At 35.3% G+C, this 144,179-nt stretch overlaps 1 pseudogene; it reads right to left on the bottom strand.

The window, feature by feature from the left end:
• Positions 1 to 89,224: 89,224 nt before the first annotated feature.
• On the bottom strand, positions 89,225 to 130,250 carry LOC115864271 (small ribosomal subunit protein uS5 pseudogene; annotated as a pseudogene).
• Between the last annotated feature and the right edge of the window lie 13,929 nt (positions 130,251 to 144,179).

Genomic DNA, 144,179 nt, shown 5'->3' with positions numbered 1-144,179 from the left:
TCCCGGACTCCCTCCTGGCTAGCTGTGGCACACTAGCCCCCTTCTGGCTGTGTTCACGCAGCCAACCCCAATCCTCTCCCTGCATCCGACTGAAGTCTGAGCCTCAGCTCCCAGCCCCCACCCACCCCAGCAGGTGAGCAGACAAGCCTCCTGGGCTGGTGAGTGCTGGTTGGCACTGATCCTCTGTGCGGGAATCTCTCTGCTTTACCCTCTGTACCCCTGTTGCTGTGCTCTCCTCCATGGCCCTGAAGCTCCCCCATCTGCCACATGCAGTCTCTGCCCACGAAGGGGCTTCCTACTGTGTGGAAATATTTCCTCCTTCATAGCTCCCTCCCTGAGGTGCAGATCCTTTCCCTATTATTTTGTCTCAGTTTTTTATTTTTTCTTTTGCCCTACCCAGGTACGTGGGGGAGTTTCTTGCCTTTTGGGAAGTCTGATGTCTTCTGCCAGGGTTCAGTAGGTGTTCTGTAGGAGCTGTTCCACATGTAGATGTATTTCTGATGTATCTGTGGGGAAGAAGGTGATCTCCACATCTTACTCCTCCGCCATTTTGAAGGTCTCCCCAAAACATAGATAATATACAGTATTTAAAAAGGAAAAAAATAAAATTGAAAATCATGAGCTAATATCTATCTCAAGAAGTCAGAAAAAAAAAGTTAATTAGGTTGAGATTATACAAAAGAGAAAAGTAAAGATTAAGGTAGTGATTAATAAAATAGGAATTAAGCCCACAATAAAGAGAATAGAAGAGCCAAATATTGAAGCTTTGAAAGATTAATACAAATGATAGATCATTCTGAAACTCATCTAGGTAAAAAGAAGGAACAAACAACCATTCTCACTAATAAATATTGTAAACTTATGACATATCCCTCAGTCTTAATAAATATAAAAAAATGATATTAAGTGAAATACATAATATAATATAAAATAAGGTATTAACACATATTAATAATAAAATACTATTATATAACCATAATGTAGTTTTTGATAAAATATGAAAAATAATTAGACAAATGGACAAATTCTTAATAAAGTAAAATTTGTGAAAATGAAAGAATAAATAGAAAATCTTAAAATTTTAATAAATATTAATTAATTCAATATGCAGTAAAATATTTCTCACCTAGAAACTATTAGCTACAGTTACCTGAAGTAAAACAAAAACAATACAGAAAATCTAATCTTATAAACACTTTTCCATAGGCTATAAAACAGGGACTACTCTGCAACTAGTTTCATGATACCATTGTCTTCCTGGAACTGAAACCTTGTAAGGACTTGACAAGAAAGAAAAATCAGAGACTACTTTCATCAGAAATTCTAAGCAAAATATTAGCAAATTAATTCATCAATATGTATAAAGAAATATACAACCACGTTGGATTTATTATGGCAATATAGAACATATTTAACACTTGAGAATGAGTCATTTTATTCACAAGCTTAAAACGAAGGAAAAATTTTATATTTATCTCAATTAATGCAAAAAAACATATAACTGAATACCTATCTAACATGATGATGATAAACATCATCATGAGATTTTGCATTTCTAACAGTTTCTTGGTAATTATGCTTTTGGTTTGAGGGCCACATTTTAGTAGCAAAGTGGTAGAGTTTTTATTATAATAACCCCTGGGCACTACCTGCATTTGGTGGACAGGAGTCAGGGGTACTGATCTTTGTACAATGAATGGGGTCAGAACCAACCAATCAAGAACTGTCCCCTTCAAAATAATAGTAGTACACCTGCTGAGACACACTTATAGACTGAAAAACTCAACTGAAAGATGAAAAAGCTGATATCTGGAAATGTTAAAAGACCTGCAAAAATGTTCCATGCTGACTCAATTGCAAACTCCAAGACCAGAAACTAGGGATCTTGTTTTGCACACTAGTGATCCTTCTGTAAAAGAAATACTGCATCAGACACACTAAAAACAGCAAGGAAAACTTTAACATAGTTGCAATAAGAGTCAAGACTTGCAGTAGGGGAGAGAGATTGAACTCAACTCTGCTGAGACCAAAAGTGGGAGGATTTTTAGACTCCAGGTTGGGCTAATGGAAAAGTACTGGAAAGCATTAGGAGGGATGTTGGTCAATGGGATGAAGCCATCTGTATTTGCTAACTTTGGTTTATAGAAGTTGGGCTCCTTGGCCCCCAACAGAGACTGGGAGATAGGAACCTTATTTTTTGAATTACACATCAAAGGTTCAGATCCTTGAAAAATACTTTCCTGAGACGTAGGAGATTTATATCTCAAAGGAGAAGAGAAAGAAATCACAACTGCAAGTTTTCTAAAGCAAAGGCTCTAATCAAAGGGAGGTCAGGCCTCCATAGTTTGGACAAAGCCCATCAAAATTCAGTCAAGTTGAGGGAAATATGTCAGTACCACCATTCAAAAAAAACACCTTCCTTTACTTCCCTCTCTCCTTCCCTTCTTTCTTCCTTCCTTCCTCTTTCCCTCCTTCCTTCCTGTCCTTGTTTCCTTCCTGTTTTTTCCTCTTTTTCAAAATTCCTACTTTCTTCTTTTTTTCTTTTTTCTTTCCTTCCTTCCTCTCTTTCTTTTAAATTTACACACACACACATTTCTTCCTTATAAAAGTTAAGAAATGCCATTCATTTACTTAGAAAGGGAGATGTCATTTAGTATCAAAATACAGATAATTGGTTTATATGATATCCAGTTGCAATTTCAGTAAATGAAATGGAGGGAATTGTTCTAAAAGTTCTAAAGTCTAGATTATAGCTCTATATTTCACCCCTTCCAACCTTCTTCTCCCCCTTACAGGTTTCTCTCTCTCACCACTCTGCCAAATTTAGTTGCTTATTCTGCAGAACACAAGATACATCTGTGGTGGCTTCCACTGAGATTTATTTAGCCAGATTTTCATTAAAATAGCTACTGAATTGACTCAATAAAATGTTGCTTATCTTAATAAAGCTCTTCAGAGCTTTGCAAATTTGCATTTAATACTGTTTAGTGTCATTACAACATTAATAATCTGTGCCTAAAGAGCAATAAAAAAAACCTTTATACTTTCTATTTAATAGGGGTAGCTTCATAACTCTCCTTTTTCATGCAACTTGGGCTTTTAAAATACCCGAGAGAAGTTAAAGAGAGAATATTCATAAGCAAAACATGGTCAAGTCTCAATGGAATTTCTTACGTAGGCTGATAGAATCTGAGACTTCTAAGATATTGGTCTCTCCATATTACTCTGTCCAGGAAAATAATCTGTATCTATTGTCTCAACCTTTAACATATTCTTTCAACATCTGCCTAAGAAGAAATTGCTTTAAATTTATTTTAAGTCTTCTCATAGCTAATGACAATGAGATAGGAGGAGATCAAAGAGAGGTGAGGATGGATGTGTTAGTGAGATATCTTGGCTGTAGATTTTAGATAAGCCTTTCAGATGCATGTGGTTAAATGAATCATTAAATAAGAAAATGTTATGGATGACTTCTAGTGCCTTTCTTTCACCTCTTTACATCTAGTTTCTCCTAGCAGATTGAATTTGTAGAATAAGTAAAAAGAAAAAAGATATTGACAAATGTTTCACATCCAGATTTCAAGAAACCACAGTGGGTTTCCCATTTCCAAAAGCAACTGAGCCAAAGGAATTGCACAGTGATTTAGACCTACTGAGCAAACCAACATGTGAACAGGAAGGCTGATGCAGGAGGTCTCATGTATGAATAGTCTTTTAAAGATATTTTATAGTGTAGCCAAAACAACAATTCCAGGAAGTATCTGTGACTTTCCTGGCTGCAGAATACAATGTAGTGGGGTGGTCATTTACATTTTCTGTAGTTTAAGATCTATTTAGAGGAGAATAAAAGTGTTCATATAGATGGTGGAGGAGTCACATAGAAATCACCACAAATGACAGGACACTCAGACCTCTGCATTTTTCAAGGGTGTGTGTGCTGCAAAGGTAGTGCTTGTAAGTCTTCCTCCAGGCTGCTTTAAAAAGATTTTCTGTGAGAGCAAGACTGATTTTTCCAATTCAAAATGCATAATGAAAACAGAGACAAACTTTTCTAGCTGTATTTCTTCACACCCACAGAATACCATCTCCAGCAAATCAGCCAGAATCATCTATCAGTAAAACAGAACAGAAACATTAGGGGAAAAGTCAAAAAACAAACAAAATAAACAAACAAAAAACATCAGAAAACAAAACTCAATATATTAATACACCAAAATTGGAACAGGACAGTAAAAGAATGTGCTTTTACATGAAAAAAAAAGGAGGCCAGCAGAGAGATACACTGAAAGATTGTGAGATGAATGATAAAAATCTTCAAGTTAAGCAAGAATGTGAGTGAACAAAATATCTCTGGATTGACTGCAAAAGAACAAATGCATAAACTGCTTCAAATTCCCACTCAGGAGAGAGCCCCTATCAGAGAAAAGGCAGCCTCTGGTGATCCATAGAGAAGGGAAAACAAAAAGCAGCCACTTAGGCAAAGAACAGCAAAAGCCAGAGTTAAAAATCAAAGTAACAACATGGGTTTTTAAAAATAGACTTGCTATAGGAACTTCTCTGAAAAGAAGGGTACTGAAAGGTTCAGAAGAGGATTTAACATCTTTTAAGCCAGTTCCCTTAAGTAATGTATCAATTAAATACAAATACAGAGAAATTATATTGTTTTGACTTATGGTGTAACATTTATTTTATGTCATTGATTTTTGCACTTTTAACATATTTACTTATGTTATAATGTTTGCTTGTCTTTATTAGTATTTCTAGTGATGTGTTGAAGAAGGGGACCCTCAACATGTTTATCGAGCAGGATTTCAGAATTGTCTTGGGCAAGTAAATGCTGTGTAAGTGCAAGTGTCCTCATTTTAAATAAGAATGTTTACTGTGGTTATAATGACCCTCTTCTACCAGTGTATTCTGGGTGTGCTAGGTGAGGAGCTGCTGAGGGGGATATGAATAGGGAACACATAAGTTGACAATTTTATTTGTCGGTTTTCCAGGACATAAGGAACTATGGTAGAGACTATCACAAGACCCTAGATTTTGAGCCTAGTGCCATAACTGAATGGGACTTCTCCTGAGGGGTGGAGGAAGGTAAATAAGAAGGAATGTAAAGAAAGCAGAGTGAATAGAACAATTGAGACCAGAGGAGTAGACTTGTGGTAGCCTGCATAGGTTGCATTTTTGTTTGTAAATATTGACTTCCCATCTCTGAGGAATAATTGCACTTCCCCTCTTGCTGGCTTCAGTCCTGGCCAGCATGTTATGCTTTGAAATGTAAGCAAAAATAATGGTCCTTCTTCACTTCTGTCAGATGGTGAATAGCCAGTGCATAGCTGGCCGTACCTTTCACTTCCTCTAGGATATGGAAGCATGTATGAAAGTTAAGCCTCCATTAACACTGGCCTCTGAATAATGATAATAAGCATAGATTCCTTGTTGGACCTAGATAGACATGGGGCACTTGCAAAGAATAAACTTTGTTTGTAAGCCAATTAGATATTAGCGTTATTTATAGTGCAGCAAAATATGTTATATTCTACCTAGCTCAGAAAAATAATACAATTTTTTTCCACCAATGGGGACACCTTAGAGCATTGGAAAGAAGATAACCAGAGTAAAAATAAAATAAATATATAATCTACATAGTACCATTTCTTAATTATTTTGTTCAATATCCCATTCTTTCCTGCTAATATTAGCATATGGATAAATTCAACAAAGCACACCCTCTCAAATTCACAGCTTATCAGATCATTTTGTCAGAGTATTAGATGGTCATTGTCGTGGGAGCAAAATAATAATAAAAAAAAAGGCATAAGATTAGATGTCTAATCTGTAGATCTGGGGAGAGAGGCTGTGGATCAGATAAGTGTGAGAAATTCAACTGAAGTCATTAGAGTTGAGAGATAAATAATCTAGAAAAAAAATCTAGAGTTTAAATGAAGCAAGGTAATAGAAATAGAAATCTACAATGCCAATTTGTCAAGAGGTAAGAATGGTCAAGGTCCCTGGTTTTCCAACTATTTATGACACAACGTTCTCAGAGTAACATGGAGAGTTCTTGTTGAAAGTTTTGCAAAAGATTGTCAGGCCTCTATAAGGCGTCTTCCAATTTGAGAAAATACCCTAGTTACTAGAAGACAATGTCCCAAATGTCCACTCAATTGAGCTACAGAAGTCACACATCTGTATAACTAGAAATTTTGCTCTCTGTGTTTAAGGGAAGATGGTTATCTGTCTTTGAGCTGAATTTCTAAGCCAAGAGAATTAAGGCAGGAAAGTAATATGAACAAGTTTAACTTACACTATGCAATATGGCAGAGTAAAAAGAACACATGTTTTTGTGCCAGAAAGCTTTGGATTTGAATTCAAGCTCAAAAATTGTCAACAAATATTCTGAACTTTGCAGAAAAAAATAACTATTTAGAATCTTTTTTTGAAAATATAGAAAGGATGTATGCCTCATTTATAACCACATAAACTGTGCTTGTATATTATTTTCTTATACTTTTTATTTTATGATATTATACAAAAAATATTTTAGCGTACAAGCCATGTGTCCTTGATGGAACAATAGATTCAGAGATGTATTTACTTCTAGACTAGCTCTTGGAAAATCCCAGGAGTCTAATTGTCAGTGTACTAGTTCAAAAGTATTTTGCTTTATTTACCCAACCTCTTAAGACTAAGAAGTAGTTATCTTTTAGGAAATATTTTCGAGTCTGATATGCAATTACCCATTAATTAAAGAATAATCTTAGCTTTGTAGAAGGAAGCAATATACGATCATTGAGATGAATAGTTGTGTCTAGAGTATTTAATTTGTTTTCACATACTGAAGTCTGTGAATATGCCTTGGAATAGAAAAAAAAATAACATTTCTGTTAAAATAGTCATCTATTCTCTGATGAATATAGATTTCTTCAGAGCCAGGCAACTGCATTTCCCTAATTAGTTACCGAATGAAAACAGGAGTGAAGGAAATACTGGAGAGTCTGGCTTTTTTATTTCAATCCCTGTACTAACTACATCTTCAGAACGGTCAAAATCTATTTGTACACAAACACAGACACACACACACACACACACACACACACACAAAGGAAATAGAAATTACACTATACCCACCTCCTTCTCAGGGACTGGGATGAACATAATAAACACAGCACATATAAATGCATATGTTGTACTACACATGTAATATAAAAAAGCCAACATTTTTAAAACATCTTCACCTATTTTGATATCCTTATCTGAGATTGTGCTGAGATGAAGATAAAAGATTGATACCAAAATCCATCCAGAAAGTCGAGCTTTTCCTAAAAGTTTCAAATTCTACTCACTGAGGTATTTTATCCATATATGTATTTATCAAACCATAAAAGCTTATTCCAAAAGCATGAGAAGAAAACCTGTGTATCAAAGTAGGGCACAGATAATTCTCAAGAGAGTGAGCAGAGAGTAATTTTCATTCCCAATGGTCTCAGCTGAGGACAGTGTGAACGGAACAATTGTGGAGGTAATGTTAACAACAATACAAACAATCTATATCAAGAACTCTATCACATCTGAAGCAACAAAGAGACTTTCTGGCTTTATTTGTATGGAAGGTGTTATATGCTGAATTGTGTCCTACACCAAATTCTCATATCAAAGTCTTAACCCCCAATACCTCAGAATGTGACTATATTTGAAGAGCGAGGTTTTAACAGGTAATTATGATAAAATGAGATCATATGGCTGAGGCCTAAACCCATATGACTCCTGTCCTTATAAGAAGAGATTAGGACACAGAGACACACAGATTTAGGGGTGACAATGTGAGATCACAGCAAGAAGATGGTTACTTACAAGACAAAGAGAGAGACCTCAGAATGAAACCAACCCGGCTGAGACCTTGATCTCAGACTTTTAGATGCCAGAACTGTAAGAAAGAAAATAATTGTTGTTGAAGCCCTAGTCTGTGGTATTTGGTTGTGGACATCCTAGCAAACTAACACACAAAGTGTTTCTTGCCTTTTCTAAACTTTTATAGTAATAGCCTCGGATATATTATTTCTGGAAATAGCTGAATATCCATTTTGTAAAACAAGAGGAAATATTTATATTGATTTTGGTATGTTTATATTCAGTACATATGTGACATTTTAGAAAACACTTCTTAAAGTTGAGGATTTAAATAAAGAAGACTTTCCCAGATAACTTGTTTAAATGTTCTGGCAATGCTGAACATCATTTTGATTAATAGCTGTGGGAAAATGCAAAAACGGATGCAATCCTTCATCCCTTCCTGTGTTCACACCCATTGTTGCCCCTTCAATTAGGAGGTAGAAACTATAGTCCCCTGTTTTTGAATATGTAAGTCCTCGTGACTTGCCTTGACTGATAGAACACGTCAGAGATGACTCTGTGCCAGTTCTCAGCTTAGACCTCCTCAAACCTTGTGCACTTTTCTCTGTCTTAAAACTTGTCTCCTCCTTGAACAAAAGTTATCTGACTGCAGGATGACAGGAGACACATGGCCCAGTCATCATCTTCACTTTCGCAGACCGCCAACCAACTGCCAGGAATTCCAATTAAGCTATGTTGACCTATCAGTTCCTTCCCTGACCGCTAACTAACCAGGACTCTGGCTAAGCTCAGAAAAATCTATTCTAGATCCAGAGAACTGTCCATCAGACCTATGGACTTGTGAGCAGTAATAACTGATGGTTATTTAGCAACTAAATTTGGAGATATTTTATAACATGTTATGTGTATATAACATTGGAGTCCTCTGTGCTTTTAATCTGGGATTTGACTTTTGGTTCATTCCATTTTTGTATAGTTCTTTATTATCATCTAATTAAGTTTTTCTAAAGGTGTAATCTGAGGCATTATGTCTATCTATCAAAAGTTATTTCTGTAGCATTACTTAGAATATGTTACTTTAAATGTGTACTAATCCCTGTTATAGATGGAAGTTGTACACATCATAAATTTTCTACATAATCAATCAAGTTCCTTTCACTCAAAGCACACACACACACATACACACACACACACACACACACACCCCAAAAATAGAAGTTAACTTATTTATCTAGTTCAATTAAGTTCCTAAAATTAATTTATGAATATTAATGGCTTGTGTTATAAATCTTTATGTTATTTTCTTTCACTGCTAATTTATAACCAATAATCCCTTGAATCATGTACTAGGCACTGTGTAGTTTTTAACAGAGTTTATTATACATGGTTGATATTAGACTAGAGGATCTTTTTTTCTCCCCCCTGGATGAATTAATTGGAAAAAACTTGAGGAGAAGGACTGTGATTCCTCTTTTGTTATTATCCTCCACATAATTTATCAGGCCTGTGAATGCAGTAAGAATATAAAATGAATGTATTTACATGAGAGCTGATGCCATGGCCTATAAGAATGGTCATGAAAGCTGGTAAGAACTATGGACATTTACTTATCAATAACCCCTCTAAAGTAGAAGATAGTGGAGGCATGCCCCCTCACTCCCACAATCATATTGAATCTGTATTTCTTATTCACTTCACTTCTAATGGTGAATCAAGACCTTTGGTTTCATTTAAAGTTTTGAATCTGTTCTTATTCCTCCAGGTCAATATTTTTAGCTACAGTCCTTTTTGGTTCATTTTATTCCTGGCTACTGCAAGTTATCTTGAGGCACAAACCTTGGCAATGATCAGATAGTCAAGTGTCCAGCTAGATATGCTCCAGCTCCCTGTTAACTAGCTCTTTGAACACCAAAAGTTGGGCTGAGTCTTGATTCTTAACTGATACTTTATTTCCTAGTTGCTGTGGAACAACCCTAGTAAACACCAATCCTGTTTTATCACTCTACCCGTACAAATTAACATAGAACTTTTCTCCCTGCTTGTAGCTCCTCACTGACCCTGGAGTTCTCCCCCAAATGTGACTTCCTTGGCTGTGCCCTGACACTCCACATAGCATTTGAATCTGTCTCCACTGAGACACCAAACATGTCCTTTTTGATCATTATTCACTGACTCTATTACTTAGCTAGGGCTGCTCTAACACAGTACCACAGATTGGGCTGCTTAGAAAACAAACAAAACAGAAATTTATTGCCTTACCATTCCAGAGGCTAGAAATCCAAAATCAGGGGGTTGGCAAACTTAATTTATTCTGATAACTGTGAGGGAAGGATCTGCTTCCCTTTTCTGAAGGTCTTATTCTTTGACTTATTAATGGTCATCTCCTCCCTGAGTCTTTTCACATTGCCTTCTCTTTGTTTGTGTCTCTGTGTCCAAATTTCCCCTTTATATGAGGACACCAGTCATATTCCACACGGGCCCACACTAATGACTTCATTTCAGTTTGAGTACCTCTGTAACGGCCCTACCTTGGTTACCAGGGGTTAGTACTTCAACATATGAGCTTTGAGGGAGGCCTAATTCCACCCATAACACTGGTTGTAGTACTAAACTGATAGTATGAGAACATGGACTTGACTTTTTCATCTCCTTGTTATTGAAATTGAAAAATGTATCCTAAACAGAAGCCAAATATAATCTAAGGATTCAAAAGTGAAAACATATCACTTTACTCTATCCTCCTCTACTTTGCCATCTTGATATGCAAAACAGCTCTCCTGTTTGGTTTGGTTTTATTTTGATGACTGAAATGCTAAGATCTGATGATTAAGAAAGTTAACATTTGTTATAACTAAGCATTTGTTATAATTAAGAAGCCAACTTTAGTAAAAACCCTATTAACTAAAGTCTACATTTAATTTGTTTTCTTTTTTAACCATTTATCTGATTGTCCACTAATGGCTATTTTTCATTCTAGGACCCTATCCAAAGCACCACATCATAGGCATGTCTCCTTATCCTCCCCTGGTCTGTGACTTACTTTGACTTTCCTTGATTTTCAATTTTGAGGAGTACTGGTCAGGTATTTTGCAGAGGATCTCTCAATGTGGATTCTTCTGACATTTCTTTGATGGTCAGACTGGTGTTATGGGTTTGGGGGACAAATGCCACAGAGGGGAAGGGTCCTTCTTCTCACATCATTCCAGCTGTAGTTACAGTCAACCTGACTGTTCACTGACGTTGTTAACCTTGATGAATTGGCCAGGGTAATGTTGGCCAGGTTTCTTCACTGTAAAGTGACTTTTTCTTTTTTCTACCCTGTGGAATTCAGTCAATAAGTGTAACCCAACCTTAAGGTGGGGAATGGACAATTTGATTTTTAAAAGATGTTTCTTTTTTCTTGCAAGACTTTTATACTACTAGATGGGCTTTTCTCTTCCAGGCTAAAGTAGGCAGAAAGTCTGGGATTTTCAGTTCTTCATTCAATTCAGGTTGCTGAGAAACACAACAACAAGCAAATAACTGTATTACAAAAGGACATTCCTGCAGAATCCAGAATAAATATGTAGAAATGCATTAAGTTCCTCTGCTTTCAATCAGCAGCTTTTAAGTCTTTGGTAGAAACCACTCTGGGTTAGGCAACACAGGGTCAAGATTAAAGTAATGACTTTTCAAAGGACTGTATTTCTCTGACAGAAACAGAATAGGTAAGCAAGCACTGACAGACCACAATTTTACCTCAAGTAACACAAAGAAGGGCTTTTTCTGAGCCTTCACTACACTTTTAACTTATACCTGAATACATTAATGCATATTTTCAATGAACTAGAAGCCTGGCTTTTTGTCGAAGCAAAAAATATGTACCTTCCCTTGCATCAATAATATAGCTTTGCTATCAGAAAGAAGAGTGGCTTCATGATGCAAATCTTCTCGTTTTCTCATTAGTCTAATTGAAGAAAACAGCATTATTAGTTTTGGCCAAATTTTCATGGATTTTCAGATTGAAATGGTTGATAGTAAATAATCCATGTCACTGAAAGAGCAAATTTGATTAAAAAGCTGCAAACACAATATGCAACTAACTTATTCTGTTTTGTATGCTGTGTCTCAATGTTGTATTCATTATTGTCACTGAGATCAGCAGGCCAAACATGGTACCTTCGAAGATTACAGCAGCTGTTTCTCTCCATACAGTACCAATATAAAGGCAAAGGCCCTAAGATTTTCTGTTAGCATGAGCAACTGTAAATTACACTTGCTCTATATAGCTGGTATTTGGAGTAAGGAAGGGCACCAGACCTAAGGACATTACATTTATAAGTTGCCCAGTAGGCTAAAGCCCTCAAACCTCAACCCATCAGAGATGATTATGGCTTACTTATATCACTTAGATTATCTCTAAGAGATTGGATGTGAAATAGAATCAAGATATTCATATTTGGAAGATGAAAGACAAAGAAAAGCCTAGACAGAGAAGAGTTAAGTCATGATTATGATGGAATAGCAGAATGAAGATAAATAAACTCCAACCATTGGAGCAATAGTATGATTAACCTCTCCCTCAAATTGTATCCTATCTTTTCAATTCTCAAGTAATCCCTGGATTCTAAGATAGTTCAGCGCGATGCTATGCCTAGGTTGCCGTTTTCCATATTTCTGAGCATAACCTTCCATTACTTAAATGATAATTGATCGCTGTAACCCACATAACTTTTTTACATGAATGGTTTACCCAACAGCATCAGGTTTTTCTGTGATCAGCATAATCAAAGATTTTGACCAGAATAAAGGAATTTTAAAATGTTCAGTCACAATCATGTTTTCCCTGTTCCCTGGTGCAGAATTCTTGTTTCAAATAAGCACTTTTCAAGGTTCAAGAGAAACACAAAGGTGCTATATGAAGAAATTCTTAGAATTTCCTACTGATTCATTTATAAAGATAAGGTGTCCTGCCATTATTGTGAGAACACAGGTAATTTCTCTCAAGAGAGACTATTGCAGGAAAGACTAATAATCTTACTCCTGCAGATTTGAAATCCAGACTATGTTAACCTCAACAAAGATACTATGTCCCCTCATAAATTTAACTTAATATGACTGATTCCAAGGACTTGTTAGCACACAGTTGGAGAACATTTTACATTAGAAAATAGTTGAATACTAGTCTTCCTATTTTGAAGGATTTCTAGACCAACGTTTACCTAAACTATGAAGTCTTCAGTTATTAGCTAACCACTACTTTATTAAAATATTTTGTATGATGTTTGTTCTGATAATCAAGGTCATAGGGAAGGGAAAAGCTACTTGAATAATTCTTCAGCATTAACTATTACATATTATGTTGTTTCCATGGATAAAGTCTTACATATTAATATCTAATAGAATTTATTAGCAATGTAAATTGTTTTAATCTTGAAGTAATGTCATATTTCCTTATAATAGATACATTTACTATTTTAGTGCACACCATTGGCAGACTGTCACTTCAGGGAGGCAGCATTATATAAGGGGTTCAGGTAACAGGACTTAAGTCTGATTTACTTGCGTGAAAGTCCTAACTCTGTCACATACTAGCAGTGTAACCTTGGGAAGGTGCCTTAATTTATGTGGGTATCAGATTTTCCATCTGCAAAATGAGAATTTCAATGTTTTTTTTTATATAAAAGCGTTCTTGGGAGAAATGAATGAGATAATATTTAAACCAGGTTCCCCTAAAACCTAATTCCTCTGCTGAGTTTATGATTAACCTCTTTATTTGAAACTTTATTCCCTTTCTTGTCCTGAACGTGTTCCTTTCAAGATTGAGTGTCCAAGAAAATGGGGGATTGAAACCATATTCAATCCCCCTGTGCCCGTGTCCCTTGAATTGAAAGGTTTTTGCTTTAGTCTCTCAGGATTCCTCGGAGTCTCATAAAGCCTGGCTTAAGAGTTAATGATTGGGACTTCGCTGGTGGTGCAGTGGTTAAGAATCCATCTGTCAGTGAAGGGGACACAGGTTCAAGCCCTGGTCCAAGAAGATCCCACATGCTGCAGAGTAACTAAGCCCATGAGCCACAACTGCTGAGCCCATGCCACAACTACTGAGCCCGTGTGCCACAACTACTGAAGTCTGTGCACCTAGAGCCCGTGCCCCACAAGAGGAGAAGCCACCGCAATGATACGCCCATGCACTGCAATGAAGAGTAGCCACACTCACTGCAATTAGTGAAAGCCCGCATGCAGCATTGAAGACCCAACGCAGCCAAAAATAAATAAATAAATATATTTTTTAAAAAAGAGTTAATGGGGCTTCCCTGGTGGCGCAGTGGTTGAGAGTCCGCCTGCCGATGCAGGGGACACGGGTTCGTGCCCCGGTCTGGGAGGATCCCACATGCCGCGGAGCGGCTGGGCCCGTGAGCCATGGCCGCTGGGCCTGCGCGTCCGGAGCCTGTGCTCCGCAACGGGAGAGGCCACAACGGTGAGAGGCCCGCGTACCGCAAAAAAAAAAAAAAAAAAAAAAAAAAAAGAGTTAATGATTAAGGAGATGTGAAGATGTAGAAATAAAGACTCTCTGGTGGGCCGGGAAACTAGCAACAATTTAGACCATAAACCAGCCACACAGCAGAGTCATCAAAATCTCAGTTCCTTGAAAGATATAGATAAAGGCCTGACACATATTACTAAGTTGTTTTTAGAGGAAGCAGACCCCCACCAGATGAAAACTGCTGGCTTTCAGCACGTAGACCCCAGACCGCTTGAAACCAGAAGATTAGAGTTGCTTGAAATTTAACCTTGATGCCAATCAATCTGAGAATTGTGCATGAGCTGATCATGCACCTGGCAGCCTCCTCCTTCACACTGCCTTTAAAACTCCTTCCCTTAAAGCCATCTGGGAGTTTGGATCTTTGGAGCATGAGCTGCCTGTTCTCCTTGCTTGGTCACCTTCAGTAAATGTTGTCCTTTCCTTCACCACAACCTGGTGTCAGTAGACTCGCTTTGCTGCACATGTGCAAGTGGACCCAAGTTTGGTTTGGTAACAATATATAGAAAATATTTAGAAGAGTGTCTGACACTGTAACCAAGATATAATTTTAAAGGTTCTACTTTTGGTTAGCATATTTATTTTCAACAACCTCCTATTCTTTATGTGCAAAAAGAAAGAGAAAAAGAATATAATATTGTATATAGGAAAGAGGAAAGAATGACAAAAATAAGACAGGTAGAAAGGAAATATGGCAAAAATGGAAGACAGAAAGTTTCTTGGGAAGCTGTCCTGCAGAATGATGTGAAGTAAGTTGAAGAATTTTGCACAATAAGGCACAATGAATTTTGCAGACCTGAGGAAGGCACAGCGTTTACTGCATTATTGAAGCTTACAGATTATGGAAATAAACTAGGATTAGTCCAACTTCTTTTTCTTAACTGTGCTTTGATTATCTTTTTTCTTCTTCACTTTGGTAGATGTAGAAGGTTGGGGATAAAGTAAGGTATGAAAGCACATGAGGCTAACACCTTCTTAGAAAAATTAGATAAAAATAAACTGAACATTTTAAAGAGATAGAGTAATAAGTGCAGCTGCAGTCTTAAAATAGTGCACACAGAATTTCTGAGCTTCTTTTTATTCCCCTTTTGAAATATGCCTATTAGTTATTAAGTAAGTTAGAATAAAGGCAGAAAAAATGTGGTATTTGAAACAGCATAAATTTAAGGGGGGAAACGACGGCAATCTACCATAAATGGTAGGGCTGGGAATTAATCTTACTAAGCGGTCACAGGGGTGCTATTTTCAGTGTGCCCTAAGGTACTGGTCCACTTCATTTTTCTCCAACATAAATCTCTTAGTAGGAATAACGGAGTGCCCAGTCCAGTTATAAGAAGCACTGGTTCAAAAGATAAAATTACAGTTATTTAGAGATGAATATCAAAAAGAGGTAAAGTCATTACATCAAACCCTCGTTAATCTAATTGATAGTACATTTTGGTTCAGATTAGCACAGATGCAGCATTCATGAATATTTGTGTAATACTGTTGAAAGAATAGTTATGGAAGAAATTAGGAGGTACACAATAGAAAAATGTGAAATATGACTAGTTCCTACTGTCAAGTTCAAGTCTAAACCAATTTGTGTCAAAAACACCATATAAAACTTGCAGCTTTGGGCTTCCCTGGTGACGCAGTGGTTGAAAGTCCGCCTGCCGATGCAGGGGACACGGGTTCGTGCCCCGGTCCGGGAAGATCCCACATGCCGCGGAGCGTCTGGGCCCGTGAGCCATGGCCGCTGAGCCTGCGCATCCGGAGCCTGTGCTCCGCACCGGTAGAGACCACAACAGTGAGAGGCCCGGGTACCAAAAAAAACAAAACAAACAAACAAACAAACAAAAAACACTTGTAGCTTTATATCTAACTCTATTAGTAAGTTTTTGGGGTATCATAGATCCAAGGTAGAAATCCCAGTATTGTTATATTAAAACCATTTCTCTATTAGTAAATTTTTGGAGTATCATAGATCCAAGGTAGAAATCCCATTATTGTTATATTAAAACCATTTCTAACACTCCTTCCAGTTAAAAAGTTGAAGAAGTTTGTAAAAGAAGTTTGTAAAACCTTCAATCAGAAACTGTGGGTATAAGTAAATTTCCACATATCATGTAATCACTGCATTATTAGATATATTCTGTGTCAGCCTCCACTTGTAAAGTACTCTTTTCAATCATCCTTTCAAAAACTTCAGTCAGGATTCTGTATTTATCAGTGCATAATGGTTCCTCATATCAACTCATGATCTTGCAAATACGAATCATCTGTAATTGATATGAAAACCACAGCATAATTCTGTGTTTAAGATTTAATAGTTATAAAACATTACCAAAAATGGGGAGAGAGGATACAGATTCTCATTTCTGCTTTCATTTAATATTCTCAGGAGAGATTCTCAGAGCTTCTGATGTCTCATGTGTGGAAACAGACTGGAGAGCATTCTAACATCTTGTCTTTAATGATGTAACCACTATAAGAATGCACTATTCACACTTCCTACTACAGAGAATAGACTGACACTCAGCACTGCTGGTGCTTCTCTGGACATTCCACTGCTTTCATGACAATGTCATGCTTCTGTGGGCTGCGCCTAGTTAATAACCTTGCACAGCAGGGATCCTAATGCTGCCCCATTCCTGCAAGACAGGGAACTCCTCAAATAGGAGGTTTGGGCATGAAGATTTCTTATTAGCCTGATCAAACCTTTCTTGAAATTGTGCTGGAGTGCAAGACACTTCCTACATGACTCTCCTGCGTTCCCCTCTCCTTCACAGTTGTCAGAACTGCAACTCAGTCTAATTGATTTTCTCACCTTCTCTGACTCCCTCACCATGCTAAGCAGGCATTTCCTCCCAATAAGTCTCAGGCACTTCTAATTCCATTTCAGATTTTGCTTCTAGAAGGAACCAAACTAGCACATCATTTTCCATATATCATTCTTGATATCAACTGGATGAGTGATTATGCCTTAATATTATTCTATGTGATTCAAAGAAAAGCAAGTGTTGCATTTCATATATTTAATTATTCATATACTTGATAATTACTGTGGTCTTGCTATATGTCAGATGTGGACAAAACTTCATCTCTCAAACAGTACCTTTGCATTACTCACATGTTTTCTGAGTTGGAAGTATTGCCTTGAAAGAAAATTTCAATTCTAATTTTTATGACAATCAAATGTACCTGTAAAGAGGTAAAATTCCCAGAATCATTTTAAATTTAGTTTTTTTTTTTAATTGCATTTGTGTAGGTAGTTCATTTTGGGTGTAACAATGAAGTGCTTAAATAGAACTGTGTTCTGTGCAGCTTCTCCTTACCTGGATTACCTAACCTGAGTACCAAAGGCTTGTTTAGCAATGTGTCTTCTCTACCAATCAAGAGATCTCTGTGAAAGTATGATAAATGTTCCTTCACTGCAGAATTTCTCAATCTCAATGCTGTTGATTTTTTAGAATATATGATTCTTTGTTGTGGATGACTGGTCTAAATATTATGGGATGTTTAGCAGCATCCTTGGCCTCTACCCACTGGATGATAATAGCAACCCTCCAGTTGTGACAGTCAGAAATGTCTCAAGACATTGCCAAATATCCGCTGAGGAGAAAAATTCCTTGCTTGAGAACCACTGTTTTTAAGAACTTCTTTAAGACCAGTAAAGGGAATGATTGAAATCACAATATAGATTGTTTACTAAGTACTTAAATGCAATATAAGAGTGTGTGTGTTTGTGTGTGTGTATGTGTGTGTTTTCCTATGGTTTAGGAAAATGTATGCACCCTTCTCTAAGACCAATCCAAATCTTACTTTAAACTTTATTCTGTGTTATGCTCTTGGTTCAGTGTTATACTGTTTTGAATTTTTGAGCTGGAAATTTAATTGTTATTGGTATGATCTCTTACTTGTATCAGGAAGAAAAATCCATCAATGGAAAATTCTGCCATTTTGTTCATATTCCCTAAGGTTCAGAATTTTTTATCAACTACATTTACTTACATTTTCTTTAACTATGTAAGTAATGGATATTTATTGAGGATCTCCTATGTGCCATCTATGTTCAAGGTTCTGGGGACACATGAGTGAACAAAACAAGATACCTTACTCTTGTGGAGTTTTTATGCTAGTGCACCTGAGAAAGCAAATGAGGATGTCCACTCTCTTTAATGTGTGCCAACTGGAACTACATCCGTATTCCAAACAATGCCTTCTTCTTTCACACTGATGGGGTGATGGGGGCTGGTAAAGGCTGGGTTATGGATAGAAAGATGTAAAGACGCGGCTATTGTGACCATATGGAATAGAGACACAAAAAAGAATAACTTCCACAGTGAGTACTATTTCAGAAAGTCTTCACCCATTATTTGAAAAATCAATACTGATTTCCTCTACTGCCTTGATTAATTTTACCCCTGGCTTTTCTATTTAACCATTTTTTCCACAATTATGCATTTGGTCAGTACAGAAATATAGAAACCTCCATGCATCTGAAGAAAAATGCAGAAGAGCAGACATACAGTGAAACACTCATGGACGGCACACCTGCAGCTTTAGAAGAACTACCCTCAAAGTAATGTTATCACAGAAACACATAAACCAAAAATACTTATGATATTAAATGCTACATGATAAAGAGCTTTGTCCAATTTAATTTCTTATGTTTACATTTATCAAAAAGCAACATAAACATTTCTCCAAATGACATAGCACACATGCATTTCACAATTTGTATTTTTTTATAAAATAATAAAGGATTCAATATCAGATTTGTGGGATAAAATCTCAGTCTCAATTAACTAGGACTGATAAACACATGATTTCACCTCAGTTATAAGGAAATCTCTCTCTCTCTCTCTCTCTCTTTCTCTCTCTCTCTCTCTCTCTCACACACACACACACACACACACACACACACACACACAGACAAACACACCACCCCAAAGCTTAGTTAAAAACAAAATAAGTGATTTTGTTAAGATGGTGATCTAAGTCATTCCTGACTTCACTCCCCCTCACAAGCAGACCAACTAGCAACTATCTACAGATAATACATCACTGTGAAAATGCTAACCAGTTTGCCATATATATGTATATCAAGTCATCACTAAACTTACAAAATATTATATGTCAATTACATCTCAATCAAGCTGGAAAAAATGTTCCTTCAATATGCCAGAAGTCAGTACACATGCAAGATCAGTCCATAATCTCCACATATATTTTGGTACCCATGGTGAAAACTAAAACTAATATGATACCATAAAAGACCATCATTTAGTAAAGACCATAAAAATAAGTGGGTTTTTGATAAAATATGCTTGTTAGTTATGGGTTTGGGTTGAAATGTTCTACCATCCTTTCAATTTGATTTAAAATAAAGCAGAAAGTTAATCAGAAAATGTAATTAATATCCTAATTTCTAAACATTTCCACCTCACACTATTGTAGCATACCATTGAAATATAAAAAAACTATTTACACCTAAATATTAATATTAAATGCCTGTAATTTTTTTTAATGGCAAAAAGAGAATAAAGTATTTGTTCAGAAGAAGAGAACTGTCAGGATTAAGGGGCCACAACTATAAAAACAACCTCAGTCAAATCACCAAATGATATATTATTAAAACTGAGGGACCTTAATGTTTAGAATTTACAAGATCAAGTCACATTTCTCAAAGTTCATCTAAAACTTATTTTGAAAAAATAATGTTTAAAAGGCCCTGGTAAGATGCCATAGAATAATTATGCCAAATAATAACATAGATGTTTTCACAATTTCTATATAATCGTGAATGTTTTTTATTATCAGATGTCCATATTCTCTTTAAAAATATTTTCAAAACTCAGTGTGAAACCTCAAAGGAACCATTTGGAGAAAGCTATATTACAAACTACATTTCTGTGGATATGTATATTTTTATACTGTTACCAAGGGGCCCTTTGCAACTAAAAAGAAAGATTTACCAGAGCAATGATCAGTAGTGGTTCCATACATTATTTTCAGTCAGCAACTTTTCTTGGATAACTCTCAGTGGATAGGCCATGATGCACAACCACTTTGATAGATTTTGCTATGAAGACAGGAACAGTTATTTCTTCAGGCAAAACACGCCAAAGGAGGGTGTGTAACTGTAGCAAATCTAGAGGGGAATGGGGACTTAACAATGACTCAAATTTGGTAGAACTGATCAGGTTATACCTGATTAGTATATGAAATAAATAATTGAGCATGATTTTTTAGTCTACTAAAATATAATAAAGTAACTAAAATGAGTATGCTGTCAACATGAATACTAGTGAAATTAAATAAATAAGACTGATTTGACACAAGAAGTCTTTAAACTATTTTATCAAACACATGACATATTTATATTTTTCACTGCAGAAAGCAAATAAAATAACACTTGTTTACCAAGATATGGCTACAGGTTATGTATCATTCAGGAAGTAGATTTTCAAAGAAATTAATCTGCCTCTTTTCAAGCCTAATAAATTTAGGATTTCCAGAAATGTACATTCTAGTTTATGAGGAATCCGACATCTCCAAAAAAAAATGACTGAAGCATTTTACTATCAATAGCTTCTCTAAAATTTAAATAGTATTTAACCCATAGCACATAGCTTAGGGATAGATCTAGAATGTGAATTCTTCTTAGTAGTACTTGCTAGTTAATTCTTTACTTGATGTCTCTAAAGAATAACTGTAAGTAGTATTTATTTTAATCTTCAGATCTACAAAAAATGTATATTTCACCTTTCAATTCTATCCATTCTTAATTATTTCCATCACAAAATCAGCTGCCACCTACAGTACAATGTCCCCACTAAACATACATCAAAATAAAAGCCAAACATAAAAATGCAGAAGAAAATCACTGACTTCCACTAACTTTAGCCAACTTTATAACTGACATGATTTTTTTTCAAATAGAATACCTCTAAAACTGACTGTATATTGATTAAACAACTACCAAAACAAATAAACAAACAAAAACAAAAATACAGCATTAGTATCCAACCCACTTTGCAGCAGGAACGAGCTGTTAAAGTTATCAGTAATTTATTTCTGTTGTTAGAGACGGATCCTTGACTTTACATTTTGCAGCTGTAAAAACAAACAAAAAACAAAAAAGTGGTCAGTATAATGCACCTTCTACCTTCCTGGGTGGAAATTGAAGTTTCTCTCTGGACACATCCTCCCTCAGTGAAGAGATGGACCACTTTGGTGAGCTTATTCAAGCTGGAAGCACATTCTCCAGGAAGCCTTAATGCTGTCAAAAAGATATATCTTCTACTGTGATGGCTTAACCTGTCTCTAGGCCACAGAAAACATTCAGGAGTCAGAGTAGTAGCTTCCCCTGAAGGAAGTGGTGTTTCAAAGATCAATCATTCAGGGCAAATCAAGGTAGCAGACTTTAATCTGGGGGTTAGGGTGGATTTATTTCTCTCTCTGAGTCCAAGGGATGGAGCCTGCACTCCAGAGAGGGACAAAACATTTGAACTGGACTCCTGTAAAGTGAAAGCCAACTGTTAAGAAACGGTGGTCACATGGAGAAAGGGGACAGAGCCGTGGAGCAAAGATTGTAAAGAATCCTGGTGGAGAAGGAATGGTAAAACCTAGTAACCAGTTTATGCGCATGTGTGTGCTTTTATTTATTTTTTGCATTTTCGTTTCATTCTAATACTCCCAATTTTTCAAAAAGTTATTTATTTTTATTTCTGTTTTTTATCCAGTAGTCTCATCCTGACTTTTCTTTAGTGAATGGCATATTTGTGTGTGTGTGTGTGTGTGTGTGTGTGTGTGTGCGCGCGCACACAAGAGTGTTGGGGAGAAGGATTCAATTACAACTTAGCTTGTGATGTAATGAGATGTGCATAAGGCCACTGCCTGGGGAGACAGTTTTAAAAGAGTAAAAAGTGATCATCAGAGAAACTCAGAGTAGGCGTGTCAAGTAAGAGATGACAAAAAGGTATGTAGGGTGAGTGTGTTACAGATATAATCATTCTTGAGACTACGCACAATTACCACGGACCAAATTCTGTAAAAAACATCATCTTAAAGCCATCACTCAGAGAGACAACCCAAACTGTGTTCCATATTATCCAGGTTGTAAAGACAAGGGCGACCCCTGAAGGTTTTCATTCAGTTTTTCCCTTTTAAAAGATATTAAAGTTAGACAGAAGAAAATGAAGAAACTCAGGCAGCTACTTACCCCCAGAACCTTCCTTCCAGTTGCCAATATGTTCAAGAAACATAAGCAACATGGAAACCCCTGTTCTTGCTGAGATTATTCTGTTATAGTAATTGCAAAGTCCACTTTTTCACATATCAGTTTGCTTTGTATGACCACTATGGCATTAATCAGAAACTGCATCTCCACAAGGGTTAGGGTCATAAGGGAAGGAGAGAATCTTGAAAACAAAACATAGACTACAAATCCAAAGCTTTAGATCATAATTTCTTTCAGTTTTCATCTACAGTAATCCCTTTTGTTTTTTCTTGCATTGTTTTATTTCCCTTGAATTCAAGAAAAAATCAAAGTCAGTGAATAAAACTGTTGACCTGGATTCTCATTGAAAATGCTGTCAGGTCAGCAGACACCATCAGCTACGGATAAGCAATCTTTTTTGCTTTAGACAGAACTCTTATGACTGTGTTGTCCTTTATATGTTTTAATAATGTTTTTAAAAAGCTCCTGTTCTGCTATATGTTCCAGGTAGGTAGCTTAGCTTCAAGTTTCTAATCCCTTTTGCTTGTCATTACCAGTGGGCTATTGATCCTTGGCATTGCCAATAACTCTGATGTAAAATAAGGGAACAGTTGAAATCTGGGAATAAATCTGACATTAAACCACCTTCCAAGGTGATAATTCTTAAACATCACCAAAACAATAAATAAGTATGATTCTGGGAAAACAAGTTGTTATTTCTTTTTGGTTTCAAGGTGTGTTGAACCACCACAAAGAGGAAATTATTTTTAATGTCTGTAGATTTAAAAATATATATATATAAAACACTTGGAAATTTGAACTAAGTAAAATGCTTTTCTGGAGAACTACAGATATTCATCCAGGTCATCGATAAGACTTTAACACTGTGTTAAATCTCACTTAATTTTACTAATTTGGATGGCAATCATTAAGAAAAATACTGTATATATTATATTAGATTTCATCTTGAATATGACTTTTTTGATAGTGTCTTTCTCAATGCTTGAAACAAATCACACTTTAAATAAGAAATGTAAAAGCTATTGTTTTAATTTAAAAAGTAATTAGAGGTTTATAAGCAGTTTCAAAATAGTACAGAGAAGTCTGTGTAGCTTTCACCCAGTTTCTCCTAATAGGTAGTAACTATAGCACACTATCAAAACCAGGAAATTGATATTGGTACAATGTGAAGCAATTTTACCACATATGTGGTTTTATAACAATCGAGTTACAGTAATAGTCTATCACAACAAAATTCTCCCTCATGTTTCTTCTTTCTAGTCACAGGCATCCTCATTCCCTCACTCCATCTCTGTGATGGTTAATATTCTGTGTCAACCTGAATGGTCCATGGGTTGCCAAGATATTTGATTAAACATTATTATGGGTATGTCTGTGAGGCTATTTCTGGATGGGATAAACATTTGAATCAGTAGACTGGGTAAAGCAAGTTGCCCTCCCTAACGGACATGGGCCTCATCCAATCCACTGAAGACTGAGCTGAGACAATAGTCTTCGTCTGCCTTTGGTCTTGAATTTTGACTGGAACTTGCAGCATCAGCTCTCCTGGTTCTCAGGCCTTCAGACTTGGGAACTAAAGCATCAGCTTTCCTAGATCTCTTCAACATTTAAGCTCTCTACCAATCACTAATCTGTTTTCTATCCCCATAATTTTGTCATCCCAATAATGTTAAATAAATTAAATCATCTATTATGTGACCTTTTGAGTTTAATATTTTTTTAATCAGTACAATAACTTTGAGATCCATCCAAGATGTTGTATATATCAATGGTCCATTTCTTTTCATTACCTAGTGGTATTCCATAAGTGATATTTTTGTCAAAGCTTAATTCCTTTATCTTCTTCATAAAGTAAACAAATAGCATTTTCTCTTAGACTAAAACAAAACAGTTGGAGTTAGCACATTATACATACACACTACCACATATGTACACACACACAGACACACATACATACACAAAGTTCATGCATACACAAAAGCACACATGCATAAACATTATTTTGGGATCTGCTTTGATATCTTGTTGTTTGAAAAATGCTTATAGTTTAATGCTTGCTGATAATGCCATGCTTTTTGCATTAAGATTATTAAATGGCCTCATATTTTATAAGATAATTCTCCTCCTCTTCAGGATCTCCGTCAAAATTTTCTACTGGACATCTGACCAATAACCAAATGGAGATATGTTGAGCCTTCTAGGGAAGAAGGAGAAAATGCAGATGTGGCTAATATATGCCTTTAAGCAGTAGAAGAGTATTCATGGGACCAGATTCTGTGGTGTTAGATAAGAGGGATGCAACACAAAATTTAACAAAGAATAGCTTATCAATATGGGAACATACTCTTTTGAGAAGAGAGTAATAATTCCAAATGAGGAAGGAGGTGGGACACCTAGAAAATATTTCGTAAGGAAGATGTATTGGAATTCAGCCTTAAACAGGATTTAACATCCCAACAAACACCCATGCAACGTACACCTTAGTGGGTCTAACAGGCCTCAGCTCACATGGCATGCTCTGGTTGCATAGCTTTTAATAATCCATTGTCAGGTGCTCTATCTGACCAGAGCTCACATTCTAGGTGCTGATTTTCAAATGCTATATAATTTTTTCTGTAGATGGTATGGTGTTGCTCCAAATTTCTAAGGGACTACCTTTTATTTTAGGCCTTGTTGTAAATTTCACATAATATCTTTTCCAACCATAGAACATTCTAGCCTAACATAAAGCCTAGAGGGTTGCATGGCTCAAGAGGCAGGGCTACTTGTATTACAGGCTGGACTGTATTGTCTATTCTGGTGCTCACACAAAGTTACAGGCCTACATTTTACATATTACTCAGTATATGGGTTTGTTTTCATCACTAAAATGTTCATCCTTCTAGTAGACCAATCCTCTACTCGTTGGCAATATTATTGCATTGAAAACTTTTAATCCTAGAAAAGACAGTGAATTATGTTTGCTAGGATCAACACATATTCTAGGAATGATTTTGCCTTCTCTACCTACTGGGTCTTGGTCAGTACCAATAGTTGAGAAATTACATAGAGTTTAATAAACAACATAGGATTTCACATAACATTGTCTAAGACTAAGGGTTCCATTCAACAGCAAGGGGGAGGGTGGGGGAGTTGATTAAGTAAATAACCATGGGGTGCTTTTGTCCTATAACATTCTATAAATTGGTACTTCGTTCTTTTCTGCAGGTCCATATTTTCTGGTTCCCAAGGGAGAATTCTCCCTACAGTAAATACAATATGAGTCCTATTAAACTTGCTAAGCAGGTGATCAAATCTCTCAGTGATGAGGGCTTGGATCACCTGAGAAGGCAAGCCAAGTAGAGGAGCAGATGTGCTAAGGGAAACAAAGTTAAGTGACAAGGGGACTGAGTATCAGAAATGGCCTCAACATCAATTGCAGCAGCAAAGATTTTAGTTCTCTCCACTGAACATAAAAGTAAAACTGGTAGAAGCCTGGATTAAGCAAAATTATTAAATTACATATGTAGATCAGAGTGGTGAAAGGGGTAAATTTTAGTGGATACTCTGATTCTCTGCCCAGATATCCTTCTTCAAGTTCAATGTATTCATCCCCTAACTGTTAAGAATATCAGTTGCATTGAACTGACTCAACCAAAGTTATATTCCCTCCCAGGGTTGTCCTCAATAAATGTCTGGCTGATGTGGTACTACAGGGCCCAGCTGCTTTGCTTCAGTTTGGTACAAACCTGAAGGATAATGACAGCTCCAGACTTCCGTGTAAGATAGGCTGAGTCTTCATTTGCAATCACATTGGAAATAACCTTCTCTCTCTATCCAACTTTGCCTGTCTTCCTCGGTTTCTTATGAGTGTGTCCACCAAGGCACTTGCCAATAAACTCATTCTAAGGGAACTTATTTTGAAGCATAAAAATACAGCCTTGTTTGTTTTATATGTATGTATGAGTGTGTATTCTAAATACAAACATACATTTACTAAATATATATGTATTTAACACAAAATATATATGTAGCAAATATATATATGTATATACATACATGCATACGCACATATATATTCTAAATATTTGATGTATATGTACTAAATACAAACATATGCATAACTGTAGGATTTATTTTTTATAGTTTGTATAAAACTTGTCATAAACTATATTGCTTCATTTTACAATGTGATGAGTATAATTTACCAATTTTTAAAGCAAAGATTTCAAACAGCACAGATAAATTTAATTTCTAATTTAAAATTTACTCCAAATATACTTGGTAAAATCCATTTTCAATTAGGTGATACCATGTATTTGTAAATAAACTAGTATCTCTATAAAATACAGTTTTAATGACATATTTGACAACCTTGGAAGATCAAACATGAAATTTCTATAAAATTTATAATGAGATTATTTTTCTGTGATTTTTAAAGTAATTTTAAATAAATATTTACAAAATGGCCCTTTTCTTACTTAAATGTGTATAACATTATTCATTGTCTGCTAAAATTCAAGTGTAAGGGAAAAAAATCAAATTCTAAAACCATCTTAAAAATATACACATTTTAAATGATTATTTTAAAATCCTTTTAATCAGAGTTGTCAAAAAAATATATTATATGTTTTAATATCTTAGCATTATCTTTTAAACATTTTTTTCTTGGTAAAAATAACAAGAGAAAGAAAATGAGTTTATTTTACACTAAAGTGAAAGCTTCAAAGTTATTGATCTTTTCACATCACATCAAAACTACATTGACTGTAGACCCGACAAACTATTGGCAATAAAAAAGCAAGTCCAGAGTAATTTTAGAAGATGTGAGTTGGTCTAAGTTAGCAAATGGAGAGAGTTGGGTTTTCTAAAGAGGTCTTTCAGGGCTCTCCATTTAAAAGGCAATTCCAGAAGACATTGCAGCTATAAATGTAGCCTCGTCCAAGTAGCATATTTTGTAGCGTCAGTGCCAGAGACTGAACTTCTGTCAGACACCTGTTTTGCGTGAAAAGAATTTTACAGTCCCTTCACAGAGTTAATCCTCCACTGTCTTCTCCAAGAACTGCAGAATTTCCTGTTTATCAAATATGCCAGACATAATCTCACTTTTAGTAGGATGACTATAAGCCTAACACTAAGAAACTGCCAATTTTGCAAGAACCAAGTTTTTGCTTTGTAAGATATGACTCATTATCTACAGAAATGTTCACATCTGAAGTTTCATATATCCCTGTGACATCAAGAAATCGTAGCACGTCAAAGACCCACTATTTTAAAAAATATCTTAAATAATAAAATACCTATGCTTATAAAGTGTGGTGAATTTATTTTGAGTAATACCAACATAGCATAGCAGAAGGCCAGTTACCACTACAATTATCATATAAATTATATACTATATAGTATTTTCTATGTGTACTATATGTTACCATATATACACGACAGTATAGGATATAAAAATATGTGTATACATATGTACACATGCATACTTTCTGCTTCAAACATTAATTATTTATTGTTATTCATTCAACAAATATTTATTGAACTACTTGGATGGGCCAGACATTGGAAGTATCATATTGGCAAGAAAGCCATTGTTCTTGCCCTCATAAAACTTATAGTTTTGTGAAGCTGATGAGTTAACACTAATGAAAATACTATGACAATGTACACTGTGCATTGGGTTAACTACTTACAACAACAGTTTATTGGTAAATGTTAATGAAGCTTAGAAAGTAAACCCAGCTAAAATCATTCAGTTGACAAATAGCATGAAACCAGGACCATCTGAGCACAAAGTCTAGGCATTTATTCAATAAACCTTGCCTATGGTTACACAGACATTGAGGGTATTTATTAAGCATCTTCACTGTGCCAGACAGTGTAACAGAGCTTGGGAATAGATTTAATTAATAAGACAGATTACCTGCTCTTTTAGAGCTTACATTCTAGTAGGAAAGATAAAACAGTAAACAAATAAATAAATAATTTTCAAATAGGTATAAGTTCTAGAAAGAGAATTGAATCAGGTAAGTGTTAGAGAGAGAAGTGGAGGTAGGTTATTTTATATAAGGTGATCAGAGAGCTCCTCTGTGAAGAGGTAACATTTGTGAAGAGTCCTGAGTGATCTGAAGATAAAATCCATGCCCAGATCTCTGCAGAGGGATCAAATAGATAAATCCTGAAGTGGGAACAAATTTTCTGTGTTTAAGGACATCAAGAAAGCCAGCACCAGTGAAGGTGAATGAGTGACAAAGAGGGTGATAGGAGATGAAGAGATAGGCATAAACACAGATCAGAGCATGTGGGGTCTTGCTGACTATGGTGAACATGTTTAGATTCGACTAAGGGTGAGATCAGAGCCACTATTGATTAAGGAAATTGTTATTACATCCAGCAATAGGCTTATTTAGATCAAGGGAAGGTGAAACAGCTGTTGTTTATAAAAGTGAAAGTAAAAAATAGAAAGATGAAAGAGACATGATCAAAATTATGCTATCTGGATTTATTGTAAATGTTTTAGGTGATTAATAATATCAATGATGATAATAGCTTATAATAATAATAGTAATAATAGAGTTTGGATGGGGAACATAAAGCCTATTTATGCTTTAAAAATGTCAAATGATGTTCCTCTGTTCATATCACACATACATGTGGAAAATAAATAATTTCATGACAATAAAAAAAAAGGTTCCAATGCAGATAAACATCATATAAAAGTTTAAAAAAAAACAAAACAATTTTGAAACAGCAGCTAAAGACTAGGTATGGGGCCAGGGAGATCAGAGGAAATCCTGAGTCCCATGTATTTGAACTATCCAGCTATCAGAGGGCTGGAATGGGACAGGAAATCTGAGACTGCATAGAGTTTAAGGCAACTGCCTTCTAAAAGCTTGGTCCAAGGCACAAAAGCAGAGGGAGAGATTTGCCAAAATGCAGAAAACTGGAGGTGCAGCCATTTACAAGGATAGCAGTTTTGTTGTAAAGCAGATTCTCAGCTACTATACATCTTGTTCTTCTCGTGTATAGTGTACTTCCTTTTCTCCTTACTCGTTGTAGGCCTTCATAATACATTAATCTGTATTTTCTGACAAATAACTTTGTCAATTAAATAAAAATACCACACTGGTTAAAACTTGCTGTCATTGTACTCCTCAATGTCAAAACATTAGAGAAAAATAGGGCTAAGTTGGGTGTCACGTGAAGCTAACTCTATTACATCTGACCCCTGTTTTGCGTGTTGCTATAATATGACTGAGAACATCTCCCACTTGTATTGACTTAGACAAAAAGTCTAAGCCCAACCACCTGATCATCAAATAAAAATAGGCTGTATCATTGCCCTCTACTGTGTCATGGAATATTTATGTTTCTTGCTCTTGGTAAGATTTTCTTATTTTTTTTCTAGCCAGGAACCTACCACAAATTTTCAATGAAGTCAAGTTCCAGATGCTTCAGATGTTTATGTTCTGCATGTTTAGGTCACCTTCCTTCCTCTATAGGAGAATGTCAAGGAGAAGGTTATGGTAGTCATGAAGAGCCAGGACTGGGTTATGATTAAGCTGTATTTTTAGGGTCAGTTAGACATACTCTGTAAGGGCAAAAGAACAAAAGCAAGTTCTAATCAATAAGTTTTATGAATATTTACCTTATAATTATCAAAAAATGTGGTACCTAAAAAAATAAACCAGGACATTCTTACAGTGTAATATTAGGTGAGTTTTGAATCTATCTTCCTCTTTTACTTAACAAGTGATACTTTTTTTCTCTAGTAATGTTCAACTTTCAAGTCTTTCAAATGTAAACATTATGTTGCATTTTTCTTCAAATTAAATCTATTGCTGAATCCTGCCATGTTTTCTTAACTTTATATAACTAAGGTCTTCTACATATATTTAGCCAATATTTTAGCTTAGAAATCAACTTCAAGCTTAAATTCCTTCAAGTAGTTTCCATTTATTTTCTCTCCTGTCTCTTATTGGTGAGGCTGATAGTATATGGGTTCATATTTAATATGGCTTTTCTTGTGCTGACTTTTGTATATTTATGCATGAATATAACATTCTGGAGTTTATGTTTGTGTACTACATGAAACAGACATGAACTGCTTTTATTTGAAAGAATAGCCAATTGTCAAATATATATATACTGAATGGCCCACAACTCTAAAGTATTATTTTGTTATATTGATTAACTTGTATCAATACCACATTTGTTTTGTAACTGTAGTTTTGTAGTATGTCTTCATGCCTAATCAAGCACATTCTCACTAATTATTTTCTTTTTCAAAGTAGTTTTCACACCTTAACCTTATATGTTATATGTTAATTATATCTCAATAAAAATGTAGTTTTAATCATCTTTGTCAATTTTCTCCTCCTATGAACATCAGTATCTTAACAAGGTCTACTAGATTTCTGTTGGGATTTTGGGTATGATTTATTTGAACATATAGTTCAGGGAAAAGATTGACCTGCTTACAGTTTAAAGTATTTCTAGCCATGGACATGACATATCTCTTGTATTAGGGTTCTACAGAGAAACAAACATGGACATGACATATCTCTTGTATTAGGGTTCTACAGAGAAACAAAATAAATTATATACATATATAATTTAATAATATATAATAATTTAATAATCTTATGGAAAACCCGAACAAACTTTTTGGCTATATATATATATATATATATATATATATATATATATATATATATATATATATATATATACACACACACACACACACACATATGTCAATTGTTGGATTTGGCTCATACAGTTATGAAGGCCAAGAAGTCCCAAAATCTACCACTTGAAAGATGGAGACCCAGGAAAGTGGTATAATTCAGTCAAAGGCCAAAGGCCTGAGAACCAGAAAGCCCCAGGTGAAAGAGCCAGAGTTTTAAGGTGGGAGAACCAGGAGTTCTAATCTCCCAGGACAGAAAATATGAACATTTCAGGTCAAGAAGAGAGAAAGAGGGAATTTTCCCTGCCTCTACCTTTTATTCCATTCATTTCCTCAGTTGATTGGCTGATGCTTATCCACATTGGTAAAGAAGGATGTTTGTTCAGTCGACTGAATCAAACACTAATTTCTTTCAGAAACACCTTCCCAGACACACCCAGAAATAATGTTTTACCAGCTATCCGAGCATCCTTTAACTCAGTCAATTTGACACATAAAATTAGCCATCACATCTCTCTCTCCCAAAAGTCAGTTTATTATTGTCTTGCACTAATTTTTTCTGATCTCTTAATATATGATTTGTACATCTAATGTTAAATTTTTCCTAGAAACTTTATGGACTTTTCTATGAATAGGATCTTCTTTCTATGAAAATGTAGAGTTAGTTATGACCTTGTATTGGAATGATATAATGTTTTTGTACATTGATTTTGAATGTTACTGCTTGGTTAAATGAATTTATAAGTTCTGATAATGTGTCAATTTATTGTCTTTATAGATATTACATGAAAATAGCAATAATTTAACAAAATAGCCTAAATGAGCAAACAGGAATTTAAATGGGAAACAAAATAGAATTGCAATTAATGTCATTCTTTTGGGAAGTTTGATTAACTAGATGAATTTTAATAAATCTCTGATTACCAAGGCACTGTGTCCTAAAGTCACAATTTACAAAGAAATTATATAGAGGGAAAAGCATATGTTTAAGAGATGTCACTTAAGGGCACAGAGTCATACATGTACAAATAGCCCATTCATTCTTCTCTATGTCATTTACCTAATGTTACCTCAGATATTACCTTTGTTTCAGTTAAATGCTATTATACGCAAACTATTTAAAGAAACTTAAATCTGTCTGCTATGTGAGTGCTCATATATTGACATGTTCTTGTACTATATCTAGTAAGTTTTTATTTTATGTTGATTAAGCAACAGAGAATAACATAGCTATTCGAGGAAAAGCAGAGACCCAAACTCACATGCAAAGGTCTTTCTGCTGTTTGCACACCTATTAGCCAATGACCTCAGTGAAAATCATTATCACTCCTAAGAGGTGGTAAATGGCTTCCAGTTATAAATAACTGAAGGATGGCAAAGTAGGTGATGAAGCATTTGTGGGGTACCTGAAGTTTAAAATGTCACAACTCTGTATTTTGTAGCTCAATTAAAAAAAATGAAATTTTTTTCTAAGTGTGACTTGGATTGAATTTTGTGGAGAAAGCATGCTGACTTATTTGAGTTTTCACCCTTTGTTAATGATAATTATTTCAATTTCCAGGATCTTTTAAAGGATTAATCACAATCTACAAAGGACTTGCTGTGTTTGTTGTTATTATAAGCCCATTTAATTATTAGTAATTTATAAATTGCAAATATTTAAAAAGAGTGGATAGCCATCTTTCTAAGCTGCCTGTCCATAGCCAGGACAGTGGACCACATAATATCAAAGGCCCAATCTGCAAAAAACAATGAATCTACTTAAAGAAACCCTTTCCCTCAGTGAATTTTCCTTTGACCTAAAAATTCTGAAATTATACCAAAAAAAATTTGGATTCACTACAAAAGAGCTTTTATATAACAACTATCAAATAAGTGCTTTTTCAGAAAAAGAAATCAAAGATATGGCATTTAGTAAAATTATTTAAATGACACTTATTATTTCAGCCCATAACCATAAGGAATGATACTGGTTGGAGGTCTTCTGTTCTTCTCAAAAACGTCTTTATTATTAGTTAGCATACTGTATCATCAGCGTCATGTGGGAGCTTATGAGAAATGCTGAATTTCTGACCCTACCCTAGACCTACTGAAACAGAAACTCTAGAAATGGAATCAGCAATGTGTGTTTCAACCGTCCCTACAATGGAATCTGTTAAACACTTAAGTTTGAGAACAGCTGGACTAAGTGATTATCTACTTCTTGAAGGAGCTTACATTCCAGAGGGGGTGATACAAGAAAATGGACACCAAGCCAAGAATGGAAGTCCAAGCATTACTTCTGCAAGAAGATAATGTGGAAGAAAAAACAGATAATCTTCCTCTTCCACTGTTAGTAGAATATGTTGATGCTAATCCCAGTGAATAAAATAATAATGATCATGTATTCTGACCCTTTCCAATACCTAGCCCTCAGGGACTGCTATGACTAATTCCCAAAGAAATTTTCAGTTTATAGGTATGAGGCCTCAAAAGAATTAAGAAATTGTCCCTGTGTTCCTCTGACATACTCCTCTCAATGTGTGTGATTTTTTTCTTTTTTGTGTGTGTTGTTTTAGCACGTTCTTTTTTCCTAAAAGTAAAAATGCTTCGGGGTCATCTTGTGCATTTTATGCTCCAGTCCTAGAATGAGCCCTTTCCTCAAGGAGCCCGGGTTCCTTTTATTGGAGAATGGTATTAGAAGCCAAAATCTGGAAGCTTGGTACGCACATTGCTAATAGATACAAACTTCCAGTTATAAAATGAATAAGCCCTGGAGATGTAATGTACAGGTGGCTATAGTTAGAAACATTTTATTATATATTTGAAAGTTGCTAAGAGAGTAGATCTTAAAAGTTATCACAAGAAAAAAATTAAAATTTTTAAAATTATGTGTGGTGATGGATGTTAACTAAACTTATTGTGGTGATCATTTCATAATATATACAAATATGGAATCATTATGTTGCACACCTGAAATTATTATAATGCTGTATGTTAATTTTGTCTCCATTTAGAAAAAGAAAGAAAAAAGAGAAAGTCTTTCTTCAGCCTGAAGCCATTTCTGTTGGGTTTTGGACAGCTCCTAGTATTCCAGAGATTGGGTACTTTATTATGATACTATCCCCAAAAATCTTATTCCGCATGTAGTTTCTAGGTTCTCTTTGAACACAAGAGTGTTAGCATAGCATTGATGTTGAGTTTCTCTCACCATTAGTTGGTCAGCCAGAAGCACTGGCCCTGTTAGAAATGATCCAGGACAACCGAAAAATTAAAGACCTCATTCTAAGCATTGTCCCTCTTGCACTTATTTTGGTAGACTTCCCTCCATATATTCTCCAATAGAGAATATTCTCTTTTTTTTCTTACAGTTTTATTGAGATGCAATTGGCATACAGCATTGTACAAGTTAAAGGTGTACAGCATAATGATTTGACTTATATACATCATGAAATTATCACCACAATAAATTTAGTGAACAATCATCATATACATATATACAAAATAAAAACAAAAGAAAAAAATACTTTTTCCTTGTGATGAGAACGTTTAGAATTTACTCTCTTAACTTTCATATATAACATACAGCAGTTGTAATTATATTAATCATATTGTCCATTACATCCTTAGTACTTATTTATCTTATAACTGGAAGTCTGTAACTTTTGACCACCTTCATCACCATACAAGGTTATTATGCTATTATTGACTATATTCCCCATGCTGTACGTTTTCATCTCTAAGACTCATTTATTTTATAACTGGAAGTTTGAGAATCCTCTTCTTTTCCATTCCAGACCACAGAAATAGTTTGAAAAGCTATGCTACTTCCTCCTAAACCTGCCAGATTCTTGGTTCTCTATGATCTGAACGCAGACTAGTGAAGGAGTAGTGCTGCAGAGAAAACTTTGATGTAAAGGAGCAGCACAAGATTAGCACTAAAATATAATCCAATTATACTTATCCACAAAGGTCATGATGCAGCCCTGGCCTCGGATCCCACCCAAATGCCCAGCATCCACAGTTTGGCCCTGCATTCATTAATTTTAGATTTTTGAGATGGTGCATTCTCTGCATTTATTATGTAAACCTCTTTGGCTGCCAAACTCTGGATTTTTGTATCCTGACATATGAGGAAGTGGCCCATCTGCTTCTCCACATGGCCTGTTGCGAGGCATTGACTTTTGGCTACTCCTTTGGCAACTAGCTCCCCAGCTGGCAACTCTAATTTCTCTGGCTCTTCAATAAAGAGACAGGCTCTCCTGAGCCAGCAAATCCTTAGATTTTGAAATTACTTATTTAGCAGACAATCACCTCTCTGGAACCCCTGAAGAGGAGATCACCTCTTGGTTGCCTCTGAACCTCTGATAGAGCAAAATGTATGGAAAAGAAATAAGCATTTAATTTCACAGTTGATGTTCAAAACAGCTTTCTAACATACTGTTATTATTTATTATTATTTATCAAGTAAAAGAGTGAGGTTTAAAAAGGTTAATTAACTTACCCAAAATCAGATCAGGGAAATGGGGGCATCTGAACCCTGATGAGATTCCTTTGAGAAATAAGAACACTCATTTCTTTTGGAGATGCAAAATAATGTCCAAATTCAGGAATTTATTTGGCTAAAATATAGTAAAATTCCTCTTAAAACCGTAAGATTTAGATTTGGAAGAAATATTAAATTATATAATTCTCAACCTTTTATTTGGTAAAATAAAAAATAGAGGTCCAGAGAGGTTGAACAACGCATCCAGGGTCCCTCACCTAGTTTATAACAGAAGCAAAATTAAAATATATGTTCTGTCTCCTTTCTAAGTCTTTCTTCTTTATCTTTATTTATTTTTTCCCTCTCTTTCTCTCTCTGGAATATATTGTCCTACTTCTTTAGCAAGCAGTCTATTTCTTTGCTGGATCCTCAGAGAACATGTCTCAAGGTAGAATTAAAGTCACTCTAAACCTTAAGTAAATGGCTCACTTCTGGATTGTCTCCATGGGTTTCTCTTTGTCCTTAAGGCCTTTCTCCCCTCACTAACATCTGTATACAGTGTATAGTCCTCTTCAAGATTGCTTACCAAATATGTCTTCATATGTCAACCCTCAAACATGAAACCCCAATCCAGATCCCCAAATACCCCAAGGTTTCTTAAAATCCACAATGTGTGTGAGCAAACTAAATTTTACAATAACTTTCAGTTTCAGAAGATGAGCTTCTTGGATTTAGAATCATTTTATAATAGTTTATAGATTAAACACTAAAAACAGACAACTAATATAGATTCTTAACAACTTCACATGCAAATGTAAGGAGAAATAGCTCCCTATATATATACTCTAGAAATCACCAAAGCATCAAAACCAATGCAATGAAAATGGAGAAAATGTTGTTTACTATATTTATTTCAAGGTGGTAAGAATGTAAGATTCCCTCTACATCAGGAATATGAACAGAACTGTTCTGCACAAGAGGAAGGACAGTTTGTTCTTCTAGAGAGAAAAAAGAGAGAAGATATAGGAAGGACATGGAGATAAAGCCAGTTGGATGGCAGAGGCTTCATGCTATGATATTGGGCTGTTTCCCTATGTACACCATCTTCTCCAGTGAATTCTGTAAACTGATAAATTTCTAGGGGGTCATTGTTTCTGGGAACAAAATATATAAATTCCTCATCAGAATTAATTTGTGGCCAAAGACTGGAATATGGAGGCAGAAAATTAAAAATTCCATGCACTTACAGAATTCATGGGGTCTACTTTGAACTGCTAGAAACATGGTGTTGAGATATGGTCTGTTCTCTAAAAGACAGACACTGCTGCTCGAAGGAACAGAAGCTTCCCTTCAAGAGCTGCCCTCCAAATTCTAGAATTCTCTATCATTTGAAAGCATTTATTTCATCAGAAATGGTTAAGCACATGAGCTCTATAGACAGACTCTGGATTTGAGTCCCGACTCTGTCATTGACTACCAGTAAAACCTTGATTAACTCTCTTAACTTTTCTGTGCTTCTGTAAAACGGAAATAGTAATATTCTTTTCTTTTTAAGGTCCTTTTGGGAATGAAAGAAACTCATGCAATGCATTTGTAAGAGTGCCTGACACAGAGTATGCTAAATGCATGTTAGCCATTATTATAAGCAATAAAATTTCCAGCAGCCATTCTATAGCCTATAAGAGTAAGATGAATATAGAATTTACCTGACTGTCCCTGCCATTACAGTACAGAGAAAAACAAGTTAGTGTCAGAGTGTACGTTATCTGTCAATAAGAGACATAACAGCTCAGTGTTAAAAACACTTTTTTAAATGGCACTGTACTCTGAGTAGAATTAGTCACCAGGAATGTTGATCAAAGTAACCAATGATATTGGCAATGGCAAGACTTGGTTTTGAATACCCTGTTATTTTTTCCAAAGTTCACAAGAAATTCAGGCATATGACTTTTTCATAAATTGTCCTTCAACGAAATACTGAGAGGTAGCATTGGAGTCAAAATGTAGGATTGTAAAAGGAATGCCCAGTTGTTTGGGCTTGTTTTTTTTTGTCTTCTTTCTTTCTATGTTTTTCAGTTCTACTATGATGAGGTTATGGTTTACTGTGTTGCAGATGATAACCTTTTGTCTACTATTTTAAAAAAATGTAATTTTTAAAATGTGTCTTACGTTTGCAAATACAGGCTTATTCCAGCTTGCTCTCACATATATTCATATATACCCTTTTAGGAATTGTCCCTACATTTTTTTTTTTAATTAGAGTTTGGAATTTATATGAGAAAGGACTAGCAAGCAGAGTGCAGCTCCATACTTTGTTCACTTTGCCAGAGCCGCTAGCCAGAATCCACCTGTACAAACACAGGTCTGCACCTTCCCGGGGAGGTGAATGGGAGAGACAGCTTTTGATAGCAAAGGCATGGTATGGACTAAAGGAGGCCTTGTGAACAAATAAGTTCTCTATATTAACATGCTTTTTTCAAACAACTTATATAAAACTGATCTAGAATTTAGAAACCCATTTCCATACATGAATATCTAATTTGCTTTGGAGGGCTGAAATCCACTGCACCAAAAGTCAATGGGAGATAAATGAGGGACTAACAAGGTAAGGAGGAGGCTGAGGACAATTGGCAGAAATGGGAAATAGATGTCTCCTGAAATTAGACATTTTAAAAAGTTTAGAAAGCAGTTTTAATTAACAAATGCTGTTTTTAGGCACAGGAAAATGTTATACTTGGACATAGTTGGGAGAAGGGATGCTTCTGTATTTAAAGAACCTGCACTACAGTGTTTAACAAAAATTGTTAGTTCAAGTTAGTTTAATTACCAGTAAAAAATATATTTATGGGATAACATTTATTAAAATATATATGTTTTCCAGATAATACCTTCAAATACTAAAAATATCATCCTTTAAATGTGAGGGAATGAGTATATCTCTAATCTCTGTTAAGCTATTGTTCAAATGCATTTTCTGGGAAGTATATTTTTAAAGATGACTTTTAATATCATGTACAGAGTGCAAAGAAAAGTATTAGATCCATCCTCATTTACAGGAATGAGTTTGGTGAGAACTATGTTTATAATGAGGATTATGTTAAAACATATCACTTATGTTTACTATCACCACTGATATTTCTGAGCCATTTCCATACTTATTACGCACATGTTTTCTTAATATTTTTAAATCAACCTAGCTTGAGTGCTGAGGATGGAAAGCAATTGCCTACATGCTTATTTCCAATTTGTCTGGTTCATCCCACCTTTCTTTTCAGAATTTTCAATTATTATAGCCATCACGCAAAATGTAAGGCAGTACAGAGTGTATTGTATTTTTTTGCTTACCAATGCACAATCTCTACAGAAGGTATAAATAAAAACTGATTTAAAGTGTTTTACCTACCATCTGGAAGTCCAATATCAGGCTTCAGTGAATAGCCTTCAACACTAACAGACTCTAATATGGTAATATTCTAAGGGCAAATCCAGTTCATAGTTTACTTTTTTTTTCCCTTATACTACATTAACCTACTGCAGTTTTGATTCAATTACCTTGTAATGCATATAAAAATAAATTACAGAGAGAAAATATTACAGAGAGGTTTAACAAGTTAATGGTAAATTAAAAGCACTCTCTTCTTCATTATGCAAATTTGCAAGGCTGTGGAACATTTAACACTCTCTCCTGGATTGCTCTCAACATTTTATATGCAGATAAGTCAACAGCTCGAGTGAACTTTTGCCTCACTCATGCATTAATACAAGAAATAAATGCTGAAGTTTTTTTTTCAATTGCTTTACCAACCTATATGTAGGGTAAAAGCGAATTCACTATTTCATATAGGGCAACTATTTCTAGTCATGTCACTAACAATGGTCCTTTTGAAAAAGATTATGTGCTCAGCGGTGAGCAAGAAATTGCTAATTTTGATTAAAATTTAAATTTTTAAATACATTTAATTATTTTTCCCATTAAAGTGGCTGTAAGATCATTGAGCAAACAAATGAGTATAGTTTTCTTGTCATAATGGGTACAATTTTCTTATCTTGCCATGTTTTCTACTTATCTTTTTAAATTCTGTCTACGTCAAACATAATGAATCAGGTTCCGTTTATTAAAGTTGAATTGGGAAATGTGGGTCAAGAGCCACAAACTTACAGTTAAGAGATGAATAAGTTCTGTAGATCTAATGCATAGCATTGTGATTAGTGTCAACAATACTGTATTATACACTTCAAAGTTGCTAAGAGACTATATCTTAAATGTTCTCGACACAAAAAAAGAGAAATGATAGTTATGAGACCTAACAAATGTGTTAGTTAACACTATGCTGGTAATAATATTGTAATGTATATATTTATCAAATCAACACATCAACTACCTTAAACTTACACAATGTTATATGTCAATTATATCAAAACAAGGCATACACTATTTAATTTGTTCCAAGTATCTTTTTGTAAAAGGAGAATAAACAATAAATAATTACTGATCCGTGTTTTGCTATTTCATTTAATTCCATTTTTCTTGAAGCTTAATTAAAAAATGGTTTGGTAAATAAATAAATACAAATAAAGTTGAACTTATCTAAGCAACAGTTATTTTTTCAAAACGATCCATTTTTAATCTAAATCTTATTCTAAATCTATTTTTTCCTTAAATGTGTTTATAAGTTTAATGCAGAATTATATCTCTGCTATCAATTTGAAAAAAATTAGTTCAATATTGTCTTAAAGCAGTTAACCTTAAAACTCTCTGTATGCTTTCAATAATTTCTTAAACCTTAAACTTAAACTTCTAAGGAAATTTAAAAGACTTGTAAATAAAATAATTAGAATATTCAGAGGCAAAAGTAGAAGAAGGAACTTTGTTTCATGGATATGTTAAAAGAAAAATAGGAAGGAAGGGAGGAAGGGAGGAAGGAAGGAAGGAAGGAAAGAAGGCTTTTCAATGTTACCTTGAGTTTTTAGATAGAGATGCACATGGATAGATACACGTAAAGGTAGATAAACATAGACATAGACATAAGTGTAATTTCTTCCAGCGACTCAGTGACTCTAGGTTCAGAACAGAAGTAACATTTGTCCTATTGCACAATTGAACTCCTATTCTCTTACATATATGGCTTTGCTTTCATCTCTCTAAGTCAGGTTGCCCTAAATCATCAGTCAGCACAGCCCTATTTTTAATAAATATTTATCTCAGTACCACTCTTCCCACTCTTTGTAGATCCTTAGATATATCAGATAAAATAAAAGTTGTGCCTTTATATATTACTTCGGATTTTGATTACCTAAAAAAAATGATATCTCATTCTAATTGGTAAAAGGGGAGGGATAGAGGATAGGACTATATACTTAGACACAAAAATGAATATTTTGTGTCTAAAACGCTCCAGAGGAAATGTGATTTTCCAAAGTTCAAGATAAAAAGTATAGTTTAAAAACTAATGGCAGTAATTTATTATTAACTAATTGCCACAATTATTATTAGTTGGGTAGTATAGGTTCTTTATGTAATTCCCTGGGGATTATTATTATTGACAGGGCCTTAATTAACACTAATTATGATTAAATGTGCATACTAGCTTATATATATTGTAGGCTAGATAGTATACACAACATCGTTCCATGAAATTATTAACCATTGTATACTGTTTTTTATATTTAAAAACTGTAAGGAAAAGAAAAAATAGAATATACCTTTTCTTCCCCTCTAATCTAACATGTCCCCTGACTCTAACTGTTAAGAACTCTTGAAAAGTCTATGATTTTACCCTCCTTGTAATCTAACAAGTTAGCCTATTACAGTTTCTTGGAAGCTGTCAGAAGTCATGAAACTCCTGGGTCAGAGACAAAAGGATTTATTACTCTCAGAAGAAGCAATAGCTGGAGCGTTAGCATATTCATGTCAATTCCCTGAGACCCAGTTCCCCCAGGGAGAATGCAGATGGACCTAGATAACTACACACACAGTGGTTTGCTTTACAGGGAAGGAACGCTTAGCTTAGGGAGTCCTGTACTTTACAACAGTGAGTAAGCAAGCCTAGTCTTTGTCAGAGTTGGAGATGTTACTTCATTTTTCACAATTGCTCACTACAAACACAACCTGTGAAATGGCCCAGGGGAACAGTGGTCAGAGGCTTTACTTCATGAGCATTTAATTCCTAAAATTAAAGTACTATAAACATATCATAGATTCTATTACAAGACGTAAAGTATATAGCATTCTCCTTAGATGAAAATCTCTTTTGCTGTTCTAACATTTAGACAAAGTAGTTGAGGATGAAGGAAAAAGTAGGAGAAAAATGTAGACTGAGAAGTTTCATACTTGCTAGGATGATCAGCTATCAGTGGAAACCTCTATGGATTGTGGGAATCCATCTGGAAAGAGAAGGCATAGTAACCAAGAGATCCAGCAACAACCCTGTTCTAATACAATTTAGAAGTATTCCAAAACATTATTCAGCTGTAAGCAGCCCAACTTGTAACAGGCTGTCTCCAACAAGCTATTAAAACTCCATAATAGGGTCTTTAGATCTGTTGGCATATAGAAGTAAATTCAAGAGATCAGGAGGTGGGCTCCATTCCTCAAATTAGACATTAGAAATAAGGCATGTATCTAGCACTTTGACAGGACCTGGTAAGATATATAAATGACCACAGTGGGAGTTAGAAACTTTGGCCATTGGACCCCTCTACACTTAAAAAAAGAAGGGAATGAGATCTATTAATAACATAGGAGAAATGTGTGGTGAGAGACTAAGCTTCAATTTCAGAACCAACACAGCAACATCAAGTCCTGAATCACTTTTAAGCAATGGTGAATCAGAGCACAAAACTGGAGCCCAATCTTTTAACTTACATCCAGCCAGGAAGGTGAATGATTCTAAGCTCCCTTCATCATTAAGAAAATGAAACTAGTTGCACAGGCTTCTTACCTCAAGTCTAAAATGGTCTAATTATTAGGGTAAGGCTAAATATACCAATGTTAATGAATACTTTTTAATTCTTTGATTAAAGGCAGTTTTTAAAGAAGCAGAAATAAATTAACACTCACAGATTTCATGGAGTAAGGATGCCCTGATAAAAACTGGCATCATCCGTAAGTAAAGGTGTAGGTGTTAATTCCATTTTTACTTTTCATTCTCTAAGAGCTTTTGAAGAACTGAAGATCAGGACTACTCAATGCCTTACTCATGAACAAAATTAATCAAAGATATATTTTAAAAGAGTCATTTTGTTTTATAAATGTTCATTTTTATATACTCTCCCATGATTTTCAGGTCCTACTAAAGAATGTGTAAATGGTTATATTTTGGAAAAAAGGGAATGCTACTTCCTAAGTATGACAAATAATAATTGTGAGATTTATTAATCTATAACTCTAGTAGTTGTGTTTTTTGGATAATCTTTTATACCTCAAGGTATGCTATTATTTGGACTACTTTGGTAAAATGAATACTGTTATCATAGTTATGGTAAAGTTTGGAGATAGCACAATGTGAAACGAAACTCTTATCTCACTTTACATAGAGTTGGGCTCATTTTGTTGCAAATGACATAAAACATAATTGAAACGGACTGGAGCAAAAATAAATTTATTGACTCATGTATCTGATGAATTCAGTGGTCTCTGATTTCAGGTATGTCTGGATATAAAAGCAGAAACAATGTAATCACATCCATTTCTCAGCCAACTTCTTGTTCAGCTTATGCTTACTCCTCATTAGCAGACAGATCCTTTCTTTCTGGTTACAAGATGGATGGATGTCCATCAATTTCCATGCAAGAAAATAAGCAGGAATCCTGTTTACTGGTAACTCCCACATATGTCATGTGATCCATGCTTAGGTCATGTGCTCAGCCCTGAACCAAAGTGGCCTTGGCCTGGATTGCCACTTTGGCAATGCTCTGGAGATTGGGATGGAGCCCCATCTGGGCTGTATGGACTGATAGTGTAGGGGTGGGGAACTGATCCCTGAATCAAATTTCTGAATTATTATTCTAAGTATGGTAAATAAATTTTGGGTAATCAAAATGAAATATAGCCACGTCACCTTCTTGTACTTTTTAAATGGTTTTTTTGAGGGCAAAACATGAGGGGAAAAGTAAAGCATTCAGTTTTAACCAGAACCACCAATGTTTTTAATAAACTTATTCAAATCTTTTCATTTCAATAAGCCACGGGATAAAATATGTTTTGTTTCATTTTGGAATAGCTTTCAAATTAACTTTAAAAGGAGATTTTAGTTTAAATACATAATAATTAAGCATATTTTATTATTTGTACACTGCATAATCAACTTATTAGATGCTATGGAATTACAGTACATTTTGATGCTTCCTTTTTCAAAATCTCTAGATAAAATATATTGATGTCAGTGTTCTGTTTTTAAATATGGTGAGTGAAAATAAAAAAAAAATACTGAAAACAGTTTTTCATAGATGCTTGTTTGGGGATCTAAAGCTCAACCCGGGTTTGAATTTAGACACGAACAAAGATACACCTGCATTTTTCCATTATAGTACAAGATCTGCTTGTGTGGGTTGGAAATTGGCAGAGCTGAATGCCTAGGCATGTCTACAATTAAGTGCATCGAGCCCTTTAACTTCCTGACTTCTTTGACAGTGAGAGCAATGACTCCAGTTTAAGCCAATTTTTAATTCAGATATTCATATGTTTTCACATGATGCCTTTCAAACAGAAAACTAATCAATCCTATGCCTTTTCTTTACTGAACTACTTTTCTCCCATTTACACACCTCAATTAAATAATGGGTAGAAGGAAACTGCTGCTTGCCTATACATTGGGGTAAAAAATGGCTGCTTTATCTTGAGTATTACATTCTTTGTAGAATGCAGAGAATAATTTAACCTTTCTCCAATAGCACAAACCAAACTTACCCCAAGGACATAAAACAGAATATATACGATGAAACTAGATCATTTTGGAGCACTCATGGCAGGATATGCCTTGAAGTCCCTGCTTTCACTCCACTGCTTTATTTTCATGCCCTGTTAAGCTTCAAAGTAGAAAAAAAAAAAAAAAGCTGGTTGAAAAATACAAGAAGCTGAGCATCATTAACTTATACACTTTATGAAATAAACTTGATCTTTTTCATGATTTTTAAAAAATACACAGTAATAAGCCCAAATGAGGGACGGGAGTATTTAAAAACTAAACCCAGCACCTGACATTACTTCCTAATAGGGCGTATGAGTATGGCCATATATGAGTGTTCAGAGTACACAGATAAAGGGCTGAAATATTCCTGTGGTCCACCAACCTGCCTCCCTCCCTTCCTCCGTCTCTCATTCCTTTCCTCCCCCATTTCTCCTTGCTCTCTTTATCTCTCTATTTTTCTTTCTTAAGTGAAACTAAAAATACAAGTTGGGCACAGTAGGTCCAGCATATGTGTATCCAGCTGAAGTTTCTGAATAATAGAAACTATAATTATTGACATAATAGGCAAGTTCAAATGTGCTAGCTCACTTAATTCTTAAACTAACTGTATTTGATTTGGCATTATCCCTATTTCCTACAGATAAGGAAAGCCAAGCTCTGAGATTTTGTTTAGGCTAGTGTTATGAGATGCTAAAATGCTTTGGGAAGAAAAAGAAATGATGGTTTCTCTTTAAAAGGATAATTTGAATTTACCACTTTTATTTCTATATCATTCTTCCAGGAGCCACTATTAAGCTTCCTATTAATCCCCAACTTCCTTTTGATATAAATTTCACTTATTATCAAATAAATTACTGTTTATGGTACAGGTGCACCATATTATTTAATTGGTGTTTCAGTCTTTTCTACTACTTACTTGAAATTTTCTTAAGAGGTGGAATTAAAGGGAAATATTTTCTACAAAGAAAGAAGTAGAAATGGCTTTATTGGAAAGCTCTTTAACAGTTTCACTTTTTCCTGGTTAGAAGATACAAGTACCCTTAATGTTGGCAATGATGTATTAATATAACAAATACATAAGGGACAAAAATACAAGAAGTAGGACAATGATTTCCCCCTCTTTTACAGTTTCTGGGCATTATTTAAAAATAAAAAATATATGTATGGTATTGATTTACAGCATATGTGGGTTCTTAACCAATTTCTTATTGCATCAGTATATAATGCTTCTACAAAGAAGATAGTGATAAAAAAAAAAGCCAACTGGGGAAATGTAAGAAGTTTTTCCTGATTAAAAGGGGTACTTTAAACTCAAAATATTTATTTCTATGTTATAATATAGAAATATATGCTATTTATCTAAAATATGTCTTTAAATATGTAACTTCGATCTAAAAGTATTGGATTATGAGGGTCTCCTGTCTGATAGAGCAAATGGAATCTTCTCAAAATCATATATAGGGAAGAAGAATATTTGGAATTCAGCACAATCTGAAGGTAAGTAATACTCTCCTGAAGCAAAAATTACTGCACGAGAAAGAAATAGTCATCAGCTTGTTCTCCCCTTTAGCTGCCAGTCATTACTTGGCACAGCAATAATGACAAGGAACATTCTATACAGCACGCTTCATGTTTGACAGTATCTCTCTGGCCAGGAATTTCCTGAACAGAGCTCTGATGTTGTGAGACTCCCATACTATTATTTTAAAATGAAATATTACATATCATTATAATCAGCTATCACTTCCATGAATGAGACCTGAGTACTCCAATATCTGATAGGACTACAAATACATCTCAGAATTTATTTCTCTGTGTTTTCAGTTCTATTGAATAAGCTGCAGAACATTCCGATTCACCTAAAACATAAGTCTCAAGACACATGCCCTTTGATTTATACTTTTGAAACTACATTTCTTTCCTATCTCTTAAATCAAATATGGAGTTTAAGTTTAGCCGTCATTGAACATTCATTATATTCTCACAAAGCGACATCCATAGTCTTTTACAGTGTCAAAGTGATTGCAGCAAAAGCCTCACACATATTGACTATTTCTAAACAATATTAAATAGTCAAGGAATTAGTGTGATTTCTAATTTATTCTCATCTAGAAATCATGAAACTTTTCTTCTCAAATTTTCAGCCGCATTTGCTACATGGCAGCTTTTATGAGAGAAGCATAAGTTTCTGTTTTCATCCACAGGAAAACCAGTAGTTGGAGACCACATGTGATATAGTCTCAAATATCAGGATTTTCTTTTTACTAGTGGAAAATAAAGCTGAATGAAGGTCCCCAAATTGACAGTTCCTCTTCTCACAAGGTTATGGTACTACATCTAATAGGATTCATAGTTATAATAAATGATAAATACATATTTGATAAGTTGAACTGAAGCTACAAGTTAGTTATGGCAGTGATACCCATTAATAAAAAATAGTATTTGGAACACCCAAACCTGGGGATGAATCTAAATGTCTTCTTAAGGCATTTTTATTTTCCAGGAGCCTGATATAAATCCTCCTTTGTAACACTATAAAACAATAACCAGTGTGTTTGTTATTAGCTACTGACTCTCAGCTTCAAACTGACCCTTCTTTGCTCAGCTCTGTGATGCTGAAGCTGGGATTCTGCAAAACTCCTTTCTTTTGCCGGGCAATCCCCGTTGAGCTCTGCCAATAGGTAATAGAAGGGGAGATAGGAAGTTTCCTGTTGCCTTGTGTTCCTAACACACAATACTTGCTCACAGTATTACTCCAGCAAGAGTTCCTTACCGGGGCAGGAGCAGTTGGCCCCCAAAGCAACAGCTTTGCTGATATTTTTTATACTCCAAACCAGTCTTATTTCACCCCCTGAGAAGCAATGCCCCAGCTGGCCCGATCCTCCTGAGAGGACTGGGTCACAGACTCATGGGGGTCTGCCTAGTGACCCTAAGTCAAATGTACTAGTCAGGTGGTGCCTTGTCCTCAGAGATCGGCAATCCATAACAGGATTTCTTATTCTCTGAAGCCTTAGCTCTGCTCTTAAGGCCATCCTGCTGATTGATTCAGGCCCACAAGGTAATCTAGAATAATCTCCTTTACTTAATATCAATGTATTATAAATTTAACTCATATCTACAAAATACCTTTATTTAATACCTAGATTAGTATTTGTTTGTATGAATGGAGACTATAGCCTAGCCAGGATGATGTATAAAACTAATCATTGCAGATTCTGAGATTGGAAATGTGAATGTTTGGGTGTAACCAGAAGAAAATAAGGATTTGAACACTAAAGCTCCTTTGCCAGTAAAGCACTTACCATCTCATGTCTGAAGACGTTTGCCTCATCTTGCTTAAGTAAGTTATAATAAAAATACATGAGGCAGTTGCCCTGTAAGTGCATATCTACTGTTCTCAAGACTCATCCAGGTCACCCCTTATTACCTCTACATCACTGAGGGTCAGATGTCACCTTGTTTCAGGGGAGTCTGACCCTAGAGAAAATAGTTTATATACTCCAAAAGAAATGCAAGATTTTTGCTAATTTCATAAACCTGGAAGTATGTGTGGAAATGAATTTCCAAAGTATTAGATTAAGAAGGATGGACTTGATCACTCACTGGATTGATACGAAGGTATTGATATGGGGATATACCAAAAATTCTAATTGTGATCTATTAGCTTATGCAGCTTGAAGTGTTTCTATCAGTTTACTTTGTTGTTCATCTGAAACTTGGATCAGTGGCACATACATTCAGTAGGTTTCAGATGCTAGACCTTTCTTGGCCTAATGTGGATACAAGAATATGAAGACTTTGCAAAATAGAAGTAGAGTGCATTTATCACATGTAGTCTGCATACCACCAACACTGTCCCCACCACCAACTACATCCATCCACTGAGAGGCCCAGAGGATACTTCCTATATTTCTCTCTCAGAGGGAGAGGAAGATAGAGAAAAAGAAAAAGAGAGATATACACAGATACATACACATGCATGTACATTTATATATATGTACATATATACATATTTGTATGTATAATTTTATATATGTGTGTATATATATATATGTACATAAAGGTAAAGCTGAATATCATCATGTATAGAGGAAGAATCAGGTACATGTTTATATTCTATATCAGGGCTGGCAAACTTTTTCTTAAAAGGCACAGTAATAAATATTTTAGGCTTTGTGAGACAAAAGATGAAATCCAGTATGCAGGTACTTATATAACCATTTAAAATATAACCATTTAAAACTATGAAAAATATTCTTGGGTCACAGGCTGAACAAAAGACAGGTTTTCTGAGGAGAGTTTGTCACGCCTGTTCTACATCATCAGAAAAGTAAGTGTGATAACAATGTTCATTGTTTACAAGAGCATAATTAACTGGGCAAAACATGTACAAGCAGACAGCATTTATCATATTTTATCACTCAGACAGATGCTCCTCGAGTTCTAAGATTTTTGCTTTGTTCATTTTAAAATCCCCCAAACCTTCAACATGTATAAAGTTTTCAGTAACTAATGGGTGAGTCAATCAATCCATCAATCAGCGATAAAATAGGCCACTCAGTTCTCTCTCTTTGAACTGTCCATATGTTTAACTTTTCTTTTTGCAAAGGGAACACAGGTTCGAGCCTTGGTCCAGGAAGACCCCACATGCCACAGAGCAGCTAAACCAGTGCACCACAACTACTGAGCCTGCACTCTAGAGCCCACAAGCCACAACTACTGAGCCTCTGAGCCACAACTACTGAAGCCCGCATGTCCAGAGTCTGTACTCCGCAACAAGAGAAGGCACAGCAATGAGAAGCCCATGCACCACAACAAAGAGTAGCCCCCACTCACCACAACTAGAGAAAGTCCATGTGCAACAACAAAGACCCAACGCAGCCTAAGATAAATAAAATAAATAAATTTATTAAAAACAAAAAGAATTCACTTCTGTCAGATATGAATAAAAAGAGTCCGACTATGTTAAATTCATAGGTTTTCCCCTTTTAGCTGTCTTTGATTAAAATAAATATTATTGGTGTATTAAAAAAAAACAAATCTAAGTTCATATTGTATGACCTGAGATTGTAATTTGAAAAATTTGCCCCATGGCAATGCATCTATAAATATAAAAGCTATAACTTATTCTAAATAAACATCATGTAATGAAATAAGTCTTTTGAAGCAACAGACACACACATTTTTTCTGTGTTATTAGAAAGAAAAATATGAGTAGTCTACATCATTCCTCTGAGATAACAAATAATAAAACATTATTATAATGCCAAGATTATAACCTGAAAAATTAACGTATACTCTAAAGGTTTCCTTTACAGAAATTTTTAAAATCATATTTTGCTTGTTATACCTTCATTCATTCAAAAAGCATCTATCACAACTGCCTGGTAAATTAATTCAGTACCTTTATAGCTTTATACACTGTCTTCAAGAACAAAACCAAATGTTCATATAATTTCTGGAAAAACAGGAAAGAATTTGCCCCAGTTAAGTCTGAATTAGTATACCAGAATCTTTCCATACAATATTTGACCTCTTTATGAAAAACTGAATCTCTCCGCTGTAGGCACAGGATGTTTACTGATGACACACAATCTAAGCCATGAAGTCTTGTATAATAAAGAAAGACTCTAGAGATAAAACCCACACAAAGCTTCAGGTTATTTCAGAAGGCTTATGTGTCACTACAGGGAGAAAAGTACAAACAAAAGATAATTCTTTAACAGTAGTCTAAGTCGATTACTACAGTGCCAAATAGAACTTCCTTTGGTGTCCTGTTCTGATTCTAATGCCCACAGGGATTTCAAAGACAGGAGAAAGAAAATTATTTTGAGAAAAGGAAATTTTCTTTTGAAAGTTTTCTATAGGAGTTGGAGCAGTCTTATTGTGTCGCTATATCCTGACCTTTGACCCTGCACATCTGTTTTTTCTTTCCTCTTTTTCATTCTCTACAGCTTAGTAAGCCCAGTTACTCTTAAAAACAGGAGGGTGATTCTTACCAGTTCAACAGAAAAAAAAGGTCTTCAAGTAAAAGACCTGTATTTTGCAAAACAACAGCAATAAAAAAAATACTTGAAGCTAAGGAATTTGAATTTATAATAAACAAAATATATTTAAAAGTAAATTATATGATTTGTTAGAGGTATGATGATGATAATAAGCAGTAGAAAAAAACAGATGAAGATTGTCACTGGGGCACTGAAATTTAAAGCATAGTGGGCCTGATTGAGAAGTGACATTTAGGCAAAGCATTAAGGTTCAGGAACATTCCAAGTGATGGGAACTATTCAGAGTGGAAATATTCTGAGAAATAAACATGTGTGTTCCAGACACCACAGGGTAGTCACAGTGGCCAAAACTCAGTGAGCAAGGGGACGAGTGTTAGCCGGTATGGTCAACAGTGGAACAAAGTTCTTTCCTATAGGACTTTAGTAGACTGCCAACAGTTTTCCAATTAGTAAAAACAAAAGTAGGATAATATATGTAAAGTGATCTAGGTAAATAGCCAAAACCCATTATTCCATATCTATCTAAGGCTGAGAGAAAATTCTCTATGTGTTTCTCACATTTCTGTATATTTTTCAGGCAGAAGCACTAACTGCATTTTTAAGGTAAGGATATTTACACAGAAAACAGCTTTAGAAGATTTATATATGCATATATACATATACATGTATTTGAATAAAAACAAAATCAGTATATATTATCAATATGTGTATGCTACAACTTAATGCAAGTAATAGAAGACACAAGCAGAAATTGAGTTAAGCACTAAGAGCTAAAATTAAAAATTAGATAAAGAGCAGAGTAAACGCAAATAAGATCAAATTCAGAAATAGTCATGGAAGGGATAGAAACTGGGATGGTTAATTTTATGTGTCAATTTGACTGGGCTAAGGGATTCCCAGACAGCTGGTAAAATATTATTTCTGGGTGTGTCTGTGAATGTGATTTCAGAAGAGATTAGCATTTGAATCAGTAGACCAAGTAAATATTACCTTCACGAATGTGGGTGGACATCATCCAATACATTGGGGGCCCAAATAGAACAAAAGAAACAGAAGGGTAAATTCTTGCCCTCTCTGTTTGAGCTGGGACATCCATCTCTCCTGCTCTTGGACTTCAGAACTTCTGGCTCTCGGGCCTTTGCACTCCCAGACTTATACCATTGGCTCCCCTGGTTCTCAGGCCTTTGGACTTGGACTGAATTATACCACAGGCTTTCATGGTTCTCACACTTGAAGACAGTAGATCATGGGACTTCTCAACCTCCATAGACATGTGAGCCAACTCCTATAATAAATCTCCTCTTATACATATCTATCTATCTTTCTATCTATCTATATCTAGATAGATAGATAGATAGATATAGATAGATAGATATTTAGATATTTAGATGGATAGATAGATAGGTATTAGTTCTGTTTTTCTGGAGAACCTAGACTAATACAGAAACTAGTGATTGTAAAAGAAACAACAACTAAAAGTTGGATCTTTGGCAAAGTAAGTAAAGTAGACAAACTGACAAACTCATGAAGAAAAATACAGGAGGCTAAAATTAATGTGAAAGGGATTTTTAAAAAAGAACATGATGGAAATGAAAAGCAAAGGCACGGAACTTTCTAAGTGAGAGAAGGAAATGTATATGCTCTGTTTTCTCCTATCTTCTGTCATCTAAAATAATATCTGGCACTTAGTAGGAACTCAACACATATTTATTAAATGAATAATTAAATAAATGACTTGGGCAAAACACTTTTAAAGAACTAGACTTACAGGAACACTATTTGCCTTTACATTTAATCACTGATTTGAATTTTAATATTTTTCAAATGTGACACTGAACTACAATGCTAGGAAGAGAGAAAAATATAAGCAAGAAGTAGTACTTGTTAAAAGTGCTAACCTTTTAACTTTGTTTTTCAGCTCCTCATTTTTGGTGCTCTCTCCTTTTCTTTTTTCTTTTTCTTTTTTCTTTTTTTTTTTTTTCCTGATTTCTATGGACACCACAGAGAAGACTTTGTTCCTTTTCTGATTTTTATCATCATTTCTCCCAGCTCCTTGAGGTACATTGTTGGGATATTGTATTCTGATTGAGAAACTCAGGTATATCCATTTCTTGTGTATTTTTTCTGAAAATTGATTACATCTTAGTATAAGAGTAAGTTTGCATTACTTCCATAATGAGTTTTTTTCAGTGAACTTATTCATTTGTTAGAACTGGAGTTCTCAAAGCATAGTTTTCTGACAAACATAATCAGCATCCCTGGAAACCTGTTAGAATTACAGATACTCAGGCCCTATCCCAGTTCTACTGAATAAGAAACGCAGGGATGCGGTTCCTAGAAATCTATTTTATCAGCTTCCAGGTGATTCTGATGCACCCTTAGGTTTGGGAACTACTGCAATGGTTCTCAATGGTGGGAGCAAAGGTAGCATAAGAAAAGCCAAGCTTTGGAATCAGATAGGCATTTGAATCTTAGATCTACAAGTTGTACTTGTTCTGTACAACTTTGGGGAGACAACTTAATCTCATCAGCCTCAGGTTTCTCATCTGCAAAATCAGTATAATAATATAAAACATGCAGGACTGTTGTGAGGATTAAAAGCAAGGTAAATAAAATGATATTTCAACACAGTGTGTTTATCTAATAAACACTTACTGAACACCAACAGAGTGGTTGGCAATAGGAGTTAGGAAGGTAGAATCCCAATTCCTGAGTTACCTGGGTTTCACACCATCAGGACAGAATGATGGATTCTGCCACTGAAGGTGTGTAAACTCAATTTGAGTCCATGGGAAATCATGTCTTTGAGTCCTGCCTCAGTGCAGGGCAGAGGAAGATGCACAGGGAGCTGGGATCAAGGACAGCAGGTGACATCACACAGATCTGGCATCTGTTTCTCTTCACTCATATATGATAGTAGCAGAGAGAAGGCAGAGAAGAATGAAATAGACTGTTGATACAGCTCCTAATTCAGATCCCAGCAAGGGAGTGGTACAGGGTCATTAAGATCGCAAACCCTAGAAACCTTGGAAAACAGTGGCCATGAGATCTTCAAAGAGGATTTTCTTCTTGGAGGTCACCAGTCCTGTCTTTCCCATCGCATACAAGCTGTAAAGGAGAAGAGGCACAGCAGGCCACCTAGTTGCTGTAAATTTAGGGAAAGTATATACTTTCTAACTTTTTTTTCCTGAAAATCAATAGAAGACTTGAATCAGCAAAAGTGCCTGTGTCCCATTATTTAGGTAATGGTATACCTAATGTCTCCCCAGTTGTTTGTTTTTATTTTTAATGATCAAGCCAATCTACTCAAGGTGACATGGACATTTACATTCATTTGGTATTCTTACTTAATTCCTGGCCTCTGGGCACATTGGTAGTTCAGTAGTTCCTGGATTTGTCTTTCTCTTGGTTAAAGCAAACTTGTATCCCAATCTTTAGATTTTCCAGCAGTTGGGTTTTCCCCACTACCCACTTCCATTGTGCTAGTTTACTGCCTGTGTGCTCAGGTACCCTAACTTCTACGAAGTTCTTTTTTCACTCTCTTCTCTCTTCAGTTATGACTTCTCTGCCTCATGCTCTAGTCCAGCGGTTTTCACGTGGAAGGGCATTTTGCCCCCCAGAAGACATTTGGCAATGTTTGGGAATAGCATCTGTTGCCACAACATGGGAATACTCTTGGCCTCTAGAGAGTAGAGGTCAGAGATGCTGCTAAACATCCTACAATGTGGAGGACTGCCCCCAACAAAAAAGAATGATTTGATCTCGAATGTCAATAGCACTGAGGTTGAAAAGCCCTGCTCTTGTCCCATAACATGTCTTCCTGTCCTCAAATTCCTCTCTCATTGTGCCTCAGACAGCTGCCCCAGGCTTGAAGGATGCTAAATGCAGGTCTACTGTAAGGCTGACATTTTTTTTTTCTGTTACTTCTCACTGGATGAAGTTTTTTAACTGAGCTGGGAATGTTATAAAAGTTACATTCTTAAAGGCCTCTCTTTCCCCTCCTCAGCTCCCATTCTCTGAGCTCCTGCCTTAGGCTCTAATTCCCGGGCTCATATTCCTACCTGTAGAGATGTGACTCAACTTGTCTAGACTCAGGCTTTCTTCTCTTCTGTGACTCCCCTTGATTTCTCATACTAACCTTAAACTAAAATGCATGTTTAAGCATCAAATTATGGTATATGATGCACTGAGCCTCTGAAAATTGTTGGACTTTGTAGTGAAGATCACATCTAATGATCCTAGAATAGAAAACTACATTCTCCAGCTTTGGCTAATGTGTATCATCTTTTGAAACAAAACATGTTACCTCAATGAGCTTTGCAACACTCAAAATATTTTGTACAATATTCTACACAATTAGCTTACTGTATCCTAAAAGCAATTAATTGAATAAATTAGTAGGTGTTCTGTGAACATCTTGGCTTCATTACTTTATGTTTGAATTAGACATGATGCTTATACTGAGTTAATAACACCAAAATCTCCATGATTAAAACAACAAAGGTCTCATCGCACCTTGCAAGTGTCATTCTGTTTTACATCAGCCTCATCTATTTGCAGGCTGAAGGAGGCTGCAGTGCATGCATTTGTAGTTGCCAGAACAGAAAAACTAATATGTCAGATCATGAACTGGCTCTTAAAACTCCCAACCTGGAAGTGACATTGTATCAGGGTAGGCAAGACCACCCCCAAGGTTCAGTGATTTGCTAGGAGGACTCACAGGACTCAGCATATAGTACTACTCACAGCTATGATTTATTACAGCCAAAGTATACAAAACAAAATAAGCAAAAGGAAAAAGTGCATGGGTCAAAACTCAAAGGAAAACAAATGCAAACTTCGATGAGCCCTCTCCCAGAAGAGTAACACAGGACGCACTAATTCCTCCATCAAGAAGTGTGTGCCACATATGAATTATTCTCTACCAGGAGAACATCTGACTTCAAGGGGATAGGATAGAGAGAAAACCCTCTTCCTTATGTCCAGGTGCAGAACCAGAAATAACTGATGGAAAGAAAACAATTGTTAAACACTCTAATATTAGCTAATATTTCACTATGGAATAAAATTTAAATGGACATGATTAAACTTGGCTATTATCACATCTATCAGAAATACAAACTAATTATGTGTAATATTTTTTTCATGATTTATGCAAAAGTGTTCTATCATTCCTAAGATTTTTATATTATTTCCTAATATATGTATTTTAAGTATTTTGGGTTTTGTTTTTGTGCAATGCCTACCTCCCATGATTTCATAGGGAATCAAATTATCTCTAGGAATGGTAGTTTTTTCCTACCAATCATTATTCTTTTTCCTTGAAGAGTCAGAGATAAATGCCATCTGGACATAACGTTTTATCATCAGGTATTTTAATTTCTTGATCATCTGTCTGGCAAGCTACAGTTTTCCTTCAGTGTTTATTTCCCTGCCCTGAAAACTATTTGATTGTTTCTGGCACCTTTTCCTCCACCTTCATCTGTTAACACAGAGACAAGCAAAGCTTCAGGGGTTTGGCAATGCTTCCATCTGCTACAAATCCATCATTCTTGTCATATTTTGTAGCTAGGGTCCCTGAAATGCACTGACTGGGGTTGGTTGTCCATAAAGCAAGATTAATATTTTCTCATCAAACCAGAGAGCAAGGCTCTGTGTCAGGGAAAAAGGTTCATTGCTTGACCTCTGGAGCCTGCCTTGACAGGCTTCTCCCTCCATAAGTAAGTTCCAGAACTGGAAACTTAAACTCCAGTTTAAGTACCTTGAAATGTCCTAGCCTTCTTCCTTCAGTCCCAGTATTGGTTTCCATTTTCATATACATACAGCTCATCATGTATTGGACATTTATTGTGTCCAGTGCAGCATTTTTACCACTATATAAAAAGAATACAAACATAACCTTTGTGATTTCTTTAGTGTCATTTATTTTATCTTCTTTTTCTTTTTCCTTGCATCTGTGTGTCCACATTATTTGGTTTCCTATCTCTCACCAGAAGAAAACACAAACCTTTGATTTTTTAGTTCCATCTCAAAGATGTAAATGATTTATCAGTAATTTGAGAAAGATTCACAGTATAGTACATTGATCCTGATGTACAAGATAATATAGTGCTTGTTTCTCATTATGTGTGTGTATGTATATAAATATATGTGTGTGCAGGTTTGTGTGTGTATGCATGTGTGAATATACAAATATTATGTATAGTATATACTTATATGTATGTATATATTGGTTCTCTTCTTTCTCTTTCTCTCTCTCTCTCTCTCTCTATATATATATATATACATACACATATATGTATACATTTATAGCATACTCCAGATTTCTATACCAAATTTGGCACTTCACTGGAAGTTGTTCATTGTCAACAAAACTATTCAAAACCCTTGTCATAGCTCATTTCACTCTAACCCTCATGGCTTTGCTGAAACACTGCATGTTGAAGGGAACTTTTGTCCCCAACTCCACTGCCTGCCAGTTTTATCTCTGCGATTATTGCAGGCATGCATGAAAATATCCTTCCTCCTACCAGGGAGGTAGGAGCTTACTACCTCCCTACATATTTCTGAGTTTGAATACAAATCTTATACACAGTATTTTCCTAATTTCTACAAGTAAAAATGTATTTAACCATGCAGTATAGCCCTAATCAGTTCTTACATTGAACCGATACTTAAGCACATCATTATTTATTTCTGCTACAAGGATAACTGCTTAAATAGGTATTAACTTCCTGTTCAAACCATTTCACATCTGCATTTTCTGCTTTTAAATGAGGTTTTGAAGATTCTGAAGAATTGGCAAGGTAGTTTTTAATCTGAAGTTGCAATGGGTGTTGCTAAAGGCATAAGAAATTGGCTAAGATATCATTTTCAAATGGAAAGCAATTTTAAATCAAACACTCTAGGTATAAAAAAGTGGCTTCTTGAGTAGGAAAAATTGAGTAAAGATACAAAGATAACATGAAGCATGAAAACCTTTGATAACTGAAAGAGACTTAGATCGTAAGACTTTATATTTCCAAATAGTGGGGTCTTTTTTAATCTTCCCTTACAAAGAGAGGGAAAAATAAATTTGGAGACAGAAAACAGAGAGAAATGGCAAGTCTCACTCCTATCCTCTGAATTAGTTTTTCCTGCTACCTGAAGGAGGAAAAGATTGGTAAGTCAAAGTCTTTAAGGGAGGAGAACCTTGCCTCGGGAGAAGACTCTGAGAACATCAAGCAAAATTTAAAGACTAAGAAAACTGAACCTAATATTTTAAACCTAAATATTGGGACTCTAAAACTAAATCACTAAGAGAGATTTAAAGGACTAAGAGTTCTTTAAAAATAAATCTCTCTCAGTGTTTCTTTGAATGCTTAATTTTAAAGACTTATCTGTTTGGTTGAAGGTAAAATTTACCTCTTCAGATGAGGTTTTAAAAGGTATAAATAATTAATCAGTAGTTATAGATTATTAACTTAAGCAGAAAAACAACGTCTTGAAGCCAGTGAAGAAAAGTGTTTGGGTTTTCATAATGTGAGACCATGTCAAAACAATGCAGAGAAACAAAGGAGCTGGAATCTCAGGAGTTAAATCTGATGAACTTATGTCCTGCAATGAAAATTTTGTTACTAAAACAGAGACATGAGTAAATAAGATAGAAAGCTGAAGAGAGCAAAATTTACTTTTTTTAGTCAGCTGTATATATGTCAATATTAATATCCCTGTATGTTAATTAATGATAATGAACTGCTATGTTATTGTTGGATTCTGTGTACAGACTTTTTATACTCAGTACTTTAATAAGTTCTTACAGCAACCTTATGGAGCATTTATTTTTCATTATTTCTTATTTTTACTTTGCCATTTTACAGATGAAGTCAAAGAACTTCCTCAAAATCACACTGTTAGTAACAGGGAAATGATTTTTCAATATTAAGTACCATGAATCTGGAGTCCATGTACTTAATTATGCTATTCTTCATTTTATTAGGGATATAAGCTCCTATAAGGAGCAAGAATAAAAACAATTTAATCCAGTGATCATTAAACTGAAAAATATATTTTGAGAGCCAAGCGAGCATCTACAATATGACATTTAAAGGAAACTTCATACTTCACTAAAAACATTGAAGAGAAATTCTGTGGAGCCCCACCATACACAAAACTACGTAGCATCTTTACCCACACATTCTTAATAAATCTATTCTCTATTCTACAGCAGATACTATTCTTTCTATTTCTCAAGAAAATTGCTCCAGAAATTTTCCATGGTCTCTTTCACATTTCTCTTCTCTATTAGAGTATTCCCATCATATTAAAATATACTATTATTTTATCTCCCCATTTAAAAGTAAAAGGTCTCGTTACCCCACCACTTATCCAGATATTTCTTCAACTCTTTCTCCTTTGCAGCAATGTGTTTACAGTTACCAGTCATAACTGACTCTTATGCTTCTATTTGCATTCACTCTGCTCTTACACACAGCCCCAAACAGGTTTCTTTTCTCCCACCACCCTGTCACTGAAATTGCTCTGAAAATGCCACCAATCACTGCTTGAAAAATAAAACCATGGTTTGCACCCACACTGCATTATAATTACATTACATAAAAACTTACTAAAGCATCACATGCAGCACAAACTACCTCTGCTCAAATGTGTTTTTTTTTTTTATTAACCCAATTCTTATAAACTCACTTCTATCAAGTCAATCAAGAGGGAAAAGATTTTTGTTTGCTTAGTTCAATGCCCATGATGTAGTTTTAGTGCTTAACAGGGCCTGGTACTTAATAAGTGCTTAAAAAATATTTGTTGAATGAATAAATGAATACATGAATAAATAAATGTATGGCTTAAAGTAGTCCAATGGATAGTCCTTTCTTAAATTTACTAAGGAGCGTAGGTCAAGCCACAAAATGATTTAATATATCATCATTCATTTAACCTCTGGTTATGCTCTGCAAAAAGTCAATGTTGAAGAAAATACCATTTATGAGATCAATAAATTGTGTTTCCTTAGGGTAGGTGTCCAATCATAATTTTTGTATTTTACCTTCCTTTCACAGTGCTTTATAAAGCTCAATAAATGTTCGCCAAAGATGAAATGAATAAATGCAATTTCAATATTGCAATAAAAATAAAGATACAAGTACATGTAACTTTAGAGTATTTATTTCCATAACATGTGTATTTTCCTGTGCAAGACCATTATATTTCACAGCTCCAGGTATACAGTAGGTCAAATGTAGAAATCTACTCTTTAAAAGAGACATAATACTACCTTGGGAAAATAAATCACATCTTATCCATCTATGTAATTGAAGACGAAAAGCACAACTTTCCTCTTGGAGGAAAATAAAGTCTCCAGGGGAAAATATACTTAAATAAACACAATTTAGGAAGCAATTTAAATCATACTGCATGTGGATTACATGGTAAAGAAGGATTGCTGATGGGATTCAAGGTCTCTTACCTTTGTGTCAGCTGTGCTCAGGTAAATTGAGCTTCTAGATAAGGGAAAGTGATGTCAGTAAAAGTTTATGGGGAGGTTTAGTGGTCACAGTGCCCCTGGAATTCACTGATAAATAGTGTGCTGGGCTTTAAAATGTAAGATCAAGATTAAGAATGGACCCAAAGGCTGAATTGTTATATTCATAGGCTGTGCATTGTAGAGTTAAGCTTGTACAGGGGACTGCATGTTGGAAAGGTTGTAAATGGACAGGCACAGGTGGTGCAGCCCAGATGACGTAGAATATACAAGACTCTAGAACTCCAGGCTCTGGGACCAACAGGGAACTCATCATCACACAAAAGGAATAAACTACTCACTAATAACTGCACCGGGCTTCTGCTTTTATGTTGATAAAAGAGGAAATTGGGAGTGCAAATAAATGTCTTCACATGATGATCTCCTGAAAAAAATTCTTTATGACATGTTAAAAGCCTTTACCTTCTAAATGCCATTCTGGTAGAACTTTAAGATTCTAAGACTTCATTAAGATATATCTGCGATATTTTCACCTGATTTTCCTATTATTTAATTGAATTCTATCATTAATGTCTTTAAAATTGTTTCTTTTCGGGTTTGAAATATGGATTATATCTTTTTTACTGAAACCATAGGATTTTTACAATCTAGATACTACTGCCCATACTCAGAAGTGGTTATTAAAAGTGAAACATATATCAAAGTTTTTCATGTAAAGTGGAAGACAATGTATTTTCCGTTAAGATTTGGTTTATCTTTAATATTCTATAATACCTATAGTAGAAAGTCTAAAATGGATGAAGCCTGTTTCCCCAGTTAGAACTTTTTTCATCAAGAGCAGTTAATGCGGACGAGGGGAAGATGGCGGAAGAGTAAGACGCGGAGATAACCTTCCTCCCCACAGATACACCAGAAATACATCTACATATGGAACAACTCCTACAGAACACCTACTGAACGCTGACAGAACACCTCAGACCTCCCAAAAGGCAAGAAAGTCCCCACGTACCTGGGTAGGGCAAAAGAAAAAAATAACTAAACAGAGAGGAAAAGATAGGGACAGGGCCTGCACCAGTGGGAGGGAGCTGTGAAGGGGGACAGGTTTCCACACACTAGGAAGCCCCTTCGCAGGCGGAGATGGCGGGCTGCGGGGGGGAATCTTCGAAGCCGCAGAGGAGACCACAAAAACAGGGTGCGGAGGGAAAAAAGGAGAGATTCCCGCACAGAGGATCGGTGCCGACCTGCACTCACGAGCCCGAGAGGCTTGTCTGCTCACCCGCCGGGGCGGGCAGGGCTGGGAGCTGAGGCTCGGGTTTCGGTTTCGGTCGGAGCACAGGGAGAGGAGTGGGGTTAGCGACGTGAACACAGCCTACAGGGGGTTAGTGTGCCACAGCTGGCCGAGAGGGAGTCCGGGGAAAAGTCTGGACCTGCCAAAGAGACAAGAGACTTTTTCTTCCCTCTTTGTTTCCTGGTGCACTAGGAGAGGGGATTAAGAGCACTGCTTAAAGGAGCTCCAGAGACGGGTGCGAGCTGCGGGTAAAAGCGCGGACCCCAGAGATGGGCATGAGATGCTAAGGCTGCTGCTGCCACCACCAAGTAGCCTGTGTGTGAAAACAGGTCACTATCCACACCTCACTGCTGGGGAGCCTGTGCAGCCCGCCACTGCCAGGGTCCTGGGATCCAGGGACAACTTCCCCAGGAGAACGCACGGCGCACCTCAGGCTGGTGCAACGTCACGCCGGCCTCTGCCGCAACAGGCTCGCCCTGCCCTCCGTGCCCCTCCCGCCTCCCATCCTGAGTGAGCCAGAGTCCCCAAAGCAGCTGCTCCTTTAACCCCGTCCTGTCTGAGCGATGAACAGATGCACTCCAATGACCACACGCAGAGGCGGGGCCAAAATCAAAGCTGAGCCCCGGGAGCTGTGAGAACAAAGAAGAGAAAGGGGTATCTCTCCCAGCAACCTCAGAAGCAGCAGATTAAAGCTCCACAATCAACTTGATGTACCCTACATCTGTGGAATATATGAGTAGACATGAATCGTCCCAAACTGAGGAGGTGGACTTTGAGAGCAAGATAGATAATTTTTTCCCCTTTTCCTCATTTTGTAAGTGTGTATGTGTATGCTTCTGTGTGAGATTTTGTCTGTATAGCTTTGCTTCCACCATTTGTCCTAGGGTTCTATCCGTCCTTTTTTTGTTTTGTTTTGTTTTGTTTGTTTGTTTGTTTTTGTTTTTTTCTTTTTTAAAAAAAATTACCTTAATATTTCTTTATTTTAATAATTTTATTTTATTTTATCTTATCTTATTTTATTTTATCTTCTTTCTTTCTTTCTTTCTTCCTTCCTTCCTTCCTTCCTTCCTGTCTTTCTTTCTTTCTTTTCTTTCTTTCTTTCTTTCTTTCTTTCTTTCTTTCTTTCTTTCTTTCTTTCTTTCTTTCTTTCTTTCTTCTTTCTTTCTTTCTTTCTTTCTACTTTTTCTCCCTTTTATTCTGAGCCATGTGGATGAAAGGCTCTTGGTGCTGCAGGCAGAAGTCAGTGCTGTGCCTCTGAGATGGGAGCCCCAACTTCAGGACACTGGTCCACAAGAGACCTCCCAGCTCCACATAATATCAAATGGAGAAAGTCTCCCAGAGATCTCCATCTCAACACCAGCACCCAGCTTCACTCAACGACCAGCAAGCTACAGTGCTGGACACCCTATGCCAAACAACTAGAAGACAGGAACACAACCCCACCCATTAGCAGAGAGGCTGCCTAACACCATAATAAGTCCACAGACACCCCAAAACACACCACCAGACATGGACCTGCCCACCAGAAAGACAAGATCCATACTCATCCACCAGAACACAAGCACTAGTTCCCTCCACCAGGAAGCCTACACAACCCACTGAACGAACATTAGCCACTGGGGACAGACACCAAAAACAACAGGAACTATGAGCCTGCAGCCTGCAAAAAGGAGACACCAAACACAGTAAGATAAGCAAAATGAGAAGACAGAAAAACACACAGAAGATGAAGGAGCAAGATAAAAACACACCAGACCTAACAAATGAAGAGGAAATAGGCAGTCTACCTGAAAAAGAATTCAGAATAATGATAGTAGAGATGCTCCAAAATCTTGGAAATAGAATAGACAAAATGCAAGAAACATCTAACAAGGACATAGAAGAACTAAAGATGAAACAAGCAACAATAAACAACACAATAAATGAAATTAAAAATACTCTAGATGGGATCAATAGAAAAATAACTGAGGCAGAAGAATGGATAAGTGACCTGGAAGATAAAATAGTGGTAATAATTACTGCAGAGCAGAATAAAGAAAAAAAGAATGAAAAGAACTGAGGACAGTCTCAGAGACCTCTGGGACAACAGTAAAGACACCAACATTCGAAGTATAGGGGTCTCAGAAGGAGATAGAAAAAGAAGGACTGAGAAAATATTTGAAGAGATTATAGTGGAAAACTTCCCTAATATGGGAAAGGAAATAGTTAATCAAGTCCAAGAAGCACAGAGAGTACCATACAGGGTAAATCCAAGGAGAAACATACCAAGACACATATTAATCAAACTGTTAAAAATTATATACAAAGAAAACATATTAAAAGCAGCAAGGGAAAAACAACAAATAGCACACAAGGGAATCCCCATAAGGTTAACAGCTGATTTCTCAGCAGAAACTCTGCAAGCCAGAAGGGAGTGGCAGGATATATTTAAAGTGATGAAGGAGAAAAACCTACAATCAAGTTTACTCTACACAGCAAGGATTTCATTCAGATTTGATGGAGAAATTAAAAGCTTTACAGACAAGCAAAAGCTGAGAGTGTTCATCACCACCAAACCAGCTTTACGACAAATGCTAAAGGAATTTCTCTAGGCAAGAAACACAAGAGAAGGAAAAGACCTAAAATAATGAAACCAAAACAATTAAGAAAATGGGGATAGGAACATACATATTGATAATTACCTTAAATGTAGACGGATTAAATGATGCCACCAAAAAATACAGACTGGCTGAATGTATACAAAATCAAGACCCATATATATGCTGTCTACAAGACACCCACTTCAGACCTACAGACACATACAGACTGAAAGTAAGGGGATGGAAAAAGATATTCCATGCAAATGAAAACCAAAAGAAAGTTGGAGTAGCAATTCTCATATCAGACAAAATAGACTTCAAAATAAAGACTATTAAAAGAAACAAAGAAGGACACTACATAATGATCAAGGGATCGATCCAAGAAGATATAACAATTGTAAATATTTATGCACCCAATGTAGGAGCACCTCAATACATAAGGCAAATACTAACAACCATAAAAGGGGAAATTGACAGTAACACCTTCATAGTAGGGGACTTTAACACCCCACTTTCACCACTGGACAGATCATCCAAAATGAAAATAAATAAACACAAACTTTAAACAATATATTAAACAAGATGGACTTAATTGATATTTGTAGGACATTTCATCCAAAAACAACAGAGTACACATTTTTCTCACGTGCTCATGGAACACTCTCCAGGATAGATCATATCTTGGGTCACAAATCAAGCCTTGGTAAATTTAAGAAAATTGAAATTGTATCAAATATCCTTTCTGACAACAATGCTATGAGACTAGATATCAATGACAGGAAAAGATCTGTAAAAAACAAAAACACATGGAGGCTAAACAATACACTACTTAATAATGAAGTGAGCATTGAAGAAATTAAAGAGGAAATAAAAAAAAAAAAAACCTAGAAACAAATGACAATGGAGACACAATGACCCAAAACCTATGGGATGCAGCAAACACAGTTTAAGAGGGAAGTTTATAGCAATACAGTTCTACCTTAAGAAACAGGAAACATCTCGAATAAACAACGTAACCTTGCACCTAAAGCAAGTAGAGAAAGAAGAAAAAAAAAAAACCCCAAAGTTAGCAGACGGAAAGAAATCACAAAGATCATATCAGAAATAAATGAAAAAGAAATGAAGGAAACAATAGCAGAGATCAATAAAACTAAAAGCTGGTTATTTGAGAAGACAAACAATTTGATAAACCATTAGCCAGACTCATCAAGAAAAAAAGGGAGAAGACTCAAATCAATAGAATTAGAAATGAAAAAGGAAAAGTAACAACTGACACTGCAGAAATACAAAAGATCATGAGAGATTACTACAAGCAACTATATTCCAATAAAATGGACAACCTGGAAGAAATGGACAAATTCTTAGAAAAGCACAATGTGCCAAGACTGAAGCAGGAAGAAATAGAAAATATGAACAGACCAATCACAAGCACTGAAATTGAAACTGTGATTAAAAATCTTCCAACAAAAAAAGCCCTAGACCAGATGGCTCCACAGGTGAATTCTATCAAATATTTAGAGAAAAGCTAACACCTATCCTTCTCAAACTCTTCCAAAATATAGTAGAGGGAGGAACACTCCCAAATTCCTTCTACGAGGCCACCATCACCTTGATACCAAAACCAGACAAGGATGTCACAAAGAAAGAAAACTACAGGCCAATATCACTGATGAACATAGATGCAAAAATCCTCAACAAAATACTAGCAAACAGAATCCAACAGCACATTGAAAGGATCATACACCATGATCAAGTGGGATTTATTCCAGGAATGCAAGGACTCTTCAATATATGCAAATCAATCAACGTGATACACCATATTAACCAATTGAAGGAGAAAACCATATGATCATCTCAATAGATGCAGAGAAAGCATTTGACAAAATTCAACACCAATTTATGATAAAAAACCCTGCAGAAAGTAGGCATACAGTGAACTTTCCTCAACATAATAAAGGCCATATGACAAACCCACAGCCAACATCATCCTCAATGTTGAAAAACTGAAAGCATTTCCACTAAGATCAGAAACAAGACAAGGTTGCCCACCCTCACCACTCTTATTCAACATAGTTTGGAAGTTTTAGCCACAGCAATCAGAGAAGAAAAGGAAATAAAAGGAATCCAAATCGGAAAAGAAGAAGTAAAGCTGTCACTCTTTGCAGATGACATGATACTATACATAGAGAACCCTAAAGATGTTACCAGAAAACTACTAGAGCTAATCAATGAATTTGGTAAAGTAGCAGGATACAAAATTAATACACAGAAATCTCTGGCATTCCTATACACTAATGATGAACAGTCTGAAAGTGAAATCAAGAAAACACTCCCGTTTACCATTGCAAGAAAAATAATAAAGCCTAACTAAGGAGACAAAAGACCAGTATGCAGAAAATTATAAGACATTAATGAAAGAAATTAAAGACGATAAAAATAGATGGAAAGATATACCATGTTCTTGGATTGGAAGAATCAACATTGTGAAAATGACTTTACTACCCAAAGCAGTCTACAAATTCAATGCAATCCCTATCAGACTACCACTGGCATTTTTCACAGAACTAGAATAAAAAAATTCACAATTTATATGGAAACACAAAAGACCCCAAAGAGCCAAAACAATCTAGAGAACAAAAAACACAGCTGTAGGAATCAGGCTCCCTGACTTCAGACTATACTACAAAGCTACAGTAATCAACACAGTATGGTACTGGCACACACACAGAAATATAGATCAATGGAACAGGATAGAAAGCCCAGAGATAATCACACACACACATATGGTCACCTTATCTTTGATAAAGGAGGCAGGAATGTACAGTGGGGAAAGGACAGCCTCTTCAATAAGTCGGGCTGGGAAGCTGGACAGGTACATGTAAAAGTATGAGATTAGATCACTCCCTAACACTATACACAAAAGTAAGCTCAAAATGGATTAACGACCTACATGTAAGGCCAGAAACTATCAAACACCTAGAAGAAAATGTAGGCAGAACACTCTATGACATACATCACAGCAAGATCCTTTTTGACCCACCTCCTAGAGAAATGGAAATAAAAATAAACAAATGGGACCTAATGAAACTTAAAAGCTTTTGCTCAGTAAAGGAAACCATAAACAAGACCAGAAGACAACCCTCTGTATGGGAGAAAATATTTGCAAATGAAGCAACTGACAAAGGATTAATCTCCAAAATTTACAAGCAGCTCATGCAGCTCAATAACAAAAATCAAACAACCCGATCCACAAATGGGCAGAAGACGTAAATAGACATTTCTCCAAAGAAGATATACAGACCAACAAACATATGAAAGAATGCTCAACATCATTAATCATTAGAGAAATGCAAATCAAAACTACAATGAGATATCATCTCACACCAGTCAGAATGGCCATCATCAAAAAATTTAGAAACAATAAATGCTGGAGAGGGTGGGGAGGAAAGGGAACAGTCTTGCACTGCTGGTGGGAATGTGAATTGGTACAACCACTATGGAGAACAGTATGGAGGTTCCTTTAAAAACTACAAATAGTACTACCATATGACCCAGCAATCCCTCTACTGGGCATATACCCTGAGAAAACCATAATTCAAAAAGAGTCATGTACCAAAATGTTCATTGCAGCTCTATTTACAATAGCCAGGAGATGGAAACAACTTAAGTGTCCATCATTGGATGAATGGATAAAGAAGATGTGGCACATATATGCAATGGAATATTACTCAGGCATAAAAAGAAACGAAATTGAGCTATTTGTAATGAGGTGGATGGACCTAGAGTCTGTCACACAAAGTGAAGTAAGTCAGAAAGAGAAAGACAAATACTGTATGCTAGCGCATATATATGAAATTTAAGAAAAAAAAAAAAAAGTCTTGAAGAACCTAGAGGTAAGACAGGAATAAAGACACAGACCTACTAGAGAATGGACTTGAGGCTATGGGGAGGGGGAAGAGTAAGCTGTGACAAAGTGAGAGAGTGGCATGGACATATATACACTACCAAACGTAAAATAGATAGCTAGTGGGAAGCAGCCGCATAGCACAGGGAGATCAGCTCGGTGCTTTGTGACCACCTAGAGGGGTGGGATAGGGAGGGTGGGAGGGAGGGAGATGCAAGTGGGAAGAGATATGGGAACATAGGTATATGTATAACTGATTCACTTTGTTATAAAGCAGAAACTAACACACCATTGTAAAGCATTTATACTCCAATAAAGATGTAAATAAATAAAGTACAGGGAAGATCTGTGAATAGGGCTTAAGATACTTAGGAGCTAGTACCTGCATTAATCAACCAGGTTATAGAATGAAAAATGAAAAAAAAAATAATAAAAGAAAGAGAACAGTTAATGCACTATAAGAAAACTACAAAATTTTTAGCTTTGTCTACCATGAATAACAGAACCAGCTGAGTTAAGTTCTATCTTTGCCCCAGGCATGCTCTGAATTTAGAATCTTTGCAGTTTTTCATTCCACTCTTCATTTCAAGAATGGGCTTGAGGTGTCATATGAATTTCAAAACTAGAAGAAATATCTAGTCTAGTACCTGCTGCTTCAGCTTTATGCACATGAGGGATTTATCTGGAAAAATCTTACAAACAAATTTCATCTATCTGATATTTAAAATCCCACTCTTTAAGGTAATAATGCTAAGAATCAAAATAAACTTCACTACCATTGCTATGCACTATAGATACTAATATACATATGTTGAGTCATCCGTTGAGGAAAATGGCAATACATCCATCTTTTGTATATTATATTATTTCTAGAAAATTATTTTAAGGTAAACGTTTTAGAAGATTGTTATTATGAGAATTGTACCCAAGATATCCTCAGAAGAAATATTTAATATTTAAATACAATGAAATTATGATTTTATTATACAGAATATCTCCAAAAATTGAGATATCAAAATTTTTAGATATTTCTGAAATCATAATACATAAATGGGTAGATAATAAGTATACAAAATAATAAATGCAGATTTAAACAAGAAAACTAATTGGATAACACTAGTATCACCAGTAATTGAAAATATAAAAATTAAAATAACAAGAGATGACTATTTACTTGTTTTCTTATTTGCCTACTTTTTGTTTCAGTTACCTTAGAAAAACATTTCATGGTTAGATAAGATGGGATAAAAATTATATACTGCTAGAAACAAAAAGATCAACTTGTTTTCTAGCAGTACATCAAGCATAATATCAATTGGATAAAGCAGGATATATTGTAGTTTCTCTACCAATATAATTCTACTAAAATAAAATATTCATGCACACACACACACATACATGTGAGAGAAGATTAGAAATTTTAACAGAAGTAATAACATCAAGTGGTTATAGTAACTGTAGAATTATGGATAGTTTCTTTTGCATTATTTTCTATCTTCACTTTAATATGGTTATTTTTTTCACAATTAAAAATTACAACATATGGTGAAATATAGAAAATGCTTGTGATAAGATGTTGACTAAAATATGTATATTTTGTACAATTTTAAGTGTGAAAACATATGAAAAATGAATGAAAATAATTGTAAATAATGTAAAGCTCTGAAAGCAAGGATAATTTAATTCACTTTAATCTAGTTTGAAATTATCTATTAAACAAGAAATTACCATCGATGAACACATAATGTTCAGACTTTAAGATTTTATGTCATGAATAAAAATTCAGTAACAATGATGCATCTTTTCTTTTCATGTAGTCATTGAAATTCTGTTGTATCTTAGCTTCTGTGTTTGAGCTATTTGACCCATTATTGACCTATTAATTGTCTTATTTTGACATATTTCATTATGTCACACGCCTTTTGATTTGTGAAACATATAACAAGAAATTGTTCTTGCTATATATTTCTTTAGAAAAAGCAAATAATTTGCATTTAATATAGAATCTACCACATTTCATAATACTGATTTACTAATATTTGAGATGGACTCCACGTTAAACTAAATGTTAACTAAATGTTATCTGTTTTTACATAACTTTGAATAAACTTAATATTATTTCAAATGCTAAATCATTTAATGTTATAGAAACAATAGCTAATATTCTATGTTTACTACATGCTAGGGACTTTATAGTTATTTTCTTATTTAATACTCATAGTAGCCCTGTAAGGTAAATCTATTATTTATTCCATGTTTTTCTTAAATAAACTGAATTTCAAAGAGGCTCAATGCCTTGTCCAGGAGAGGACAGGAAATGCTTAGAAGACATGGGGCTCAAATCCAAGTCTGATTCTGGAGAAAGAGATTTAATTGCTATGATCTATAGCAGGTACTAAAACTTCCTTTACCTTTTATCCTTGTTAGTTTGTCATAATACTTGACACAAATATAAAGAATTTAGGTATGTTCTGATTGGAAGTTGTACTTGTGGGTCAGTGTAAGGCAGCCTAACTAGAAGCAGATCATCTTATGTGATTGATTTAGAAAAAATATTTGGCTTTGTCTGGTCAGTCTTGAGTTGGAAGTGGGAACAAAAATGGGAACTTCAATGTCATCGACCAAATCCTGCTCATACGAGCCCATTGCTGCAAAGATTGTGGTTTGGCTTCCTGGACTGGTTGCTGCAGAGGTTGTGGTTTGGTTTCCTGGGCTTCTAATGTGGGTCAGAGGTCAATTGTTACATGTGGTCCAGCTCTTGTGTCTTTGTATATTGAGAGAAATATACAAATAGACAAATATACAACTTGACAAAGTCAATGGTCATTTTCTCTCTCTCCTCATCTATCCTTTCTACCCTTCATCAACTTGAATTTCTCACTCTTTAGGAGTCTAGCACTGGGGAGAGAGGACAGCAGAAAGGGAAGCATAGCCTTTACGATACTAGTAGTGGCAGGCTCTGGTGTGGATGGTCACTGGGTGTGGTGGATACTCAAAGCCAACTCTTTCTTTTACCAACCTTCTGATCCAAAGTGTGGAAACTGGACCAGAAGCATCAGCCTCACTTTGGAAATTGCTACAGCTTACTGATTCAGATCCTATATTTTAACAAGTTCTTCCGATGGTTTGTACATACAATAACATTTAGAAAGCACTGAGCTAGAATGCCTTTGTGAGATTCTCCTAAGTTTTCTTACTGGCAAATTCAATTCCAATTCTTATGAGGTTTTTGGTGACCCCTCCACTGACTACGTTCTGTTTCTTTTCAGTCCCCGAGGTTCTGACCATTCGCTGTATTGCCAGGCCGCTTCACCGTTTAGGCAATTCTCTTATTTGGAATGCCCTTGAGGACAGCTCCATCCAGCATGGTTTAATCTACATAGTACAGAGAAAACATAGACTTTTGCTTTCTTCTTAGTAAAAATGCTCTCTCTTTTTTTTTTCTCTCTCTCTCTCTGATTGGCTCTTTCAGACAGACTTAACCAGACTTCCTTGTACTAGACCTTAAGCAACTCTAAGCCAAAGAATACACATTGCCCACACTCCAGTGCCCACCTGCCTTAAACTCCTCTTCCTTAGCCCAAGGAAGAGGGTAGCACTCTTTTCTTTAATGTAGGTAGGAGGCAGCATGAGTGAGAGAGCACAGACCATTTCAACAACTCAGCAAAGGAACTCTATCCTTGGAGTACAAGATTTTAAAAACTAGAGATGGGAAACACCTACTAACATTGAAACAAACAGATGTGCAATCTCTTAGCTTGACCTGGAAGGGGTAAAGCCCCTCATTTAAGATAAGGAGATGCTTGCAACGTATTGCAATGTTCTTGTCTTTGTGGATTTAAAAAACCAACAGAGGCAGAGAGACATCCTGTTACAGTCAGAGTGGTCAAGGCACAGTTACATTGTAGGGCAAGGAATTAAAGCTTCAGGACACAAATCAAGCAGAAATCTGATAACTTTGATGCCCAAGGGCAGGTGTGTTCTTCAAACTGTCCTTTAAGGCCTTGAGGGTTGTGTTGTCTGTTTTTTTTTTTCCCCATAAAATAGGGTGGGGGTTACTATTATTTAGTAAAGCATACAGAATGTTGGACATGAGAGAAATCTGGAAACCAGATTTGGTAATAACTACTTAGCTCAAGAAACTCCCAGTTGGTGTTTAGCTTTGGGTTTTAAGAAATGTAGGACACCACGAAATCCATCTGGATATAGGTGTAGCCCTTGTTTTGACATCAGATGTCCTAAATATCAAGGCTGGGTTTGAGTAAATTACAATTTCTTTTCTTTTCTTTATTTTTTGGGCAACCTTATGTCCCATTAAGTCTAAAATTTTTAACAAGTGGATACTGCTGTCTTCTTATGAGGAGGTTTGAGAAGGAGAGCAAAGAAGAGAATTATTCACATGCTGCAACAAAGTAGAACACTTAGAGAAATTTATATCATCCAGATCGGTTTTCAGGATTTATGAGAAGTAAGAAGAACTCTGTAAGCCTTATGGTTTACTGTCCACGTGAACTGCTTTTTGTCGCAAGTGAAAACCAAAAGGTATTGAGTAGCTTCATCAACTAGAATGCTAAAGATTTTGCTGCATAGATCAATTACAGTAAAGAGTTTACTTTTGTTAGGAATGGGTGTTAGCAATATATTAGAGTTAGGGGAAACAGGGTGTTGAGAAATAACAGTGTATTGCTCTGATGTCATGGATAAACCTCCACCCTCAGCCCTTAGGTTTTCTCACTGATAAAACAGGAGTATTACCAAGACTGATGCAAGGGATAATGGGGCCTTGAACCTTGTAGTCTTCTTTTATGAGTTTTATGCCTTGAAGGCCTTCTTGACTTATAGGTTATTGATTAATTCTGGGAAGAGATTTTGAGGGGTAGATTCCCATTTGAATCTAATGGGAGGTGCACTGTGAATTTTGCCAACATCAACTGGAGATTTTGCCCATAAGAAAGGTGGTAGTTGATTCAGTAGGCACGAATGACCAGTGTTTCCAGAATTAGCTCTAGTACTGTCAGAGACAGAACAAATAAAAGATGTCAAAGGTCATTTAATTCACTGGTCAGTTACTATAATGACTACTGCCAAATTCTAGAATTATTTTCCTCTTTTGGGAGAAAGAAATTCCAGCATGACACTTCTCTAAAAAGTCTCGACCTAATAAATGGATTGCTGGGAGTGAGGGGGAGGAACTAAGAAGAACAGGGTGGGTATCTCTCAATGCTCCTAAACAAAAGGGAATATGTTCAGAGACAGGAACCTCTTAAAGTTCATTAGAGATTTCCACTCTTTGAACAGTTTTATTACTCCAAGGCAGGGACTGTTTTATTTTATTGGGGTTGAGCACCAAGAGTGTGGCTCAGTGTCAGTTAGGATGGGAAGGGATTCATCTCCAATCTGGAGGACTGTTTCTCCAAGCCAGTTAAGAGGGAGGGCTGGGAAGAGCCCCTGTGCTTCCTTGGAGCCCCATTATTGAGAATGAGGAAGAAGTTAAAAGGACTGGTGAGAGGGCTGAAGGAGCCTAACATGCTTAAATTTGTAACAATCTTTTCTCCAATGTTCTAGCTCTTTACAATAATGTTCTAGCTCTTTACAATAGCTCTTTAGTTTAGCAGAAACTAAAGGGTTTTGGTTTTGTTTAGGAGCCTTTATTTGCTGGAGTTGAAGATTAATAATTTTGGCGGTCTTCCTTTTAGGTGACTCATCCAGAGTGTGAGAGAGCTAGTTTGCCAGATTCAGTAAATCTGGAGTAGACATAGTTTACTATCCTAGCCTGGTCCTTTTTACTAAAAGAGAAAGTTCCTGGTTCAGCTCACTAATAAACAGAGTTAAAAGTTCCTTGGGTGAAATCAACATCTGAAGGAAGATCAGAATTTTCATTAGAAAATAATCTGAAGTTGATTGTAATAGTCATGAACAGATTCATCAGATTTTTGTTTGCAAGCCTGAAATTTATTCCAACAGGCTTTGGAAAAGTCCTAGGAATTGCTGGATGAAGTCATCTAGCTACTGTCTGAGCCTAATCATGTAATAAGTTAGTCAACTGGTCTCCCAGTTGTGATGCCAAAGAACTTTTAGGATTTTCCTGATTAGAATTTTTCATCCAGCGCTGGGGCTGGCCTTCACTGAAAAGCATATGAGGTAGCTGAGATAAGTCAGAGAAACAAGGCTAATCAGTTTAAATGACTATATTAAGTTTCTCAGCAAATCTGTGAGCATCTTCATTTACTTTGGTAAAATCTTTGACTATTGCTTGCAGTTCAGCTTTAGTCTAGGGATTCTAAGAAATAAAGGGTTTAGCCTCGAACCTCAGAAGGCTGAATTTTAAAGGGACACAATCTGACAAGTTCAGAGAATGAGGGAGTGGGGAGAGTTTCAGAGAAAAGGAAAAGTTTGGGGAGAAAATTAGCATGGGAAGATTGAGAGATAGAAAAGGCATTGGTGGCATATAATGGATGGAGCAACATGGAGCTGGAGGTGAAATCTGAGACAAGGAAGCCAAGAAAGTAGAATCTGAGGCTTCAGGAGCCATTTTGCCTTTCTTTAATGTGTTTTCTTTTGCCTCAGTTAATCTTAAAATTTTATTTTTGTAGAGGGGCAATGCTAGACTTCTGATAATGCTGGGAAGCCTGAAAATACTATTCAAAATAAATATTCCATTTGGTTCTGGAAATGTTTTGATCTATTTCAATCCAATTTGATTTTAAGAAAATTAAGTTTTGGGATTTCAAAAGTTTACCATAATGACCATTGATATTTTAAATTGCCTTCGGTTCGATTGGTTCATTTAGTTAGAAATGCACATGAGGAAGGGCCATGGTTTTTAAATATAAAATCAGGTGGAGTCCCTGTGGGGAGGGTGGCCTTCAAAATACTTAGATAACTAGGAACCCATTTCCCAGGTGTTTTTCTCTAGAGTTAAAGAGCAATTTTCAAACAGCTTAAAGTACAGCACAAATAGCTCAATTCAAGCAGCTTGCAAATCAAATAACCTGTGAGGCTAATGTCAGCCAGTTCTAAGGAAACAGCTTGGGCCTAGAGGGGCCAGGCCAAAGGCTTCTCAGCCAGTTTCTATAGAACAGCTTCCAAAGGAGTGGTCCAAAGGCTGAAAAAAATGACACATTTTCATGAAGTAGTTCCTGTTCCAGGAGGAATGGGACAAAGGTGTATCAACCAGCTTCAGTTGAAACAGTCTGATTTTGAGATCCAAATGAGCACTTGTATACAGAACAAGGCCTTAACCAGAAATAACAAAGTCTTAAAATAGATCCCAAAGAAAACCTGGAGAGCTTCGAGTGCAGAGGGTATGAGTTTGGATCTAGGTGAAAAATACATCTTCAAACTCCAGGTCAGTGAGAAAAGCAGTACACTCAGAGGGCTCAATTTCAAACTGCACCTGTTTGCTCCTCCTGCTGTCTTCAGGAGCCTTCTCTGCTCCTGGTACAGGACACCAAAACATTGACTTAAAACAATTAGACTGCCAGATAGTTCTCCAGCAAAGATGGGTTTATTTGAGATCATAAGAGAATTACAATCTAGGGTCTGCCAACAAGGCAAGCTGCATGCAAGTCTCCACAGCAAAGGAAGAGCTCTTTTAGAGAAGGGAAAAGGAAGTTGGGAGAGCTACAGTGAACAGAGTGCATGGCCTTTCATGGCTTTTGTGGCTAAGCCCTTGCCAGAAAGGGAGTTTTTCTTTGTTCTTTTGGACTCTGCTACTGTCACAAGGCTTGAGAGCTCACTCTTCTGTTTTCTTAACTCTACTTAATTGAGGTTTCTGCTTATTATTTTTTTTTTACACTACACATTCTCAAATTTACAGACAATTTTTCTGGAGAACCCATGCCCCTTACCATTGTATTAAGCTTCCTCCCTAATTATCATTTTTCTTCCTTAGGGGGGAAAAAAAAGCCCTTCAGGGTAAATGACGTATCATATGTTAAATACATAAGTGTGACTGATCAGTTCTAAAAATTTGAAATGGAAAGAATTATGCACTCTTTCAGAGGGACTCAAATATCTGTTTGTACATGATCAACAAGTCTCAATAATTCCTTCAGTAACTTAGTAAATGTAAGTGTAACTTGAAAAACATTAGAAAAGTAGATTTCTGTTTACTTCTTGATGACCAACAAAAATACAATGTCGTAGATGAATGGATAAAGAAGATGTGGCACATATATACAATGGAATATTACTCAGCCTTAAAAAGAAATGAAATTGAGTTATTTGTAGTGAGGTGGGTGGACCTAGAGACTGTCATACAGAGTGAAGTAAGTCAGAAAGAGAAAAACAAATACCGTATGCTAACACATGTATAAGGAATCTAAGAAAAAAAAAAAGGTTCTGAAGAACCTAGCGGCAGGACAGGAATAAAGACTCAGATGTAGAGAATGGACTTGAGGCAATGGGGAGGGGAAAGGGTAAGCTGGGACTAAGTGAGAGAGTGGCATGGACTTATATATACTACCAAATGTAAAATAGATAGCTAGTGGGAAGCAGCTGCATAGCACAGGGAGATCAGCTTGGTGTTTTGTGACAACCTAGAGGTGTGGGATAGGGATGGTGGGACAGAGACACAAGAGGGAGGAGGTATGGGGATATATGTATATGTATAGCTGATTCACTTTGTTATAATGCAGAAACTGACATACCACTGTAAAGCAATTATACTCCAATAAAGATGTTAAAAAAAAAGTGCTTTAGAAAAAAAATACAATGTCGTTATCATCACACATGACTTGGAGATTTTCAAGCAGGAGATGAATAATCATATGCTGCCCATATACACAATGGAAGGACTCCCTAATTCAGAAGGGAACTGGACTAAATAACTTCTGGATTTGTATCTAATCAATTTATGTTGGCCTAGAGAAATAAGAATTTTCAGTGTCTAGCTCTACTTCATTGAGGAATGAATGAATATGTAATACTAATATAAACACATCATAACCTTCAAGTACTAATCTTAACTTTCAATTTTTATTAAGAATTATATTTTAAACAAGTGTTGAAACAGAAGAGACTTTATATATATTTTTTTAGTTTATCAGAACTGTCCTATAAACAGAACATTTAATTGTCAGTGTATTCTGATTGGTAGATTATAGAATTTTACTTTTTTTGAGATTATCTTTCACAGCTTTACATAGACATGAAGTAATATAAGGTCTAAGTGAATCACTTTGAAATGATATAGATCAAAATCTGAAAGAGAAAACTTTCAAAACATTTAAAATTTAATTAACAAAGAGAAAGAATTAATAAAACCTTAAGCACAGTGTTTTATAATTTATAAGGTGTCTTCACATGAAGTATTACATTTAATGCTAAAACAATCTTTCAATGTATATATCATTTTAAGCTTATTGAATACATAAAATGAAAAAAAAAAATCAGTCTTTGCACATTCTATTACCAAAGCCTGAAAATCTTTTTCCAAACATTCTTCTGACAGACTTCTATTAGTTTCAAAGCCCAACTTAAATGAAATTTCCTTTATGATCTCTTCTCTAATTTTCACAAAGATAATTTTACCCATCACTCTGTGCATACTTATATTAGAGCATTTATGTCACCACTGACTTTATTTCACATCATCATTTTTACCGGATATTGAACATCTAAAATTCAGGGACTACATACTATTCTCCTTTATCTCCTCATTTCAATCAAAATTCCTGGTACAGATCAAATGCTTAATAAGTTTTTCTAAACAATTAAAATATTGAGTTAATTAATTATGTAATATCATATGCTGGGTAGGTAGTAAATGAAAGTGAACACAGATTTTTTGCAATAAATTTCTGCTTTCTGATGACCCACAGCCATTTCATTAACTGAGTAAAAAATATAAAATAAAAAAATAAGCTATCACAGATATTTATTTTTTAAGGTTTTGAAAATCAAGATAACAATTTTGTTAAATTTACATATGGCTTTATTCCCTTGGTTGTTTATTTAACAACCAAATCAACACTCTAAATGTACTAAGACTTTTTTACCTTCCAGTAAGAGTCACATCTTCACAAACACAAGCACACACTCTTTATTTAAGTCAACACTGCTGATATAGCTAATTGACGTTACATAGTGCAAGAGTCAATATAACATTTGATTTTTCTGAAGTTAATAGGGTGTTTCTTATGGTCATCTTTACTTCACTTTTATATGATCACTTAGAATTTTAAACACAGTCATATAGGGGCTTCCCTGGTGGCACAGTGGTTGAGAGTCCACCCGCCGATGCAGGGGACACGGGTTCGTGTCCTGGTCCGGGAAGATCCCACATGCCGCAGAGTGACTGGGACCATGAGCCATGTCCGCTGGGCCTGTGCGTCCGGAGCCTGTGTTCCGCAATGAGAGAGGCCACAACATTGAGAGGCCCGCGTACCACAAAAAAATAAATAAATAATAAATAAAACAGTCATATAGACCAGAGTTTTCAAAAAAACTTATTTGTTGGTAGTGTACAATTTTAATTATTTAATTTCTTCTAACAAAGTTAGCCTTGTGCAGCATTTACAATGATTAGCAATCAGCAAACTCACTTCTGCTACTATTTGTATTAATGATTTTTATTGACTATAATGATAAAAAGGCAATTGATAAAACTGTATTACAGCTATCTATCACCCATCTGATTTGGCCTCATCATGGTTATTTATCAAAACTGCCCAATACCTGAAGAAACTTTTCAAAATGATAGCAATAGAAATTCAACATTCATTGTACAAGGATTTTGCAGCTGTCCCTATTATAAACAGTCAACACTATGAACACCTATTGTGAAATGATACTTGTAAAAGGCAGAATTTACTGTTAGATATTTAAATTTGAAAAATGTGTGTGTTTTGAGCCAAACAAAGAGAAAATTTAGATTGAATTTATGAAAGGCAGAGTCCTAAAATTGTTCTTTCTTAAGGTTATAAATGAATTATTACTATTATTAACAATTGTTATCAAGGCAATTACTGAGGACTTACATAAGCTCAAATAAATTTTACACCTCTTATGGTGAATGACTGATTAACGTTTGTTAGATAAAATAAAAATAATTTCCATTAAATGGAATGATGTTGAAAATTTCACACAAAGTTCTATAATTCCATATTTTAGTTGAAAGCTTAGAAATCAGTTAATATCACATTTTATTCCTATTTGGATAACCTGATATGCAACGAATAATAAATGAATTAATAATTGTTGAAATAATACATATTGTGACAGTTTTAAAGTGGTAAATGTCTGCATGTTATCTTCCTTCTCCTTTACAAACAACATTGTTTATATTTTCCTATTGAGATTTCAAGCCTTTTTCTATATCTTAGAATCATATTTAAGAATTTTATCTTTATTGGGAGTCCTACACTTGCTTCTTCAGTTTTATTTCCCTTTGTATGATTTGAGAGAAAGATCTCCCAGAAGTTGTATCACAGTGGAAAATGTACAATAAAAGAGTGAGGTGGGCTTCCCTGGTGGCACAGTGGTTGAGAGTTCACCTGCCAATGCAGGGGACGTGGGTTTGTGCCCCGGTCTGGGAAGATCCCACATGCCACAGAGTGGCTGGGCCCGTGAGCCATGGCCGCTGAGCCTGCGCATCCAGAGCCTGTGCTCCACAATGGGAGAGGCCACGACACTTGGAGGCCCATGTATCGCAAAAAAAAAAAAAAAAAGAATGAGGCAAAATGCTAACAACTGTTGAATCTGGGTAAAGGGTCAATGGAGTTTCTTGTAATATTCTTACACATTCTAGCCACTATTCTTTACTTTTGAAATTATAACAAAATAAAATATTACAAAAAAGCAGAAATATCCATTCAACTCCTACATGGATTATAGGAAGAAATAAAATGACAAATAATTCTTCATGTCATTATCATTCTTCAAATCAATTATAATATTATTGAAGTCATGTTTCAAAGTAAGTTTAGTAATAACTGCTTTTGTACCACTAAACTTTTTTTTTTTAAAGGTGAGGATTTGACTTAAGAACCTTGAAGCAAAACAATATAAAAAAATATATAAAAGTATGCTGAAGTGAAGAACTACTACAAATAAAAGTAAATGTAATAAAAAGAAAGCAAAATATAATAGAAAGATGAATAAATATTCAAACAATTTAAGAAAATTGATAACCATATGATAATCAGTATAAGGATAAAAGAGGGAAACTAAAATACATATTAGGAATAAGAAAGGAGTTAAAACAACAGGTAGAGAAGATACTGAATAATATGTGGAGTATTATATATTATTATTATTAGAGTTTTGCAAGCAAATTTGGCAGAAATTTAAATATCCAGATTAAAAATTAATTTTTGTAAAATATAATTGACCAACTCATATGGAAAATGGTAGATAAATTTTTAATAAATTGGGATTTTTATGTTTGGTATAGTCAGATTTTAAATATTGGAAACACAGCATATAATAATTTACCTGTGGAAGAAACTAGGGAAAGGACAAGGGATTAAAGGGCTTTCTCCTAGCAAGGCTTTCAAACTGTATCTGGAAAAATATGCTCTCTATAGGGACATCTCCTGACATTCACTTGGCTAGAACTATGTCACATGACCACTCTAAGAAGTAAGGGAATCTGGGGATGTGAGTACATTTTGCAGGGCATGTTATAGTCCTGAAAAAGAAAACAATAAAAATAATAATAATAATAATAAAGGATCTGTTAATATAGAAAAAAGGAAATATAATTGATGCAGGCAAATAGTCATATATGCCAATTTGATTGGTCAAACATGCCAATTTGATTGGTCAAACTCAAATACTCTTCCCTCACCCCACACTGAGTTATTTCCCATAATATACTCTGTTTTACATAGTATGTGTTACTACCTGAAATTTCCTTACTTTTTTATTTGCTTATATTTGTGAATCATCTCTTCCCTTCTCCATTGGAAAGTGAGCTTCATGGGAACAGGAATTCTCTGAAGCCTGTTCACTTCTGTGGTCTTCATTCCCAGATCAATATCTGTCATAAAATTGGTACTAAATAATTCTTTTAAAATAAATGATTAGGTAAGCGAATGAACAAATGCATACATAATTGAAGGAAGAGCTGTCTAATAATTACTATAGTGGATGTGATTGTATTCTTGAATGTTACCTACTAACAAATATCCAATTGTTTCTGTACACAGAAAACTATAAGACACTGATGAAAGAAATTAAAGATGATACAAACAGATGGAGAGATATACCATGTTCTTGGATTGGAAGAATCAACATTGTGAAAATGACTATCCTACCCAAAGCTATCTACAGATTCAATGCAATGCCTATCAAACTACCAATGGCATTTTTCTCAAAACTAGAACAAAAAACTGCAAAATTTGTATGGAAACACAAAAGACCCAGAATAGTCAAAGTAATTTTGAGAAAGAAAAATGGAGCTGGAGGAATCAGGCTCCCTGACTTCAGACTATACTACAAAGCTACAGTAATCAAGACAGTATGGTACTGGCACAAAAATAGAAATATAGATGAATGGGACAGGATAGAAAGCCCAGAGATAAACCCACACACATATGGTCACCTTATCTTTGATAAAGGAAGCAAGAATATACAATGGATAAAAAACAGCCTTTTCAATAAGTGGTGCTGGGAAAATTTGACAGCTACATGTAAAAGAATGAAATTAGAACACTCTCTAACCCCCTACACACACATAAAAAAAAAAAACTCAAAATGGATTAAAGACCTAAATGTAAGGACAGACATTAAAAAAACTCTTAGAGGAACACATAGACAGAACACTCTATGACATAAATCACAGCAAGATCCTTTTTGACCCACCTCCTAGAGAAATGGAATTAAAACAAAAATAAACAAATGGGATCTAATGAAACTTAAAAGCTTTTGCACAGCAGAGGAAACCATAAACAAGGTGAAAAGACAACCCTCAGAATGGGAGAAAATATTTGCAAATGAAGCAACTGACAAAGGATTAATCTCCAAAATATACAAGCAGCTCATCCAGCTCAATATCAAAAAAAAAAAAAACCTCAATCCAAAAATGGGCAGAAGGCCTAAATAGACATTTCTCCAAAGAAATACAGATTGCCAACAAACACACAAAAGGATGCTCAACATCACTAATCATTAGAAAAATGCCAATAAAAACTGCAATGAGGTATTACCTCACACCAGTCAGAATGGCCATCATCAAAAATCTACAAACAATAGATGCTAGAAAGGTTGTGGGGAAAGGGAACCCTCTTGCACTGTTGGTGGGAATGTAAATTGATATATCCACTATGGAAAACAGTATGGAGCTTCCTTAAAAAACTAAAAATTGAACTACCATATGAGCCAGCAATCCCACTACTGGGCATATACCCCTAGAAAACCATAATTCAAAAAGAGACATGTACCACAATGTTCCTTGCAGCACTATTTACAATAGCCAGGACATGGAAGCAACCTAAGTGTCCATCGACAGATGAATGGGTAAAGAAGATGTGGCACTTATATACAATGGAATATTACTCAGCCATAAAAAGAAACAAAATTGAACTATTTGTAGTGAGGTGGATGGACCTATAGTCTGTCATACAGAGTGAAGTAAATCATAAATATATGTGTATATATATATATATATCATATGCTAACACGTATATATGGAATCTAAAAAAGAAAAAAAAATGGTTCTGATGAAACTAGGGAAAAGACAGGAATAAAGATGCAGATGTAGAGAATGGAGTTGAGGACATGGAGAGGGGGAATGATAAACTGGGACAAAGTGAGAGAGTGGCATGGACATATACACACACACTACCAAATGTAAAATAGATAGCTAATTGGAAGCAGCTGCATTGCAGAGGCAGATCAGCTCAGTGCTTTGTGACCATCCAGAGGGGTGGGATACGGAGGGTGGGAGAAAGACACAAGAGGGAGGGGATATGGGGATATATGTATGCATATAGCTGATTCACTTTGTTATATAGCAGAAACTAACACAACATTGTAAAGCAATTATACTCCAATAAAGATTTAAAAAAAAAAACAGGAAAAAAAGAAGAAAAGAAAAAAAAAAGAATCACTGACATTACATTGGGCCAGGAAAACCCCCCCACCCCATTTTAAGGTCAGTTGATTTGCGATGTTAATTCCCTTTTTACTGCATAATCTCATGTATTCTCAGCTTCCAGGGGTTAGGAGAAGAACATTTTTGGGAAGACTACTATTATGCCTACCACAAAATGTAGACAGAGAAACTGTAGAAGAAAAGGGAAAAGTATCCTGCTTTTTTAACAAGTGGCTCACATTTTTATTTTGCACAGGGCACCACAAATTATCTACCCAATGTCAGAAAGGATCTAAGTAGATCTACACTCATTCCCTCCTTTGTGGTCCACATCTAGTTCACAGAAACACTCATGCATCCCTTGCCCCCATAAATCCTGGCAGCATCCTCTTTCCTGCTCCATGGATACCTTGTCTTTCTCAGGCATGAGTCACACATTAGACTTCATCTCACTCAACTCAGGACCTCTGCCTTCTCCCATGGAAATCTCTACAGGGAGAATTAGCCCATAATTCACTGTTATCCACTTCATTATCTTTTATATGTTTTTGAAGTATTCATTTCCTGTGGTTGCTGTAACAAATTACCAAACAGTAGGTGGACTAAAACAACAGAAATTTGTTCTCTCAAAGTTCTGGAGTCCAGAAGTCTGAATCCATATCATTGGGCTGAAATCAGGGCGTCAGCTGGGCTATGTTCCATACGGAGTCTCTAGGGGCAAATCCATTCTTTGAGTCTTCCCGCTTCTGGTGGCTGATGGCATTTTTCACTTATAACCACATCACTCCAATTTTCAAGGTCAACATCTTTAAATCTCTCCCTGCTCCATTTTCACATGGACTTTTCCTCTGTTAAATCTACCTTTGCCTCTTTCTTATAAGGATACATGTGATGGCGATAAGGAGCCACATAGATAATCTAAGATAATTTCCCCATCTCAAGGTCTATGACTTAATCTCCTCTATAAAGACTTTATCACATTAGATTGCATTCATAGATTGCAAATATTAAAACATGAATTTGTGGGGAGGGACAATTTCCAGTCTATCACAGTTGATTGGACTGAAGGGTTCAAGAATGGTGATCCAGGTTTCTCTAAATTGCTTCTGCAGTTTGTACCTAAGGGGAAGTCTATTTCTTCCTCACTCTTGCAGCTGTTATCTGTCTAGCAGAACCTAATTTAAAACAGAGGCTGCAAGAATTCCATTTAAACATCTTGCAAAAAATTAAATTCAACAAATAGGAGAGGTGGACATTTTTAAACTAATCGATCATTATCACTCAGATATAAATGTGAAATGTTCTGAAAATAACCTGGATAATTATTTGAGGACATAGTCTCAAAAAGATAATTTTACTAATGAATAACTTCATTAACTAGAAAGATCAATGTCAAGCTCAAGGTAGAAAAAGTGTATATGAATATTTAATGTGTTCAAAAATTCAAATGACATAGCTTTATGACTTTGGGAAGTTTCTTGTCTTATCTAAACTCAGTTGTTTTCATCTGGAAATTAGATATATTAAATATTTTCACAATGATAGTGTGATGGTGCTAAATGAGGTAACATGTAGAAGCACTTTGGGAAATTCTAAATATTGCATAAATGTGAGCGATTTGAATTGTCATCCAATGGGCTACATATAAGGATATTTCTAGGGATTTCATTCTGCCATATACTGGTGGTTTATGACTTCAAGGTATTTACGGGTCTAGTTGTAGAGAGATTGACATAGAGAACTAACCATAATATCATTGGAGAATAGAGAAGGGAAATTTCTTAATTACCTGGGGCTGCTACAACACAGTTCCATATATTGGGTGGCTTAAATAAAAGACGCTTATTTCTCATAGTTCTGGAAGCTGGGAAGTCGAAGATCCAGGTCCCAGTAGCTTAGATGTCTGGTGAGAGCTCTCTCCTTAGCTTGTAGATGACTGCCTTCTTGCTATATGCTCACATGATAGAGACAGAGAGGGTTTTGATTTCTTCCTCATCTTATATGGGAACTAATCCTATCATGGGGACTCCATTCTCATGACCTCATGTAAACCTAGTTACCTCCTAAGGGTCTCACCTCCAGAAACGATCACATTGGGGATTAAACATGTGAATTTGTGGGAGAGAGGTGGGGGACAAATATTTATCCCATAGCAGGAACTATCCACATATGTGCCAATACTTAGAGAAAATCTGATCATACTTGAATGATTAATTCTATCATTTTTATTTTTTTTTGCCAACATTCTTTTTTTTTTTTTTTCTTTGTGGACACCCGGAACAGCAGGCTGGGGAAGTCAGAGTGGAAGATAAGGAAACTGGTGGCCCAGAAGCGCTGGCAAACAGACAACATTAAGATTTGCCACGTGCACCAGCCCCGACCCCACTGAGAAGGGGCGCACGCTTCCTGAGACACTTCTTTGCAAGCATTCTTATAAGAGTTTGCTTCAAAACATGGAGAAATCAGGAAACATTTTCTTGCTTCTGTTCATATTTCAGAGATTTAATATTGAATTTAAGGTTCCTTCCTTTGATTGGCCTCAATCTATCTAAATTCAATCCATATCTATATACCTAAGGTTGTGTGTATGTGTGTGGCAATTTTCCCCAAATTATCAAAAATTGTGTGGCACTCTTTTTCTAATACATAACACAGTACAGAATCACTGTGGTGTTTCTAGGGGTTAAGCAATACGTTGGGGCCTGGGTAGTAATTCAGTTGGTTAGTTTGACAGTTTGAGATAACCGCACTGTACATGTCACTCATTCTATCACTGTATTGTTATTGTCAGTACCTTGGCATCTTGACATTTCTTTTCCAAGCTATGCCACTTTTAGTTTTATTTTTCTGATTCCTTAAAAGGTAATGAAATTGTATTAGTTATGTATGAAAAATATAACCTTTAATTTTTGAATCTATGTAGGAAAACATAATTTATATTCTTCAGCTTAGAAGTATTTATAAAACACCATAGAAAAATAAAATGAGCCTAGTAATGATTTAATATATGGCACTTAGATCAAAAATAAAAGGTATTCACTGTACTATTATTTTTCTAAACAGTTTTTTAATACACAATTGTTAGGTATATCATTTTCTTTAATATTTAAAATTGCATGGGTTTTACCTCTACACTTTTGTGAGAAGCAATTGTGTATCAGTTCTTTTGAGACTCTGTAGGAAGTTATTTCAAGTTAATTCACTAGGAAAGTACTGAACCAGCAAATCAGCATTACTAGAAATGGCTCCCCATCATCTGTACTGTAACAGGATGCTAATAAGTGTTGGCTTCCTTCCCTGGTAGTGAACCCAACTCCATTTTACCAACCTGCCTGGAGTTCTTCCTTCTGTTTTCTACTTTTATCTACCATATTCTATAATGTATTTTATTTCATCATACTTACTAGCTATGGCTTCCATAACGATTTCTATCAGGAAGGCAGTAGAGCTTGAGAACATAAGTTTTGGCAGTTTAAACATTGGTTCAAATTTTATCTCCATCACTTATTGGTTTGCAACCTTGTTCAGCTGAACTGAATTTCAATTCCTTCATCTGTAAAATGGGAGTAACAAGAATTTACTCATAGGGGTGTATAGGAATTAAAAGAGAAAGATGCAAAGCATGTGACCCACCAGCTGCCACATGGTAAAAACCTTATGCAATACCTGTTGTCTTCATTGTTGCTCTTATTATGACTACCATAAAATTAATGGTTATGGATTATATAGAAATACAGAAACTACATTTAGTTGTGCAAATGTTCCATTTGAAACTGGAAGCTAATATACAGAAAAAATTTTCTCCAACTCTGACAATTAAAAAGATAAAAATAGGGTTTCTCTGGTGGCGCAGTGGTTGAGAGTCCGCCCGCCAATGCTGCTGATGCAGGGGACGCGGGCTCGTGCCCCGGTCCGGGAAGATCCCACGTGCCGCGGAGTGGCTGGGCCCGTGAGCCATGGCCACTGAGCCTGCGCGTCCAGAGCCTGTGCTCTACAACGGGAGAGGCCACAACAGTGAGAGGCCCGCGTACCAAAAAAAAAAATAAATAAATAAAAATAAAAATAAACAGAAAAAAAAAGTTATATCTGTAAATTAAATTATTTTCAAAAGCAGAATCTATGTATATTTATATCAATGGAATTAATTAATAGGAAATATGAACAAGCTTCTGAGTTAAGAACATCTTTAAAATATTTTGCTTAAGGAAAATGATACTTTGTAAAAGTGCAAAGTCTATTCAATATAGTCTATAGTCCAGACTGTCCCATGCTGTGATTATATCATAATGAGTGGGCAAACAAAAGTAGTAGAATAATTATAAGTTTTCAGGATGTAAGTTTCTTTTCATCCCTGGAATATCTTTTGTATAAAAAATTAATTGTAATGTTGCTCAACTGAGTATGTCTGTCCTTCCATTTAGGACACTCACAAATCACAATGTACTAGACCTGACCCCCTGGGTAAAATGAATTTGACCAAAATATTTCAATCTCAAGAATATGGGCTATATTGAAAATCACTTTATCACTTTAAGAATTTGGACTGCACTACCTTTGAAACAAGTATTGCATCTTGCTCATGGGAAAGGTATCATCATGGTAAATACTTAATTAGATAAAGATATTATTGTATTTTTTCATCAGTGTAAGAATAAAAGTATTCAGTTTGCGTTCTCAAGGCTCTGATTACAGTCTATGGTTGTAAATCCAGTCTTGTTCATCAGAAATATCAGTTATTAAAATATACATTTTAGTTAAGTGGGTATTTGAGTTTTTAAGAGAGAATCTATCTCAAACTCAAATAAGGACATTTAATAATTTTACAGAAAAGGCAATAAAAACAAATTCTTCCCAACAAAGGCTTATTCATGTATATAAATACTTTTTAAAAAATGTTTTCATGGAATATGCTTTAGAAACTTCAACATTTTAGTTGACCTATAATCCTTTAAGAATATTACAAAGTGGCTATAAACCTATAAACCAAGGAGAAGTTTTAAATTAATTTAATCTATAGAGTGAATATTAAGACATTTTAGGTCTTAATCCATCAGATAGTATTTTCATTATGGTCAATAATTCAGAATTTATTGCGGTAGTACAAGTACTCAGAGGAGAAGGTAATCCAAAAATTAGTTTTATTTTTGTTTTGTATCCCCATATTTATATTGAACATGCTTGAATTTTTTTTAGGGTTTATAGTAGCTCAAATTAAATAGGCAATTTTTTAAGGCTTAAGTTAGAACACTAGAAAACTATTTAGATTCTATTCTTCTTGCTCCCTGCCTCAACTGAGTAATTAAAAACATCACTTTGCAAATGGATGCAGAGTACATGTCAGAGTTAATCTGAAAATTCACTCCCTACATAAATTAGGAATGGTGCATCCTAATTTCTCTGCAAACGTGTATCATATGTGTTAACAGTGGTGGGGATGAGGGAAGAATAAAGATTTTATAAACACATCAAAATTGTAGTTTGCTAGATGATTTCTGTGTGATTGAAATCTTCTATAAGCAAGGGAATATGTAGAAAAGTACAATTCCTGTTATTTTGGAAGCCAACATTAGTAGTTTATAGTGAAAAGATTTCTAATGCTTCTGAGTTTTATATTGTCATCAAAATTCTTATCATATAGAAAATGCTGGAGACAATGTCCAGAAGATTAACAAAGATATTAAAGACTTCCCTAAAATTAACTGATTTGAAAGGGATTAATATCCACAGAAGAGAAAGTCCATTATCTCTTATTTAAATTCTGTTTATTGGGACTAAAATTATTGGTATGTTGCCACACGGTTCCTTAAAATCAATCGTACCTACTATCAATTATTTGCCAAGTTTCACTGTCTAAACATATGAAAAATATGGTTACACAGTGTTGGAAATGCCAAAACAAATTTGAGTTACAGCCCTAAGGGCCCAGAAAGCCAATTTTGAACATTGTCTTACATTAAATTAGGTTCTGCTCACTACGATTTAAATTTTTAATTTCTCTCCCCAATAGCCTAAACCTACTAGTTTGCCAAACATTCTTTGGTTTTTGTTTATAGACAATTTATCTTAGATTTTTGTTAATTTGAATCATACTCCTGTTTAAATATAATGCCTAAAGTGAGCAAAAGACCACACTCGTTTTATTTTTACATTTTAATATTTTGTTTATGGCATGATTTTTTTTAAAAATTTTTATTTTATATTGGAATAGTGTTGATTTATAATGTTGTATTAGTTTCAGGTGTACAGGAAAGTGTTTCAGTTATACATATACATATATCCACTCTTTTTCAGATTCTTTTCCCATATAGTTTATTACAGGTGGCCACAGCTGGAGCCTAGGTCCTCTATGTGGAAACTGTGGTGTGGGTCTTTACAAGATGGTCAGTGAATTCCTGATAGGGAGGCTTAGTGAACACAGTCTCTTTCCAGAGGATGGGATGAGATAGTTGTAGGTCTTGGAGATGTCGTGGAAGGTGCATTTGGTGAAGTTATCCATGGTGGTACTGCAGCCCCTGGCTGAGATGTAGCAGTCATTGATACTAGCCATCAACTGCAATTTCTTGGGCACAGGGGCTGAGACTATTCCAGTTCCTCTGTGGGTGGGGAAGAGGTATACCAGCACAGAGCCACAGCAGTGGGTTACTTTGCAAGGGTCGGTGCAGGGCTTGCCAATCTCGTCCCCCCACTATCTTGTTGCACAGAGAGTATGGCGACATTGGCTGGAATAATGGCCCCATAAATTGCAATGGCTCCCTCTTTGGAGCACTTAACACCCAGAATAACATGTTGTTGTAATTCCCAATGGTGATAAATGCCTTGAACCTGGTCTGCTGGCCAGTGTAGATCTGCTTTTGCACAGGTATACTCTTCAGAATCTCCTCCTTCAGGAACACTTTCAGGAAAAACTCAGTGATCTCAGATTCCTTGATGGGCAGGGAGAGGTGATAGATATCCTCCAGGGACTAAATAAAAGATACCTGTGTAGATTTCATGGAAGGAGTAAATTTTTGAGCAGGAAAGAAAATTAATTCTATTCTTCCATTTATAAAAGTAGGATTTCTGAGCCGTATGTGTAGATACTTCTATTTGTTGAAGTGCCTTACAAGAGTAGCCCAGTGTTAGGGCTTCCCTGGTGGCACAGTGGTTGAGAGTCCGCCTGCCGATGCAAAGGGCATCGTTCGTGCCCCGGTCCGGGAAGATCCCACATGCCGCGGAGCGGCTGGGTCCGTGAGCCATGGCCGCTGAGCCTGAGTGTTCGGAGCCTGTGCTCCACAACGGGAGAGGCCACAACAGTGAGAGGCCCGCGTACCGCAAAAAAAAAAAAAAAAAAAAAAAAAAAGAGTAGCCCAGTGTTAAAACATTGGGAATGTCAAACAGGTAATTAGAATCTTGTCACAGTAGCTGAACGTTCATACTGTTCTGAGCACAGGGGCAGAGAAAGCTTCAAATTTTATATTAATATGTTAGATCATAGAGTCTGTACGATCTCCGTATGATCTCCAACATTTATTTATTTAAATTTAACCCTTTTGACAAGCATATACACGTGCACACATCCATACATCACTTCAATAAAAACATATTGGAAAATGAGAAATGAGGAACTGAATAAGAAAATAAATTACTTATTTCAATAAATACAAGAAGGAATATTTAGAAGTGAAGAATCAAGTGTATGGGTCATTGGATAAGAAGGGGTTCAGATGAGATTCATGCTTGAGTTTGAATGAGTGGGAAATAGTGATATATCTATTAGAATTATTGGACCAAGGACATGAAAAAGTATCTTCAGACTAGTTATGATAAAGATATATTACTTCTTAGGCTCTCACCAGTCATTCCAAAGATCATATGTAACGAGAGGTACAACCATTGGCCTATGTTCATTCTGAATAAAATGATGGTATTTCTATTCAGCCAGTGAAGTGCTAGAGGGCCATTTTTGGATTAGGCAGAATATTGAGAGGAAGACAAAGGAATATACTTCATTTTATTAAAGTAACAAAATGTGATGAAGGCTGAGAAATCTTGAACCAAGATGTCCTTTTGCACCAGATGTTCCTGAATACAGAATTCTTTGCAGTAGAGTATTTCAGTAAATATAGAAGCAAAATACCTACTTTTCTCATACAAGATTCTTGTTCCAGAAAAGAGATCTGAACTAGAAAGATATTGATCATTTGGTCATCAGCAAATAATACATTTTTCTATAAATTATCACCAGCTCAAACCTAGCCATAATTAATTATGATTCTATCTGGAGGACGTCAGAATTTGACTAGACTGTATCATTGCATATAGCTTTGTATGTAACCATGTTACACTGTCACAACTAAGAAACCAACAGTGATACATTTTTATAAACTAAACTTTTCAATGTGCTTAGATTTCACCAGTTTTTCCATTAATTTCCCTTTTCTGTTCCAGAATTCTATTGAGGACACCACATTGCATTTATTCATCATGTCTCCTTAGCTTCCTCTGGTCTATGATGATTTCATAGGTTTTCTTCTTTTGATGACCTTGGTGGTTTTGAGTTCTGTTCAGGTATGTTGTCCTTCACTGTATTTGTCTGATGTTTTTCTCATTATTAGACAGGAGTTAGGGGGTTTGGGGAAAGAATAGATATGAACTATCCTTTTCATTACCTCGATCAGTAGATATGTGTCAGCAACACAACACTATCAGTGCTGTCAAACTAGATCACTTGGTTAAGGTAGTGTTTGTCAGGTTTCTCCATGGTAAAGTTATTATTTCTTTTTTCCTTTTGATATTCTCTTTTGTGGCACCAAGCTATTAATTTCCCCCCACATTCAGGGTGGAAGATTAAGTTCTGCCTCCGGGAGGTGAATTGTTTTTCTTTCTCTGTTTCTCTCTGTCCCTCTGTCTCTTTTTAGATTAGATATAGATAGATAGATACTGATATAGATAAAATTATGTATATACATATATATGTTCATTTTCTAGGGTTGCCCTAACAAAGTACCACAGACTGGGTGGCTTAAACAACAGAAATGTATTTTCTCACAGTTCTGGAGGCTGGAATTCCAAGGTCAAGGTGCTGGTGCTGGCAGGGTTGGTTTCCCCTGAGACTGTCTCTCGCCTTGGCCTGCAGATAGACACCTTCTTGCTGCCTCTTTACATGGTTGTTCCTCTGTGTCCCTGATATCTCTCTCTGTGTATCTTAATCTCACTCTTTTTTTTTTTAATAAAGTCATATTGAATTAAGAGCCACCCTAAAGGTCTCATTTTAATTTAATGAAATGTATTTGAATATCCCACCCCAAAATATGCATCCTTGGCATATGAATTATGTGGAGATAAAACCATTTGAGCACCGGCAGACACAGCAAAAGTTATTTACCTCTCCCCAACTACTTAAAAATAAATTATAAATGTCTCCTTTTATAAAATAAATTTACATTTATAAGGAAAATTTCTATTTGTAAAGATATCTCTATACCAGGAAAACGGGCTAGTCCAGGGACACCTCATGTCATCTAAGAGACTCTAATCTAAATTTCAAGACAACCTTTATTTACCATAGATTTCCTTCCCTCACCCTCCCATAATTTGCCTTCTCAACCCAAAAGCCCAAAATTCCATTTCCCCTTGTTTACACTAAAATATTATATAAGCTGGCTGCCTCCTTGAGTTATGTTTTACTTTGCATACTCCCATGAGAATCTGTATAGATAACATTGTTTTTCTTTTGTTAATCTTTTATCAGTTTGATTTGCTAGCCACAGACATTGGTTTTAAGAGGAGAGAGGAAGAGATTTTTTTTTTCCTCCCCTACATTAATCACCACTTTAAGGCCTTATTTCTAAATACAGTCACATTCTGAGATGCTGAAAGCTAGGATTTCAACATATAAATTATGGAGAGACACAATTCAGACCATAACACTGTCTCTCTATCATGTAGAATTCTTCTGTAAGGAAAATATTTCCCTTCTCTATTTATTCAATCATTTTTTTACACCATTATGGATTCAATAAGTAACTTACACCTTAAGTTATAATCCAGTACTACATTATTTATTTGTTGCTCAATCTTTTTAAGCTTGGGAACTCTTTCAGACTGTCTCCAGTAACTCTTTGAATGTCTTCATCCTTTAAAATTTTTTTGAGCACTTCCTTATTTTGAGGTACTACATGAGGCTCCAAACTCATCTTGTATTTCCCTTGCTCCAGCCCTAGAATTAGCCATTTCTCCTAGGAGTTGTAGTTTCTTTCAGAGGAGAATATCACTTCTTATCATTCAGATCACACCTTCTTCTCCAGGAGGCCTTCCAGGAGTAACTGAAGTTCCCTGCTTCTGGACCCCCAGCATTTCCATTATAGTCCCTGCTGCTATTTTTCTTAATAATCAAAAGTAATTTAAAACCACCTTGTTGGTGGTTGTCTATTTATTAGTTTATTGTCTGTGTTCCTCTAAGGAATAAACTGCATGAGAACAGAAACATTGTTTTGATCTCCAATCAAGCTGCAGTGCTCACAAGAGGACCTGTCTCATAATTAACACTCGAAAAATATTTTCATGAGAAGGAATTAATAATTTATTTAGAAGTTACCTCAGGTTAAATCTGGTTGCATTTATTCTATCATACTTTCAAATTATTCCATAGATCAAGATAGGCTAGGTCAAGCTGCAATAATTAGCGTTAGGATTTTAATGACTTAACGAAAGCTTTTTTGTTTGTTTGTTTGATGTAGGCTGTTTCAGTCATATAACTCCTTCATATCAACTTGTGCTCCACAATTATCAAGTATGGAGAAAAATAAGGTATATCAGTGATACTCATATTTCATTGACAAAGCAAATCACATAATTCCAAAGGAGCATGAAAGGCTAAGCTGTCTGGAGAAAAGGAAACATGATTATTAACATCTAATACTAATGAACATAAATTTGACAGTTTGTTTAATATTTGTGATTTCTTGGGGAAAGAAATGGTCTTTTTTTTTTCTTTTTTTAATTTGTCCAATTGACCTTACATATAATAATCATTCAACTATCTCTCTTTTTTTCTTTTTTTTTTTAAATTAACTTTAATTCTTATCATCTTCTCCCAGGTTTTTTTTTTTTTTTTTTTTTTTTTTTTTTTTTTTTTTTTTTTTTTTTTTGCGGTATGTGGGCCTCTCACTGTTGTGAGCTCTCCCGTTGCGGAGCACAGGCTCTGGACGCACCGGCTCAGCGGCCATGGCTCACAGGCCCAGCTGCTCTGCACCATGTGGGATCCTCCCGGACCGGGGCATGAACCCGTGTCCCCTGCATCGGCAGGCAGACTCTCAACCACTGCGCCACCAGGGAAGCCCATTCTCCCAGGTTTTGAAGCTGGTGTTTGCAACTAAAGGTAGAATTATGAAAGCCTTCAAATAATGTCCTTAAAGACATATAGGATATATGAGTGGATTTGCTTAATCCACAGCAAAAATCATGGTTCTCAATAATATAATAAAAGTTAAGATAGTGAAGGAAACTTCTCATGGCTCAGTGAATAATATGATGGAATGATAAAACAACTACATGGTCAGTTTCCTGGTCACTAACATGTTTTTAGTGTTAGGATGTCGAAAGATATTATGTCAAGGAAAGGAAGGCTTTGTGATTTAAAAAAGGTAGGAAAATTCAAGTTTAAACAAAGTAAATTAAAAATTAACATATTTATTAACTGTTGGACTTCTTAAAATTCCCATTATGCTAAATGTGTCCTATGAATTTTCTGAAAGATATTTAATATATGGTATCTGCTAAAGTATTTGAAGGCAGGTATAGTTTTGGTCAAAAAAAAAAAAGGGGGCCAAAAACAAAGGTTTGTAGTACAGGAAGTATATTTGGAATGTCATCACAAAAAACAGGATTGAGGGACAGGGAATAAGAGAAAAACATTACAAGTATTGATCTTGGCTGACCTTGGCCTGCAGCAGCTTGAGGCAGGTTTTCAGTTCCCAGCCAGAGACTGAAGTCAGGCCAAGGTGGTGAGAGTGCTAAATCCTAGCTACTAGACCACCAGGAACCAGTGGCCACTGACGAGGCCCTGGCCCATCAGCTGTGTAGAAATGAAATTCCACATAGAGATGGGAAATAAGTGAAACAAGTAAAGTGTTTATTAGAAGGAGAAAGGGTACCTGTGGATAGACACATGGATGGACTCAGAGAGAGAGGGTCGTGCCCTCACGGTACTTTGAATCATTTATATGGGCCATTTCTTCAGGGTTTCCTTTGGCCAATCATCTTGCTTTGCCTGGTTCTGAGTCTGTATTTGGTTTGTCTCAGGGTCCTCTCATGTATGCATGTGCATCTCTTAGTCAAGATGGATTCCAACAAACGGGCCTATGGATAGTTGACGTCACTTACTATGGGGTGGCACCCCTTCCCTTTTTGAGCTCCAAGGAGCCTTTCTGTGCATGTGTAGTCGGAAAGCTCTCCTTGACCTCGAGAATGAAAAATGTGTGGTCTCTTATTTGGACAGGGCTTAGCTCCTCCTCCTCTTCATCTTGGAGTTTCTGTCCATAGGGGACAAAGTGCAGCTGTTCAGCCTGGGACCCATCTATCTCCTACCTCAAGATGAGTTACTGCATTGGTCACTGCAAAGGTTGACTAGCATTAGATCTTACCTGTGACCTCTTGAAGAGCCTTATGGAATGCCTCTTAGAACTGGTTACCTGCAGCATTGAAGGGGGAAGATTTATCCACCCAACATCTATTCCTAAGAGGTCAATGATGGATCCATGAGGGTTAATTACTTTCATGTCTGGGTTCACATGTTTGAATGTTAGGTTGGTTTCTAACAAGGATGTCGATGTCAATTTCTTAGGTTAGAAAAGTCTCTTGAGATGGAGGAGATTGGTTCAAGATGGCAGAGTAGAAGGACGTGAGCTCACTCCCTCTTGCAAGAGCACTACAATCACAACTAATTGCTGAGCAATCATCAACAAGGAAACACTGGAACTCACCAGAAAAGATACTCCATATCCAAAGACAAAGGAAAAGCTTCAATTAAATGGTAGGAGGAGTGCAATCACAATAAAATAAAATCCCATGACCACTGGGTGGATGACTTACAAACTGGAGAATACTTATACCTCAGAAGTCCACCGATTAGAGTGAAGGTTCTGAACCACAAGTCAGGCTTCCCAACCTGGGGGTCCAGCAACAGGAGGAGCAATTCCTAGAGAATCAGATTTTGAAAGCTAGCGGTATTTGATTGCAGGACTTTGACAGGACTGGAGGAAATAGAGACTCCACTCTTGGAGGGCACACACAAAGTAGTGTGCACATCAGGACCCAGGAGAGGGAAACAGTGACCCCATAGGAGCCTGAACCAGACCTAACTGCTAGTGTTGGAGGGTCTCCTGCAGAGGCGGGGGTGGTGGTGGTTGTGGCTCACTGTGGGGACAAGCACACTAGTAGCAGAAGTTCTGTGAAGTACTCCTTGGTGTGAGCTCTCCCAGTGTCTACCATTAGCCCCTTCAAAGAATTGGGTAAACTCCAGTGCAGGGTCATCTCAGACCAAACAACCAAGAAGGATGGAACACAGCCTCACCCATCAGCAAACAAGCAGATTAAAGTTTTACTGAGCTCTGCCAACCAGAGCAACACCCAGCTTTACCCACCCTCAGTCCCTCCCATAAGAAAGCTTGCACAAGCCTCTTAGATAGCCTCATCCACCAGAGGGCATAAGCAAGAAAAACTACAATCCTGCATCCTGTGGAACAAAAAACAAATTCACAGAAAGACAGACAAAATGAAAAGGCAGAGGACTATTTACCAGATGAAGGAACAAGATAAAACCCCAGAAAAACAACTAAATGAAGTGGAGATAAGCAACCTTCCAGAAAAAGAATTCAGAATAATTATAATGAAGATGATCAAGGACCTCAGACAAAGAATGGAGGCAAAGATGAAGAAGATGCAGGAAATGTTTAACAAAGACCTAGAAGACTTATAGAAAAAACACCTACAAGAATTAAAGAACAAACAAACAGAGATGAACAATACAATAACTGAAATGAAAAATACACTAGAAGGAATCAATAGCAGAATAACTGAGGCAGAAGAATGGATAGTGACCCGGAAGACAGAATGGTGGAATTCACCTCCACAGTACAGAATAAAGAAAAAATAATGAAAAGAAATGAAGACAGCCTCAGAGATCACTGGGACAATATTAAACACACCAACATTTGCATTATAGGGGTCCCAGAAGGAGAAGAGGGAGAGAAAGGACCTGAGAAAATATTTGTAGAGATTATAGTTGAAAACTTCCCAAACATGGGAAAGGAAATAGCCACCCAACTCCAGGAAGTGCAGAGAGTCCCAAGCAGGATAAACCCAAGAAGAAACATGCTGAGACACAAAGTAATCAAATTAAAGAAAATTAAAGACACAGAAAAAATATTGAAAGCAGCAAGGGAAAAATGACAAATAATATAAAAGTGAATTCCCATAAGGGTAACAGCTGATTTCTCAGCAGAAACTCTACAAGCTAGAAGGGAGTGGCACAATATATTTAAAGTGATGAAAGGGAAGAACCTACAACCAAGATTACTCTACCTGGCAAGAATCTCATTCAGATTCGATAGGGACATCAAAAGTGTTACAGACAAGCAAAATCTAAGAGAATTCAGCACCACCAAACCAACTTTACAACAAATGCTAAAGGAATTTCTCCAAGTGGGAAACAGAAGAGAAAAAAGAACCTACAAAAACAAACCACAAATAATTAAGAATATGGTAACAGGAACATACATATCAATAATGACCTTAAATGTGAATGGATTAAATGGTCCAACCAAAGGACACAGCCTTGCTGAATGGATACAAAAACAAACAAACAAACAAAAAACCCATAGATATGCTGTCTACAAGAGACCCATTTCAGACCTAGGGACATATACAGACTGAAAGTGAGGGAATGGAAAAAGATATTCTATAAAAATGGAAATCAAAAGAAAGCTGGAGTAGCAATACTCATATCAGCTAAAATAGACTTTAAAATAAAGAATGTTACAAGAGACAAGAAGGACACTACATAATGATCAAGGGATCAATCCAAGAAGAAGATATAGCAAATATATATATATATATATATATACACACACACACACACACACACACACACACACACACAACATAGGACACTTCAATACATTATGCACATATTAACAGTTATAAAAGAGGAAATTGACAGTACCACAATTATAGTGGGGGACTTTAACACCTCACTTACACCAATGGACAGATCATCCAGACTGAAAATTAATAAGGAAACACAAGCTTTAAATGACACAATAGACCAGATAGATTTAATTGATATTTATAGGGCATTCCATCCAAAAACAGCAGATTACATTTTTTTCTCAAGAGCACATGGAGCATTCTCCAGGATAGATCACATCTTGGGTCACAAATCAAGCCTCAGTAAATTTAAGAAAATTGAAATCATATCAAGCATCTTTTCTGACCACAACACTATGAGTTTAGAAACAAATTACAGGGAAAATTGTAAAAAGCAAAAAGACATGGAAACTAAACAATACAATACTAAATAAACAAGAGATCACTGAAGAAATCAAAGACGAAATCAAAAAATACCTGGAGACAAAAGGCAATGAAAACACGACAATCCAAAATCTATGGGATGCAGGAAAAGCAGTTCTAAGACAGAAGTTTATAGCAATACAATCCTATCTCAAGAAATAAGAAAAAGCTCAAAGAAGCAATGTAACCTTACACCTAAAGGAACTAGAGAAAGAGAACAAACAAAACCCAAAGTTAGTAGAAGGAAAGAAATCATAAAGATCAGAACAGAAATAAATGAAATAGAAACAAATAAAAGAGTAGCAAAGATCAATAAAACTGAAAGGTGGTTCTTTGAGAAGGTAAACAAGATTGATAAACCTTTAGCCAAACTCAAAAAAAAAAAAAAAGGGAGAGGACTCAAATCAATAAAACTAGAAATGAAAAAGGAGAAGTTACAATGGACACAGTAGAAATACAAAGCATCCTAAGAGACTACTGCAAGCAACTCTATGCCAATAAAGTGGACAACCTGGAAGAAATGGACAAATTCTTAGAAAGGTATAATCTTCCAAGACTGAACCAGGAAGAAATAGAAAATATGAACAGACCAATCACAAATAATGAAATTGAAACTGTGAGTCAAAATTTTCCAACAAACAAAAGTCCAGGACCAGATGGCTTCACACGTGAATTCTATCTAACATTTAGAGAAGCACTAACAGCCATCCTCCTCAAACTCTTCCAAAAAATTGCAGATGAAGGTACACTCCCAAACTCATTCTAAGAGGCCACCATCACCCTGATACCAAAACCAGACAGAGACACTAAAAAAAGGAAAAGTACAGACCAATATCACTGACGAATATAGATGCAAAAATCCTCAACAAAATACTAGCAAACAGAAACCAAAAGCACATTAAAAGGATCATACACCATGATCAAGTGGGATTTACCCTGGGATGCAGGGATTATACAATATATGCAAATCAATCAAAGTGATACAAACATATTAACAAATTGAGAATAAAATATGCACACATATTTAGGATAAAAACTCTCCAGAAAGTGGGAGTAGAGAGAACCTACCTCAACATAATAAAGGCCATATATGACAAACACAGCAAATATCATTCTCAATGGTGACAAATGGAAAGCATTTCCTCAAAGATCAGGAAGAAGACAAGGATGTCCACTCTCACCACTATTATTCAACATAGTTTTGGAAGTCTTAGCCACAACAATCAGAGAGGAAAAAGAAATAAAAGTAATACAAATTGGAAAAGAAGAAGTAAAACTTTCACTGTTTGCAGATGACATGATACTATATAGAGAGAAGCCTAAAGATGCCACCAGAAAAATACTAGAGCTAATCAATGAATTTGGTAAAGTAGCAAGATACAAAATTAATACACAGAAATCTCATGCATTCCTATACACTAACAATAAAATATCAAAAAGAGAAATTAAGGAATAACTACATTCACCAGTGCATCAAAAAGAATAAAATGCCTAGGAATAAACCTACCTAAGGAGGTAAAAGCCCTGTACTCAGAAAACTATAAAACACTGCTGAAAGCAATCAAAGATGACACAAACAGATGGAAAGATATATCATGTTGTTTGGTTGGAAGAATAAATATTGTGAAAATGACTATACTACCCAAAGCAATCTACAGATTCAATGCAATACCTATTAAATTACCAAAGGAATTTTTTTACAGAACTAGAACAAAAAAATATTAAACTTTGTATGGAGACACAAAAGACCCTGAATATCCAAAGCGATCTTGAGGGAAAAAAAGGAGCTGGAGGAATTAGACTCCCTGATGTCAGACTATACTACAAAGCTACAGTAATCAAGACAATATGGTACTGGCACAAAAACAGAAATATAGATCAATGGAACAGGATAGACAACCCAGAGATAAACCAATGCACATATGGTCAACTAATCTATGACAAAGGAGGCACAGATATACAATGGAGAAAAGACATTCTCTTCAAAAAGTGGTGCTAGGAAAACTGGACAGCTACATGTAAAAGAATGAAATTAAAACACTCTCTAACACCAAACACAAAAATAAACTCAAAATGGATTAAAGACCTAAATGTAAGACCAGACACTACAAAACTCTTAGAGGAAACATAGGAAGAACACTCTTTGACATAAATCACAGCAAGATCTTTTATGACCCACCTCCTAGGGTAATGGAAATAAAAACTAAAATAAACAAATGGAACCTAAGGAAACTTAAGTTTTTGCACAGCAAAGGGAACTATAAACAAGATGGAAAGGCAATCCTCAGAATGGGAGAAAATATTTGCAAATGAATCAACCAACAAAGGATTAATCTCCAAAATATATAAACAGCTCATGCAGCTCAACATTAAAGAAACAAACAACCCAATCCCAAAATGGCAGAAGACCTAAATGAGAAGAAGACATATGTCTCCAAAGAAGACATACAGATGGCCGAGAAGCACATGAAAAGCTGCTCAACATCACTAATTATTAGAGAAATGCAAATCAAAACTACAATGAGGTATCACCTCACACCAGTTAGAATGGGCATCATCAGAAAATCTACAAACAACAAATGCTGGAGAGGGTGTGGAGAAAAGGCAACCCTCTTGCACTGTTGGTGAGAATGTAAACTGATACAGCCACTATGGAGAACAGTATGGAGTTTCCTTTAAAAAATAAAATTACCATATAACCTAGCAATCCCACTACTGGGCCTATACCCAGAGAAAACTATAATTCAAAAATACACATGCAGCCCAATGTTCATTGCAGCACTATTTACAATAGCCAGGTCATGGAAGCCACCTAAATGCCCATTGACAGATGAATGGATAAAGAAGCCGTGGTACATATACACAATGGAATATTACTCAGCCATAAAAAGGAATGAAGTTGGGTCATTTGTACGGACGTGGATGGACCTAGAGACTGTCATACCAAGTGAAGTACGTCAGAAAGAGAAAAACAAACATCGTATATTAATATGTATATATGGAATCTAGAAAAATGGTACAGATGAACTGGTTTTGCAAGGTAGAAATAGAGGCACAGTTGTAGAGAGCAAATATATGAACACCAAGGGGGAAATTGACATGTGGGTATTGTAGTGGTGGGATGGGTTGGGAGATTGGGGTTGACATTTATACACTGATATGTATAAAATAGATAATTAATAATAACCTGCTGTATAAAAAATAAATAAAATAAAATTGAAAAAAAAAAGTCCCTTGGTAGGAAATAAAGGCAAAAGGCCTAGGTAGGTTTAAGTGAAACCTTGTAATATGAACTAGTGCAAACTTGGACAGTCTGTTCATAAGCAACTGCTACATCAGAAGCTAGAATAAGAGTTGCAACCCAAATTTTTTTCATGTATTTAAGTGTATTTAAAACATTGAAGGATAAGTTCAGGAAGCAAATTATAAGTTTTACAAAAATGTATATAATAGACCTTACTATTGATGATTCTTCGTAATATTAGCAAGAATAAAATATATATATAAAGGAAGCTCTAATCTAGCCTCTAAGAACTCTTAATTGACACATAAATTTTAAGAGCCATCACAGTGTAAGATGCCAAAATTGTAGTTATTTAAATATATGTGTATGCATACACACACACACACACGTGTGTATATATATGCATACACATATTTATCTCTTACAAATAATCTTATTTTTCATTTTCAAATTTGTATACCAAGTTCTTACTTTTCTCATTTAGAACACATTCATGGAATGTAATGGAAGTATTATTGCTTTCATAGGCTTAATGTCTGCAACTCAATTAAAAGCAAAACTACAGAACAGCCATTTAGCAATACAATAATTCTCAAGTTATTGTACACAGTGATAAATATCCACTGAGCAAACAGTATACAAGGACATTGTTTCCACAAATATAATTGGAAACGAACAACAGGAAAAACAATTTAGAAATGAGAGAGAATAAAAAAAAACTAAAAGATTAGCTTTCAATACTCTAGAACTCCCAGGATTTGTTTTTTCATGTTTTCATGACCTTTCTTACAGGATCTCAATGTAAAGTCTGGAGTGTAAAAAGATAATAGCTATAATGATATGTCTCATACATTTCATTAAAAATGTGTTTTTAGTTTTTTTTTTCTTTTTAGTTTTTTAAGGAACCTCCATACTGTTCTCCATAGTGGCTGTATCAATTTACATTCCCACCAACAGTGCAAGAGGGTTCTCTTTTCTCCACACCCTCTCCAGCATTTGTTGTTTGTAGATTTTCTGATGATGCCCATTCTAACTGGTGTAAGGTGATACCTCATTGTAGTTTTGATTTGCATTTCTCTAATAATTAATGATGTTGAGCAGCTTTTCATGTGCTTCTTGGACATCTGTATGTCTTCTTTGGAGAAATGTCTACTTAGGTCTTCTGCCCATTTTTGGATTGGGTTGTTGTTTTTCTAATGTTGAGCTGCATGAGCTGTTTATATATTTTGGAGATTAATCCTTTGTCAGTTGATTCATTTGCAAATATTTTCTCCCATTCTGAGGATTGTCTTTCCATCTTGTTTATAGTTTCCTTTGCTGTGCAAAAATTTTAAGTTTCCTTAGGTCCCATTTGTTTATTTTAGTTTTTATTTCCATTACTCTAGGAGGTAGGTCATAAAAGATCTTGCTGTGATTTATATCAAAGAGTGTTCTTCCTATGTTTCCTCTAAGTGTTTTATAGTGTCTGGTCTTACATTCATGTCTCTAATCCATTTTGAGTTTATTTTTGTGTTTGGTGTAGAGAGTGTTTTAATTTCATTCTTTTACATGTAGCTGTCCAGTTTTCCCAGCACCACTTATTGAAGAGCCTGTCTTTTCTCCATTGTATAACCGTGCCTCCTTTGTCATAGATTAGTTGGCCATATGACCCAGCAATCCCACTACTGAGCATATACCAGAGAAAACCATAATTCAAAAAGACACATGTACCCCAATGTTCATTGCAGCACTATTTACAATAGCCAAGTCATGAAAGTAACTTAAATGTCCATTGACAGATGAATGGATAAAGAAGCTGTGGTACATATATAAAATGGAATATTACTCAGCCATAAAAAGGAATGAAATTGGGTCATTTGTACAGACGTGGATGGACCTAGAGACTGAATTGAATTATGGTCATACCAAGTGAAGTAAGTCATAAAGAGAAAAACGGATATTGTATTTTAACACATATATGTGGAATCTAAAAAAATGGTACAGATGAACTGGTTCACAAGGAAGAAATAGAGACACAGATGTAGAGAATAAACATATGGACACCAAGGGAGGAAAGCAGGTGCAAGATAATGGGACGAATTGGGAGATTTGGATTGACAGATATACACTGATATGTATAAGATAGATAACTGATAAGAACCTGCTGTATAAAAAATAAATTAATAGAATAAAATTTTAAAAAAAAGAAAAAAATATGTGGTTTCTTACATTTTTGGATTATATTTCCCCAACCATCTGATTGAAATATTGTTTTCACAGCAAACTCTGGAATTGAATCTGGCTTCAGCTTTATGGAAAATAACACACAAATATCATGAATTGATTATACAGCCTTGATAACTTTTATCTAAGTGTTCAGTTCCTTCAGTGATGAATGAACAGTAACAAGTATTGCCATTTGTAGGGAACTATGGAATTTTCCAATGAAGAGTACATGTCAGATAAAGATACCTTAACTTTCAGAAGGATACTGGCTCAAATACCTTCTTGTACAGGTAGCAACGGAGAATATTTTAAATCAAATATTCTTTTTGTCTATATTATCTGCTCATGAGCTTTAACCAAGTGCTATTCATTTACATTTAACCCCAACATCAAATATAGGTTATATGTTAATCCAAGAGCAATATATATGATTTGGTCAAAGACATTTCAATGCTGTTGCATTCCATAATCATTCATTACTATATATGGAACTAAACCCAATTACACTGACACCAAAAATGCAGAATCTAACATTCAAATTAAAAAAAAAAACATCTAAAAGTATTTCTCACTATAGTGGTTAATTTTATATTTCAACTTGGCTAGGCTATTGTGCCTATTTGTTTGCTAAAGCACCAGTCTAGATGCTGCTGTGAAGCTAGTTTTTTTAGATGTGATTAACATTTTAAAAATTAGACTTTTAGTAAAGCAAATTAACCTCCATAATGACTATTATCAGTTGAAGACCTTACTAGAAAATATTAAGGTCCCCCAAAAAGGAATAAAATCTGCCTCCAGACTGTCTTTAGGTTCAAGACTACAACAATTCTTTCCAGCACTTTTAGACCTGTGGCCTGCCCTGAAAATTTTGGACACTTCCACCCCTACAATTTCATAAGCCAATTCTTTAAAGTAAATGCATATGTTTTTCTGGAGAAAAATTGGAGGTTAAGACTTCAACATGTGAATTTGTGGGAGAGGGGTGGAACTTGAACATTCAGCTCATAACAGGAACCCTCAGTATATGCACCAATACTTAGACATAATTTGATCACATTTGAATGATTAATTCTATCAAAAATTTCTCGCCAACATTCTTTTATTTTTCTTTGTGGACACCTGGGGCAGTGAGGCATTTTGGGTTATTTCAATTTTTCAAATTCCATTTTAATTTGTTTGTTGACTTTTGATTATATCTTTTAGTATACTATTGTAATGGTTGTTTCTGGTATTGAAATATACTTACCAAATTTTATATAGGTCACTTGTTTAACATTTTACAAATGTTATAATAAAAGAAAGAAATAAAATAAAGAAAGAAAAATAAAATAAAATAAAATAAATAAAAGAAAGAATAAAAGATAAATAAATAAAAGAATATTAAATAAATAATTTAAATAAATAGATAAATAAAAGAAAGAAACCTAAAAATTTCCATAAGTCTTCTTACTCTCCCAGCAGTGCCATATTAGGGAACTTTTCACTTTCATCTGTTTTGCTGAAAGCCATTTTGATATGAAGTCTTACTTGATTTGCTGGCTATTAACTAGCTAGCCAGTAGTTAAAATTTTCCTTTCTACTGAATAGAAATTATTTTTTAAAATTACTCTATATATTGAATACATGCCAATTGTGTTTAACTCTTTTCTCCCTGCATATAAAGTACTTTGAGATCATAATCCATGGCATATTTTATTTTTAATCACTTTAGTTTGTAGGAATTGGCAAGCAGAATAAACTGAAAATTATGTGTCCAAAACTTGGAAAGTAAAAGGTATTAGACAGCTATGATATAAGTTTAAGAAAGTGGAAACTCAGGAGTAAGGACACATAGTCCAGCCCTAGAAGATAAAATCATATTTTGCTATATTTACTATTTTAAAACCATTTTAGCAAGAGGGTCTTAGCATTGGTTGCTAACGTCCCTATCAGTGGGAGAATGGCAGAATGGAAAATACCAGAGCAGAGTTCCTCAGATATCTTGTTTAAGGAGCAAAGTGTTGAATACTGGAAAAACCACTGTAGGGTTCTTAAATAAATTAACTTTCCAAGTTAGAGTGTCTAACATTTTCAATACTGCAATAAAACACCTGCATACCAGAAAGCACCATGGGGACTTCAGTGGAATAAATATCTGTCTCACATGGTAGACACCTGTCAAATGTTAATGATGACAGTGACAGCTTAAATAATTTTCATTGGGCTTAAGAGAAGCAATGTGTGCATTAGAAAGAGAAAAGAAGAATCATTTATGTCATATCTTATTTTTACATAGAAGATCTTAAAGCCAATCAACCATTCTTACTTGAAAGTTATGCTATGCCCAATAATGAATAGCTTTTCAAAGCAATCCTTGAGCACAGTGATTTTTTCACTTTCTGCACATTAATTTCCCATAGTACATAAGATGAAATCTCCAAATGTCTCTTTTGGTCCTGATCATTATACAGGCTATCATTAAAACCATAAAAATGATAACCCACTGTGTAATCATACTCAAATACATTCTATCATGTATTCCACAGAATGTTGAAAATAAATTTAGCAAATGTAGGAGCTTGTGGTTTTAAATCACTAAACACTAAAATAAGGCATCTTGATCCTCTAAAATTGAAAGCCTAATATAACTAAATCACATATATAACGTTTTTGTGATATTACTAGTTGAATATCAACAGTATATGTATATATATATGTATATATATATATATAAAAGGTTAGCTTTTTGTTTTTATTAATAAAGGTAATATCAATATTGCCAATATCCCAGATGCCAGGGTCTGCGTGGATTTCAAGATAGATACACTATTAAATAGCAATGAAATTCAATAAAGATTATTGAATGGGGATCTTCACTGGGCATCTCTGGTCTGGCTCACAATCTACCACCACCATCCTTATTGTCTCCGAGGACCTCCTTTCTTTCTTTCGTGAGTTTTCTGATGAGTAGCTGGAGCCTGCACCATTGGGTTAGTGTTTGGGCTGGTTCCCAGGACTGCCCATCAGCCTCATTTCTGTTTCTTTCTTTCTTTCTTTCCTTCTTTCTTTCTTTCTTTCTTTTTTTTTTAACATCTTTATTGGAGTATAATTGCTTTACAATGGTGTGTTAGTTTCTGCTTTATAACAAAGTGAATCAGTTATTCATATGCATATGTCCCCATATCCCCTCCCTCTTGCATCTCCCTCCCACCTTCCCTATCCCACCCCTCTAGGTGGTCACAAAGCACTGAGCTGATCTCCCTGTGCTATGCGGTTTCTTCCCACTAGCTATCTATTTTACGTTTAGTAGTGTATATATGTCCATGCCACTCTCTCACTTTGTCCCAGCTTACCCTTCCCCCCTCCCCATGTCCTCAAGTCCATTTTCTAGTAGGTCTACATCTTTATTCCCATCTTGCCCCTAGGTTCTTCATGACCATTTTTTTTTTTTTTTAGATTCCATATATATGTGTTAGCATATGGTATTTGTTTTTCTCTTTCTGACTTACTTCTCTGCATGACAGTCTCTAGGTCCATCCACCTCACTACAAATAACTCCATTTCACTTATTTTATGGCTGAGTAATATTCCATTGTATATATGTGCCACATCTTCTTTATCCATTCATCTGTTGATGGACACTTCAGTTTCTTCCATGTCCTGGCTATTGTAAATAGAGCTGCAATTAATTTTTTTTCTTCTCTTCTTCTCTTCTTTTCTTCTCTTCTTACTTAACTTTTACCCTATAAGCAGTAATTAACACCACTCCTCTTACATATATTTTCCTTCTTTGTGATTTTCTCCCTGTTTCACTCTCTAGGCAAAAACACAATGTTGTTGAAATACAGTATCCCACCTACTCTCTACTTTTACCTGTGTTGAGTATGACAGGAGAAAACACACAATGATGGGCTTTTAGTCTTGCCTTACAAACCTGATTTTATTTATTTTATTTTTTTTAGTTAATTTAGTCTGTACCTTCCTAAACAATTTCACATCTTTTATTCTCTCTTTAAAGTCACACCGCATCCTCACACTCTTCACTCAGTTGATAAGTTTGCTTAATAGGAGCCATTAGAGAAATTTCACATCAAATGTTATCAGCTTATGTGCATCTGCATATATATAGGCTCTTTCTTTATGCCTTGGATTTATTCCATCCCATTCACATAAGGACTCCGCATCTGTAATTGTTCCTTCTTGTTTTCTGTGTTATCAAATTCTCCATCTTTGCTGGAACTTTTCCACTAGTGTGCACACGTGTTAATATTTTCTACTTATTCAACTTCTTGATAGTGACCTTTCTTTTCACTATTTCCAGCCAAATCTTCAAGAGAGTTTTCTGTATTCTATCTCCATTTTTCCACTCATTCACTATTGGTTTTTATCATCAAGTTTCCACAGTCTCTTCTCCCTTGAAACTGTTTCCATCAAGATCATTTGCTACAATTTCATTGTCAAAGTTTGTGGTCCATTCTCAGCTTTCTTCTTGTTTCATCTGTCACAGCTAATCGGAAGCCTTCTTAAAATATTTTTTCTTCACCTGACTCCTTAGATAACCTCTCTCATGTGTCTCCTGTGACAAAACTGCTGCCTATTCTTTTTCTATTGCTTTTGTTCATTCTTCCTTATATTCCCAAATTCTACCTGTTTGAGAGTCCCAATTACAGTTCTTGGCCCTCTTCCTTTTTTCAATACATACATTTAAATCTTTTATAGCCCAGTTTCTTTCAATGAAATCTGTATGTTGACACTTCCCATACTTGTGCTTCCAGTCCCAACATCTCAAATTGAACCACAGATTCATATTTCCAACAATCTACTCAACATCTCTGCTTGAATGTCTAATAAGCATATTACATATCCAAAATAATTTATTCCTTTCTCTTGTTGAACTTGCTCTTCCCAAGGCTTCCTCATGTTTATAAATGTCATTCTTGCATTTGGTCAACCCCTAACTTGGAGTCCTCTTTACTCTTTTGCTCTATTTCACACCACAAGTCCAATTTATCAGAATTTCCTGTAGCCTGTGTTAGAAATATATCAAAATTCCAACCATTCTACATCATTTCCACAACTAAGTGGTCTAAGTACCTCAATCTCTTAGTTGTATTATTTCAATAGACTCATAAATTGACTTTCTATTGTGTATTCCCAACACTGCAGTTAGAGGGATGCTATAAAACCCAAAGTCAGATAGAGTGACTCTTTTACTGAAAAAACTCTCATATATGGCAATCTATATGTTCAACTTTGCTATGAACCCCTGTATTATCTCTCCTCTCACTGCTTCCCAGACATAATCTACAATTCCCTCCTCACTCTTTGTATTCTAGATATATCAATCCCTGATATGAGGGATTTTTTTTTAAATAATTATTACAGTGAATAGAGGAGGGCCTCTTTTTTTTGTAACTACAGAAAGCCAAAAAGTTTCACAGACCCTGTTCTAGTTTTTCTCTAAGAAGTATAAACTCGTTCCACAACAGGATGGAATGGACAATGACAGGGTGGGGTGGGTATACATATCCAAATAGAATGTATTTTATATATATTTTAAAATATATGCACATATAATATGTTAAATTATATAATATGCATTTATTTATATTACATTTAATATGTAACCTATATCATATAAATTATATATTTCCTATATATATATATATTATCCTGTGAGTCCAAGCACATATATTTATTAAATATTTAGCTTCCACTAGGAACAATGACAATTCATTTAAATTTGTCCTCATTTTAAATTCTCATAACAAGCTCATACAGTGGAAAATAATCAAATTTCCTTTCTTTCTTTTTCTTTCTTAATGAGGGAACTGAGATTCAGAGGTGTTCAATACCTTGCCCAAGGTCATGTGACTACTGAATAACAGCTGGGATTTGAATTCAGTCTCATTGCATGTGATTTATTGTACTTTTCTCTCAATTAATTCTTCTGTTCTTGTGCCATTGACTTGGGGCTTAGTCATGCTAATTATTTTGGTTAAAGAATGCAAGTGTACATAGGCATACTATTTCTAACAAGAGACTTTACAAATGCTCTCATGGATAGCTTCCTCTGTCACTTACACTAAGTGACAAGACTATGCCCAGGTAGCCTCAAGTTCTTCAACTAGACTTTGAAACAAAAGACATATTTCTGGTAAAGAACTCAACATGCAGCATGGATGAGAGTTACCCCTGGACAACAAAAAGTGAATGTGTTTTGTTAATAGCCACTGAGATATTTGGATTGCTTGTTATATTACATTTCCGTAGGAATAGCTAACTAACACTGTTCACAGGTAACATTCCTTGTCTGTAGAATTAATGATAATTACTATGATAAAATAAAGGCAGAGAAAGCTAAGTTATACTTCAGCATGAGAGACTTAGTTTTAAGGATGAACATGCACATTGTTACTAGAAATCCTGGGTTCAAATCCTGTTTCTATTCTCCTAGCCAGTAAGTTTTATTAACTTCCTGAGCTTCTGTTTCCTTAAATTAGATAGTGAATAATACTGCATGTCTATTGAACTGCTGTAAATATTAAGTTTAAAAGATATACAGGGACTTCCCTGGTGGTCCAGTGGTTAAGACTTCACCTTCCAATGCAGGGGGTGCGGGTTCAATCCCTGGTCAGGGAGCTAAGATCCCACGTGCCTCGCAGAAAAACAAAACATAAAACAGAAGCAATATTGTAACAAATTCAATAGACGTTAATTTTTTTTAAATAAAAAAAGATATACAAAATTTCCTAATATAGAACAAGTCTCATAACTGATCTTTAACATATATTATGTTTTATCCTGATAATGAAGATTACAGATACTGATATAAGCAAGCACACCAATATATTCACTTTGAAAGTGTCTAACTCAGAGTAAAGATTCAACATGTTTGGTGTATTTATGAATGAACACGCTCTTTATATATCCTCTAACAATCTCATCAAATTTTGTAATCAAGTCACCCAAATAGGCTAACATAGGTTGAATAAAATAATATTCTTTATTCTATTACTTGTGTCCATGTAGGACAAAGTAAATAATTCATTTAGCATTTATATAGTTAACTTTGACTTTCAAATCAGTCTACATGGATTACCCTACATTAAATAAATAAATTGATATTTCCTTCAAGCTAATGAAAAATCAGATCTATTTCTTTGGTTTATGTTGTTTATTTCAGGATTCTTATATTGTGGTCATCAAATTCTTGCTGTAAATGAATAATTAATGTGCGTGATTTATAGGTGAGGTTTCTATAGTCAAAAATGGTTGGAGAAGGATTCTAGGAGAATGTTTGGAGACATACATTCAAGTATTCCCCAAATCTACCACCCTCTCCCCCTGAATCACTGACAGTGCAATTTAGGTAGCAAAACTAAAAATTCCTGAGCAACATGTGCAATAAATGTAGATGATCCTTAAATATGAGTGAATGTGGACAAACCATTGGTTGCCACTTGATCTGAGTAGTATTAGCACTATGCAGAGGGTAGAAGTAAGCAAGGGTATGCCTTACATACCTGTGAAATTCAAAAGGGCCACACTTCCTTGAAAACTCAACAGGTCAATTTGAGATCATCTGAAACAAGAGTGGAGCTCTACTCACCGTAATGCTAAGTGAAAACATATCTCCATATTGAGATCTAAAAGGGCTGGAAAGTCTAAGCCCTCTGAACTCTCAAAACTAGGCAGCCAAACAAAGCCCCACAAAGGATAAACTTCTTAGAATGAAGTCTATATTGAGCATAAAAAGGAAAATAGAAAAAATAATAAAGTCCAGATAAAAGTATAAAATGAATATAAGAGAATTAAGAAAGCAGGATGCCATTCTTTGGAACTAAAGGGATATCTTGAGCTATAAAGCAATCTTGAACCACTCTTCTCATTTAAAATATAATATTAAAAATACTGGTTGCCTTAGAATAACTCCTAGAGACAAAAAAGCATGCTAGAAAGAAACACTCACAAAAAAAAAACTATAACATTTTTAAATGTGCTAAAAGAATTATACAAATAATACATATATGATAGACACAACTTTATAGCTAAGAAGTGAGGGGATAAAACTCAGAACCAATAAAATTAAAGAAAACATATTTCTTAACTGAAGACAAAATAAGAAGATCAGAATAAAGACAGGGCAAACAAACAAAATAGATAATGCCTTCTGAGTAATAACGTAAAAATTTAATCCAAAAGAAATGAAGAAAAGGATGCAAATGGATCAAGAGAATGTGATAAATATAGAAACTAGTCAAAGAAGATACAGCTTATGTAAAATAAGTTTGCTAAGGAACACCAAAGCAAGAGAATAAAGTAAATACTAAAAATTATAATTCAAGACAATTATCTGGAGATTAAACAAGGAAAATGTCAGTCAGTAAGAATTCCTGGGGATTTATATTCATATTTCTAAAAACAATGACCACTCCTAATATCCAGATTGAGGTCCTGGAATCAATTTCCCACCAAAATAAATAAATAGGTGAATTACCTGCTTCCAGTTCAGATGTAGAATGGCCAAATGTGGACAAATTTTTACATCAGTGAGGATAATAAGTACAATATATCAAACCACATCAAATATACTTAAGTTCACCAGTTTTAAATAACACTTAAAAAAAACCTAATTGCTTATCTTTTGAGGATTCTAGAAAATCAACTCTTTAACAGTTGGTAAAGAAGGGAGAAAATCTATTCTGCCTTTCTTATATTAACTATGTCACTAGGTAGCTAAGACATAGAAGAAATGAAATATATATTTAAAAATATATTCTAGTTTTGTAAAGAAGAAATTTTAGAATGAGAACAAATTAATTTTGCAATCCCTAGGGAATTAATTGAAAATTCATGGCTGTTAATATCACAACATAAGAGATAATCAAATAGTATATTCTTCCTAACTGAAGTAAACATGTTATCTATGAGGTAGACTTGCTAAAACATTCACCCTAAATTTAATTACACAAGGGATCCCATTATCCATTAACAAAAATTACAAACGACAGAGACACATATTAAATTACAACATCGTGATCCAACCAGCAAAACCTGGATTGTGGGAAACTTCAGAAAAAATTATTTGACTTTTTAGACAAATAGGTAGCAAATTAAACAATAAAAGAGATCAAGGAGGAACACATAGATTTTTAAAAAATTGAAAAGAAACAAAACTATGGAATAATAAAGTTATTTTAAAGAACATTAGAGTGTTTATCATAAAAGCCAGCATGCAATTGGAAGGGGCTAATGGAATATATATGCAGAATTTCTATTTTCTGACCTAGCAGCTGTTAAAAGTGTACTTGCCTTTTAATAATTCACGAAGTTCTAAACTTTTAAACATTTTTATTTAAATATAGAAACATTTGGGAGCTTGGGATTAGTAGATGCAGACTAGTATAAATAAGATGGATAAACAACAAGGTCCTACTGTATAGCACAGGGAACTAGAGTCAATATCTTGTGATAATGGAAAAGAATATGAAAAAGAATATACATATATATATATATATAAACTTTGCTGTACAGATGACTACAGATCAATAGCTCTGTTAAAACATTCTCATGATTTAAGTATTATTTTTATATCACAGCCAGTCCCATATTTTTCTTTATAAGTAACCAAAAGCATTATTTAAAGAATGGTACAAAGCTGAATGTTTACAATTGCATCTTCTGTTAAATTAAAAATCATTAGATCTTCTTCTTTATGCCTGTAACTGAAACATAGCCCAACACAAGAGCCAGATCCAGCACAATTAGGCCTCTTCATCGAAGGCAAGAAATGAGACATTTTGACAGTTCTGGAACATCGTATTTCATGGGGCTCTGTGCACAGTTAAGTAGCACAGGTGTAATTGCAGTACAATGGGAAAATTCAGTGCTCAATGACCTTCAAATTCTCCACTTCTTTGTGTGATGTGATGTGAAGCTCATATGTCAGTGCTGCCTGCTTTCTCTGTGACAGAATGGCATTATGTGAAATGCAACTGAAAATATGTTGAAGTTCTCAATCTCTGAAACTAGATTAAAGTTATATATTTGGCTCTTTTTCCTGTCTCCATAGCTTCTGTATATCTGCATCTGTGATTTTACAAATATAGAAAAAATATTTTAAAAGTCTTTATTGACAGAAGTTTACATTGTGAGAGATATCTTCTCTTTCTCTTGTTAGAATGCTACAGCCAAACTCTGCTAGTTCCTGAGCCAGCCTGCCATAATTATCTTTAACAATGTGCTGTTTAATGTGGCAAGAATTCTGGTGATTTTTTTTTCCAATTTTCTTGTCATAATCGAGCCAGTTTCATGTTTAAGTTCCTAAACTCCCTCTCAGTGAACTAGAACATGAAAGATAGAAATATAGGTACAAAAATAGGTCAAGCATTTATTCACTTAAAGTCGTGCTATATTCAAATTTTGAAGAACATTTGATATTAGAAGATATTTTTTGAAGAAAATTTTCAAGTTTAATTTTTGATATCACCATTAAATTGACTAAGTGATAATCTCAATGGAGAGCCATAAGCTCTTAACTGAATCTTTAATAAAAATTGTTCTGTCTTTCAAAGTTTGCCTATAGTAACGGGACATGGTAAGATACTTGTTTTTAATTATAGGGTGTGAAAGTTAAGTTGTGTTGATAACTGGCTTATCCAAAATAAGAACTCAGAAATTGTGTTTGAGGCTGGCACATCAGTTGAAAATAGGAGAAAACTCTTGGAAGAGAAGCAAATTCAGAGAAGGTTAGCCCCCAGGTAAGTAAATTATGCCCAAATACTTGGAAAATTACATACTGAATCACGTAGGGTGGACATGCTAAGCACATATGTTGAGCTCTGCAGAGTTTCTGAATGTTGATGTTAAAGATTTCTACTGTTATAAATGATCTATCAGTTATTCATAATTATTTCCTTTCTTGAAAAATGATATAAAATTGATATCTATTTTCACTTTCTTTTCTGTTTCATTTTACATTATGGATGAAAGAAAATCACTATCTTTAATGTTTGCAATTTGCATCATGATTTTTATCATTATAATCAATAAAACTGTATGAGATAACTTACCAGTCATTGCAAAATGGGATTTTCTTGAACTTACCCACTAGAAATTAATAACTCAAGGGATGTGAGCCTTCTGTATAATTAGATCTCAACAGGTATCTGTTGAATAATTGAGTTAATGACTTGTATTAGTGTATTGAAAATAACCTAATAAATATGTTCAGGTTAAGGTCTCATTCCCTTTCCACATTTTATTCACCTATTCTTTCAGAAAATCATCATTCTTTCACATGGCTGATGACCTTATTACTACTGACTCCAGAACAGAAGATGAAACTCAACTTTTGAATGAAAGAAGTAGCTACGAAATTAGCAGGTGGTGGACATAGCTGATATTTCATTTTCCTAACCCTTCTCATAATGGATCATGATCCAAGAGTGTGACTTTATTTTCCATCCATAAGGCAGACACTTCTTTCCTTTTGCTGCCACTCAGAGACTGAGAACTTATTAACATTCAGAAGCTTTACAGAAGAGTCTTCTTCAGCCCAAATATCACAGGAACTATTTTTTCTTTGAAGGAATTCATGCAAATTTAAAAAAATGCTCTCCAAATAGCCAGTTTTCAGGTGCCCCAAATAAATATATATTAGGGACCCAGGTATAAGTTTTGAATGATTAAAACAGGCAAAATTATTTGATATTAAATAATTATATAATCTTAATATTACTATGATTTATTTTAAACATAATGGTATCAAATTGGCATGAGTTGATATATTTTACACTTCAATACATATAAAAGTTACTATTAGCAACTATCACCATGTAAGAATAACTAGACAATATTGTAAACATATGGAGAATAGGAAATACTTGATTTTTCCAACTGATGCCAAAGTTGTAATGGGGTCCATTACTGACCACATGATTTTTAACTTATGTGACATTTTTATGTCATTATTACACCTCCTCTTCAAATGTAAGCAAATGCAGAAAATAAAAGTGGGACACTGACAAACAAAAAGAATTTAAAAATGTTTCCTATGAAATTGATGTTGGATTTTTATTTGCATATTTATTGTTAAAATGGCTCCCTTAATTTTTAGTTCATTAAATTTTTATATTAACCAAACTGAAGTAATCAAAATCTGGTCAATAGGAATATTCTGAGGAAATCCTAGAAACTAGGTCAGAGATAAGGTTTTTCTTTAAAATCTAAAAGAGATACATGTTCTATCACAACCACATTAAAACAGGAATTTATTTTCTTCTCAAACACTTTATGTACTTTAAGATGACATCCACTAGACACAGCACAAACTTATCCTATTGTAGTACTGTAGTAGTCACTAGACTCTGCTTGCTGTCTCACATGTGCCTACTTGAGCTTTACTTCTACCTTGCTATCTGCACGTGATTAAATTTGTTACTAAATTCCACTACCACAGGGAACATTTTTTGTTTGTTTGTTTTTTATTCAAATAACTGAAAACTCAGGGCATTCAGCCGAAGTTAGTATTCCCTCACTTTATCTCTCTCTCTCTCTCTCTCTCTCTCTCTATATATATATATATATAGAATACATATAAAATCAAGATTTTATGGAGTCTTAGAGATATCTGACAATTTCCTGTAAATACCTTCTGTTGAATCACGAGAAATTTCAGAGTAGATAAAAAAGTTTTTATTCAATTAATTGTAGATTAATCTACTAGGACTCTTTCTTTCAACATCAGAGGCCATATGTTCTTCAGATCTGATAACTATGTTAAATGTAGTCAAATATAGTAAAAATATAGTATATGGTCTACATGTTTTATACACATTCTAAACTTTCTGTAAATTGTATTACTATTTTCATGACTTCTTTTGCATCATTTTATTTTGATAAAACGGAACATACAGAAGATCTTTTGGTAAGTATTGACACAGAAGGGCAAAAATTAGGCGGTCAGTCTAGCATTATAAAACAAAGAGTTTTATGCAACCATTTATAAATAGATTTTTGAGTCCTTGAATTAGGGTCTGCTTTCTCCTAGACTTGCTAGAGATCTACTGGCCAATTATGCATTGTTTGATTCCACTTTCAAGAAAAGTAACACAGATTTTCTTCAGACAGAGAACAGTACAATCTGTTACAAATTTGTTTATTTATTTTATAAATTTCCTGTCACTGACCACCTAAGTACATCTTCCTTTTATCTTGAAACTTTCCTTTTATTGGCCTCTTCTCTAGAAAAATAAACATATTACATCCACACAAATTTTGCATATTCTTTAAAATCATTGACAGATATGTTGAAGTTAATTCATATGACATGAGTTAAGAATAAATTCTTAGGGGTTGCTTTACCTTGAGCACCAGAACATACTTAATTTTGTTGTTCTTAGTAAATTAAAATAGATCAGAGATTTCAGGAAACCATGAAACTGAGATGGAACTAAAGTAGGATTAAAAATTTCAAATACAGAATTCCATACCAAATGCAGTGTCAGGCAATGCTTCGATCTCTTCTTAAGGCAGATAACATCCCTAAGCTAAGATATAGCTTTGCTTATAGTGAGAACTGGGGCCAAGAACAGAGGTTTTTATCTGCAGCTTCCAACAAAGAGCGAAGCTGGTGTTCTCCTCTTCTTACTCTGTTCAAAACAGAAATGACTGATCAAGTATTCCCCTTGTCTCTTTTGGGTTTCTAACTGGCAGGGGTGGTGAAGGTTTCAAAATATTCTATTGAAAAAAAAAATCAAACGTTAGTTTAAACAAAAAGATATGATAATGGTCTACAGACATGACTTTTGTTTCTCTTTTCTTGCGGATACACAGCTTATTTTGTAGAAAGTCGACAGACGCTTTGGCACACTTTTCTTAATTAAAAAAGCAATGACCATGGTCTGTTATCCACATTGCTTCCCATGAGGACAAATGTTGTGATATCAGGGAATCTTGGGGCTGGGATGGCAGATAGGGGCTTTTGCTCATTGTCTTGCCACCTGATTTTGCACATTATGAGTTGACTTTTGTTAAATTCACCTCTGTATTTTACCCTTCGTTTCAAGCTGGAGATTACCTTATTGTCATTCTTGTTGTCCTCATTTTTTTTTACTAAGAAATCTTTTTACTAAGAAATTGTGCATATATTGCCAATAAATAATTTAAAAAAATTACATCTACTTTTGAAGCACTTTTCAGATACTTCATGTAACTGAATCAATAATGTATGTGTATTTCTCTCGATAAAACTACATTAAAATTAGAAATACCATAAAAAATTTGGTAATGCTTATGGTGTGCTGAGGCAATATGGTGGAATTTTGTACTCTTTGTAAGAAAACGTTATGCTGATTTCCATTGCATTCATACACTCTGCCCCCATACCTTACGCATAGATTACCTATTTATGTCTGAGTTTATTTTGAATGCCTTCATCTCACTAACATCATCTGGTGGCTATTATATCTCTGTGTACTCTTTCTCCCAGAGTCAAAATGCTAAATGGAAATGCCATTGCATAACTTTAAAGAGTCTATCTTTACTTTGTCAATTTTTCTTTTCTTTTTTTTTTTTTTTGCGGTACGCAGTCCTCTCACTGTTGTGGCCTCTCCCGATGCGGAGCACAAGCTCCAGACGCGCAGGCTCAGCGGCCATGGCTCACGGGCCCAGCCGCTCCATGGCATGTGGGATCTTGCCGGACCGGGGCACGAACCCGTGTCCCCTGTATCGGCAGGTGGACTCTCAACCACTGCGCCACCAGGGAAGCCCCAATTTTTCTTTTTAATGTGCATGATATTTTTCAAAATCCAGTAGTTAATATATTTTAATATATTTAATATATTTTAAGAAGATTCTAACATTAACAGGAAACTCCTTTATTGTTGGTATAGTAGAAAAATACATTTTAATTTTTACGTTAGCTTTCCTATGTATGTTTTAGGTTTTGCATAAAATACACATTTTCATAAGTCAAAACTGGTCAGATATGGCAATTTCATATGGTCCAAGATAAACTGTTTATTTTAGAGGCAAATTGAATTCTGCTACATCTTAATGAATGTGCATATTTCTCTTATGGCATATCTTTAAGAAAAGTCCTATTTCTTTATTTCCTGACTCAAAAATTATGCTTATTACCTCTTGAGAGTTCGGAAAAATTATTTTATCTGTCTATCAACAAGGTCTCTAAAAGATCTAGCTGATGGATGGAGATTCCCACAAAGAAGTCAGTTAATTACTTGCCAAAATTTCTAGATGAGGGATCATGTTTTGTGTCATTTGGTTTAAAGATTCCAGCTGCTTTATGTGTCTATCACAACATAGTGCATGCACTAAGCAACAATTTAGAGACAAGCTCTGTAAGTTGTTAAGTACAATGTTAGTGACTGAAGAACATTTCCAAGAGACAGAAAATTTTAAGTCAACCAGAGTAAAGTGTATATGATTAGCTTTCTCAGGATAGTTTATCTAGGTCATTATTTTATACAGTTTTGAGATCTAAAGCTCAAAGCATTTACTCAGCATTCAATTCATATAACTTCTTAGAAATATTCATAAAATGTCAAGAACTTGGAGTTTCTGTTTCCACATGTAAGGAGCTTAGAAGTGACCATTCCATTCTAACAAGTTAAAAAGCTAAACAGACTGAAAAATCAACAATTCTTCTTGGATTCATAAGAGAGATAAAGACACGGGGCCAACTGCTAACTCCCAGGCTGGAGAGACAGACAGGCAAATACGGGAAGTCATGGCTTACTGAAACTGAGATTCACGAGAAGAAACCTCCATGGGAACCAGTACCAGTGGAGGTAAACATGGACTGTAATTGACAAACTACTCCACCTTTCCAGCCCACTGAACACAGCTGTGTATGATGCTTCTGGTATTATTTATAGTAGTGGTGTTCTAACAATTTCATTTCCAAAAGTTCTTTTGAGAAGACATTTCTCTTGTATGATCTTTGAAGGACATTTACAATGTGTGATTTTATAACTTGATGTTATTATATGGTAGCAACCTGCTTACATTTAGAATGTGTAGATATAGCAAAATGGTCTAATATGCAAAATTTCCGGAAAAGTTTGAGAGCTTTTTCATAGGCAAAAAGACCTTCTACAAATGGCCCCCAAATCTTCAAAGAGTAGTGAGCATTTCTTATTCAACAAATGTGGAACATTATTCTACACTTTTTCTCTTCCAATATCAAGTTCAAGTAGAAAATCACACATAGGTAGGCTGCTGACCACTCTATCATTCTACTTTGGGAAACTGCTGGGCCTTGCTTGAACAGACGGAGTCTTGTCCATTTAGGACACAAGAGTGACCCAAGGTCCCAAATCTTTGTGGCTCCAAGGCTCGAAGCTGTGTTGTTGGATCTGTGAAACATTATGTACCCAATTTCTTGAGTCAAGGAGACACCTTTCCTCCTGCACTGGTTTGTTATTGTGGCCTTCATTCTTTCTACCCAATTGTACTGTGAAGCAAGGCCTTGTTGGGTCTCCTCTGTCATTCTTTCACTTAGCATAGTGTTTTCCCAGTTGGTCTATATTGTAGCATGTATCAGTATTCTATTCCTTTTTATGGCTGAGTAACATTCCATCATATGCTATATTATATTTTGTTTACCCAGCTATCAGTTAATTGGTATTTATGTTGTTTTCACTGTTTTGCTTTTATGAATAATTCTGCTATGAGCATTCATGTACAGATTTTTTGTGGGTTTGATTTTTGTGGGGGTATACAAACTAGTATAAAACTTCTGAGCCATATGGTACCTCCATGTTTAAGTTTTTAAGGAACTGCCCAGTTGTTTTCCATAGACATTAAACCATTTTACATTTTATGAGTATTCCTATTTCTCTATAGCCTCGTCTACACTTAGTGTTTGATTGCAGGTATCCTAGTGACTATGAAGTAGTATCTCTTTGTGGTTCTGGTTTGCATTCTCTTCATGACTAATGATCCTGAGTATCTTTCCACATGCTCATAGGTTATATAGATATAGATACATATATATATATAGATAGATAGATAGATAGATAGATAGATAGATAGATAGATATAGATATATAGATAGAGATATCTTCCTTGGAGAAATGTTTATTCAAACCTATTGCCCATTTTTAATTATTGGGTTTTAATAGACACTTCTTCAAAGAAGATATACAGATGAATAATATATACACAAAAGATGCTCAAGGTCACTACTCATTGTCTCCAGAAATATATAAAGAACTCTTACAACTCAACTCAATAAAAGAACAAAACTGGGTTATTTGTCTTTTTATTGTTAAGTTGAAAGAATTACTTTTGTATTCTGGATAGGGGACCTTTATTAGATATATGATTTGCAAATTTATTCTCCCATTATGCAGATTGTCTTTTCAGTTTTTTTGATAGTGTCCTTTGAAGTACAAAAGGTTTTAATTTTGATAAAGTCAATTATGTATTTTTTTTCTTTTGTTAATTGTACTTTGATTTCACTTACAAGAAACTGTTGCCTAATCCCAGGTCACAAAGGTTTACATGTTTTCCTTTTTTTATAATTTTATCACTTATATTTGGTTCTTTGATCCATTTTGATCTACCTTTTATAAATGCTGTAAGATAGAGAGCTAATTTTACTCTTTGTATGGAGATATTCAGATGCCCCAGTGCCATTTGTTAAAAAGACTCTTTCTCCCTTGCTTTATTATCTTGACACCCTGGTGAAAATCTATTGGTGATAAATGATTGTGTTTACTTATAGACACATAATTCTTTTCAAATGGTCTAATATGTCTATGCTTATGCCAGCACCACATTGTCTTGTTTACAGTAGCTTTGTATTAAATTTTAAAATTGGGAAGTATGAGTATTCTAACTTTCTTCCTCTGCTTCAAGCTTATTTTGGCTATTTTGAATGCCTTGAATTTCTATATGAATTTTAGGGTCAGCTTACCAATTACTGCAAAAAAAAAAAAAAACTAACTAGGATTTTGTAGAAATGATGTCTAATCTATAGTACAATTTAGAAATTATTGCAATCATCTTAACGATATTGTCTTCTAATCCATGAACACAAGATATCTTTTATTTATACAGGTCTTCTCTAATTTCCCTCATTAATGTTTTATAGTTTACACTGCACGAGTGTTGCATTTCTTTGTTAATTTAATTTTTAAGTATTTTATTTGTTGTATGGAAGTGCTCTATTAATTTCTGAATTGTTCATTGCTAGTATTTAGAAGTACATTTAATTATTTTATTTAATTTTGTAACTTGCAACATTGCTGAATTCACTTAATCATCATACTTGTGTGTGTACTTGTCTATGTGTATTTCTTAGGGTTTTCTATATACAAGATCATGTCATCTGCAAACAGAGGTAGTTTTACTTTTTTCTTTCCAAGCTGAAGGTCTTTCACTTCAATTTCTTGCCTAATTAACTGGTCTATAACCTCTATATTGAGTAAAATGACAGTAGCAAACTTCTTTGTCTTGTTCTTTATCTTGGGGAAAAGTATTGAATATTTTACCATTAAGAATGAAGTTAGCAGTAAGCTTTTGTAATAAATTCCTTTTAGCACCTTAAGGAAGTCTCCTTCTATTCTTAGTTTGTTAAAATGTTATATCCTGAATTTTATCAGTTGTTTTTCTTGCTCTACTAAGATGACTATGTGTTTTTCTCCTGTATTCTATTAATACATTATAATACACTGATTTTTTTTTTTTGTATTTTGAACCAAAGTTACATTTCTGGAATAAGTCTCAACTTGGGCATTGTGTTATCATTTTTTTTTTGTTTTTTAATATGTTGCTGAACTAGGCTTGCTACTATTTATTGGAAATTTTAGTGTCAGTATTCATAAGAAATATTGTTCTGTAATATTCTTTTCTTGTGATATATTTGTATAGTTTTGAAATCAGGGTAATAATGGACAGATGGAGTGAGAAGGGAAATAGTCCCTCTTTTTTTAGTTTTATTTTTGTAAGAGTTTGTGGAGGATTGGTTGTAGTTCTCTTTAAATTTTGGGAAGAATTCACCAGTGACATTATCTAGGCTTGGGCTTTTCTTTATAGAAAAAAATAAATAAATAACATCTTTATTGGAGTATAATCGCTTTACTGTGGTGTGTTAGTTTCTGCTGTATTGCAAAGTGAATCAGTTTTACATATACCTATATCTGCATATCCGCTCACTCTTGGCGTCTCCCTCCCACCCTCCCTATCCCATCACTCCAGGTGGTCACAAAGCACCAAGCTGATCTCCCTGTTCTATGAGGCTGCTTCCCACTAGTTTTGACTTACATTTGGTAGTGTATATATGTCCATGACACTCTCTCATTTTATCCCAGCTTACCCTTCCCCCACCCCCATGTCCTCAAGTCCACTCTCTAGTAGGTCTGCATCTTTATTCCCATCCTGTCCCTAGGTTCTTCAGAACCATTTTTTTCTTTCTTTTTAGATTCCGTATATATGTGATAGCATACAATATTGTTTTTCTCATTCTGACTTACTTCACACAGTATGACAGACTGTAGGTCCATCCACCTCACTACAAATAATTCAATTTTGTTTCTTTTTATGGCTGAGTGATATTCCATTGTACATATGTGCCACATCTTCTTTATCCATTCACCTGTTGATGGATAACTAGGTTGCTCCCATGTCCTGGCTATTGTAAATAGAGCTGCAGTGAACATTGTGGTACATGACACTTTTTGAATTATGATTTACTCCAGGTATATGCCCAGTAGTGGGATTGCTGGGTCATATGGTACTTCTATTTTTAGTTTTTTTTTTAAGGAAACTCCATACTGTTCTCCATAGTGGCTGTATCAATTTATATTTCCACCAACAGTGCAAGAGGGTTCCCTTATCTCCACACTGTCTCCAGCATTTAGTGTTTGTAGATTTTTTGATGATGGCCATTCTGACAAGTGTGAGATGATAGCTCATTTTAGTTCTGATTTGAATTTCTCTAATGACTAATGATGTTGAGCATTCTTTCATGCTTTTGTTGACATCTGTATATCTCTTTGAAGAAATCTCTATTTAGGTCTTCTGCCCATTTTTGGATTGGGTCGTTTGTGTTTTTGACATTGAACTTCATGAGCTGCTTGTAAATTTTAGAGATTAATCCTTTGTCAGTTGCTTCATTTGCAAATATTTTCTCCCATTCTGAGGGTTGTCTTTTGGTCTTGTTTATTGTTTCCTTTGCTGTGCAAAAGCTTTTAAGTTTCATTAGGTTCCATTTGTTTATATTTGTTTTTATTTCCATTTCTGTAGGAGGTGGGTCAAAAAGGATATTGCTGTGATTTATGACATAGAGAGTTCTGCCTGTGTTTTCCTCTAAGGGTTTTATAGTGTTTAACCTTACATTTAGGTCTTTAATACATTTTGACTTTATTTTTGTGTATGGTGTTAGGGAATATTGTAATTACATTCTTTTACCCATAGCTGTCCAATTTTCCCAGCACCACTTATTGAAGAGGCTGTCTTTTCTCCATTGTATATTCTTACTTTCTTTATCAAAGACAAGGTGACCATATGTGTGTGGGTTTATTTCTGGGCTTTTTATCTTGTCCCATTGATCTATATTTCTGTTTTTGTGCCAGTACCATACTGTCTTGATTACTGTAGCTTTGTAGTATAGTCTGAAGTCAGGGAGCCTGATTCCTCCAGCTCCTTCTTCTTTCTCAAGATTGCTTTGGCTATTTGGGGTCTTTTGTGTTTCCATACAATTGTGCAATTTTTTGTTCTAGTTCTGTGAAAAATGCCATTGGTAGTTTGATAAGGATAGCATTGAATCTGTAGATTGCTTTGGGTAGTAGAGTCATCTTCAAAATATTGATTATTCCAATCCAAGAACATGGTATATCTCTCCATCTGTTTGTATAATCTTTAATTACTTTCATCAGTGTCTTACACTTTTCTGTATACAGGTCTTTTGTCTCCTTAGGTAGGTTTATCCTTGGGTATTTATTCTTTTTGTTGCAGTGATAAGTGGGAGTGTTTCCTTAATTTCTCATTTAGATTTTTTGTCGTTAGTGTATACAAATGCATGACACTTCTGTGCTATAATTTTGTATCTTGCTACTTTACCAAATTCATTGATTAGTTCTAGTAGTTATCTGGTAGCAACGTTAGGTTTCTCTATGTACAGTATCATGTCATCTGCAAACAGTGACAGTTTTCTTTTCCAATTCGGATTCCTTTTATTTATTTTTCTTCTCTGATTGCTGTGGCTAAAACTTCCAAAACAGTGTTGAAAAATAGTGGTGAGAGTGAGCAACCTTGTCTTGTTCCTGATCTTAGTGCAAATGGTTTCAGTTTTTCACCACTGAGGACAATGCTGGCTGTGGGTTTGTCATATATAGCCTTTATTATGTTGAGGTAAGTTCCCCCTTTGACTACTTTCTGGAGGGTTTTTATGATAAATGGGTGTTGAATTTTGTTGGAAGTTTTTCAGCATCTATTGAGATGATCATATGGTTTTTATTCTTCAGTTTGTTAATATGGTGTATCACATGGATTGATTTGCATATACTGAAGAATCCTTGTGTTTCTGGGAAAAAAAAACACTTGATCATGTTTTATGATCCTTTTAATGTGCTGTTGGATTCTGTTTGCTAGTATTCTGTTGAGGATTTTTGCATTTATGTTCATCAGTGATATTAGTCTGTAGTTTTCTTTCTTTGTGACATCTTTGTGTGGTTTTGGTATAGGAGTGATGGTGGCCTTGTAGAATGAGTTTGTGAGTGTTCCTCCCTCTACTATATTTTGGAAGAGTTTGAGAAGGATAGGTTTTAGCTTTTCTCTAAATGTTTGATAGAATTCTCCTGTGAAGCCATCTCATCCTGGGCTTTTATTTGTTAGAAGATTTTTAATCTCAGCTTCAATTTAAGTGCTTGTGATTGCTCTGTTTATATTTTCTATTTCTTCTTGGTTCAGTCTTGTAAGGTTGTTCTTTTCTAAGAATTTGTCCATTACTTCAAGGTTGTCCATTTTACTGGCATATAGTTGCTTGTAGTAATCTCTCATGATTCTTTGTATTTCTGCAGGGTCAGTTGTTACTTCTCCCTTTTAATTTCTAATTCTATTGATTTGAGTCTTCTCCCTTTTTTCCTTGATGAGTCTGGCTAATGATTTATTAATTTTCTTTATCTTCTCAAAGAACCAGCTTTTAGTTTTATTGATCTTTGCCCTTGTTTCCTTCATTTCTTTTTCAATTATTTCTGATCTGACCTTTATGATTTCTTTCCTTCTGCTATCTTTAGGGGTTGTTTTGCTCTTCTTTCTTTAATTGCTTTAAGTGTAAGTTTATTTTTTTATTTGAGATGTTTCTTGTTTCTTAAGGTATGGTTGTATTGCTATAAAGTTCCCTCTTAGAACTGCTTTCGCTGCATCACATAGGTTTTGGGTCGTGTTTTCATTGTCATTTGTTTCTAGGTATTTTTTGATTTCCTCTTTGATTTCTTCAGTGATCTCCTGGTTATTAAGTAGTGTATTGTTTAGCCTCCATGTGTTTGTATTTTTTACAGATTTTTTCCTGTAATTGATATCTAGTCTCATACGTTGTTGTCGAAAAAAGATACTTGATACAATTTCAATTTTCTTAAATTTACCAAGGCTTGATTTGTGACCCAAGTTATTATCTATCTTGGAGAATGTTCCATGAGCACTTGAGAAGAAAGGTATTCAGTTGTTTTTTGGCTGGAATGTCCTATAAATATTAATTAAGTCCATCTTGTTTAGTATATAATTTAAAGTGTGTGTTTCCTTATTTATATTCATTTTGGATGATCTCTCCATTGGTGAACGTGAGGTGTTAAAGTCCCCTACTCTGATTGTTTTACTGTCAATTTTCCCTTTTATGGCTGTTAGCATTTGCCTTATGTATTGAGGTGCTCCTATGTTGGGTGCATAAATATTTACAATTGTTATATCTTCTTGGAAAGATCCCTTGATCATTATGTAGTGTTCTTCTTTGTCTCAGGTAATAGTCTTTGTTTTAAAATCTATTTTGTCTCATATGAGAATTGTTAATTCAGCTTCCTTTTGATTTCCATTTTCATAGAATATCTTTTCCCATCCCCTCACTTTCAGTCTGTGTGTGTCCTTAGGTCTGCAGTTGGTCTCTTTTAGACAGTATATATATGGGTGCTGTTTTTTTGTCCATTCAGCCAGTCTATGTCTTTTGGCTGGAGCATTTAATCCATTTACATTTAAGGTAGTTATCGATATGTATTGTCCTATTACCATTTTCCAAATTGTTTTGGTTTTGTTATTGTATGTCTTTTCCTTCTCTTGTGTTTCCTGCCTAGAGAAGTTCCTTTAGCATTTGTTGTAAGGCTGGTTTGGTGGTGCTGAATTCTTTTAGCTTTTGCTTTTCTGTAAAGATTTTAATTTATCCATCAAATTGGAATGAGATCCTTGCTGAGTAGAGTAATCTTGGTTGTAGGTTTTTCCCTTTCATCACTTTAAATATGTGCTGCCAGTCCCTTCTGGCTTGCAGAGTTTCTGCTGAAAGATCAGCTGTTAACATTATGGGGATTCCCTTGTATGTTATTTTTTCCCTTGCTGCTTTTAATATTTATCTTTGTATTTAATTTTTGATAGTTTGATTAATATGACTTTTGGCCTGTTTCCCCTTGGATTTATCCTGTATGACACTCAGTGCTTCCTGGACTTGATTAAGTATTTCCTTTCCCATATTAGGGATGTTTTCAACTATAATCTCTTCAAATATTTTCTCAGTCCCTTTCTTTTACTCTTCTTCTTTTGGGACCCCTATATTTCGAATGTTGGTTCATTTAATGTTATCCCAGAGATCTCTGAGACTGTTCTCAATTCTTTTCAGTCTTTTTTATTTATTCTGCTCTGCTGTAGTTTTTCCACTATTTTATCTTCCAGGTTACTTATCCTTTCTTCCTCAGTTGTTCTACTATTGATTCCTTCTAGAGAGTTTTTAATTTCATTTATTGTGTTGTTCATCGTTGCTTGTTTCATCTTTAGTTCTAGGTCCTTGTTAAATGTTTCTTGCATTTTCTCTATTCTATTTCCAAGATTTTGGATCATCTTTACTATCATTATTCTGAATTATTTTTCAGGTAGACTGCCTATTTCCTCTTCATTTGTTCGATATGATGGGTTTTTATCTACTCCTTCATCTGCTGTGTTTCTCTGTCTTCTCATTTTGCTTAACTTACTATTTTGGGGGTCTCCTTTTCCTGCAGGGTCGTAGTTCTTGTTGTTTTTCATGTCTGCCCCCAGTGGCTAAGATTGATTCAGTGGGTTTTATAGGCCTCCTGGCGGAATGGACTAGTGCCTGTGTTCTGGTGGATGAGGCTGGATCTTGTCTTTCTGGTGGTCAGGTCCGTATTCATTGGTGTGTTTTGGGGTGTCTTTGACCTTATTATGATTTTAAGCAGCCTTCATGCTAATGAGTGGTGTTGTTTTCCTGTGTTGCTAGTTGTTTGGCATAGGGTGTCCAGCACTATAGCTTGCTGATCCTTGAGTGGAGTTGGGTATTGGCGTTGAGATGGAGATCTCTGAGAGATCTTTGCCATTTGTTATTATGTGGAGCTGGGAGGTCTCTGGATGACTGTCATGAACTCAGCTCCTCCACTTCAGAGGGACAGACCTGACACCTAGCCAGAGCACCACATAGCTCAGAATAAAATTTAGAAAGTTATTAAAATAAAAAATAATTATTAAAAATAGTAAAAAGTAAAAAAAAAAAAAAACAAAGAATGAAAGAAAGAAGAGAGCCACCAAACCAAAAAACAAATCCACCAATGATAACAAGCACTAAAAACTATGCAAAAAAAAGAAAAAAATAGGACAGACAGAACCCTAGGACAAATGGTAAAAGCAAAGCTATACAGACAAAATCATGCACAGAAGTGTACACATACAACTCAGAAAAAGAAAAAAAGGGAAAAAAAAAATATATACATATATATATATATATATATATATATATATATAATTGCTCCCAAAGTCCACCCCCTCAATTTGGGATTATTTCTTCTCTATTCAGGTATTCCAGAGATGCAGTGTACATCAAGTTGACTCTGGAGATTTAATCCGCTGCTCCTGAGGCTGTGGGGAGCGATTTCCCTTTCTCTTCTTTGTTCACACAGCTCCCGGGTTTCAGCTTTGAATTTGGCACCACCTCTGCGTGTAGGTCACCTGAGGGCGTCTGTTCTTCTCTCAGATAGGATGGGGTTAAAGTAGCAGCTTATTACGGGGCTCTGGCTCACTCAGGCTGGAGGGAGGGAGGGGTACAGATGTAGGGCGAGCCTGCAACAGCAGAACCCAGCATGACATTGCACCAGCCTGACGCGTGCTGTGTGTTCTCCCAGGGAAGTTATCCCTGGATCATGGGACCCTGGCCGTGGTGGGCTGCACAGGTTCCCGGGAGCAGAGGTGTAGAGAAGACCTGCACTTGAACACAGGCTTTTTGGTGGCTGCAGTAGCAACCTTAGCATCTCATGCCTGTCTCTGGTGTCTGCGCTGATAGCCGCAGCTCGTGCCCCTCTCTGGAGCTCGTTTAGGCGGTGCTCTGAGTCCCCTCTCCTCACGCACCCCAAGACAATGGTCTGTTGCCTCTTAGGCAGTTCCAAACTTTTTCCCAGACTCCCTCCTGGCTAGCTGTGGTGCATTAGCCCTCTTCAGGCTGTGTTCACACAGCCAACCCCAGTCCTCTCCCTGGGATCCGACCTCCGAAGCTAGAGCCTCAGCTCCCAGCCCCTGCCTGCCCCAGTGGGTGAGCAGACAAGCCTCTCGGGCTGGTGAGTGCTGGTCAGCATGAATCCTCTGTGTGGGAATCTCTCCGTTTTGCCGTCTGCACCCCTGCTGCTGAGCTTTCCTCCATGGCTCTGAAGCTTCCCTGCCTACCTTGTCTCCACCAGTGAAGGGGCTTCCTAGTGTGTGGAAACCTTTCCTCCTTCACAGCTCCCTCCCACTGATGCAGGTCCCGTCCCTATGCTTTTGTCTCTGTTTTTTTCTTTTTTTTTATTTTGCCCTACCCAGACATGTGGTGAGTTTCTTGCCTTTTGGGAAGTCTGAGGTCTTCTGCCACCGTTCAGTAGGTGTTCTGTAGGAGTTATTCCACATGTAGATATATTTCTTACGTATTTGTGGGGAAGAAGGTGATCTCCAAGTTTTACTCTCCTGCTATCTTGAAGGTCTTGCCTGGTGTAGCAGCTCCAATAGCCTTGAGAGTCACTTTTGGGGTCGCCAATGCAGGTGAAAGTAAAGGTGGAGTCTGAGTATCTGAAATCCGCTGCCCGGTTCACTGCTGCTGAAACCCAGGAGGCAGGCTCGGACACTCCAGGCATTCACTGGGGACTCGGAAAATTTTAATTATTTGTTCTCTTCCCTTTGACATCATCTCAAAATTCCAATTTTTTTTGCCAGTACTCTATTTTTTAAACGTTTTTGTAATAACATCTGACTTACAAGAAAAGTTGCAAAAAACGCAAACAGTTTTCACATAGCTTTCTCAAATCCTCATATATTTACATTTCACACACTTGCTTTATTCTCTTTCATTCTTTATTTTTTCTTGGAAATATTGAGCATAATTTACAGGGATATGTCCTTTTAGCTCTAAATACTTCACTGTATATTTTCTAAGATAAATGATATTCTCTTATATAAAAAATATATGATGGTCAAAGTCATAAAATTACATATTGATGTCTGTTTCTGTTCATGATCCAATATAGCAACACACATATTTAATTCCATGTTTGCTAAGTATAGAACAAGTCCTCAGGGTTGCTTTTGTTTTAACAGTTGTGAAGAGTTAAGGCTAGTTACTTTGTAGAATGTCCCTCAGTGTGGGCCTGTCTGATGTTTTTCATAGATTCAGGTTATATACTTTTGGCAATAATACCAAAGAAATAATAGGTGTTCCTCTCAGTGTATCATGTCAAGAGGCATATAATGTTAATTTGTCCCATTAAGGTGATGTTAATGTTGATCACTTGGTTAAGGCTGTGCCTGCTAGGTTTCTCCACTGTAAAGTTAATATTTATACTCTTGTAATTAATAAGTACTTAAGCAGAGATACTTTGAGACCATATAAATATTCTAATTTCACTTCAACTTTTGCTCACTAATTTTGTCATTCACTGGTGATTTTTGCTCAAAGGAATTATTACTGTGATGACTGCCAAGAGTGATGTGCCATTATCTTTTAAAGGAAAAAGTTCATCTCTTTCATACATAGTATAACCAAGCAAAATACCAGTACAAAAAACGGAAGGATAACTTGATTTATTCATTAGATTCTATTGCTATTTCACACATTCTGATTTGTTTTATAATTTAAGATCTTGGGTTAGTTTATATATTTATAGTTGTTTTAAGCAAGTGTTTATTCAAAAGATAAAAGAATTTAAAGGGCAAAAGCAAAATCATTTCATGATTTAATTTTGACTTAGATATACATTTTTTTTTAATTTAAAACTTCAATGATTACTTTGGTTAATTCAACATAATAATAGAGCATATGCGATTTGGCAAAATGCTTGTCATTGCCACAATCAATTTATACTTAGAACAAGCAAAGTATTCGTCACATTTTAGATGGAATTTATAGTGTATCAGAACAGAAGGAAGGCAGTGATTGACAAAATGTTTATGTGACAGATACAATCACTATATAAATACACATCTGATGAACTTGAAAATTAACTTACTTTGTGGAACGAAGTGCATGTTTTTAGAATTCAAATTCCACCCTTCATTTCAGCTAAGAGAAAGTGAATGCATAAATCTAGTAAACTAAAACAAAATTATTTCCTTTACTAAGCCATTACAAACAACTGATGGCTGGGAGATGTAGAAGCCAGACGTTTTAAATCCCTAGGACATGTAATAAGTGACATACTGTTTTTTTAAGGGAGAAAGATCATTATTTTGCTTGATTATAGTATGCATTGATAAAATTTTAGTGAAATTTATTTTTATCTTTTTAGCCTTCAGAACCAGAGATGCACATACAGTGAGTAGTTGAGCTATAATAATACCTTAGTTTCCAATCCTGGATTCCCTACCCCTCCTTCCTGTCCTCCCATTATGCTTCCCAGAGACTGGTTTTACTTTCTCCTGACTCTTTCTCAATATTATCTTTAGGACCTGGCTACAAAACTCCTCATGATTCCAAGAATGTTTGCAACCCAACTTTCTTCCAGCCTAGCTCAAGTTCTCCACCTTTAATGCAATAACATCCTTCTGCTAACTCACAGCAGAGACAGCAAGACCAGAAATCAAAGGTAAGGAAAAGCAATGAGAGCCTGCCCTAGAGTTACAGTACCAGAGATGCTGCCAAATCTGAGAGATAAACTGCAGCCAGCATCCCTTGTGTCCCAAGGGGATAAAGCCTTGTTTAGAGTTTGCTGTATATCTTTAGTGTCACACAGGTCAAAAGGCAACCCTTATTATGCTATTAGCCTCAAAGAGAGTTCCAATTTTTTTTTTTGATCCAGACAATGAATAAATGGACATTTCTTTTTATTATAATGGCATACAAATGTTTTAAGTGGGATAATTTTTTTTTTTTAAGGGAACACTATTTATTTATTTTTCTTTTTTTGGTTGTGTTGGGTCTTCGTTTCTTTGTGAGGGCTTTCTCTAGTTGCGGCAAGCAGGGGCCACTCTTCATCACGGCGCACGGGCCTCTCACTGTCGCGGCCTCTGTTGTTGCGGAGCACAAGCTTCAGACGTGCAGGCTCAGTAGTTGTGCCTCACGGGTCTAGTTGCTCTGTGGCATGTGGGATCTTCCAAGACCAGGGTTTGAACCCGTGTCCCCTGCATTGGCAGGCAGATTCTCAACCACTGCACCACCAGGGAAGCCCAGAAGTGGGGTAATTTTTATTTAATAAAATTCTTCCATTTATTTCAAAATATTCATTGAGTCATTGAATTGAACACAGAAGAAATTGTGAGATAGTTGGAGGGAGGGTGGAAAAAAAAACGTGTATTAAAGTCAGACTTATTTGAACTCAGAACTCCGTTCTGCAATGTACTACTGTGTGGCTTTAGCTTAATTTCATGCCCAATCCAGCCTTAGTTTTCAATTATCTTACAGACAAAATGTGGGTGTTTGTTGTTGTTGTTATTGATCTTATATCTTACCACATTGATGAACTTGATTATTAACTCCACTAGCTGTTTGTGTGGATTCTTTAGAGCATTCTTATATACAAAATCATTTCATTTTCATATATAGTTTGACCTCAGATTGTGGGGTTTAACAAAGCATTCTATGTACAGTGAATACGTATAACAGATAATGGTCTAAGTTGGCTCTTTATTCTTTGATAAGAAGAAGCTTAAATGAAGATGGCTGGGGAGGAATGTCTTCAGTTATCTGCATATAGTTCTCTGATCTAATGGCAATTCTTAGGCCCAATGTTAAGCTTTTTGAGAAAATCACTCAACTGAAATTATACAATAAGAAATAAATATTCTCCATGTAGATTATCAAACACTCTTTTCTCAAGCTAAGTAAGATAAAAGGTCTTCTCCAGACATAGTTTTAAGCATGAAATTTTAAAACATTCCCTTGAAAAAGAGATCAGGCTGTCTCTTTTCATTCATATAAACAGGAAAATGAAAAGAAAGAACAAAATAACAAGAGAAAGGAGAGACAACAGTATTTCATTTATTTATCTAGTTATTTAGTTATTGCTTTTATTATCATCAGTGGCTATTACTGACATGACAAAAAATAGACTGAAAACTTAATTCTTGTGTAAACAAGAAAATTAACACTATCTTAACATATTTGCATTGAGGGAGAAGGGAACCAGTCTTTTAGCCTCTTGAAAATTTACAGTACATCTTCAATTTCAAAAGGCAAAAGAAAACAATTATTGTTTTAAAAGGGACAGCATTCTGTGTTATTTTATAAAAATCTTAAACAATTGTGTCTCTGAAGTCACAGGTAATGAGGTGCAGCTCATCTCATAAGTATTTTGAGGTGGTTATACACACAATTATATCAGATTTTTTCATTCATTTCAAATCATTCTATTTTACATTGTTTAACTCCTCTGCCAAGTTTGATAATATACTACCAAACTATTCCCTGCTGAGCAGAAAAAAATGTATCCCTGGAGAAATTGTGTTTTGGGGTTCTTGTTTTCAGAGTGGTAGGTTCCAAGAGGAAAATTGCTTTGGAACTGGTAAGAAAGAATCAATAATCTTTAATTCTATCAGAAGTTTAATCTTGTAATGAAGCCTGAAAATTCCATTTTTGTTAATAGAAAGAGAACCAGCATGAAATGTAGAGAGCAAAACATTTTACTGGCAGCGAACAGCCAGACTTAGTCATCACAGACTCAGCATACAAATTTGATTTAATTATATTGAAGAGAAGGAGGGCAAAAATGGACTGAACCAGCACAGTCAGCCAAATGCAAACACGGCACACAACTCAAATTGTGTTACTGGTGGAGAGGGAATATGCTTTAGGTTTAGAGCTGAGGTTTTCATTTTTGTACTATTCTTAAGAGTTCTGACACAAAACAATATCAGTCTTATTTAAAAGTATCTGTCCTTGCTGGAGATCTTTCCTCATTTCTGATATGGCTTCTTTGGAACAATACTTCACTTGTACTCACAGACAAAACCAATAAAAGAATCCAATAAGTGACATGCTCTTTGAGTCATTCCTTAATGGTCTTAGAAATCCATTTTTCTGTATCAACATATAATATCCTCTACCTCTAAGTACAATGCCGCTTATCCAAATGCAGATAAGATCAACATTCACTTGTTTTCCTTAGGATTCATGTTGTTTTCCAAATCGTTGCTAAAGAAATCTATTACTCTGAGAGTGAATCAATTATTCTTCACACAGAAAGGCAGCATGGCCTGAAGAAGTAACTCTGTATTGAAGTCAGGAGACTTGGAATTTTCTTCCAGTTTTGCTACAAAGGCAAATAATTCACTTATGTTTTTAAAGGTTTCTGAGTGACCTTTCTGTACTTAAAGATTTCTCATTTGTAAAATAAAAGCGTTGTTGAGAGAGTTCTTCACAGATCTACAGTTCTATGATCTGAGCCTGGTTTATTAGATCTACAATACAATAAGCAAAATCAGCATAAATCCATTAGCAATGCCATTTCTCATGCCATTCATTAGGAATCCACAAATTACCTAAAAATATGGTCAGTGTAACCAAAATGAAAGTCTACATTTTAAATTGTGTTTTTATTTTTTTTGGTAGTTACAAACACAAAAAAGTATACAGAAAAAAAATATACAGCTAAGTCCAAAATATTACACTGAACACCCGTTAGCAATATACTTCAAAATTATTCTACTTTGTAAAAATAAAATAAAATCCCCTAAAGAAAGGTAAAAATGAGAGAAATGCCCTATGGAAAGAACATAGAAAATTAACTTGGTGTGGCCAAAAGCAACCCAAAATGGAGCCAGGCAGTCATGACACACCTGGACTTCAGTCACGTACCCTGTGTTCTTGCAAAAAACCATGAACAAAAACTATAAGGACTTCTGATGATGCTGCTAAGGGTCCTACCTGGATAAAGTCCCTAAGGAGAAGCTCGGATGACAGGCAACCATCAAAAACTTGCGGTCTAGATGCAAGGACTTGTGGTCAGACTGCAAGGACCATCCAACCTCCTTACAAGTCTCCCAACTGTGACTTTCGAGGTTTTTGCTTTTAAAAATCCCTCACCCCCTTCACAGGGTGAAAAATAGGAGAAACACGCTTTCAGTTACTGAGGAAGCCTTTGTATCCCTGGTTTGCAAACCTTGGGAACAATAAAGCTGCTTTTTTGTTTCCAGATAACCCTGATTCTTTTCTGGGATTATTTCTAATTTAGGGTGGCAATTTAGAGTTTTTATGTCTTCTTAATATTTAAAGGAATCAGTATTGAAGAAGACATGAAAATCCACCAATATGGTTTCACCCCTTCATAGTTTATCTATGTTGTTTTTTCCCTAATTTTCTAATGTCCTCTGTGGATAAAAGGCATCTTTTCTTTAACTGTGAGATTAATATTCAATGGCCATTCAAAGCATGTTTTAGTTTTAGTTTCTTCTCATATTTAGAATTATTTTTAGTGTGGTCCTAGTTGAGGAATGATGTTTTCATTATTTTGGGGGCAGGTGAGGAGGGTTGGTTGTACAAATCTTATTTTTGTTCATACAGTTTCCTTCTTGGCTCCAACTTGCAGTAAATACACCCTTGCTTCATTTTAATAGAGCTTCTTGCAGAAGGTCATTTATTAGGAATTTACTTATCTGTGAAAAACCCAATTGCTCTATTTTTGACAAAGTAAGCAAACTAGCATTGCATTTGAATGCTGAATAAGAAGCACACCAGACAGAGGTGGAAACAAGAGAAAAATAGATAAATTTCCAGTTAAAGAAAATAGTTAAATACATCTTCGCGTTAAAAGGGTTAAGAGGAAAAGCATTTCCAACCCCCATACTGAAGTTAAAAAAGCATAGAGTTTATGATGTTTTCCCTTTAAAGTTAAAGTAAGAAAACAATTTATGACTGCTCCAGGGTTATTAATTTCCTATCAGTGGAATCTTAGTGCCCCTTACTGATACTCAAGAAATGTTTTTTAGTAGCTATATTTTCTGGTATTCTTTTTAGATAAATATTTTTCTACTATGGTAATCATGGCAATCCTCTAATAACATTGTTTTACTCATCTGAGCTTTGCCAAGGTGCTAAATAGAAGTGAGTTCAGGTTATACTTCCAGATTCCTGCAACCCAACTGAAATTGCCAGTTAAACACAGTGCACTATTTTCAGAATCAACTACTTTCAGAATCAATTGATCTGCATGCGTTTTGTTGAATTCTTTTATTGAACTGTACATAAGGTGAACCATGATGTATTTCCTTTTTTTCTCTCCTTTTGAAAGTTTAAACCTATGTTTAAAAGTTATTACAGGCTTTTGGTAGACGATAGGTAGGTCTACCAAAATATAGGTTTTTAATGGAAAAGGGCCAACCATTAAAACATCCTTGCCCACCCATGTTTCCAGAGGCAACATAGTCCATGTCTTCTAGCTGCACCTTGGTAAGCTACCTCTATATTTCTAAGTAATATGCTTATTACTCTGTTTCTCTTTCTCTGTCTCTCTTTCTCCCTCATTTTGTCAAATTAGCCATTTTATATTGACTTACTATAATGGAAGATAAGAATTAAGCTCTCTATCACACACACAAAACCATGCATATACATACAAGTCAGATCATATATCACACACCGCATAAAAATATCACTCACAGCTGATTTTTTAATATTTAATAGTTGCAAATATTTTATTGTGTATATTTGCTCATTCTACCAACTGAAATAACCCTTAACTTCTTTTCTTCTATATAACCATCATTAAATACTGGTATTGTATATGTTATATACACATATTTATGCACAGATAGTTTTTGCTTATGAATAACAGGTATATATTTTTTAAATTCAAAATAAAAATTGTATAAAGATATTTAGTGAATTTGCAGAGTGAAGAAAGCATCTCTTTTTGGTGAGTACTTGACTGGATTCCAGAAACCTTCACAGTAATCAGAGCTCTGCCACTTACCAGCTATGGAAGCTTGAGTGTGCCATTTCACCTCTCAAGTCTCAGATTCTTTACCTGTAGAAAGAAAACACTGGCATCTACTTTCTGAAATTTTGATCCAATTCTAATGTACAAATATGATGTGATATCATATAAGATTATACTGTATTTGATTATATTAATTTAGGTATTCTAACAGGTTTAAAATTGTTAGTAGAGAAACCCAAGACTAATACTGCTCCTTATGTCTAATCTTACAATAATGAAAAGATGGTCTTGTCTGTGAGTTAGATTTTCTATGCAGTGGATGCCTTATTTTACATTCTAAAAGCCTGGAAGAGTGCTATCAAACTTCAACATGCATCCAATTATTCACCTAGGTTCTTTGTCAAAATGTTGATTCTAATTCTGTAGATCTGAAGACAGGCCTGAATTACTGTTTTTCTAACAAGTTTCACGAATCTCACTTAGAGCAGCAAGGACCTACAGATTAATTTCAGCTGAATGCATATAGACAGCAAATCTGCATTACTGCCTACAGTGAGTAGGCCACCATATTTTCTAACATACAAATCGAGCTCCCCATAAGGATTTTGAGTCAAGATATAAAGAAATCACTAGTGGTGTTCCTGTACAATTCAATTGACAATGTATAAATATTATCTACCAAATCAATGCAGACTACTCTATTTATAGGCTCTTAATAGAACTCCAAGCCATCAAAAAAGGTGGAAAAATTTGAGTAATAATTTAGATGCTGTATTTAAACATCTTATGATATCCACTTATTAGCAAATTGTCAGTTTATTGAGAGCTTTACTTTTTACCTAAACAATAGATTTACCTCAAACAAAATTTGTCCAAATTACTTACGAAGCATTTTTACCTAAAGTTACTACTACTTCTTATGAGAAATGCAATATTTTTTTTTCAAATCCTGCCACAGAAACTATAAATTAGAGAAATATATTTCACATTCATACTTGATCACAAAATCTGACTACAAAGCTTGCTATATCTAGGAAGGAGAGCTAAGAAACACATTCTCCTATAAATGGTCTCACCCCAAGGCTGTAACCTCAAAAACAAAAGCAAACAAACAAACAGAAAGTGAATTTTGGTAATTTTCAGAACACGGTTAAGACTTCTGGAACATAATCTGCTTAAAAAATTTGTCCCAGCAACACTCCATCAGAAAACATTGCATTGAATCAGTATGACTTCTTTCTGTAGTTTATCAGGAAAGACCATGAAATGCAGTACTTTTATTTTTTTTAATTCAAGACACCTAGTTCAAAGACCACAACCATAAATCATTGTCTTTGACACTTGCAACCTAATTTCATTACCCCAGAGGGGGAAAAAGACTTGCATTATATCTTCAAGAAATCAAGAAAATCAATTTCCTTTTGAACTCTCCTTCTAAGGTATCAAGGAGAAGTAATCATCTTCTTACAAATCCTCCCACAACCTTCTTTTTAATGCTCACTGGAGACCTGAACAAACTCCTATTTGACACCCCAAATGCCTCTCCTCATACAGAATTTAATAGACAATCTGACCTTCAAAAATTGGTCCTCATTAAATCAATCAAATATGTGCCCTTTCCAGGAAAATGTGGTAGCAAACAGCCTTCGTTTTTTCTTAAAGTTTCTTCTCTTGAAGAAAGAGAAAGCAATTCACCCCTTTATTTATTAATTCACTTAACAAACACATACTGAAACCCTACCATGTGTCAGACATTAGACCAGCCCTGAAGATATAAGGATGAGGAAGAGAGTCACGCTTTCTGATCCACCCTGAACTTCAGGTGACGTAGCTCAGCAGTGGCCAAGCTCAGTCTAAAGTTTGAGTCCTGGAATGATTGGCCTTCAAATTCTTTGTTCCCCAACACTATAAACTGTTTCTAATATATTGAATCTCAATGTCTGTGAGAGCCAGAATGAACTGTGGATTATTACAAAGTAACCCTCCCAACCCCAAAACAAACAAGAAAAAATCTGGTTCAATTCATCTGGGGTTATTTTGGGGCTTCCGTCTTTTAAAATACCTGGAGAGGGGATTCTCCATATGGAAAAATTACATGTTATCATGTGGTTTTCTCCACATATTGTTTGTATACTCACTCAGGTATTAAAAAATTGATTGGGGAGATTAAAACAAGAATATGGTTTATAAAATGGCTTAACTGAAACTGCAGGCAGCACAAAATCAAAATATTGATATGCATTTCTAGGTGTGCAATTTACTGCTGAGAATATCTTTTTCACCTTTCTCACTAAAAATATCTAGTTAACTCTGTTGTATTCTTCCTTTTTATATCCACTGCTTAAATGGAATGCCATTATGAAAAGAGTTCCAATTTATGTATCAGATGTAAACTTCTGTGTTTCACCATAAAAGGAATAATTCATATCCAAAGCTAAAATCCTAGACATATTTGCAACCTGAAGGTTTTCTGGGTACTAAGACATGTCCTTTCCCTGGTGCCCAGAAAAAGGAGAACAGAAAAGTATAAAGGTGCCATGCTTTCTCCACAGTTAAACAGAAGAATGAAACTTGCAGACAACATGAAGAGTTTCACTACAAACACCCCTGATTCTAGATGTCCTGGCATTTTATATATTCATTTAAAAGCCTTCAAGGAGAGAAGACAAAAGGCTGCATCAGTTAAGAAGAGCCTTGATGTCAGTGGCCGGGTGCAGGAATGGGCCAGTGTGTAAGAGCAAACAAATGTCTCAAGCAATAACATCAAGGAAGTTGTTCACAAGGTAGAACACGGTCTGAAGTGAAGTGAAAATGTTGGAACAATGAAGATTATCTAGTGGTTCTAAAGGAAAAATGAAAAGATTCCCACAGTCAATGGCATAATATTGGAGTGTGACAGGATAGAAAATCATAATAAATGGAAGTGAAAACATCAGAAAGCATAAATCCCTCTTCTATTATTTCAGCTGTGTGGCTGACAGGGTCTTGGTGCTCCTGCCATGTGTCGGGACCTCTGAGGGGGGAGAGCCGAGTTAAAGATATTGGTCCACCAGAGACCTCCCAGCCCCATGTAATATCAGTGAGTTAAAGCTCTCCCAGAGATCTCCATCTCAACGTTAACACCCAGCTGCACTCAACGACCAGAAAGCTCCAGTGTTGGACACCACATGCCAAACAAACAGTAAGAAAGGAACACAAACCCATCCATTAGCAGAGAGCCTACATAAAATCATACTAAGTTCACAGAAGCCACAAAACACACTACCAGACACAGTTCTGCCCACCAGAAAGACAAGATCCAGCCTTATCCATAAGAACACAGACACTAGTCCCCTCCAGCAGGAAGCCTTACCCACTGGGGGCAGACAACAAAAAACATGGGAACTACAAACCTGCAGACTGTGAAAAGGAGACCCCAATCACAGTAAGCAAAGCAAAATGAGAAGACAAAGAATCACACAGCAGATGAAGGAGTAAGGTAAATACCCAACAGATGAAACAAATGAAGAGGAAATAGGCAGTCTACCTGAAAAATAATTCAGAGTAACGATAGTAAAGATGATCCCAAATCATGGAAACAGAATGGAGAAAATACAAGAAATGTTTAACAAGGACCTAGAAGAACTAAAGAGCAAAGAAACAGTGATGAACAACACATAAATGAAATTAAAAATTCTCTAGAAGGAATCAATAGCAGAACAACCAAGGCAGAAGAATGGATAAGTGACCTGGAAGATAAAATATTGGAAGTAACTACTGCAGAGCAGAATAAAGAAAAAAAGAATGAAAAGAATTGAGAACAGTCTCTGATATCTGTGGGACAACATTAAACATATGAACATTTGAATTATAGGGGTCCCATAAGACAAAGAGAAAAAAAAAAAAACAACGGACTGAGAAAATATTTGAATAGATTATAGTTGAAAACTTCCTTAATATGGGAAAGGAAGTAATGAAACCCAGGAAGTGCAGAGAGTCCGATACAGGAAAAATCCAAGGAGAAACACACCGAGACACATATTAATCAAACTACCAAAAAATAAATATAAAGAAAAAAATATTAAAAGTAGCAAGGGAAAAGCAACAAATAACATACAAGGAAATCCCCATAATGTTAACAGCTGAGATTTCAGCAGAAACTCTGCAAGCCAGAAGGGTGTGGCAGGACATATTTAAAGTGATGAAAGGCAAAAACCTACAACCAAGTTTACTCTACCCAGCAAGGATCTCATTCAGATTCGACAGAGAAATTAGAATCTTTACAGACAAGCAAGAGCTAAGAGAATTCAGCACCATCAAAACAGCCTAACAACAAATGCTAAAAGAACTTCTCTAGGCAGGAAACACAAGAGAAGGAAAAGGCCTACAATAACAAACCCAAAACAATTAAGAAAAAGGTAATAGGACAATACATATCGATAATTACCTAAAATGTAAATGGATTAAATGCTCCAACCAAAAGACATAGACAGGCTGAATGGATACAAAAACAAGACCCACATACATGCTGTCTATAAGAGACCCACATCAGACCTAGGGACACATACAGATTGAAAGTGAGGGGATGGAAAAAGATATTCTATGCAAATGGAAATGAAAAGAAAGCTGGAGTAGCAATTCTCATATTAGACAAAATTGACTTTAAAATAAAGACTATTATAAGAGACAAAGAAGAACACTACATAATGATCAAGGGATCAATCCAAGAAGAAGATATAACAATTGTAAATATTTATGCACCCAACATAGGAGCAACTCAATACATATGGCAAATGCTAAAAGCCATAAAAGGGGAAATTGACAGCAACACAATTATAGTATAGGACTTAAACATCCCACTTTCAGCAATGGACAGATCATCTAAAATGAAAATAAAAAAGGAAACACAAGCTTTAAATGACACATTAAACAAGATGGACTTAATTGATATTTACAGGATATTCTATTCAAAAACAACAGAACACACTTTCTTTTCAAGTGCTCATGAAACATTCTCCAGGATATCATATCTTGGGTCACAAAAGCCTTGGGAAATTTAAGAAAATTAAAATTGTATCAAGTATCTTTTCCAACCACAACCTTATAAGACTAGATATCAACTACAGGAAAAAAAAATACTAAAAAATACAAACACATGGAGGCTAAACAATACACTAATAAGTAACCAAGGGATCACTGAAGAAATCAAAGAAGAAATCAAAAAAATACCTAGAAAACAATGACAATGAAAACACGACGACCCAAAACGTATGGGATGCAGGGAAATAGTTCTAAGAGGGAAGTTTATAGCAATACAATCCTACCTCAAGAAACAAGAAAAACCTCAAATAAACAATGTAACATTACACCTAAATCAATTAGAGAAAGAAGAACAAAATACCCCAAACTTAGCAGAAAGAAAGAAATCACATCAGAAATAAATGAAAAAGAAATGAAGAAAACAATAACAGAAATCAATAAAACTAAAAGCTGCTTCTCTGAGAAGATAAACAAAATTGATAAACGCTTAGCCAGACTCATCAAGAAAAAAAGGGAGGACTCAAATCAATAGAATTAGAAATTATAAAGACGTAACAACAGACACTGCAGAAATACGAAGGATCATGAGGGAATACTACAAGCAACTACATGCCAATATAATGGTAACATGGAAAAATGGACAAATTCTTAGAAAAGCACAACCTTCTGAGACTGAACCAGGAAGAAATAGAAAATATAAACAGACCGATCACAAGCACTGAAACTGAAACTGTGTTTAAAAATCCTCCAACAAACAAGAGCCCAGGAAGAGATGGCTTCACAGGAGAATTCTATCAAACAGTTAGAGAAGAGCTAACACCTATCCTTCTCAAACTCTTCCAAAATATACCAGAGGGAGGAACATTCTAAGACTCATTCTTTGAGGCCAGCATCACCCTGGTACCAACACCACACAAAGATGTCACAAAAAAAGGAAACTACAGGCCAGTATCTGTGATGAACACAGATGCAAAAATCCTCAACAAAATACTAGCAAACAGAATTCAACAGTACATTAAAAGGATCATACACCATGATCAAGTGGGATTTATCCCAGAATGCAAAGATTCTTCAATATACACAAATCAATCAATGTGATAAACCATATTAACAAATTGAAGGATAAAAATCATATGATCATCTCAAGAGATGCAAAAAAACTTTTGCACAATTCAACACCCATGTATGATAAAAGCTCTCCAGAAAACAGGCATAGAGGAACTTAACTCAACATAATGAAGGCCATATATGACAAACACACAGCCAGCATTGTTCTCCATGGTGAAAAACTGAAAGCATTTCTACTAAGATCAGGAACAAGACAAGGTTGCCCACTCTCACCATTATTATTCAATATAGTTTTGGAAGTTTTAGCCACAGCAACCAGAGTAGAAAAAGAAATAAAATGAATCCAAATCATAAGAGAAGAAGTAAAACTGTCACTGCTTGCAGATGACATGATAATATACATAGAGAATCCTAAAGATGTTACCATAAAACTACTAGAACTTTTTAAGGAGCAGGATAAAAAAACTAATGCACAGAAATCTCTTGCATTCCTATACACTAATGATGAAAAATCTGAAAGAGAAATTAAAGAAACACTCCCATTTACCATTGCAACAACAAAAAATATAAAGTACCTAGGAATAAAACTACCTAAGGTGACAAAAGACCTGT

The sequence above is a fragment of the Globicephala melas genome, chromosome 4 (assembly GCF_963455315.2).
Source record: "Globicephala melas chromosome 4, mGloMel1.2, whole genome shotgun sequence".
In the NCBI taxonomy this organism is placed as follows: Eukaryota; Metazoa; Chordata; class Mammalia; order Artiodactyla; family Delphinidae; genus Globicephala; species Globicephala melas.
The sequence above is the reverse complement of the archived record's forward strand: the minus strand, read 5'-3'. Positions and strand labels throughout refer to the sequence as shown.